This window comes from Medicago truncatula, chromosome 3 (assembly GCF_003473485.1).
Source record: "Medicago truncatula cultivar Jemalong A17 chromosome 3, MtrunA17r5.0-ANR, whole genome shotgun sequence".
NCBI classification, from domain to species: Eukaryota; Viridiplantae; Streptophyta; class Magnoliopsida; order Fabales; family Fabaceae; genus Medicago; species Medicago truncatula.
The window spans coordinates 10,858,471-11,002,649 of NC_053044.1; the positions used below are offsets into that span (position 1 = coordinate 10,858,471).

The 144,179-nt window shown below is 33.6% G+C and overlaps 9 protein-coding genes, 2 long non-coding RNA genes and 1 pseudogene across 15 annotated transcripts; 7 read left to right on the top strand and 5 right to left on the bottom strand.

Moving 5' to 3' along the window:
* Positions 1–2,840: 2,840 nt before the first annotated feature.
* On the top strand, positions 2,841–7,649 carry LOC11408384 (putative disease resistance RPP13-like protein 1). Of its 2 annotated transcripts, none has more exons than XM_003599329.4 (2): positions 2,841–6,792; positions 7,351–7,649. In XM_003599329.4, exon 1 carries the CDS (start codon positions 2,943–2,945, stop codon positions 6,711–6,713), a length of 3,771 nt encoding a protein of 1,256 aa, XP_003599377.1. In that variant the 5' UTR covers positions 2,841–2,942; the 3' UTR covers positions 6,714–6,792; positions 7,351–7,649. The 2 variants fall into 2 exon arrangements, with proteins under 2 accessions (XP_003599377.1, XP_039688367.1); XM_039832433.1 differs by lacking the exon at positions 7,351–7,649 and adding an exon at positions 7,155–7,344.
* Positions 7,650–12,790: 5,141 nt separating this feature from the next.
* On the top strand, positions 12,791–13,357 carry LOC11410408 (uncharacterized). Its single transcript, XR_003010467.2, has 2 exons — positions 12,791–12,944; positions 13,045–13,357. It is a non-coding gene; the product is annotated as an uncharacterized lncRNA (long non-coding RNA).
* A 1,075-nt stretch (positions 13,358–14,432) lies between these two features.
* LOC11415411 (cycloartenol-C-24-methyltransferase) lies at positions 14,433–21,850 on the bottom strand. Of its 3 annotated transcripts, XM_003599332.4 has the most exons (14): positions 21,700–21,850; positions 21,500–21,611; positions 19,826–19,892; positions 19,179–19,252; positions 19,010–19,094; positions 18,847–18,902; positions 18,345–18,399; positions 17,966–18,013; positions 17,040–17,123; positions 16,695–16,811; positions 16,526–16,609; positions 15,977–16,102; positions 15,578–15,675; positions 14,433–14,758 (listed from the first exon to the last, which is right to left on the bottom strand). In XM_003599332.4, exons 2-14 carry the CDS (start codon positions 21,562–21,564, stop codon positions 14,695–14,697), a joined length of 1,023 nt encoding a protein of 340 aa, XP_003599380.1. In that variant the 5' UTR covers positions 21,565–21,611; positions 21,700–21,850; the 3' UTR covers positions 14,433–14,694. The 3 variants fall into 3 exon arrangements, with proteins under 3 accessions (XP_003599380.1, XP_024635433.1, XP_024635435.1); XM_024779665.2 differs by having other exon boundaries at positions 21,500–21,740; XM_024779667.2 differs by lacking the exons at positions 21,500–21,611; positions 21,700–21,850 and adding an exon at positions 20,180–20,257.
* Positions 21,851–31,972: 10,122 nt separating this feature from the next.
* On the top strand, positions 31,973–42,730 carry LOC11409280 (probable protein phosphatase 2C 43). Its single transcript, XM_024778689.1, has 4 exons — positions 31,973–32,117; positions 41,438–41,802; positions 41,891–42,130; positions 42,317–42,730. Exons 1-4 carry the CDS (start codon positions 31,973–31,975, stop codon positions 42,728–42,730), a joined length of 1,164 nt encoding a protein of 387 aa, XP_024634457.1.
* A 12,600-nt stretch (positions 42,731–55,330) lies between these two features.
* Positions 55,331–57,720, bottom strand: LOC11406212 (uncharacterized). Its single transcript, XR_003010101.2, has 3 exons — positions 57,188–57,720; positions 56,992–57,058; positions 55,331–55,567 (listed from the first exon to the last, which is right to left on the bottom strand). It is a non-coding gene; the product is annotated as an uncharacterized lncRNA (long non-coding RNA).
* A 3,666-nt stretch (positions 57,721–61,386) lies between these two features.
* Positions 61,387–62,328, top strand: LOC120575777 (probable protein phosphatase 2C 43). Its single transcript, XM_039831893.1, has 4 exons — positions 61,387–61,624; positions 61,739–61,759; positions 61,868–62,203; positions 62,321–62,328. The coding sequence occupies exons 1-4, from the start codon at positions 61,387–61,389 to the stop codon at positions 62,326–62,328; spliced, it is 603 nt and encodes a 200-aa protein (XP_039687827.1).
* LOC11409792 (probable protein phosphatase 2C 68) lies at positions 62,201–63,166 on the top strand. Its single transcript, XM_039831298.1, has 2 exons — positions 62,201–62,560; positions 62,747–63,166. Exons 1-2 carry the CDS (start codon positions 62,444–62,446, stop codon positions 63,158–63,160), a joined length of 531 nt encoding a protein of 176 aa, XP_039687232.1. The 5' UTR covers positions 62,201–62,443; the 3' UTR covers positions 63,161–63,166.
* Positions 63,167–65,878: 2,712 nt separating this feature from the next.
* Positions 65,879–66,815, top strand: LOC112420072 (uncharacterized). The gene is made up of 3 exons (XM_024778691.1): positions 65,879–66,337; positions 66,515–66,721; positions 66,780–66,815. Exons 1-3 carry the CDS (start codon positions 65,879–65,881, stop codon positions 66,813–66,815), a joined length of 702 nt encoding a protein of 233 aa, XP_024634459.1.
* An 11,813-nt stretch (positions 66,816–78,628) lies between these two features.
* On the top strand, positions 78,629–80,274 carry LOC11409793 (probable protein phosphatase 2C 43). Its single transcript, XM_003599346.3, has 4 exons — positions 78,629–78,866; positions 78,981–79,345; positions 79,435–79,674; positions 79,861–80,274. The coding sequence occupies exons 1-4, from the start codon at positions 78,629–78,631 to the stop codon at positions 80,272–80,274; spliced, it is 1,257 nt and encodes a 418-aa protein (XP_003599394.3).
* A 22,705-nt stretch (positions 80,275–102,979) lies between these two features.
* On the bottom strand, positions 102,980–107,786 carry LOC11410817 (putative disease resistance RPP13-like protein 1). 2 transcript variants are annotated; one of them, XM_039832472.1, is made up of 3 exons: positions 107,556–107,786; positions 103,664–107,517; positions 102,980–103,292 (listed from the first exon to the last, which is right to left on the bottom strand). In XM_039832472.1, the coding sequence occupies exon 2, from the start codon at positions 107,494–107,496 to the stop codon at positions 103,690–103,692; it is 3,807 nt and encodes a 1,268-aa protein (XP_039688406.1). In that variant the 5' UTR covers positions 107,497–107,517; positions 107,556–107,786; the 3' UTR covers positions 102,980–103,292; positions 103,664–103,689. The 2 variants fall into 2 exon arrangements, with proteins under 2 accessions (XP_039688406.1, XP_003599400.2); XM_003599352.4 differs by having other exon boundaries at positions 103,664–107,786.
* A 7,446-nt stretch (positions 107,787–115,232) lies between these two features.
* Positions 115,233–119,743, bottom strand: LOC11406213 (putative disease resistance RPP13-like protein 1). The gene is made up of 2 exons (XM_003599356.3): positions 115,772–119,743; positions 115,233–115,422 (listed from the first exon to the last, which is right to left on the bottom strand). Exon 1 carries the CDS (start codon positions 119,539–119,541, stop codon positions 115,798–115,800), a length of 3,744 nt encoding a protein of 1,247 aa, XP_003599404.1. The 5' UTR covers positions 119,542–119,743; the 3' UTR covers positions 115,233–115,422; positions 115,772–115,797.
* A 758-nt stretch (positions 119,744–120,501) lies between these two features.
* LOC11406215 (uncharacterized) lies at positions 120,502–121,511 on the bottom strand (annotated as a pseudogene).
* Positions 121,512–144,179: the final 22,668 nt, after the last annotated feature.

Below are 144,179 nucleotides of genomic sequence, written 5' to 3' on the forward strand. Positions count from 1 at the left end.
AAAATAGTTCTTTTTTTTTTTGAAATTTGTTTTGCGACTACTTGAATATTTTGTTGATTTTTCAATAAAAGCCTAAAAGAAATAAAAATTGAAAATAACGACGATTAACGCACGAGGAAACCGTAGTGTTTCCCTTGGATAATAACGAAAACTACCTAATATGAGAAAGTGAAGTTTTTGAGTCCTAAGTACCATTAGATGACTATTGAATCCAATATTGATAAGTCTATTTTTGAAATTGAGAGCAGAGTAGTTGTGAACAGAATTATTGGATCCATACAGAACTTTTCAAAATATGGAACAATCTCATTTTGAGTGCCAAAGACTATCAAAGTCTATGCTTTTCAACTACATTTTTATATGTGAATCAATCATAATTTTTGTATCAACTACATGAATCAACCATAATTTTCAACGTGAGTTGAATTAATTATCTATCCAATTGAATTAACCACATTTTTATACGTGATTAACCAGGTGTCGTAAGTGTATGATAAAATATGTGCATGAGGACCGATATCTTCTTTGGAATATAGAAGTCTACGGTCTTCATATTGTCACTGGCCATAAAGTCAAGAGGAGGACAACGAGGTTTTATTTCTAGGCGAGTTTTAGCATGAGGCAATTGTCAAATTGCTCTATCTTAGATCAATTTTGTTTTATTTGCTATTAGTTGTACATCCTGAATTTTTATATTCCAATTTATAACCATATTCAATTATAATATATTAGTTTTAATTTTAATTTAACGAAGACTAAAATATTTTGAAGAGACAAAAATGTCATTATTTATAAGAACTAAAAACAAATTTAGTTATATTTATAAGCACCAACAATATATTTAACCCTAATTAATATTAAAAAGTTTTGTGGATGGGATTAATATTAAGATACAAACTAAATTTATTTCTTTACAAATAATGTAGTAAATATATATTTACGCCATATTTTTTTTAGCCCAGATTTAAACATGTCTATATTTTCAAATTTAAAAAAAAAATGTTTTCAAATGAAAAAATCATTGAGAATGAGCTGGACCTATTAGATTTTTAAACGAAAGATTAAAAAATAATGTATTTACAAATAAATTAATTTGAGTCAAATTATAATTGAGTAAGGCTATAAATTAGAATTTTTTTTTCTTCTAAGGAACATGATCATTAGAGTTTTAAATAATTTTGAAATAATGGTCCATAAACCCATAGTTTTGAAAACCGGACCGGACCGGCCGATCGAACCAGTCGGACCGTGAACCGGAGGGGTAACCGGTTCGGTTGACATATTGGATCGGTCATGCATTTAAACCGATGAGAACCGGCATGAACCGGAAAAACTCGGTTAAAACCGGCGAACCGGCGGTTTAATGAGCTGACCGGTTTTTTTAATGAACAATTGTTTTATATATCAAAAAATTAAAAATTGGTGCAGCTGGGGATCGAACAGCCGCGCATGCATTCACTAAGGCACTAAGAACCACTGCACCACTTTCGTTTGTTGTGATAAAATATTGATTCATATTGATTATATATTAATTCAAAATACCATATTGATTTTCCATTCAAATATTTTCGTCATTTTTTTTTAATACCATATTGAATATTGATTTTTTTGATTATATATTTTCCATTCAAAATACCACTTTTTTTTTTAATACCACTAAGGCGCGCATGTATTCTCTTTTTATTTTTTATTCTATCTTCATAATATATTATACAAGTAAACGTTTCTATTTTTTTTAAAGGGAACCAAACACTCTTTTTTATTTTAAGGAATCAAGCTCACTCTTATCATTTAAATATTATTGTCCGACATCTCAAATATTTTAATAAACATTTTTTTTACAATATTTTTTTTGAAAGAATAGTTTTATTTTACTATATTTATTTGAATATGTATTACTCTCTTCGTCCATATATTTAAACACCCATTTGATTTTATTTTTGTCCTTAAATGTAAACATTTTTTAAATTACAACACTCATTAATTATTTTAGTTTCTAAAGTGACCGAGTCACCGATTCAATCCGAGTTAATCCGGTTAAATAACTATATAAATTTAATCTAAGGACCGAATTATCTAACCGAGTCATCCGAGTGGTTCCGATTCAGTCATGCGGTTCGACCATTAACCCATTGACCCAGTACCCCCGCCGAGTCGATGACCGAGCCGAGTTTTAAAACTATGCATAAACCACTAATGATCTTTGCCGACAAACAAGCATTATTACTATTACTACTCATTCACATGTGAGTTTTATTGAGTCTTACCTTTACCATATGTACTGCAAACCATCCAAAAACAGTACTGTTGTCGGTTCATTCATATGCTAAATCCTCTTCAGTCTTAACTCCTTTACCATATCTCCAATACGATATCCTTGTTAAGGACACTCATTGAAAGAAGAAAAAACGAATCCCCGTTAAGGAACAGACAACTATATAAAAATCCTCCCTCTCCTAAACAACTAACGGATCCTACGTTTAAAAGAAGTAATAAAATATGCACTATTTAGTGCCACTTATAAAAAAGTAATATTTTTCAACAATCATATACTTATCAGCAAATGATTATTACATTTATCTCTTTTGTTGGGTAATACTACATTTATAAACACAATATTACATTATTTTTTAATTTTCACACAGGTGATTAGAAAACTGATAGTATGATGGTAAAGGAATAAAAGTGTAACTTATCACCAAATGATTCCGATTGCTTTAATTGAGTGTGCAATATTAAACAATGATTATTTCTTTTGCTTTGTATCAATTATTTTGAAGGATGTGGGTCCAATATTAAACAATGATGACCTTTGCTATATGCACAATCAACCATTCATTCACATGCAATTATTTCTATCATTCAATCTTCATAGTTCTTAATTTCCTTCAAAATTTCATCTAAAACTTTTTTCCTTGCTGCTTTACTATAACCAATCAGAGATGGCTGCAGCTTTGGTTGGAGGTGCGTTTCTGTCTGCTTCTGTTCAAACCTTAATGGACAAACTAACTTCACCCGAGTTTCGTGATTATTTCACAAGAACAGAGTTGAATGAATCATTGATGTATGAGATGGAAACAAGTCTACTTACTCTTGAGGTTGTACTAGATGATGCAGAGGAGAAGCAGATCCTCAAACCCAGAATCAAACAATGGTTGGATCGGTTAAAAGATGCAATCTATGATGCTGAGGATTTGCTCAATAAAATCAGCTACAATGCCCTACGATGCAAGCTGGAGAAGAAACAAGCTATCAATTCTGAAATGGAGAAGATTACAGATCAGTTTCGGAACTTGCTTTCAACTTCAAACTCAAATGAAGAGATCAATTCTGAAATGCAGAAGATTTGTAAAAGGCTGCAAACTTTTGTCCAGCAGAGCACCGCCATCGGCTTGCAACACACTGTAAGTGGTAGAGTTTCTCATAGACTGCCTTCAAGTTCAGTGGTAAATGAATCTGTCATGGTGGGTAGGAAGGATGACAAAGAGACAATAATGAACATGTTGCTATCACAGAGAGAAACAACCAACAATAATATAGGTGTTGTTGCAATTTTGGGCATGGGAGGTTTAGGAAAAACTACCCTTGCTCAACTTGTTTACAATGATAAAGAAGTTCAACAACATTTTGACATGAAGGCGTGGGCTTGTGTGTCTGAGGATTTTGATATTATGAGAGTAACCAAGTCTCTCCTTGAATCAGTCACTTCTAGAAATTGGGATATCAATAATCTTGACATCCTTCGAGTTGAGTTAAAGAAAATCTCGAGGGAGAAAAGATTTTTGTTTGTGTTGGACGATCTGTGGAATGACAATTATAATGATTGGGGTGAACTAGTAAGCCCCTTCGTTGATGGAAAACCTGGAAGCATGGTGATTATAACAACGCGGCAACAAAAAGTTGCTGAGGTGGCATGCACATTTCCTATACATGAACTAAAACTTCTATCGAATGAAGACTGTTGGTCTTTACTCTCAAAGCATGCATTGGGCAGTGATGAGATTCAGCATAATACAAATACAGCCCTTGAAGAAACAGGCAGGAAGATTGCAAGAAAGTGTGGAGGATTGCCAATAGCTGCCAAAACACTTGGAGGACTTCTACGTTCAAAGGTAGACATAACAGAGTGGACTTCAATTTTGAACAGCGACATATGGAACTTATCAAATGATAATATTCTTCCTGCTTTGCATTTGAGTTATCAATATCTTCCCTCTCATTTGAAAAGATGTTTTGCATATTGTTCAATTTTTCCAAAGGATTATCCACTTGAAAGGAAGACATTGGTTTTGCTGTGGATGGCAGAAGGCTTCCTTGATTGTTCTCAAGGGGGAAAAAAGTTGGAGGAATTAGGCGATGATTGTTTTGCTGAATTGTTATCGAGATCGTTAATTCAACAATTAAGCGATGATGCTCGTGGAGAAAAGTTTGTCATGCATGACCTTGTCAGTGATTTAGCTACAGTTGTATCGGGAAAAAGTTGCTGCAGGCTTGAATGTGGTGACATCACTGAAAATGTTCGTCACTTCTCATATAACCAAGAATACTATGACATTTTCATGAAGTTTGAGAAATTACACAACTTCAAATGCTTGCGAAGCTTCATATCCTTTTCCTCCATGACGTGGAATTACAGTTACTTATCCTTCAAGGTGGTTAATGATTTGCTACCATCACAAAAAAGGTTGCGTGTGTTATCACTATCAAGGTATAAAAACATCATCAAGCTACCAGATTCAATTGGAAATTTGGTGCAGCTGCGTTATCTAGATATCTCCTTCACTAAAATCAAAAGCTTGCCTGATACAACATGTAGCCTTTACAATTTGCAGACCTTGAATTTATCAAGGTGTGACAGTCTTACTGAATTGCCAATACATATTGGAAATTTAGTCGGCTTACGTCACCTTGATATAAGTGGGACTAACATAAATGAGTTGCCTGTGGAAATTGGGGGACTAGAAAACCTTCAAACTCTCACCCTTTTTTTAGTGGGTAAGAGACATATAGGGTTAAGTATCAAAGAGCTAAGGAAATTCCCAAACCTACAAGGAAAACTTACCATCAAGAACCTGGATAATGTTGTTGATGCCAGAGAGGCACACGATGCAAACCTGAAAAGCAAAGAGAAAATTGAGGAGTTAGAGCTGATATGGGGAAAACAAAGTGAAGAGTCGCAAAAAGTGAAAGTTGTGCTCGATATGTTGCAACCACCAATAAATCTAAAGAGCCTGAAAATTTGTTTGTATGGTGGGACAAGCTTTCCGAGTTGGTTGGGAAATTCTTCGTTTTATAACATGGTATCTCTGCGCATCACTAATTGTGAATATTGTATGACACTTCCACCCATAGGGCAGTTACCTTCTCTCAAGGACCTAGAAATATGTGGTATGAAGAGGTTGGAGACAATTGGTCCGGAGTTCTATTATGTCCAAGGAGAAGAAGGTTCTTGTTCTTCCTTCCAACCATTTCAATCCCTTGAGCGTATAAAATTCAACAGCTTGCCAAATTGGAATGAATGGCTTCCCTATGAAGGCATAAAACTTTCTTTTCCTCGACTTAGAGCTATGGAGTTACATAATTGTCCAGAACTAAGGGAACATTTGCCTAGCAAACTTCCTTGCATAGAAGAAATTGTAATAAAAGGTTGTTCTCATCTATTGGAAACAGAGCCAAACACTTTGCATTGGTTGTCGTCAGTAAAGAAAATTAATATCGATGGGCTTGATGGAAGGACCCAATTGTCATTGCTTGAGAGTGATTCTCCGTGTATGATGCAAGAAGTAGTTATTCGTGAATGTGTTAAGTTATTAGCTGTTCCAAAATTGATTCTGAGAAGCACTTGTCTAACACACTTGAAACTCAGTTCTCTTCCTTCTCTCACTACATTTCCCTCAAGTGGTCTACCCACTTCATTGCAATCACTTGAAATTGTAAATTGTGAGAATTTATCCTTCCTTCCTCCTGAAACGTGGAGCAATTACACATCACTTGTGAGTCTTGAGTTAAATCGTAGCTGTGATTCACTTACATCCTTTCCACTCGATGGTTTCCCTGCCCTCCAAACACTTGACATATATAAGTGTAGAAGTCTGGATTCCATTTATATTTTAGAAAGGTCTTCACCTCGGTCGTCGAGCCTCGAATCACTTACTATCAAATCCCATGATTCAATTGAATTATTTGAAGTCAAGCTTAAGATGGAAATGCTCACCGCTCTTGAAAGGTTGTTTCTAACATGTGCAGAGTTGTCATTTTCTGAAGGAGTTTGTCTACCTCCCAAATTACAATCAATTGAGATTTCTACCCAAAAAACAACACCGCCGGTTACGGAATGGGGTCTCCAATATTTGACAGCACTTTCCTACTTGACTATTCAAAAGGGTGATGATATATTTAACACCTTGATGAAGGAGTCATTGCTACCCATCTCCCTTTTGTATCTACGTGTCTTTGATCTCTCTGAAATGAAGTCCTTTGATGGAAATGGGCTTCAACACCTCTCCTCTCTCCAATATCTCTGTTTTTTCTTTTGTCATCAACTTGAGACATTGCCAGAAAACTGCCTCCCTTCCTCGCTGAAATCACTTCTATTGCTTGGATGTGAAAAGCTAGAGTCATTACCAGAAGACAGCCTCCCTTCCTCTCTTAAACTACTCGCTATCGAGTTTTGCCCATTGTTAGAAGAAAGGTATAAAAGGAAGGAACATTAGTCCAAAATTGCTCACATCCCTTTCATAAGAATAAATGATGAAGTCACAATATGATAGACAAGTTGTGTTCCCATTTCAGGTATGTTCCACAGTTCCTACCAGAAAGCCAATAATCAATCATCTGTACGACACACCTCTTAATATTTTCATATCATCTCATGGGTCCTCTGCTACGTATGTTTTTTTTTAAAAGATGAATTTTTAAAGACCAATTTTTGTATACATTTTGCACACAATATTTTATTTTGTTTTTTTTTTTATTTCCAGAATCAATTAATGTAGCTCGGGTAGTTTGATATAGAACTACATAAGTCTTGTTGGAAAACTGGTTTCTTATTAATTTTTGGGCTTATAAAACCATCTTTGGTCTGTAATATTTGCACAGAATCAAATCTTATGCACATTTGATGAATAAAGCTGTAACTGCTACATTTGTCTCAGGAAATCATATCAAAAATCAATCTTTTACTTCTATATTTGGGATAATTCAACTGAGAAATCAGCAGGAAAAACTCAATATGTTTTGTAAACAGTAATCTAAATGGAATTGTCGAAAGAACATTTTCTACAACAATAAAAATTTAACAATCATGTCCTTGGAGCTAATCAAAGGAAAATGCTTATTTCATCTTTTCAGAAGATCAAAGTTCAAAGGCCTATGTGGATGATAATCAGCTCACTTGATGAATTGAAGAAAAATGCTTAGTTGAACTTATTTGAGAGGACCCAAATGCATGGTTGCCATTGATTGCCACAAGATCGGTTTGTATTTTATTATCATTTGAATGTTTCGTAATAACCTGCATGATCCGATCAGACAAAGTACAATGTAGTAGGATTTGTAATATTCTTAATTTGTAACTTTTTTTTTCGGACGTGATTCTTAATTTGTAACTTTAAGCGAATGCTCATATGATAAAACCATTCTCTGCTAAATATTCTTGTTGGCTGGTTTATTTACCACAAAAAAAAGAAAAAAAAACGACCCTTTAGTAACCTTTCTGATCAACAATGCCTCAAAAAATCCTACAATATCTGCTTCCCAATTGGTAAGTATCTTAAGAAGCTTCATAACCCTTTGCTTCCTCTCAACCATAATCTACTGTATTAATTTAATGTAAACCTTAGGACTTATAACTCAAAATTTGTATATCCTACTAAATCATGCTTTCATAATGATCAAACTTCAAATGAAAATATATTATTTTAGTAAAATTTTGAAGAAGTAAACTATTTGCTCGCAATGACCCGTATAAACTTTTCATATAAATAAATGGGAAACTTGTTGTCCATATATCACTAGTACTTTTCTTTTATGCCGAAAATAATGACTAACATCACTCTTTTTTTAATTTTTTTTTTATGGGGAACAAATTGTCCCAATTATTTCTAGTATCAACATAAATGTTCCTTATTTATTTTTTTAAACAATACACGTGACACAGTGAAAGTCGGTAAGACAACCTAACGACCACATATGTCTAGTCATGGTTAATAAATAGGAAGAAAAAAACTTATTGAGATTGTCTTGTTTAATTTTGTAAGGGACTGAATAGAGTCTTTTTATTTGTCAAGGACTCATTTGATCCCTTCACATTTTTTTTAGAAACCCTACATATATTTTGTTAGCGACCAAAACCATCAACGATTTTCTCAAAAAAAAAAGTTAATAGTGTTTTTCACCCCTGTAATATATGTCATTTTCAATTTTCGCCCCTGTAAAATTTCGGTTTGATTTGCATCCTTGTAAAACTTTTTTTTTCCAAAAAACACTTCTCCCCCATCCAACTCAACAAATTCACTTACGTGGCGCTGATTTGCCATTTTTTTTTCATTTTTTTTTATTTTTAATTATCCACGTGTAAAAAAAAATCCACATCAGATTTTACATTAAAAATATTTGAAAATAAAAAAAATCATAAAAATATTCAGTTTTTATTCCAAAAATTTAATAAATCGAAAAATAATTTTTAAAAAATTCACAAAAAATATTAAGATTTTTTCCAAAATATAAAAAAACAGAAAAATAGTCGTATTTTTTGGAAAAATCGAAAAAAGCTCAGATTTTTTTCAAAAATTAGAAAAAAAAAACTATTAAGATTTTTTTCGATTAAAAAGATTTAAAAAAATTCTGGAATTTAATTTTCAAAATACAAAAAAAGTAAGTTTTCAAAATTAAAAAAAAAAAAAAAAAAAAAGGTCAGATTTTTTTTAAAAATTGTGGAAAAAAATTTAATTTTTAAAAATCTGGATACAAATTTAGAGGGTTTTGAAAAAGTCGTGGAAATTCCAATTTTCCTAGAATTAAGCTTTTCCTTAGAGGAGGTAGTAATCATAAATCTTATCTTTGTGGAATGAAATGATTTTTTTCCCAATATTTTATTAAAATTGTGGAATAAAATTTTCGACTAAAAAATCTGTATTTTTTCTATATTTATATACAAATTTTTTAAAAAAATTCAGATTTTTTTTTTTAAAAATCTGACCTATTTGGTAATTTTTAAAATTTGCTTTTTTTTTATTTTGAAAATTAAATTCAAGAATTTTTTAAAATATTTTTAATTTTTAAAAAAATCTGATTATATTTTCTGATTTTTTCTAATTTTTGAAAAAAAATATAATTTTTTTTTCGATTTTTAAATTTTTTGGAAACAAATATGACTATTTTTTTTGTTTTTTTATATTTCTGAAAAAATCTTAATATATAAGAAGATAGAAGATTAGGTGTGAGCATTAGGGTTAAAACAGTAAAATTATGCAATAGGGTTTAGGTTAAAATTAGGGCTTACATGTTAACTTTAATATATAAGAAGATAGGTGTGAGCATTAGGGTTGTTCATGAAAATAGGAGATTAGGTGTGAGCATTAGGGTTAAAACAGTAAAATTATGCAATAGGGTTTAGGTTAAAATTAGGGCTTACATGTTAACTTTAATATATAAGAAGATATTGTTTAGGTTAAAATTAGGGCTTACTAGTTAACTTTAATATATGAGAAGATATATAAGAAGATTAGGTGTGAGCATTAGGGTTAAAATAGTAAAATTATGCAATAGGGTTTAGGTTAAAATTAGGGCTAACATGTTAACTTTAATATATAAGAAGATAAGAAGATATGCAATAAATTTAGGTTAAAATTAGGGCTTACATGTTAACTTTAATATATAAGAAGATTTTGTACAGAATACTAGAAAAATTCATCGCACTAATTTCATGCCTTTTTTTTTTACAATATTTTGCACACTTTTTTTTAACCAATTCCATGCCTTTATTCCATCCCTAACATGTTGCCTTTTTTTTTTTTACAATATTTTCTACACTTATTTAATACATTTATAGATGGAATACCCTAATTTCCATACAAACTCGGCTACCTTAATTTTCATGTAAACTTAGTTATATATACCAAGCCCTAAACGTGTTTCTCTAAAAAAAAAAAAAAAAAAAAACTTAAACCGTGTAAAAATTTCACACACAACACAAAAATCATATATTTTAATATTTAGAACTTTACAAATGGAAAGACGCGACATTACAACTTATTTTTTTCATCGTTACCAATTATATATTACATTTTATTATTCGTATGTCAATCCCTTTACAATAAACCAGAGCGAAGTACGGGTCAAAAATCTAGTTATAAATAATGGACAATTAATGTGGCGTTTTGGAGGGATTAAGGTTTAGGGTTGAATAGCGTCTTATTTTTAATTGACTAAGAGCTTCTTGATGCTTAATATTTAGGGTCGTGCGTGAAAGTAGATTTGGAGAACTTTATCTCTTGCTTTCACCGCAATCTTTCTTCTTGTTGTTTTCAGAGCTCTTAAGTAGTTCTTCGTTTCACCAGTCACCACAAATAAGGTTGAATCACTGCCAAGGTTTTGCATCATCACCATTTGTATTCTAGTATGTCGTTGTGGACTTAAGTCAGTTGGTAGGAATAATGCATAATATATAAAGGTCCGGGTTTAAACTCCAACCACCACAAAATGGGCTGGGCCGTATGGGCCGGCCCGTTTAGCCCGAATAAATATAGGGCTCGGGCCTAAAATATTGAGCCCGAATTTTAATAGGGCTTTTTAGCCCGGCCCTTAAAAGCCCGTTACCCGTTAGGGCTAGCCCGTTAGCCCGCATAACAAAAAAAACTCCTATAAATTATATATATTTTTCAAATAATTCTTTTCTTAGTTGATTATCAAAGTAAAAAACAAAAGTGAAAATTCAATGAATTAACACAAATATAAATGTAATATAAAATTATATTTATTCGCTTCGTTATTTATAGTTTTAAAGATCGAATATATAAATATCTATAACCATAACGTATCTAATTTATTTAAAATCATTTTCTTCGTCGTTTTAGTTTACGACGTTTGTACAAAAATGTTTACAATTTATTTTTGTGTTAGACATTATTTAAACATATTAAAAATATTATTTATAAAAAAATTATAGTAGTGTTTTATAGTACTTTTTTAAAATAAAAAATATATAATTTTTAATACGGGCCAGCACGTTTAGCCCGCGGCCCGTGTAGGGCCGGGCTCAGGTAGTATATTTCAAGCCCGTTTTTCTACCGGGTTTTTTTGACCCGGCCCTAAAGGGCCAGGTCGCTCATTTTGACAGCTCTACTCCTAGGACTAGGCGTGTTCCGGTGTCTGACACTGACACTTGTAATTACACTAAATTATGTGATTTTTTCAAATTATTAACTGTGTCGGCGTGTCAGTGTCCATGTCGTAATCGATGTCCGTGTTCGTATCCGTGCTTCATAGGTACCGATCCAAAACCCACCTTAATCAAGCTTCATATAGAAGTTCTTAGTTAAAAACTTCAATATCTTTATGCAGGTAACATATTGGCATACCATTTAAATATTTTGAGAAATTTTTTCTCAGAGATTTAAGTTATTTTTTCTTTTTCAAGTAGTATCTAACCCCAACAAAGAGCTGAACCGAAATTACAAGCAACGTTAATATGACAATAACCACAAACTTCTATGGAAGAACATTGCAAGACAAGCAATTTCCACGGCAATATGTTTAACAACTGGATTAATTGGTTTTCGAAAAGGAGAAACAAAACCATCTTGTATGTATTCTTTTTGCATTCCTATCTTGTTTTAGTGCTTAACATTGTTTGCCTACATGTATTCAATTGCGGTTGCATACTTGTTCGTTTCACATTTTATTCCTCCTCCTTATATTCTATTTTGGTTACTATCTCTTTTTGAGGTTGTTAAAGGGGTTGAGATTATGATGCCCCATGTTCGAATTCGGAATTTCCCATAAAATTTCATCACAGTCAAGATAACAATTTATGTATTTTCCTTTTTAAAAAAATTATGTGATTTCTTTTGAAGGGAAAATTTGCACTTTTGAAGGCAAACTTTTAAAGGCTTAATTTGCACTTTTGACTTCAAACTTTTTCAATTGTACGATTTTGATCCTTCTAATTTTTTTGAGGCATCTGTATCCCCCACATTTGCACCTTTTCTAATTTCAGTCTCCCTCTCAATTTTCCCAATTTCATGTTGAGTTGGCAAATTCTCAACGATGTGGCATCACTGTCACTATGCCAACATGAATATTAATAAATTAAAACATTAAAAACCTAAAAAATAATTCAATAAACTTTATTAAAAAAAAAATGAAAAATGGAGATAAAGAAGAAGACTAGAAAACATATCTTTTTGTCTCTCTATTAACCAAGTATTTAAACTATATTAACTATCTAATGAATAAAAAAAAAAATTAAGGATATGATATACATTAATCATCTACTAAACATAAATTTAAACTATATATTACCCATATAATAAAGAATGAACCGTAAATAATTAAGTGAATGATTCAAGAAAAATCAAATTTAAGTCTTGCTCAGATTATATTTATTTATTTTACGGTCAAACTCTAGAGATTACTAGTCTCGATAGGAGGATTAAAAAAAAAAACCACTAAAAGATTTGTGTTAAAACTCAAAATAACAATTTTAAAATTTAATAGGAGGTTGAGTAAAAAAATATAATTAGTGTAAGCCAAAAATTATTTAAAAATTAAATCTAATTAGAGATCTAATTAGAGGTTTGTTAAATTACATATGACTTTGGAGAGACATAATCATTTCCTTACATTTGCATATCACACTTGAATTCCATTCATCATGCGACAGCCGAGAGAGAAAAGCCCTGGTTTGAAGATCCTCTGGATTTGGACTTTTGGAACCGCTGCTAGTACCTTTCTTTTCCTTGCATTTCATCTTCTATTAAATCTAAAATCTCTTTTTAATCTCCTCAAAAACTACTTAATTACTTTCTTTTTTTCTTGTTGCAGTACTTATTGCGAATGTGATGCGAACCAGTATAAGAGATTTTCAAAATGTCTTGAACGCTGAAGAACAACAACAACAAAATCAGCAACAAAATGATAACGTTGTGATTGATGATTCTCGTGTTTCAGAGGAGAGGGTAGTTGAAGACTAATTCAATTTGTATGAGTATTGATATTTTGATATTTACTTGTCTTTGCTTTGGTAACGATGTTTAAACTTGTTGAGGATAAATGGGCACGCAACGTGTTTGTTGAAAGTCCTAGTTGAAAACTTAAAATCATGTCTTGGCTATTAATTTCTTGTGTGTGATTTGAATGTTGTCCATGACTTAAAACTTTTAAATTGATGCGTGAATGTGTGGTAGTATCAGAGACAATTATCGACTTAATAATACCAAAGTTGTGCAACTGATCCGTGGTTGGGTCTGACATAAGATGTTAAACTTTCATAAACATGAAGAATTAAGGTTCGTATCTCGGTTGAGAGAAATATTCACATTTAATTGAATTTGAATATGATTCTTAGTAGAGAGAACATGAGAAAGGAAAAAAAAAAAATTGAAGTTGTCTATGAAATTATAGCACCAATACTATGTGAAGAAAAATTGAGTAATTATGAGTGTGAAGAAAAATTGATGTTGTAAGTACTATCGATATTGATGGGACAAGACAAGATGACATGAAGGGAAACATGAATCAAACTAGCATTTGCAACTCAGATACAAAGTAGTAAGTTACTAGTGGATTGGTGTGGATTGATATTGATATTGATGAAGAACAAACGTCTACAGGCTTGGCATTTGGTTGATTTCTAGATGAAGAACAATGTCTATGCCTTAATATGCTTGACCTTCGATGGACTATGGACTGTTATAGGTCGACTGTATGAAAAATAAACGTCTACGCCTTTACATGTTTGCCTTTTGGTGGACTATAGACTGGTATGGGGCAACCAAATGAACAATAAACTTCTATGACAAAACATGCTTGACGCTTGGTGGATTGTAATATCTTCACTTGACTAGCTCACAAGATCCAACTCGACATTAATTTGATTGTTCAAATCATGTAAACTCACCCCGTTTAACAAGATCTCAATCAACATTGAAAAGTGTACTAAAGATAGAAATTTTATATTAGAAAGTGCACATTGCATTTAAAAAAAGAAGTAAATATTTTTTTTTTTTAAGATATAATTACTATTCATAGATTCCTTAACATTATACTATGTGTGTGCAAATGTACACATTTCACAAGTTTAGTCTTTATTTGAGGCATATCACAAATATAATCATGAATTAACTACGGTTGATTAATAAACTGTCAACTAATGAATTTATCAATTAAACGGCCAGTCCAATTTTAACATATTAAATAAAAATTAAAATTGATTAAAGTTTTAAATAACTTGGCCAACTTTTATAGTTAAAAAAGGAAGCAAGCACTACACTATCCACTAATGCAGGAAGCACATTGTTTCAGCAAACAAGTAACAAGTGAAGTTTTGGTAACCTAAACAATCAAGCAACTTAACCTAAACAATCAAGCAACTTAAAACAGCAAGACTTATGGTGGAAAAGCCAAACACAATATAATTCTTTTTCCTAGAATCACAGTAACTCATGACAACAGCAACCTATTTGTTCCACTAATTCAGTTGCTTTCTGAAGCAGGCTTCCGCGCCAAAAAGAAGTACATTGGTGTGAAGATCTCTCTCCTGAAAAGATAACATAAGCAAGTTGTGTTCGAGAAAACGCGGCTCAGAAAAACTTTCACCAGTGTTAATCAATTTAGTATTTAGAGTGTGTTTAGCTAATGATTTAAGGTAATTTAAAAGAGTTTTAAAGATGGTGCACTGTTAGTGTAAACAACTGTATACATGTATGATGCATCTAGTGAGAATATAGTATTTAGACATGTCAACCAAGGGTTCGTTTGGATTGACTTATTTTTTAGCTTATGCAAAACAACTCATGCAAATAAATAAACTTTTATGTATTATTCATAAGCTTCAAGGCAGTTTCTGAAAAAACAGCTTATGAGGATACAAATTTCGTTCATAAGAACTTATGAATTAACATATAAGTTTATTTTTTTGCATAAGTATTTTTCATAAGCTAAAAAATAAGGCAATCCTAACGGGCCTTAACTCTTGTAACATTATTTTAAAATTAATAATGAAGTAGGAACATGATATGTTTTCATTTGATGTCAATGTAAAACTGATTTGCAGTGATAGTGTAATGTATGCCCCTCAATCTTAATTTATAATTTATTTGAATAGCTTTTTGACCAAAATATGTTAAATAAAGATATCTCACTGATTTTTATCTAATAATTTTGGGTTAAAATTTAACTTTTCAATATGTATACAGTTTTTGCCACACAGCCTAATTTATCAGCAATTCACTCAAGGCTCAGATGCACCAAGAGTAGAGACCTAACAGTTAAAAAATCGCCGTATTCATGAGAATTGTACATTTTGCTTAAGATGAAAAACTAATTCCATGAGACAAATGGGAATTGAGAAACTTACTTTCCACCTTCAACTAGACCCTCTGCAGCCTTCTCAAGGAAATCTTGAACCCTTTGACTCCCCTTCGGAGCAAGTCCAACAAACTCCAGAGCCTTCACCTACAAATGTAAATTCATAACACCAAACAACTATTGAGTTTTGAGCACGAAAAGTTATAAATCCAAATATTCTCAGCTATGTGCATTATCCAAAATGCAAAAACAAAATGTATGAGACAGATTCTAACACCCTATTTCCAACACATTTGATTATCGTTTGAATTTCACATAGATCTCACTATGGGAATCAGATCCACATTCATTTGACCGAGTAACAAAGTATTACATAAAGTGTGTTGCAAGTAATTCTTAAAGTGTGTAAAGTGAAATAAACATTAGCTATTATGTTCAGAAACAATACCATATTTCTAGTGAAAAGGCGTCCAACAGCCGTTAGACGAAAGCTGCTAAGTGAGAAGTGACTCTTGTCTAAAGGCAAGTACCAAGGAAGAGGAGAGTCCGAAGCTAGATCTTTCTCCCATATGACCTTCACATACAAAAAGAAAAGAAACTCCCATTTAGCCAATTAGGCTGATCTCTTAAATATTCAAAGAAAATTTGTCAGAAAATAAAATAGCATCTGATATTATCTTGATATTATTCTAGAATATCTTGGTTTATCCCCTTCGGTAAGTTTACAGTCTTAGCGTGCCTTAGATTATCTCCTAGGATCAGTTTATAATCGTAGCGTAACATAGATTATTCACTAATCACTATTTATTTAGGACTGAGTTTATGTTTCCCTATAAATAGTGATTAGTGTTTAGTCTTTTGTATCACATCAATAATATCCAAAGTTCTTATTATTTTTCTCTCGTCGTTTCATCTAATAAAATCCCACAACTTCAAAGAAAAAAGTAAATATATAATAATCATGAAAGGTGATAACTCATAAGAAACTGATGTTCACCTCAAAACCTGCTTGCTTAAGAGCTTCAAGACACTTTGTGGTCAATCTAATGTCAGGAAGCCCATCACCAATCTCAATTTCTGCCTGCAGCAAGGAATTTTGTCTTTTAAGTATAATAAAGTGAATCAAAAGATAACCTTAAAATTCTTTCTATACCTTCATATCATACCTTGATTTTTTGGTGTTCTTGGTTATTGGGATCAAAAGAATCAGTCATGCACCATTCATAAGCAGCAAAACATTGGCCAGGCTTTAACACTCTATAAATCTCTTTGTAGCATCCATACTATGCATAATACAAAAAAAGTCAGTGTCAGATAAATGTTTAGTTATGCCAAGATTTTAAATAGTAGATGCAATTGCACCACAATATTTAATATTGCAGTCAAGTGTGAAGGCCTAATTAAGGCGTAGAGACATCAAAAACCTGGGTGCATGTGTAGATAGAAACCTATAGTATGGAAAAAAGAAGCATGGATGTGAAACTAAATAGAGTTAGAAATATTTCACATACAGCATCTGGTGCATGGCAGGTGGCTTCAATAGCATACACTGCATCAAAACTATTGTCTTCGAATGGCATCTTCATGAAATCAGCCTGCATTATCAAATAAGATTAAGCATGTCAATTATGATTCTTAATCATTATTGTTTTATTATCAGGTTATGATAACATGTTTGTTTATGTTTAATTTGAAATAAATTTTAAGATAAAAACTTCAGGATTTCAATTATAAGTGTTGTGAATTCAAACCCTTTGTCAAAACCAACAAGATAAAAAATGTGAAGCAAATAACAATGGCAACCAACAACCAAACAGTCCAAGCAACAATATTCAACCTAGAACAAATCTAGCAACCTATGTGTATAGAAAAACCACAATCAAACCAAAGAACAAAGATAAGACACAAGCAGATCCTAAGAGAAATCAAGAGAGAAAACTTAGGCCCTTCCTCTAATGAGATCTCACTACCCAAGGTGAATATAATGTGTTTCCCAACCCAAGAATCTCACCCAAAAGCACTCAACCCTTAGCCTTTCAGTTTCCTAAAAATTTCCACTTTTGGTCTCTCAAGATTACACAAAAAATAAGAAGAATATGGCTGAAATATGGCGCCTGCTGCAACGTTCTTCCGGGTGCCTCGCAGATGACGCAGTGTCAAAATGCCTAAAACCCCATTTTTCAACCCGCCTCGCAGATGGGACAGAGGCATACCCAAATTCCAGACTTCCAAACTTTGCATTGTGAGATTTTAAGGCATACACAACAATAAGCTTTTCTTAAAAAAAAGCACATCCAAACAACGTCTAAATAAAATATCCAGGTGTAACATTTATAACTGGAGTAGAACAATTTTAAAAATATTGGAACAATATGTGTTGAAATAGAAGACATCCCACTCCTAAAAAACAGAAATCATTGATTTATAAAAGGCCGACCTTGACGAAGTTGCAAGTCTTGTCCACTCCAGTTTTGCGATTGAGTGCCTGTTAATCAGTAAAAATTGGCCAGTTAGATCAAAGTATTTTAGAAATTTTAAAGTTATGAACTGTAATCATTTCATAAAACATGCAAAATAATTAATAGTCTTTTCATCAATAAGGCTAAACTTATTCTAGAGGGACTATGTGTATAAAATTTATGCCAGAGGATTGTCATATAAGTACATTTTTCATGCCTAAACACAATGCATCATGGTTGTGTGATAAAAATGGAACATTACAAACAGTAACAGTTCCAGCACCTATAAGGCTTTAAAAACTAGATATGAGAAGGTTAAATTTTTTGTGTCAATGCATTTAATCTCAAAACACATACCTTTCCCCTGGTGATCTGGTACTCATTATTATTCAATCCTGTAACAGATGTCGAGCTGCAAAAATACCCCTTGATGATTTTTGTAAGCAACTAAAGGTAAAACAAACAAGGAAGAGCAAAGGACAAGGAAACATAGAGGATGGATCCAAATTCCCAGCAGTCAGAATCATGCTGTCACTTGATGTTCTGACTTGGTAAATCAAGTGCGAAATACAAAGTAAGAACGCGAGTCATCTGATCTTGTTAGGACAACAAAATTGGAAACTAGTTGAGTGCTTGAATGCAGTACTATTGTCAATCGCGGATTGCAGAAAATAGCAATTTGTTCAAATTACGCTACACTACAGTGTTATAACGCCACTATTTGACAATATTTTTGTAATAAATAGCATATCGCAGAACAACAATGATTTGTTCAAATTCCACTATGCTATAGCATTGTAGCATCACTATTGGACTGCATTGGATCGCTGAGTATTCGTAAGATGGATTTTCAATTTACCTGAATCGTGAAATTTCTCTTAATGGTCCTCCAATACCACAACCAACATCCAAAACCTAAAAACAAATAAAGAAAAAGACTCATGAAATATTAAGAAAGAACATACTGCAAACAAGATAAATCAGTTTACTATTTTGCTTTATTGAACATGAAAGATGAAAACCTTCTGTCCGGGCGTAAGACCAAGTTGTAAAGCAAGGAAGTGTTCATGTCGCTTGATGCTCTCTCTAAGAGATTCCCCTACCCATCTGCATCGGAAGAAAAGTATCAGCACAAACAAATTAACAGTGAAATCGTGAATTTGTATGTGCAAAAATGAATAAAATGGACACCTTGTTGCGAAATGGAAAGATTCCCCCCAGCCAAATTCATAAAAGCTTGTCGCAAGATCATAGTATTTATTAACCTGAAAATATATGAAGATCTTATGATGTTCCTTTTGCAGGTAATCAAATGGAATATAATTAAAACTTAAAACATGGCATTCCCATCTATACAAATCATGTTATACAACATCAGAAAAGGAAGATAGCTTTAATGAGCCAATATTCATTAATTGTTAAAATATAAAATAGAAACAATAGCCATGCATCTGACAAGGACCTAGATTGTCTGCTGTTGAAAAACCGCAAAGCAGCTACGGTCAATAAATCTCCATTGTTAGATGAAGATTGGATTGTTCATGTTACGAAAGTAAATTCTAAATTTGATTTGGTGAAATAAAAATATAAATCATTGATCGTCATCCAACAACAGAGTTTTGTTGACTGATGCAGCTGCGTGGATTTTGCGACCGCACCAAATCCAAATCTGAAAAGATTGGTACTACAGATTATATTGTTTTGATAATAGTGCTACACACATAATTGGTTATTGGTAATATAAAAAGACACCGTTGATATCTGTGTAGCACTATTATCACTATAATTATAGCTAATTATCAGTTATATTTTGGTTGCTAAATGTTGATATCTCTCACCATATCACTATAATTAGCTTTCCTTTCATCCTCTTGACCTCCATAGGATGCATGATACTTCTCATACCTGAAAACCAAATGATCAATACATTTTATCAGGCTTTTAAAACAATAACGAAAAACAATAATTCAATTAACTTTTTAAATTTTTTTACATCTTACAACAGCTTACAAAGATGAAATTTCAAAGACACTGTTCAGGTTAACTTAAGGTGGAATTCCTTGCTAATTGAAATTGACCTCACACATTTACATAGTCATACAATCTAATTTGTTCGATGTCAATAAAACAACTCATATGAACAACGTTACAAAACAAGGGTCTGTTTGGATTGGCTTATTTAAGCTTATTACCTAGCATGAGTCTTGAGAGACTGTTTCAGAGAACATATGAAAACAGCTTATGACATTTTCCATAAGCTTTTTCAGATTCTCTTCATAGAAATAGCTTATACATAAGTGTTTATCATGATAAACGGTTTGTGCTATAAGATGCAAAAAAGAAGTTTATCCAAACAGGGCCCAAGTTTACAATGTGAAGTCAAAATATGGACCCCATCTGATCAAGATGGAACAATCCAGATCCACAACAACGTGAATGTGTAACATCATAAATATCATCTCAAACAATGTCTAGGTTGTCATTTATAACTGACAACAATATTTTGATTCAACTCATTAATCTATTACCGATCTGACTATTCTTCATCTGATATATTCTCCTTACTACAAAATCTTAAACATCTCATATGTACAACTTTACATAATCAAAATGTGGACTCCGTCTGATCAAAATCAAACGGTCCAAATCCGCAACAAACCGAATGTGTAACATCATAAATATCAACTCCAACAAAGTCTAGGTTGTCATTTACAACTGTCAGCAATATGATGTTAGGTGAGGCATTATCAGAAGCAAAATCCAAAACTGGACCAGCTCGGTCGTTTTGAATAATAATGCATTTATTGACCAACATGACACATTTTGTTCAAATCAGAATCTTTCCACACAGGATGATAAAGACTGGAACCTATTAATTACCCAATTTTGTGCAATCTACAGGATTATTGCTTCTTTTTTTCATCTGTATTTAAATTTAAATAAAAATATAATAACTTAATCTCCTTATTATATTTTTAAATTAAATTAAATTAATCCCTAAAGTTCAAAGCTATACACTAATAATCTCCCTTAGATTAGATCCAAGGATTCAATGTTTTTCAGTCAAATCTACAGAAAAGTAATACTAGTAGCTTTTCTTTATGTATACTTTTCAATAAAAATTTACAGAAAAGTTACATGTATTTTTCATTAAAAGTTTACAAATTCATTTAAAGTTAGTAAATTTATTGATCCCAGCATCATAGAGATTCTTGAGTACAAAAAAGCATCACATAAATTCTTCAATAAAATTGCATTTTCATGACAAAATATGCAAACATTTTACACTAATAAATAAATAAATAAAACACAAGTTAGAACAGAAAATCAAAACATTCAAAATCCAAAACAAAAAATATGAAAAATTCAAAATTGAAAACTAACAACTAATTAAAGCTGAAACAGTAAAAATAAGCTGAAGAGAGTTGAGAAAATTGAAAATATTAAAATTAAAAAACACAATAAAAGTCTAAATTCACAATGCGGCCGTAATTTTAGAGAGAGAGACGCACTTGTCGACGGCGGAGAGAACTTGAGCTTTTTCAATCTTTCCACCGAGATTCGAAGCCAAATCCATTGCTTGAAAAGGTTTTAAGTAGAACTCAAAAACGACCTCGTTTCGATCTAAATTACACAAAAGAGGAAAAAAGATGAAGAAAAAGTGAAATGGGAGAGAAAATGGAATCAAATGTGATAAAGATGATGAACTCACGTGGATGTAGAGAGAGAGAGAGAGAGAGAGGTTTAGAGGTGTTTTAATAAAAGAAGAAAAAGGAAAGAGGACAAAGATATGGAGTGAGTGTCATGTGACGATGTATTTTATGTCTGCGATCGGGAAAGTACGCCCCCATCAGCACGTTGGTTGGGTTGGCATTGACAATCCACTTGTTTTTTAACACTAAAAATAATTGGGAATTTCTACCGGATAAGTGAGATGTACCAATACTCTTACTTCATAATTTTATAAATTAACGATTATTTTTTATGTAATAAATAGTTATCTGTCAATATTTATATTTTACACAACATCATTTCATAAGAAAAAATATCATTTTATTGTTTATAATAATCATAGTAACTTTTTTTTTACATATTATCGTAAAAATAATGAATGTTCTCAATTATGAGTGATAAAAATTAAAAAAAAAATTATTTCGTTGACAGATGAATAAGATTTAGTTATTATAATTATAAATGATAAAAAATATATATATTTTTCTTCAAAAAACAACTCATTTAACTATTAATTTAAAGAGTGAGTATAGCGGTACACTCAAATACGATAGATGTACCATAGAATTTACCAAAATAATTATGCCAACTAAGTTAATAAGTTACTCAAACTAATTCCCTAAAAAAAAAAATCAAACTAATACGAGTGGATGTTATATAAGGTTATATTGTTCAATATCGTTTTAGATATATTTTAAGTTTGATTGTTAGATAAGTTTATATAATATAAACCATCTTAGTAAATTTTTGCACAAATCCAAAATCACATGTTATTGCGATTCACTAAGATTGTAGATTTATGGATTTTTATTAAACACTATTAATTTTGATGAGTCTCAATAATATATCAAATGATGTTAGATTTGTGTGAAATTTTACATAGATGATCTATATGATATAAAATTACGATCCAACGGTCAAATTTAAAAAATATAATAATAAATAAAACGATATTGAACGATGTAACATTATATATCTTATTGTCTATTTGATGGTCAGGATAAGAAGATATGATAAATCTTTATATCATAGTCATATTTTCATTAATGTATCATTTTGATCTGATACAATAATCCTATTATATTTATTTATAAGTAAGAACAAAATGGCATGTAATAAGGACGTTCCAGCGAAGTTGACACCCCACTATAAGCCTATAATTATCAAGTGATCATATATTTTATTAAAAAAAGGAAAAAATTACATAAAAATTAGGGGACATAAAATCTGACCCAGTGAATTCAAGTGCATGAACCCAAACGGGAAATACAACCAATAACAGCAGCATACTCGATTCAATCCTAGTCAATTCTAACAAACGATGATTGCGAGCACCAACCAAGTCTATAAGTTGGCGAATGAATTGACTGTCGACAGAACGGATCACGTACCATCAACTCCTTACACCATGAAAAACAAGCATTAATGACTCTTTCGAGTTCCAAACAATCTGTACCCCACCAATTCATTAAACAAAATGAATTCAAAGGATCAAAACGGGTTTGGGCGAGTCTTCACTTAGATCGATACGGTGAATGAATTGAATGCCAACACGGTCAAATTCACATTCCAATAACCCCCTGTTAACAACAATCACAACATGCATCAACGTTTTTTCAAGCCAGATTAACACAAAGCAACCCGGAATCATCGATAGCCAGATCGTGGGATGGTCAATCAATGGGACTGAGCACCACGAGCACAATAACAGACCCTAACGAGTTTCAGAACAACAAACTAGAAATCCGTCTACAATATCACAACTGAAACCAACGACAGTGAACCTTCGACACGGAGGCGACAGATTTGAAAGCAAATACCATCAACCAACGAAACAACGCCACTTCACAACCCTTGACTGACCTTAGAGTCGACAGTGATCTATAAGACCACCAGAGAAGGTTAGGATGCTACTGAGACTTGTACGTCGGAAGAACACCGAATTGAACAGCGGCGCTGCGACGAGAACAAGAGAGAGCCGCCACAGTTCTCCACCAGATACAAACAACGATCGTCGTAGGAAAACAGAGCCGTCGCTAAAGAGGATGGCTGGGCCATCGTCGCACCACCAAAGTTCTACTGCTACATCTTTACTGGCGATATTTTGGAAAAGCAAGGGGAGGTGGCAGAGCTAGGTTTGGAGAGAGGTTGGAGAAAGTTTAGAGAGAGATTCTTATCCTTTTTTTTTAACAACGGTTCTTATCTTTTTTTAATAACACCCATTAATCCTATTATTAATCTTATCATGCCATGCATTTATATTTTCCGTCCTGAGTATTGGTTGGGTTAGAATTATTATATCCTTTTTTCTTACCCTTAATGCCTCTCTTCTACGATCAACCTTTCTCCCTTTCTCTAAAGCATCTCCGTCTTCGTCTCTCTCTCTCTCTATGTTTGTCTTCGTCTCTCTCTACGTCTTTGTCTTCATCTATCTGGATCACTCACCATCATCTTCCTCTTCTTTTCCTTATTTTCTCATTATCTGCTTTCTTTCTCATTGTTGTTGTGTGTACTCTGTTCTAATGAAACTTGCAAGAAGCTAGATCAATATCAAATAAAACCCCTTTTTCATAACACATATTAAACTTATTTTTGCAAGTAATTTATATACAAAACCCTCAATTGATTATAAATATATAGTTTTAAGCCTCGAGACGTGGTGGTGGTATTTTTTATAAAACCCCCTTAATTTATGTAAAGTATACGGTGATGGTATTTTTCCAACTTCTAATACACCTCATTGGTGTGTGTGTATATATATATATTAAAAGAATATTATCATGATGAAAACCACCTTAGAAAGCAAGTGGTCGCAACAAACAATCCATCCATAAGGATAAGAAAAATGCTATTTCATGGTTGGTTGATCAATTTTGTAACGTAAAAGTACAAAATGTTTGGTTGATCTCATGGTTTAAGTGGCTAGAAAGCTACGTAAAAGCAAGCTACTTGGGTTAAATCACATAAAATGAAACTTATATAAAATTGTAGGAAATATATTGATATCATTAAATAAAATATTAAGTATTAAAGAGAGTGTTCAAAAGATATTGTTCGCGGCATTCCTCTTGCCTATAAACATAGAGATATATGAGACATTGAAAACTACTTGGGATATCACACGCTACATTACATAACAAAAAGGATTGGTTCTTTGCAATTTTCCAAGAGTTTAAAAGCAAAATAGATAGAGGGAATGATTTATAGAGGAGAAAGATACGTCGGAGAAGAACGATGAATCGACTTCGACATCAAATTTTATTTCTTCTTCCTCTTATTGCAAGGTTATGTTTAACTAAACATTGCTATTGTTGGGATTAGGTGCAATTACTACGAGTCTGTTGTAAATGTTTGATCTGACTGGTTATATATAAATTTTATTATTCATTAGTGGAAAGACGAACACTCAAATCCTTAATTTTTTCAGAGTTTATTATATTAAAAAAAGGTGTGTATTTTTAGGGAGTGCAATAGAAAACCTGAGATTTTAATTTTATGTGAATTCATGATTTTGGTCTGACTTTTTTACTTCCGATTATACCTTTAAACAAATTTATTTATAAGATTGTTATATTGTTGATGTCATTCAAAAATATAAGTTGGTTTGTTACAATATAAAAGTGAAAAATATCTATACATGTTCTTTTTTCAAAATCAAAATTACATAAAACGTATCGTTCGTAATTTATATGTATTAACACTATAAAAAAATAATTGAATAGTGTAATTTAAATGCATTAGTTCATTAAATTATGTAGATTTAAAATTAAAAATGAATTTAATCATTAAGAGTAAAAAGTATTGAATAAAGTAAAGAATAATGATCTGGTGAGACTTGGTCAAAATGATACAAGTTTGTAGAGGCTACAAATAATACTTGATTTCTCAATGGGTATGATTGGTTGGTGATGTTGAAAGGTAATTCATGGGTTTTAAGAGTATTATATATAGTGCAAATCATATGGTAGTTAAGTTAGTTATGTTACTTGGTGTGTAAATAACTTACTAAGTTGGTTTTCATGTCTTGGGCTTCACTAGTACTTTGTAAGCCTGACTCATAAAATGTATAAGTAATCACATTATGATGATGAATGAAGGAGTAAAGTGCATAACCATAACCATTCTAAGAACCTACCATAGACTAAATTCTAACAACTCAAGATTAAGTATCCTTTCATCCTTTGATCATTTAGTGAAGATGACAAGCTCTTATATGGAGAATCTTGGCAATAGTTTCGGTTGCAAATTACCAATTTTTGACACCAATAATTAAGATTGGTGGAACAAGCAAATAAATCGATATTTGATTTGCGAGATATCTCTTAAAAAAAATGTTACTGATGTTCAACCTAAGATCTCCAACTCATCTTCCTTTACATCAAACCAGTTTAGTTTAAAAAAAAAAATCACAATTAAAGTCTAATAACAAAGTAAAAAGAAAATTTAAAACATAAACGTAATCAGCAAAACATAGACTCATAATCAAAGTCTAAAAATCACAATGAGGCCATAACTTAAAAAAGGGAAAGAAAGAAGAAAACAAGAGAATGATAGAGAGAGGACGCACTTTTCAACGGCGGAGAGAACATCATCCTTTTCAATCTTTCCACCAATATTTGAAGCCAAATCCATTGCTTTGAAATGCTTTAATCAGAAGTGAATGAAATGCCAGAGAGTATGGAATGAAATGTGATGAAGAAGAAATCACGTAGATGAGAGAGAGAGAAAGGGAGAAGGTTTTGATGTATTTTAAAATAGAAAAGAGGGAGAGGACAAAGATATGGAGTGTCATGTGACGAAGTATTTTATGCCATGCGATTGGGAAAGTACGCCGTAGGCTTACGGCAAGACCAAGTTAGGTTAGCATTGGAAACTCCATTGTTCTGCTATGACTTCTAGAAAATTGATCTTCTGACATAGAAAACTTCACAATGACATAAGTAATTTACATAATTGTTCCCGGCAATTAACATTACATAAAATGGTAATTCCGCATGAAATCAAACCGAAACAACAACATCCACCAATCACAAACATCAACATTTCATAGTTTATCAATTATTCGGTAACATTACACAAAATCGATAATGCGTTAACGTTTCACAATTGTTTAAAATTCGTCAAATTTTCCACATTATGCAACACATTACACGTAATGTACATTAACTTATACTCCCTCCGTCCCTTATTATAGGACCCTTTTAGAAAAAACACGGGTTTTAAGAAAGTTGATTATTTTGTTAAATTTGTTGACAAATGACATTTTTTTCCATGTTTGCCCTTCTTATAATTGAAATCGCAATTCACTATTTTACTATATTAATTACCCACTACTACTTGAATGTAAGTTTGAAAAGGTCATTGCACAGAAGAAAAAAAAAATGGAGCGTGAATAACCACTACTACTTGAATAACCATTCCATTTTTTTTTTTGTCCACAAAAATTTGGAATCATTCTTTTTTTTCCAAAATTTCAAATTTGAAGCTCCAAACTTAAAATTTTTACGAATTATTTTCAAATTTCTTGCGCTTTTTTTTAAGAACAAGGAGCATGAAACAACAATATATAAACATATAGAGGACTAAACATATTCTTCATGAAAAATTATAGGACATGAATATCATAATTATAAAGGCAGCCTTCAGTGCATGAATTGGGAGTTCCCACATAAACTTATTGCTCTTTTTTTTTATCAAAGGAAAAAAGAATTTATTGCTTTTCAAAAAAATATGTAGAGTAAATAGGGGTAATTTTGTAAAGAAAAATTAATGCACTTGAAAATATCAAAAGGGTCTTATAAAAAGGGACAATTTTTTTTCTTCCTAAAAGGGTCCTATAATAAGGGACGGAGGGAGTAATAAATGCGAAACTCAAATATATATATATATAATTAGTTAAAGGTTAGTTACATATCACCTAAAAAAATTGGTCATTACATTATATATCCCAAAAAATACATCGGGGCGTATCAACCAAAAAACAGATTAACACCTACCAAAATGTGTCATATTTCATCTAATAAAAGCAAATAATCTAAATGTTCCAAAACATCTAAAAATTCGGTGTTTGCTTTAACCGGAGTGTCATCAAACATAATTGGATTGTCTTCATTTGTTGGTTTTTTTGTTGGAACCATTCTCTCTTTGTCCTCAATCTCCATGAGTGCTCGGAAACAATCGTGTTGATCCAAGAATTTATAATCCCATGTTTTTGCCTCATCGCTCCAATGATTTCTCCACTCCGTGGATGATGGAGGTAGTAGACAACCATCTTTCAACGAAAGAAGGACAAAATGATTTGGGATTAAACCAAGGCAAATCATGTTGCTTTTCGGATTAACTGGAGGCACACCTCTACGTGGGAAAAAAGTCTCGGAGACTCCAATATCAAGGGTAGTCATCTCCACCACCGGCTTATTGTAACAAGATGCAACGATGTGTCCCATATCTGGCAATGTCAACCATTTTTCAGAAGGTGCAAAGCTACTAGGATTTTTGGGGGGATGCAATCCATCCAAAATGTACTTGTAACGGTCCTCGCTCGCATATACCTCTATGTATTTGTTCCTATGCTCTTTCAACATTTTAATAAGTGCTCTCCGCACCATAACATGACTTTCTTCCGTCAAACCCACGCGTTCGGCAATAGCCCTAAACCCACAATGTCCGTCACCAATAACATGCACAATTCCCTCAATGTATGGTCTCATGAATTTTGGCATGTAATACATAGGACTCGATGGATTATAATTTCTTGAAACCAAGCTAGGCTTAGGAACCGGGACCGAAGAAATGCCAATACAAGCACCTTTTCTTTTAGGTTATGAAGATTTTTTTCGTGGTGAAGATTGACTTTCCGGGTGTTGAGAATCAATAGTCTCCCACATAGATGGGATCCTACGCGTTGTTTTTGGTGTAGTATTGATTTTTTTGGGAGCTCCTTTGGTTGGCACCTTTCTTGGAGGCGGTGACAACATTGTGATCTCCGGAAACGCTAACAACCGCATACCCTCTTTGATTTCTAGTTTCAATTGGAATGGAACTCTTACAAGACGTTCTTGGATACCATGCCACTCCTCCGCGACCGATATACTCTTCATTACTTTCTTCTTCACCCATATACAACTTATGCCAATGTGGGTGTATCTCATCCAATCGAATGGGCTTGTTGTGACGGATTGTCATAGCAATAATGCATGCACAAGGTAGGCCATACAATGTCCTTGGAACAAAACCGCAAGTTTTCTTCTCGATGCACAAGGTTTTCCTAGCACGCGTTTTTTCCACAAAAATAAAGTTCATGGTTTGTCTAGACATGTGACCCCCCAACTCGGAGTACAAAGTGACATCTTTGTACCTATGTTCCAAGACCGTAACGCTCCTACCAAACGATGATTGTATCTCCCCAAATTGGTTTGCCAACATGTCATCTATTTAAGCCAATTTACGTCTTAGCCGATTCACCACTTACACTTAGTTACTCTATGATTCATCCTCATATCATTAACTAACTAAACTATTACTCATCATTGAATAATCATAGCACATCATGTTACATCATCAAGTATTCCTCATCAATAATTTATCAAAATCGTAATAAATTCATAATCCAATTATGGTTAAATCACAACTTCATTACTAGTCCTTACATTCCTCTACACATAATTATTAATCCTACAAGCCTTACATTGATGTTATACCAAGCCTACCCAATTCTAAATGCCAAGAAGGGTTAAAATAGTGAAATATGAAGAAAATGGTTTCACAGAATCGTGTCACGATTTTGGGAACCGTGGCACGATTTTATGTCCAGAAAACAATGTAATTCTGCCAGCAAAATCGTGACACGATTTTGACAACATCAGTTCCAAAAATCAAGTTTTTCCAAAATACGATTTTCACCATTTTAAGTTATTCCAAGGCTTTAAATCAATCTCAAACACACCGAAATCATCAAACTAATGTCATCTAATCAATAATACATTCATTACATCCCCCATCAACTTAATTTAATCACTTTCATAAACCCAATAACCTAGCAAGAACATAAATTATGATGGATTCTTCATCATTCAACAACAACAATCATGTTTTCCATCAAATTAAGCTAAAAACACATAGTTATGAATTTAACATAATCAAAACTTTAATTTCGTGCAACAACAAGAAGTTTATAGCACTTTTAATATACTCAAAATTAACAACTTAATTAGAGCACGAAAATTAGTTTAAAATAACATCAGTTTCATAATTTCACAAACACAAACATGACCCAAATATCATATAAGAGGTTATAATTCAATATATGAACATAATCTCTCCATCCTTACCTCTAAATCCCAAAAGCAATGATATAAGCTCCAATTTACTCTCCCTCTTGAGTTTCTCCAAGCTAGATCTTATTCTCCTTTGAAATTCTTCTCTCTTTCTCTTTTTCTCTATTTTCTCTTTTCTTCCACTTTGTCTCTTTTCTCTCAATTGTGACAAATGAGCTCCGGACCTAATTTTCACAAAGACTACTTCTCTTATATACTATTGGACTTAGTCATACTCACTAATGGGCTTAATAGCTTTCTATCACTCATAAAATATTACTACCCAATTGCTTTTTTGAAATTCCCACTATTACTCATACACCGTGATTCTATTAATTACCCTAAGTTGCTACTAACTTCGCTAAATGATCTTCCACGCCAAATTAATTAAAATATCGATAACTCGAAAATTACAAAAATGCCCTTACTCCTAAAATGACCAAAATACCCTTAGTGCCTAAAAATCCACTAATCCCCAAATCAAGCACATTTTTTTATTTTTTATTTTTTGCGAAGCCAAGAGATTGGACACGCATCAAGGGGAAGCAATGGCATCCCAACTAGGTTGGCACCCCGCAAAACTCCCATCCTATACCGATAATCTCAGAGAAAATTTTATTAAAAAAAAGGAGAAAAAAGTACAAGAGGGGGACTAGGCCAAAACCCTCAAAAAACAAAGAAGAAACAACAAAAAAAGAAAAGAAAAATGAAACAACAAACAGGAAAGAAAAAAGGAAACATCTAACTACTTAAATGAGAGCGAGGGAACCGACTCCAGTCCAAAAAGAAGTCAGTCTGAAGAGTCTGAGGCAACACCGAAAACCAAGTTGTGCCTTGTATCGAATGACCCATATTAGCAAGTAAATCGGTGCTACTCGAGTCATTCCAATAAAGAAAATTCATTGATCACCTGAATCTGGGGTATCACCAACTCCTCCCATGATTCAAATTTTACTTGTTCCACATCATCCGAAAGCATGACAGCGTGCAAATCATCAGGGGAAGCTAACTCCAATATTGGGCGTGAAGGCAAAGAGCCTTGGGGGATCTCCTCAGACACACAGGGGGTGTCTGAGCTAGTGTTGGAGCCGCAAAAGTAGAACCATCAACAGTAGTCGAGTTGATTTATGGCTCGGTAGGTTTAGGTGTTGCAAATGCAATGGATGAACCTATACCATAGGGGTTCTCTTTAATATGCACCCACTGAGGTTTCATGGATGGTATCTGCATCTTCCCTTTTGCAACTTTATCCTTAGACATGTCTTCCTTCCTAGGGTACAACCAACGACAGTTTGTAACATCATGTCTAAGTGTCTGACAATGCGAACAAAAATCTGGAATCCGTTCATAAACTACCTTCCCGTTCGACGAGAATTTCGTGAAAAATCTTTTAGGAAAATTCAATGTCGACTATATTACGTGCATAGTGTCCAAAAAGTCTTTTCAAGGTTCCATCCAATATTCTTGTGGCAGTGCCATCAATCGGATCCATACTTGCGCATGTGTATTTCTCTGATTATGCATATCAATATCCACTGACCATTCAAATAATCGTAACATCCCCGGCTTCAAGTTCACAGTTCCCATTGCCCAAACAATTTGCAAATCAGATTCAGTGGCAAAAAAGAATTCATAAAAGCCCCTACCTAAAGATAGCAACGTCCAAGGTGCATAGTATTCCATTGTTTTCGAAGCTTGTCTTCAATTTCCTTTGACGCATAGGGTTTATCTCCTTTTTGTTTAGAACCAACCTTCCACAAAGGTTTCTCTTACACACATTGACCCCCTGTTCATAAATTGGCTGAGTAATACGAATAGAGAGAGTCTCACCACGCATTGTAGGTTGTGGCAGATTGTCCGTGCGATGCGACAAGTGCTTGTGCAAGGGACCGCGGCGGCGGTTGTGGTGCTGGAACCGCCGTTGTGGAGGGCAGTGCCATGAGAGATGGTGCAGCTTTGGAGGGCGCAACTGTCGGCAATAACAACTCTGCCTGCCAATCGAACGGCTTAGCAGAAAGTCTTGAAAGAGCACCAAATAGCACTTCAGTTAATCACCAATTGGAAAATAGTGACCACCGAATTTGTACAATAGTAACAAATCAAAAGTTAAAGAAACTAGCACTCCCAAAGAATTTGAAAGACCTCGTAAAGTGAATTCAAGGATGCTAAATACGGTAAATATTTCAATTGTAAATAATCAGAGGTCAGCACCGAACAATAATAACAAGTAGCAATGGAAATGGATGGAGAATTAAAATCAATTTTACAAAAGAAGGGGGCTCTTACACACATCAAATAAACAATTAAATAAATATAATAAATAAATAAATAATCATATAGAAAATTGGGGTGTTACATTTCATAGCCATTAATTGATGTGACAACACATCATTAGTCCGGTACATGAGGTACAACCACTTCTTACTTTGGCGTCTGATTTCCCACTTGGATAAAATTATCCTATCTTCACTTGGATATTGAAATATCCTAACACCAAGGCTCATGAATGCATGAACATATGACTCACCAAATGCATATGTTCATACAAAACATCACCATCATAAACTTCACCATTTTATATACATGTATTGATCATCATTTTATACATATATACATACACCATCATGGATTATCAACATCAATAATTATCATCGTGAAAAATCATCATTATAATCATCATAATCAAAATCATCATACACCACATCAAAGAGGTAACATCACTTCATACGGCGAAATTAGCATGTGAGATGATTAATCATTTACGCCTAGTTAATCGATACACCATATGCATACTCATTACTAATTCAATCGTTATTCATCATGTTAACACTATTATTTAATCATTTACAAGTTATCATGCCTTACTTCATCATTTTACCAAAGTTCGTCTATTTTCGCATATTTCAACAAAACCAAGTTATATGTTCTCATGCATTCTTACATTCTATATCTATGGCTAAGATCATAGTAGTACATGCATATCAACATCATTCACATCAATAGAACAACATCATTTCATTAAGCCAATTTACGTCATAGCCGAATTGGTTTGCCAACATCTCATCTATTTAAGCCAATTTACGTCTTAGCCGATTCACCACTACACTTAGTTACTCTGTGATTCATCCTCATATCATTAACTAACTAAATTATTACTCATCATTGAATATTCATAGCACATCATGTTACATCATCAAGTATTCCTCATCAATAATTTATCAAGATCATAATCAATTCATAATTCAATTATGGTTAAATCACAAGTTCATTACTAGTGCTTACATTCCTCTACACATAATTATTAATCCTACAAGTCTTACTTTGATGTTATACCATGCCTACCCAATTCTAGATGCCAAGAAGGGTTAAAAATAGTGAAATATGAAGAAAATGGTTTCACAGAATCGTGTCAGAATCGTGTTACATTTCATAGCCATTAATTGATGTGACAACACATCATTAGTCCGGTACATGAGGTACAAACACTTCTTAGTTTGGCGTCTGACTTCCCTAATATAAAAAATATTGTAGCTGATCCAGACGATCCGGTGGATCCGGTGTTGCAAAAGGAATTAGATTCGACCAATCATTTTTTATTGAACAGCACCACCGCAGATATCTCCTTTTCTCCTTACTTAACAAAGGCACAAAAGAAGAAAGAAAACCAAGCAAGCAAGGTGACTTATGCAACCCGTTCTCATGGTCCACTCCCGACCTCTCAATGATTTCTACTTGAATTTGTGATTTTGCGGTTGGTATTTGGACGAGGCTTGGGGCTCAAATTGGTTTGACACTCTTCCATTGTCGCTGTCATTAGACTTCTTTAGGGATCGACACGGCCTTCCTAAGTTTTGATTTCCCTAGGTTGTCTTTTTTCTTTTTCTTTCTCGCCTTTTTTGTTGCTGAGGGTTTTGGCCTAGTCCCCCCTCGTTTATATTTCTTTTTCCCTTTTTAATAATATATATGGAGTAGGTGGTAGAGGATGAGAGTTCCGGTTGGGTGCCAACCTAGTTGAGATGTTTCCGGCCTCCTTAATGTCTAACCTATTTCTTGACTTATAAAAAAAAAAATACACTGATGAAATATACTAATTGAATTTTTATAATAATGTATGATTAAACTTGGTTTCAAATTTTACTAGAAATGTAAGTGCGTATCATATTTTTTATATGTAAAACATTTGAGTATTTATTAGTGAATGACATACAATGATCAATGTTAAAATTGGTGAACACAAGTACAACTTTCTATTTTAAATAATGGAGCACAAAAAGTACAGGAAATGGATTCTACTTTTGACTCTAAAGCAAATGGATTTTTCACCCTTTGAGATTTGGTAACTTTAAGGGTTCATTTAGTTCGCATTTTTAGAGAGGAAGAGAGGGAGTAGTTTTTTTTTTTTTGTTTGATTCAATTTCTATGAGGGAAGGAGAAGAGGAGCAAAATCGCTCATAAATAATTAAAATAATTAATTTAATTTGTTCCAACTAGAATTTGAATTTGAATTTTTCAAAATTTTTTTGTTATTAACTCAATTTCACTAACCACTTGAGTAAAATTATTCATTTAAATAAGATACAAATATATAACAAATTATATTCTTTGATTTTTTTAAGCAAAAATTAGAATGTAAAAGCATTAGATAATAATTTTGTTGGCCACAATCTTTCATTCATTTCACATTATATTCTTTAATAACGATTGCAGGGGAACTCGAACCACAATCATTCATTCATTCATTCATTTCACTCTCTTTTACTTATGTAGAAAAAAGAAGACAAACAAATTAATGGCATTATAGAAGATAAACAAAAAGCTCATTATAGAAATTAATGGCATCCATCCGTATTATTGCAAATTAAACAGAATTACAAAGGGTGATGGAAGCATCATCTCTCATACAATACTCTCATTTTTCTTAACAAGGTTTAGAGCAAAAACATCTGCGACGGAAGCCATGACAATGTCCTCCAGTGAAACCCTCTGTTTTGCACACATTAGCACAATTGTGTTTAATCCAACATACTCCTTTGAAGCTATGACTTTGAGAATCACAAGTCCTTGCCTCCGGCTCTTCCACGTGAGTTGGCTGCATCTCTGCCCATATCATAAAATCAACAAATTGAATATATGAAGTTAGAGATCTCATTAATTCATGCAGTCACAATATCGATGTCCAATAGAACAAGATCGAATATATCAGATTTATAGCTTTATTTTTATATTAAAAAAACAAATTATGCACTAAAATATGGACCGTACGATCATGATTCAATGTTCATCAATATGGTCGGTGGTGATTTTGTGAGATCTATGATCGCATGAATTATGATTTAGATATACCATATAAATTGAGGGAAATATTAAACACAATCATATAAAGTGTTTCATAGCAAGTAACACCCACCTGTGGATACTAGAAGGAAAAGGAAGAAAAAGATGGTGCAAACTAAAGTGATTGAACGAGCCATATAAGAGACTTTGCTTCGAAGAAGAAAATAGAACTAGTTGAAACTTGTTGAACCGTTGAAGTGAAATGCAAATGGAGATAGTCTGTCTTAAATAGGGTAATAGAATTTTTTTTCCTATCAAAAATAGGGTAATTTTTTATTTATTTTTGGAATAAAGCTTCTTTTCTATTTTTTATAAAGACATAAGAGATGATAATAAATGTTCCCTTGTTTTTTTGTTTTTTGAAGGAAATAAATGTTACCTTGTTGTTTGCCAATGAATGAGTATTTTACAAGTACTAGATTTAATACTAGTGCACATGCGAATAACATGATAATTTTTTATTTTAGTATGATTTTTTTTTATTTTGCATGTGTTTAAAATTTATATTATATTCATCTACAATTACAACTTTTTTATATAAATAAGTGTAAATATATTAACTTGAATTATCTCGTGCTAGAGAAAGTATTTTGGCACACGTCAAAGGACCTCTTCCAAACATCTTAATGCTCTTACTTAGGTCACAAGCCTACGTTATCAAACTCTGCTCGTGCTAGAGAAAGTTTTGAATAAGTGATTTTCAATGATTAATATAAAATGTGATTTTGAGTGATGCCAATCATACCACGTCGTTTTTAACCAATTCACTCATCCTTCACTCCAATGGTATAACTTTTTAGAGTCAAATATATTTTTACCAATTACATCATGTAAATATTTTTATTGTTATTTTTATTTTGTTAATTTAATATTTTTTTTATCAATTAATATATTTTTCAAGTTAATTATAAATTACTTTCACCATCAACTATTTTGTATATATTACCTTTTAAGTGCTATGTTAGATCTTGTAAAAAAAAAGTGCTATGTTAGATTGAAATTAAACTATTTTTTGATTTTTTATTGTTTATGAGATTTTAGGTTATTTGAATTAATTTTTATAGAATTAAGTTTAGTTTTCTTTGAGATAGCTGATTGATAATCAATATTTAACAAAAAAAAAATGGCTTAATTGCATTTTTTTCCCCTATCTTTTGTCAATTGTGCGATTTTGCACCCCCTCTTTTTTTTTGAGCGATTTTGCACCCCATCTTTTTGCCCCCTTTCTGATTTTGCACCCATCTTTGTGTTCAATTGCACTTTTGCCCCTTATCTTTTTGTTAATTGTGCGATTTTGCACCCTCACTTATATTTTTTGAGCGATTTTGCACCCTATCTTTTGCCCCTTTTCCCCTCTTTTAATGATGATTTTGAACAAAACACAGTTGGCAAAAGATAGGGTGCAAAATCGCTCAAAACAAAAGAGGGGGTGCAAAATCGCACAATTAACAAAAGATAGGGGGGAAAAGTGCAATTAAGCCAAAAAAAATAAATAATATCTTAAATATCATTTATTGTGATATATCTCATATTTTAATCATTTTTTATATTTTCCTTTTATAATTAGAGTTTTTATGTTTTATTTTTTTGAGGTTGTCTTGTAGACCTCCATTGATACCTAAATTGTTTGATAAAATTTATATTTTTGAAATTTTTCAAGGTTTATTTTATGTTAAATTAAAATTTTTATGCATTAATTTTTTTTTGTTTTGTTTAAGAGCTATAGACAATTTGATCTCTTATTTCTTTTTTTTTTTTTCGTTTCATTAGGGTCTGTTAAATTACAAAAACTAACAAATTTGTGTCATATGTTATTTTTCGTCAAGCAATATGTTTGTAATTTAAGAGACAAAAATTGAACCTAAAAAAATTAAGGGACCAAATTGTTTACCGATTACAAGTTAAGGGACAAAAATAAAACAATCAAAATTTAAGGGACTAAAGTGAACTTAAAAGATCAAAACTATAAAATGCCGTATATTTTGAGCGTATAGATCGGATAATCAGTTTCGTTTTCTTCCCATTAGTACGTAATGATTAAGAATCCGGCTAAAACTGATTGATGATTTTTCTCTTTTTAAAATGGCTTAATGATGTGTTTCGTCCTTGCAATTAGGCGTCATTTAAAAATTAGTCCCTGTAATTGCTAATCATGACAATTTACCCTTGTATTGTTTAATCATTTAAAATTTCGTCCTTTAACCAACTTAATCACGTCATCAAATTAGCAAAATGACATGGAAATGTACAAAAATACCCTCATCATCATTCGTGAAATGACATTTTTACCCCTGTCTTCATCTTCTTCTCATGATAAAGACGAGGGTATTTTTGTCCATTCCCATGCCATTTGGTAATTTGATGACTTGGCAGTGATTAAGTTGGTCAAAAAACGAAATTTTAAATGATTAAACAATGCAAGGGTAAATTGCGAGGATTAGCGATTACAGGAACTAATTTTTAAATTACGTCTGATTGCAAGGACGAAACACATCATTAAGCCTTTTGAAATTTTTTTTTTTTTTGGTACAAGCCTTTTGAAATTTATGTACAACATAAAGGTATTGATCATTTTTAGCAAAAAAATAAGAAGGCAATTTATCATTTGTTAACTTCCCTATAGTTCTATTTGCATGTACACAGTTTTTATTATTTTTTGACAAAATGAATGTGCAAAGTTAATCACCAATCAATTATCAAACAGTCCTCGTGAGCTTAGCTCAGTTGGTAGGAACAAATCATAAAATATGCAAGATTGGGGTTCAAACCTCGATCACCATAAAAAATATCAATTACCAAACAGAACTATAGGAAAGTCTTTGTTTTAAGGAATTATAGGGAAGTTAACAAATAATAAATTACCTTCTATTTTTTTTTGCTAATAATGATCAATTACCTTTATGTTGTGCGTAAATTTCAAAAATAGAAAAATCATCAATCAATTTTAGCATGATTCATAATTCATTCATTACGTACAAATGAAAAGGAAAGAGAGCCGCTATTTACCGCGACATGAAGTTTCACGGAATAACCTTTGTAAAAGTGATTTTGGCGAAAAAAAATAAAAAGTGATTTTGGTTATAATAAATAACATTTCAATATTAAAAATAAAAAGTGATTTTGGCGAAAAAAACGGCGATGGTTGTGTCATTCTTGATTTTTCGTTTTTAAAGCGTTCGTGGTATATGGTATTTCTCAATGATAAATCACCTTTGTTTTTTTTTTTTTTGCTAATAATGATCAAATACATTTATATTGTGCGTTAAAATGTCCTCATGAACTTAGCTCAATTGTTAGGGACAATGCATAATATATGTACGGTCTGCGATTCACACCCTGGCCACCACAAAAAAAAAATTGTGCGTTAAAATATACCTATACATAAGTTTAAAAAATAAAATAAATCATCAATTAATTTTAGCATGCTTCACAATTCATTACGTACAAATGAAGAAAAAAAAAATCTGAATATCCAATCTATATGCTCAAAATATACGACATTCCTTAGTTTTGATTTTTAAAGTTATTTTCAGTTTCACTTTAGTCCCTTAAATTTTTATAGTTTTATTTTTGTTCCTTAACTAGTAAATGTTAAACAATTTTGTCCTTTAACTAGTAAATGTTAAACAATTTTGTCCCTTAACCCTTTTAGGTTCTATTTTTGTCTCTTAAATTACAAACACAATGCTTGAGAAAAAAAGAACATAAGGCACAAAACTATTAGCTTTTGTAATTTAAGATACCAAAATGCAACGAAAAAAAATTAAACGAAAAAAACATAGAGATCAATGTGTCTATGGTTTTTAAACTAAAATAAAATAAAATTAAGGGAAGTAAGTAAAATCTAAAAATAACTTAATGCATCAAAAATTGAATTTAGCTTCGAATAAACCTTGCAATTTAAAAAAAAAAAATTATCAAACATTTGTCAAAAAAAATAAAAATAAAACTTTATCAAACCATTTGGGTATCAATGGAGGTCTACAAAGACAACCTCAAAAAAAAAATAAACATAAAAACTCTAATTATAAAAGGAAAACATAAAAAAATGATTAAAATATGAGATATCACAATAAATGATATTTAAGAATATGAGAATATTGTATGAGAGATGATGGTTCCATCACCTTTTGTAATTATGTTTAATTTGCAATAATACATATGGATGCTATTAATTTCTATAATGAGTTTAATTTCTATTAATTTCTATAATGAGTTTTTTGTTTGTCTTCTTTTACTACATATGTCATTTTTATTGAAATATAAACAAATAGGTCCAAAAAATTATATGTGTTTGTCTAAATTTCAGGCCAAATACACTATAAAATTGTTTATCTAACCATTACCAAGAGTTTTTTTTTTTTGGTACAACCATTACCAAGAGTTTTATTCTTGAGTGTATAAACTAATTAGGGTTGAGAGTTTTGATTTATTGTGCAAATAAGATTGGTTTGTTTGATTTAGATGGTTGACAATGATTAAAGGGTCCGTTTGTTACGGATTAAAATAAAAGAGATTTTTACATATAATAATTTAGAGATTATATTTTAGACCGTTTGTTATAGCTTTTTTCAGAAGAAAAAAAATAATTTAAAAAAAAATAATAATTAAAAGTTTTGTATCCGTTTGTTAAAACTTTTTTAAAAAATAAGAATCTAAAAACAGCATTAAATGAGAAGGTGTTAAGAGCAACTTCACAAAAAATAGATTTTTTTAGAGGAGAGAGAAAATATTATTTAAAAGATTGAACTAATTTTGTAACAGAAATCCCTTTTATATATAGTTGTATCCAAACAAACTAAATTATTTGTTTAAAAAAATGATTTTTATTATGGTATACAAACGCAAAATAGATTCTGATTTTTCATTTTTTTCTAGGGAAGTTTCTGATTTTTCATAAATCTCTAAATTGTTTTATTTTAATCTGTAACAAACGGGCTTTTAGTTTGTTTTGATACAAATATATAAAAGAGATTTTTTGTTACAAAATTAGTTCAATTTTTAAAACCATATTTTCTCTCACCTCTAAATAAATCTATTTTTTGAGAAACTGCACTTAACAGCTTCTCATTTGAAACTGTTTTTAGATTATTTTTTTCAATTTCCAATTTTTTTTAAAAGTTGTAACAAACGGATGCAAACCTCTTAAAAGTGATTTTTTTAAGTGATTTTTTTTAAAAAAAAACTATAACAAACGGAGTTTAAGATTCTTTGAATCTCATCTATCTTTTTATTGGGTTAATATAAGTTTCCTACTAATTATTATATAAAAGAATCCTTATAGAAGAGAAATATTAACCATTCATGTTACGATTGCATCGGATGAGCGGAGTTTCTAAAAATCAAAATTGTTAATATCTTATTTGTGATCTATAGTTTTTAGTTTTCATAAACAAGTATTTATGTAATAAAAGAATTCAAGTGACTTATTTTTTTTTTAATGGCAAATAATAAAAGAATTCAAGTGACATATTTTCTTTTAATGGCAAATGTTAGTACTACCTCCGGTCCTATTTATAAGAGAAATTTAGGTCAACAAAAGTGAATGTATTTGGACTGAATTTTTAACTAGATACATCAACTTTTGTTGACCCAAAATTCTCTTATAAATAGGACCGGAGGGAGTATTTAGAAGTTATGTTAGTATTTTTGTCTCCTTTGCCATGATTCAAACTTGGACCTTTTATACCTTAACTCCTTTATTGACCACTCATACTTTCATGATAGGAAAAGAATTAGAACCAATTTTCGCAATAATAGCTTGTTCCAGAGCAGGATTAACTTCATTTTATATGTTTCGAATCTATTTACTTGTTTTTGAAGGATATTTAAACGTTCATTTTCAAAATTTCAATGGAAAGAAAAATAGTTCTTTCTATTCAATATCTTTATGGGGCAAAGAAGAAAAAATAAAAAACAAAATTCATTTATTAGCTTTATTAACAACTAATAATAATGAAAGTACTTCTTTGATAAAAAAGTTTATTTCTTTTTATTAATCTGTGAACTTTTTTTATTGGTTTGAGAATTAACGGTATTTTTCTTTTATGTTATGTGTTTACATTATAGGGTTTGCTAATGATAATGAGAATGATATAACTGAAGCTACCCTGAGAAATGCTGTTTCTGCTACTGAAGAGGGTTTTTTGGATTTTGCAAAAATGAATTATATGCATCAGCCAAATCTTGGATATGTTGGTTCATGCTGTCTTGCTGGAATTATATGGAAAGAGACACTACATGTTGCAAATCTTGGAGATTCGCGCGTTGTAATTGGTACTATGGTTAATAAAAAGATCCGTGCCGAGCAGTTAACAAGAGATCACAATTGTAATGATGAAGCTATTAGAGAAGAACTCAGGGCAATGCATCCTGATGATCCTAACGTTGTGATAAATGATAATGGTTCGTGGCGTGTTAAAGGCTTCATTACGGTAATTTTTTGTTTTTCTTTTAATCAATTTAGATAGAGTTATTGTTTGATTTGATATTGGTTGTAATGTTTTCTTGTATATTGATTAGGTAAGTAGAGCTATTGGTGATGCATATCTGAAGAGGTCTGAATTTACTTTGCGCGAATCATTCCCCAAATTGGAAATAGTTCCGGAACCCTTTACAAGAGGTGTGCTATCAGCAGAACCAGAGATGCATACTAGAGTTTTAACAGATAATGATAAGTTTATTATATTTGCTTCTGATGGACTTTGGGATTTCTTGTCAAATAAAAAAGCTGCTGAAATTGTTCAAAAGAATCCTAGAAATGTATGTATATATCTATAACTTGTTCTTTTCTTGATTTTTCCATTCACATTGAGAAGAAACACGAAGACTTATTTAGCCTTTAGAAAATGAAAATAAGTCTTCGTGTTTTTTGATTGACGACAATTTGAGTCTTTACAGTTATATTTGCAGGCTTTTAATTTAATTATTCTGTGGTGGATTTTGCAGGGAATTGCAAAAAGGCTTCTGAGTACCGCTCTAGCGGTAGCTGCTAAAAGAAGGAAGGTTACCTATAGGAAGATTCAGGCCGCTGCTACGGGACGCAACAATGTGAGCCGGAGGTCTTTTCATGATGATATAAGTGTGATTGTGGTGTTCTTGGACAAAACGTCGTTTCCGAGGCAGCCTGTACTTAATTTGTCCTACACAGGCTCATCTGACATGCCTGTACAATCAGATTTTGCACAATTTGGATTAACCACTTCAAGGCTGCAGTCATTGAGGCATCGGAGTCTGAAGGATATTATCCAGTTTGAATCAGGTTCATCACATGCATCTAGCTCTCAGGGCCCTCGGACTCCTCTGGCTCTGAACCCTCAAACCCTTGAGGGCGAGAGTTCTCGGGCTCAGAGCAATCGGTAGAATCTCAAACAGTGGTTTTTCCTCAGTTTTACGTATCATGAAATTTTAATAAGTGTTCTGGAGTTTGTGACACAAAGGATTATGTCTGATATGTAGCAAAAAAGCTTGTATGGTTCTGCTTTGTTTTGGAAATGAAAGTTCAAAAGTATTCTGAAATGTTGCATAGTGTTTTTACATTACTCTAAATTAAATTTCATGGTTTCGTTCACTCTTAATTAATTTGATTCAACATTTGATTCTACATGGTAATAAGGATATTCTTAAATAGCAAGAAGAGATTGTTGCTAGCTTTTTTAACAAGAATTTGTTCTAGCTAGCATTCCTCTTTTCTCAAATTCATGTATAAATATTTACAGCATAGACTATGATTGAATCTCTGTCGACAACTTTGTTACACTAAAGTTATCAAATTTCATAATGAATATGTTTTAAAAAAAAAATGTGCATATGATGGTATATCTATTTTAACTTAAAAAAACTAAAATTTTGGAGTAATCATAAATGGGTTTCAGCTAGTAAAGTTGTGGATTCTATGTACTCATAAATGGCTCTGAACCCTTAAATTCCTTTGCATGAATCAATAGCCATGGATAATCCAGTTAGTGCTAAAGATTGTCAAAACTACACATCTATTATATGGCCTCAAGGGAATGATTTTTGTTATTAATCAATAGCCATGTTATGTGGTTCCATTATAGGGCATGCTAAAGATAATTAGAATGATATAACTGAAGCTACCCAAATGATGGGACTCCTTCCCAGACCCTACGTATGCGGGAGCTTTAATGTACTGGATTGCCTTTTTTTGTTTCATTTGATATTGGATGCCTAGCCACTGATAGATATGAGATGCCTAGCCACCGATAGATATGATGCCACACCATACCAAAAAAATCACAATGGATGAGTAAATGATTCGCGGTCTCGGAAGAGCCGCACCCACCAGTACAAGAAGTGTCGTCAAGAGGAATGATGCGCTTACGGAGGAGGTTGTCTTAACTGTTATATTTATGAGTTCTCCGGTCCTTTTATTTATTGCTCAATTATTTATATCAATATATATTATCCATAACTCACTAGTCTTCAATAAAAGGCTAAATTAATTCAATGGTCCCTTAACTAATTTTTCAGTTTTCATTTTGGTTCCATAAATCTTAAAATCATCAATCTGGTCCCTCAACGTTTGCTCCGTTATTCAAAAAAGTCTATTAACTTTAACCTCAAATATCTATGGTGAACCAACCTTAAGAGTGATCCACCATAGATCCTATTAATTATTTTAATTTAAACTGTTTGATTTTTTTTTTTAAATAGGACTGTTAGATTTTGAAGGTCCATCATATCTAATAGTGATCATCACCAACTAATTTTTTTCCCTTTCACCGCTCATTAACAACCCATCAAAATATTCCATAAACAAAAAATAAACATGAACATCATTATCATATAAAAAAATTAAAATGTTGTGAACTGTAAAATTTTTGTCACTAACATTCAGAATTGTAAGAACTTAATAGCAGAGAAAGAAAGGAACAAAATAGAAATCCATTTGTGTTAGCATTGTATAATCAAAAACAACACAAATTAATAACAAATGCAACATCAATATTCAAACCCTAATCCCAATTTAAATCCAAATCCACACAATTCATCAAAAAAATTGGTACTTTTTAAGTTGTGTTTTTTCTTTGGATTTGTGTTGTGTTGAGAGAAGAAGAGTGAAAGAATTCTAGAAAAAAAATTATGGAGAAGAGTAAGGAAATCTGGAAAGGAAAAAAATTGTGTTGTGTCTTTAGATTTGTATTTTGGAAAGAAAAAAAATCTAGAAATGTTGATATAGATATGAGGAAGAAGAAGAGAGAAGATGATGAAAGTGAAAAAAATTATGTGCTGATGGTTCACTGTTAAATACAATGGACATTCAATCAAATGGTTAAAATCAAATCAAAAAATTTAGACATTAAAAAACTAACAGAGGACACCAAATTGACTAACGGAGCAAAAGTTGAAGGACCATATTGATGATTTTAAGACTTATGGGACCAAAATGAAAAATGGAAATTAGTTGAGGGACCATTGAATTAATTTAGCCTCAATAAAACTACCTAATCCTGAATACTCTGGTCCTCGATAAAATAATTGTTTAAAAAAAATTAAAACACATTAATATTATATTCCTCACCCATACCAAGAATTTTATTGAGTATACACACTAATTGTTTTTCAGAATTAAATCGAAAAAGGGTCATAATTGAAACCCCTTTCTTGAGACGTTTATTGCTACTTCAATTGGTATCAAACACAGTCTCTAAAAAGAAATTCAAGCACTTAACACGTGCTAGAGGAAAAGATTTAGGAAGAAGCAATGTCAAGAGAAAAGTACATACCAGAAGGCCTGTCTTGTGCATGGCCTCCGTTTTTCGAGGGAAAAAACTACTACTTCCAGAAAGGAAAAATGCAACTATTCATAAAGTCTTAAGATAGAGCACGCCCCTTCTGACCACTGTGAAGTATTTTGATCGTATCTAGAGTTCTAGACGTTGGAATGAGGTCAAACCAACGCCCAATTAAATCTAACATGCATATCTACAACTTTCATGAATACACCAAAGCCTAATTATGAACATAAAAGTTCCAGTTTTATTCTTGTTTTGGTTACCGAAATCTGCGATTTCCCATATGCGATTTAGCCTTGATAGACTTTTCCTAACTCCGTTTTCAACCCTAAACTCGCCAAACATGATTCTAATCTTCAATCCATGATTACCCTATCATTCAAACACTAATTCTTCGTTAACCTACCAGATTATCCACTCTTTTAAAGACTAAAACTCAATTCAAAAACTTAAAACTAGTTTTCCTCAATTCTCATCTTTCAATTCGTTCATTGTTATTCTCTCATCATAACATCAACAACTTATTAAAATTTAAGACAACCCTCCCATCATAGATTAAGATACCCTAAAGTGCAAAGATTCTCCCCCGTACTTCGATGTTTTGCAAATTGATGAATTCATGCGGTTGAATCTCTCCTTGACCGTCTCTTTATGCCTCCTCTCCTCTCTAGTTTTCTTCTATTGCCTCCGCTATCTTTTTTCTCTTTTTTGTTGTATCCCTAATTCTCTAATCTCCTCCTCTATTTATAACCATCAAGAGTTTGTTTCTCACTCAATCTTTTTAACAGGGTTACTATTCGCACCTCTATTTTGGTTACTATTCTTGTTGTAACTTCGCCGCCTTGCTACTCACACCTCCTTATGCTTAATTCATTAAAACACTACTCATCTCACTAACTACCTCTTTTCTATCCAATTTTACCAAACCACCTCGATCCATTCGAAATCTACTTTCTTATTCTTTCCAAAAACTATATTTTCTTCCTAAATATTATTTTCTCCCAGTGTTTAACCCGTCCATTTTCTCCTTACCTATTCTCCCAATGAATTCAAATAATTTAATTAATACTATCTAACAACCAATACTAATAATAACAATAATACTAATGTGTCTTAGAAAAACAATAATACTAATGTTATCTAATAATAATATTAATAAACTAATATTAAAAATCGGGGTGTTACATTTTTAGTACTTTTCTCTACATTTGAAATCAAATAAGATGTGAATTAGAGGAGTTGTCAATGGTTTGAGAAAAAAGTACAAGAGGGATGACTAGGCCAAAACCCTCAAAAAACATAGAAGAAACAACAAAAAAAGAAAAGAAAAATGAAACAACAAACAGGAAAGAAAAAAAGGAAACACCTAACTACTGAAATGAGAGCGAGGGAACCCACTCCGGTCCAAAAAGAAGTCAGTCTGAAGAGTCTGAGGCAATACCGAGAACCAAGTTGTGCCTTGTATCGAATGACCCATATTAGCAAGTAAATCGACGCTCGTCGAGTCATTCCAATAACGAAAATTCATTGATCACCTGAGTCCGGGGTATCACCAACTCCTCCCGCGATTCAAAGTTTACTTGTTCCACATATCCAAAAGCACGACAGCGTGCACATCATCAGGGGAAGCTAACTCCAATACTGGGTGCAAAGGCAAAGAGCCTTGGGGGATCTCCTCAGACACACAGGGGGTGTCTGAGCTAGTGTTGGAGCCGCATAAGTAGAACAATCAATAGTAGTCGAATTGATTTATGGCTCGGTAGGTTTAGGTGCTGCAAATGCAATGGATGAACCTATACCATAGGGGTTCTCTTTAATATGCACCCACTGAGGTTTCTTGGTTGGTATCTGCATCTTCCCTTTTGCAACTTTATCCTTAGACATGTCTTCCTTCCTAGGGTACAACCAACGACAGTTTGTAACATCATGTCCAAGTGTCTGACAATGCGAACAAAAATCTGGAATCCGTTCATAAACCACCTTCCCGTTCGACGAGAATTTCGTGAAAAATCTTTTTGGAAAATTCAATGTCGACTATATTACGTGCATAGTGTCCAAAAAGTCTTTTCAAGGTTCCATCCAATATTCTTGTGGCAGTGCCATGAATCGGATCCATACTTGCGCATGTGTATTTCTCTGATTATGCATATCAAAATCTATTGACCATTCAAATAATCGTAACACCCTCGGCTTCAAGTTCACAGTTCCCATTGCCCAAACAATTTGCAAATATTCAATGGCAAAAAAGAATTCATAAAAGCCCCTACCTAAAGATAGCAACGTCCAAGGTGCAGCAGTCTTCCATTGTTTCCGAAGCTTGTCTTCAATTTCCTTCGACGCATAGGGTTTATCTCCTTTTTGTTTAGAACCAACCTTCCACGAAGGTTTCTCTTACACACATTGACCCCTGTGTTCATAAATTGGCCGAGTAATACGAATAGAGAGAGTCTCACCACGGATTGTAGGTTGTGGCAGATTGCCGTAGGTAGCTTTGCCGTGCGATGCGACAAGTGCTTGTGCAAAGGACCGCGACGGTGGTTGTGGTGCTGGAACCGCCGTTGTGGAGGGCAGTGCCATGAGAGATGGTGCAGCTTTGGAGGGCGCAGCTGTCGGCAATAACAACTCTGCCTGCCAATCGAACGGCCTAGCAGAAAGTCTTGAAAGAGCACCGAATAGCACTTCAGTTAATCACCAATTGGAAAATAGTGACCACCGAATTTGTACAGTTTAACAAATCAAAAGTTAAAGAAACTAGCACTCCCAAAGAATTTGAAAGACCACGTAAAGTGAATTCAAGGATGCTAAATATGGTAAATATTCCAATTGTAAACAATCAGAGGTCAGCACCGAACAATAATAACAAGTAGCAATGGAAATGGATGGAGAATTAAAATCAATTTTACAAAAGAAGGGGGGCTCTTACACACATCAAATAAGCAATTAAATCAATATAATAAATAAATAAAGGGCTATGCTATATGTAGCGACAAAAAGTCTCGCGAATATCCCACGAATTATGTTTTATAAGCTTTTGCCGTTTTCCATTTCACAGTTATTACTCTCTACCTTTTTTTTTCCACTCAAAACTTGGTCACCAACTACATATGAAGACACATGAAGGCAGAAGCAAACACTGTATGCTCAGAAAAAGACAATAAGCAAAGGCAACTTTGTCACGTCTCTAAACTTTGGTAATTGAAGAGAACCAATAAAATAATACAATGAAGAGAATCTGGAGATGGAGTGGAACAGTTTGAAACAAGGGGAGAGATAAATGGTATCACCAAAAAGAGATAAAACAAGGAAATCACCGCTTTTGAGCTTTTCTCGTGTGATATTCGTGAAACTTTTGTCGCGATGTTAAGCATTTTCCATAAATAAATAATCATAGAGAAAATCGGGGTGTTACATTTCATAGTCATTAATTGATGTGACAACACATCATTAGTCCGGTACATGAGGTACAACCACTTCTTACTTTGGCGTCTGGTTTCCCTAATGTAAAAAATATTGTAGCTGGTCCAGACGATCCGGTGTTGCAAAAGGAATTAGATTCGATCAATCATTTTTTATTGAACAGCACCACCGCAGATATCCCCTTTACTCCTCACTTAACAAAGGTGCAAAAGAAGAAAGAAAACCAAGCAAACAAGGTGACTTATGCAACCCGTTCTCATGGTCCACTCCCGACCTCTCAATGATCTCTACTTGAATTTGTGATTTTGCGGTTGGTATTTGGACGAGGCTTGGGGCTCAAATTGGTCTGACACTCTTCCATCGTCGTTGTCATTAGACTTCTTTAGGGATCGACATGGCCTTCCTAATTTTTTATTTCCCTAGGTTGTCTGTTTTCTTTTTCTTTCTCGCTTTTTTTGTTGTTGAGGGTTTTGGTCTAGTGCCCCTTTATATTTCTTTTTCCCTTTTCAATAATATATATGGAGTAGGCGGTAGAGGATGGGAGTTCCGGTTGGATGCCAACCTGATTGGGATGTTTCCGACCTCCTTAATGCCTAACCTATTTCTTGACTTATAAAAAAAAGATACACCGATGAAATATACTAATTGAATTTTTATAATAATGTAATATTAAACTTGGTTTCAAATTTTACTAGAAATGTAAGTGCGTATTAGTTAATATCATATTTTTTATATGTAAAACATTTGAGTATTTATTAGTGAACTCATTCATTTCACTCTCTTTTACTTATGTAGAAAAAAGATGACAAACAAATTAATGGCATTATAGAAGACAAACAAAAAACTCATTATAGAAATTAATGGCATCCATCCGTATTATTGCAAATTAAACAGAATTACAAAGGGTGATGGAAGCAAAAGATGGTGCAAACTAAAGTGATTGAACGAGCCATATAAGAGACTTTGCTTCGAAGAAGAAAATAGAACTAGTTGAAACTTGTTGAACCGTTGAAGTGAAATGCAAATGGAGATAGTGTCTTAAATAGAGTAATAGAATTTTTTTTCCTATCAAAAATAGGGTAATTTATTTATTTATTTATGGAATAAAGCTTCTTTTCTATTTTTTATAAAGACATAAGAGATGATAATAAATGTTCCCTTGTTGTTTGCCAATGAATGAGTATTTTATGCGTACTAGATTTAATACTAGTGCACATGTGAATAACATGATAATTTTTGTATTTTAGTATGATTTTTTTATTTTGCATGTGTTTAAAATTTATACTATATTAATATACAATTACAACTTTTTTATATAAATAAGTGTAAATATATTAACTTGAAGTATCTGTGCTAGAGAAAGTATTTTGGCACACGTCAAAGGACCTCTTCCAAACATCTTAATGCTCTTACTTAGATCACAAGCCTACGTTACCAAGCTCTGCTCGTGCTAGAGAAGGTTTTGAATAAGTGATTTCCAATTATTAATATAAAATGTGATTTTGAGTGATGCCAATCATTCCACGTCGTTTTTAACCAATTCACTCATGCTTCACTCCAATGGTATAACTTTTTAGAGTCCAAATATATTTTTACCAATTACATCATTTAAATATTTTTATTGTTATTTTTATTTTGTTAATTTAATATTTTTTTATCAATTAATATATTTTTCAAGTTAATAATAAATTAATTTCACCATCAACTATTTTGTATATATTACCTTTTAAGTGCTATGTTAGATCTTGTAAAAAAAAAGTGCTATGTTAGATGGAAATCAAACTATTTTTTGATTTTTTATTGTTTATGAGATTTTAGGTTATTTGAATTAATTTTTATAGAATTAAGTTTAGTTTTCATTGAGATAGCTGATTGATAATCAATATTTAATATCTTAGTCATCATCCATTCGTGAAATGACATTTTTACCCCTGTCTTCATCTTCTTCTCATGATAAAGACGAGGGTATTTTTGTCCATTCCCATGCAATTTTGCTAATTTTATGACGTGCGAGTGATTAAGTTGGTCAAAGGACGAAATTTTAAATGATTAAACAATGCAAGGGTAAATTGCCAGGATTAGCGATTACAGAGACTAATTTTTAAATGGGTTTGTCTAACATGTGCAATATTGCACATGATAAGGTAACTAAAAGTAGCAAATTTTTATTGAAACCAACAATTATTTAACAAAAAGTTATATATTTAATACAAAATGTTCAAGTTCCAATGCAAATTTACTATTTTAAATTTCTTAACATGTGCAAATTTGCACATGATAGAAAAACCCTTTTTAAATTACGTCTAATTACAAGGACAAACACATCATTAAGCCTTTTGAAATTTATGTACAACATAAAGGTATTGATCATTTTTGCAATTTATCATTTGTTAACTTCCCTATAGTTCTATTTGCATGTACACAGCCAAACCGTCCTCGTGAGATTAACTCAGTTGATAGGAACAAAGCATAACATATGCAAGTTCTGGGGTTCAAACCTCGATCACCATAAAAAATATCAATTACCAAACAGAACTATAGGAAAGTCCCTTAACCTTTGTAAAAGTGATTTTGGCGAAAAAAAATAAAAAGTGATTTTGGTTATAATAAATAGCATTTCAATATTAAAAATAAAAAGTGATTTTGGCGAAAAAAAAGGCAATGGTAGTGTCATTATTGATTTTTCGTTTTTAAAGCGTTCGTGGTATATGGTATTTCTCAAATCTCAATGATAAGTCAACTTTGTTTTTTTTTTTTTTTTTGCTAATAATGATCAAATACATTTATATTGTGCATTAAAATGTCATCATGAAACTTAGCTCAATTGGTAGGGACAATGCATAATATATGCACGGTTCGAGATTCACACCCTGGCCACCACAAAAAAAAAATTATGCGTTAAAATATACCTATACATAAGTTTAAAAAATAAAATAAATCATCAATTAATTTAAGCATGCTTCACAATTCATTACGTACAAATGAAGAAAAAAATATCTGAATATCCAATCTATACGCTCAAAATATACGACATTCCTTAGTTTTGATTTTGAAAGTTATTTTCAGTTTCACTTTAATCCCTTAAATTTTTTTAGTTTTATTTTTGTCCCTTAACTAGTAAATGTTAAACAATTTTGTCCCTTAACCCTTTTAGGTTCTATTTTTGTCTCTTAAATTACAAACACAATGCTTGAGAAAAAAAGAACATAAGGTACAAAATTATTAGCTTTTGTAATTTAAGATACCAAAATGCAACAAAAAAAAAATTAAACGAAAAAAACATAGAGATCAATGTGTCTATGGTTTTTAAACAAAACAAAAAAAAATAAAGGGAAGTAAGTAAAATCTAAAAATAACTTAATGCATCAAAAATTTAATTTAGCTTCGAATAAACCTTGAAATTTTTTTAAATTTTTTTTTTATCAAACATTTGTCAAAAAAAAAAAAAAAAAAAAACTTTATCAAACCATTTGGGTATCAATGAAGGTCTACAAAGACAACCTCAAAAACTCTAATTATAAAAGGAAAACATAAAAAATGATTAAAATATAAGATATCACAATAAATGATATTTAAGAATATGAGAATATTGTATGAGAGATGATGGTTCCATCACCTTTTGTAATTATGTTTAATTAGCAATAATACATATGGATGCTATTAATTTCTATAATGAGTTTTTTGTTTGTCTTCTTTTACTACATATGTCATTTTTATTGAAATATAAACAAATAGGTCCAAAAAATTATATGTGTTTGTCTAAATTTCATGCCAAATACACTATAAAATTGTTTATCTAACCATTACCGAGAGTTTTTTTTTTGGTACAACCATTACCAAGAGTTTTATTCTTGAGTGTATAAACTTAATTAGGGTTAAGAGTTTTGATTTATTGTGCAAATAAGATTGGTTTGTCTGATTTAGATGGTTGACAATGATTAAAGGGTCCGTTTGTTACGAATTAAAATAAAAGGAATTTTTACATATAATAATTTAGAGATTATATTTTAGACCATTTGTTATAGCTTTTTTCAGAAGAAAAAATAATAATTTAAAAAAAAAACACAACAAGAAAAAATGCATTTTGCGACTTTTAAAATGACAGATTGTGACTGTTAGAAGGGTCGCAAATGTACATTTGCGACTGTTCTCCAACAGACGCGGATGTTGGGGTCGCAACTGTCTTTTGCGATAGTTCAACGAACAGCCGCAAAAGGTATTGCGACAGTTCCAAACAGTCGCAAATGTAGAGCTTTCACTAGGTTTTGAAGGGACTTGCGACCCTTCACAACTGTCGCAAGGCAGGCACTTTAATTTAATTTAAATGGGCTTGCGACCCTTCACAACAGTCGCAAATGTTTAGTTTTTTTTTAAAAAAAATATAAAATTAAATGGTGCAATTTTTGTTGACGATAATTCTTTGTTACCCATCTCACTATGGTGGGTATTTGTACCCATGACATTTTAAGTCGGTTAAAATGTTAACTGACGTCATAAGATTTTTTTTTTTAATTTTTTTTTAGAAACGAGATTTTCTTTGATACCAGAGTTTTAGCAGAATGCGGAAGACTTTTTCTATAGAAAAATTTAAAATCTTTTGTCTAGTTTTTCGAGTTGTAGAGACAACTTGAGCTTTGTAATTTATTTATCTCTTTTTGTTCTGAGATTTCAAAATCTCTTTTGGGTGGTGTTACTCTAAGGCTTTAATCCATGATCGATGGTTTTTCTGTTTCTTCAAATATATATTTCTCAGCTTCTATCAAGGAAAAACTATTTCTTGCTAAATTTCTAAATATAGGTGACTTTAGGGTAACTAAAGGTGTAAATAATTCATCAATATGAATTGTATTTTTTCCTATAAATTCTATGCTATGGTGTGAATTACTCAAAGAATAATTAATTCTATTACATATTGTAAAAGGATGATTACCCTTTTTCATAAAATTCGAGTTTTCCAACTTATAATGAAAAACTATAGATCTATCTAGATCTTTATCTTTTTGGGATAATCCCATTTGTAAATTTATATCAAATTTTATTTTTCCATATTTTAAATTACACTTTACGTGTGCAATTGTTGCTTGTCTTTTGTCTAAAATCCTAGAGTCTTCTAGGGCTATTTCTAGAGGTGAATCAATACATTTCATAAAGATACTTTTGATTAAAATTTGAATAATTGATATATGAATATAACCACTTTTTCTTTTTTCTTTTTCAGAAAATGTTTCAATTCTTTTTTCAATTTGAGTTTTTTGTATGGTAGATATGAATATATTTCCTTGAGTATTTGCAATTGAAATTTCTTCTTCTTCTATCATTATTCCAAATTTCAAAATATTTTTTCTTGAGAAAAATTCTTTGAATTTATTAAACTTTCTTTTGAAATTTTCTTCAGCAGTTAAAGATAAATCTGATTCTTCTATCTTATTATCTATTATGTCATCAGCATAATAACTAGATGTTCCTTCAAAGTATGAAACCTCGGTCATATTCTATGTTGTTTATTATGTCAATACTATGATACTGAAAAGTAAATTTTGAATTTAATAAAGATATATTCATACCTGATTTGATTTTCTTTGAGATTTTGTTGATATTTTTGGTTTCATTGTAGTTAGATATAATAATACCCTGTTTTTCCAATTTTAACTTCCCTATGCCCAAATTTGATCCAAAAACTTTTCTAACCATTTCTATACATGTTAAGGCACTCAAAACCATATAAAACATTGCACTAAAAATAACTCATGATCTGAACATCACTTCTACCAAATTCAACGGATTTTCTACTCTATTAACAACCAATTACAACTTCAAAACCTAATTCTCAAATTCTCATAACTACAACCTACAACATGCAAAATTCAATTTCAGAATTATACAACGTAGAATTAGAGAAAGTTAGTCCCACCCTTACAAAATATAATCATTCGAAGATTATATCTAGCTACAACGAAACCAAAAATATCAACAAAATCTCAAAGAAGATCAAATCAGGTATGAATATATCTTTATTAAATTCAAAATTTACTTTTCAGTATCATAGTATTTACATAATAAACATTATAGAATATGACTGAGGTTTCATACTTTGAAGGAACGTCTAGTTATTATGTTGATGACATAATAGATAATAAGATAGAAGAAGCAGATTTATCTTTAACAGCTGAAGAAAATTTCAAAAGAAAGTTTAATAAATTCCACTACTACAAAAATGGGCTTATATAGCGCTTTTTTTTTTACTTTAGCTAGCGCTTTGTAAGCGCTACTGTAAATGGCGCTGGTAAAGGTAATATAGCGCTTTTTTCTTGTATAAAGCGCTATCTAAAGCGCTATCTCAGTATAAAGCGTTATCTCAGTATAAAGGTAATATAGCGCTTTTTTCTTGTATATAGCGCTTTTTGTCAAAAAACGCTGGCAAAGATTCTCCTTAGATAGCGCTTTCATTAATAAGCGCCATCTAAAAGGGGTTTAAAATAACGCATACACTTGTAGAAAACAGCGTTTTTGTTTAAAAACGCTATGTAACACTAGGTTTAGATAACGCTTTATACTGAGAAAAAGCGCTAGGAAAAGCATTAATTTTTTTTTTGACAGATTTTTTTTAATTTTTAATTTTTTTTTGTCAGATTTTTTTTTAATTTTTACGGATAGCATTTTTTTATTAATTTAAAGTAATATATATATACACACATACATTTATATATATAATTTTTCTAAAGGAAATATATATATTTTTGGCATATTAAAATTGAGACTATTATTTATCAAATAAAACTTAAACACATCACAAAAAAAATTATGTATATATAGCATAAAAGTCAGAAATGTATAGCCACTAATATGGTAACATAATATGGTAACATGGATATCTCTAAGTTACAACTAATTAGTTAACATAAAGATAAAAAATCTTCTATGGTAGCATGCAGACTTGATAAATCTTCTTGGTCGTCTCAACATTGTTATCCAAAACAAGCAGGCCAATCATTATTCATTTCCAAATACAGCTAACTTTCTCCACCTGAATATATAACAAAAAACACCATTAAACAATAAACAATAACACTATATTATATTAGAGGAAAATTCAAAATACTACTCATCGTTTCTCTATTTTCATTCATCTAGATCTTTCTCTCTATGCAATTAGAAATATATATACAATACACAAAGCATAGTTAGTTCTAGCTTAGATTTTTTTTTAACAAGCAAAAATGAGATATATTAACACGGACACCGTAATTGTTACCGCACAAGATGTGCCAAAACAATCACGGAAAATGTCAAGGTCCAACCAAATCAGTCAATACCCAGACATGAAAGCGGGTTCGACCACCAATGATGAGTACCAAAACTAAATACAACGTTACACGCTTTTAACCACCACAAAGAAGTTGATTAAAGATAATGGCTATTTAGTCATATTAAAGATATGATATACATACTGTGTGCTCATAATTCAATGATGTGTGAAGCTGACACATATTAAGATATGATAACTATACTTTTCCCTACCTTAAAAAAACTATACCTTTTGCTTAGTTGGAGGGTTATTTCATTAATAATCACATAATTAATTTGTTTCTTTCCTGTGTAGTTGTTTCTCTTCCCACTAAATTTGGATAGTAACAAATATAGCTAGTTCCCTAGTTGTAGAACACAATTTATAATTGACGTGTTAGGTGTGGCCAATAAGTGAAAACTAATGAAGATATAGTACCAAGTTACTAACCATCTTTTGGTTTTGTAGCACGTGTGCTAACAGTACTGTAACTGATATGTGCATACAACAAAAAAAAGGGGGGAAAAGGGGACTGAATTGTCATACATAAACGAATGAAGAAACCTAACAATGAGAAGAGAAAAACCTCTATTGTGGCAGCAAGGACAAATACTACGTACTAGAGTTAAATTGAAATGGTTCCAACGACCTGTTCAAATTTCAATCTAATATCTACTTGACAATTCAGGTTAACTCATGATCACAAGAGAAAAATCTGCATGCTAATAAAGAAGCTACTAATATAAATACTTTGCTTTGGCATCAAGAAGTCAAGAGAGATACAACAACATATTATATAATAATTTAAAACCTTTTTATTTTTATTTTTATAATAAGCTATAATATAAAACCTATTACTTATCAAGCTATAATATAATAAACTGCAACTTAAAACAACTTAAAACATGTATTCTAAATTCAAATCATTTAGTCCTAATTTGAAATCACTAAAAACAGAGACCCCAAGACATGTTTGATTTCAATGTCATTAATAATTAGTTAATTGCAGTAAGAATTGATAGAGAACATGCTTTCAATTTTACCACAGTATAAGAGTTTGCAGAGTAACGACAAAGACAAATTAAAACCAATTAAAGGACTGAATACATTGAATTGAAGATTACAATAGAAGACCAATCACAGTGCAAGATCAAGACATTTACCTAAGAATAAGATACGACTTTGTCCACTTCAACAACAGGACAGGAGATTGCGGTTTGTGATTTCCAACTGCAAATACAATTGCATTAGTCACACTTGTAATTTTCTACAATATATCAATAATCACAACACCAACTAAATTGAAGAAAAATACCAAATGGGTTAGTTTTATTCCATCTACGCAAACTTCAGACTAACCTGATAAGAGGAGGCTTCGACGAGGGAATCGAACCAATAACAACGACGATGGCTTGACGGCGGTGGCCAGAGACACTGAGATTAGCGTGAGAAGTGATGAGCATAGGGAATCAATCAGAGAAGATGGGTTTGAGGGGTTTGACGGTTGAATCGATGGGTTTGGGGGAAACCAGTCATGAACCAACCAAGCATAAAAGCAATCGATGAGAAAGATTCAAAGAGGTAATCAATGGGCTTTTAGGGAGGAATCAATGGTCGGCGATTGATGGTTTGCACAAATGGGTAGGCGATCAGATTCAAAGAGGAGATGGGTTAATTTGTTTGATTTCACAAGAGAATTTGGAATTAATATTGGGGAACGTGAAGGAAGGAGTAGTTTTCTTTTTTTGTTTTGTTTTAAGACTTTCAATGAAATAAATAATTTTATTTTTAATAATTTAAATTAAAAAAAGTTTTTAATTCATTTAGGGAAGAAAAAAACGAAAAATATTAGAGAGGGGATCGAACAAGGGACCAAGAGCTTGTTGGTGGTTGTTGTATGCCACTTTGAAAATCAATTTATTTCATAAGAAGCGCTTTTTTTAAATCAATAAACGCTATGTTTGTAGTATCAACTATAGCGCTTTAAAAGCGCTGTTTAAAAGTGAATCATAAATAGCGCTTTCTATATTAAGCGCTATCTAAGGTTAATTGTTCAATTATTTTATATTTAATATTTTTTTAAGAATTCTACGTTAGCGCTTTTGACACAAAACGCTATAATCAGTTTGCCTCATAAATAGCGTTTTTTTTATAAAAGCGCTATCTAAGCCCTCCGTGTTTCCTTATATAGCGCTTTAGTGTTATAAGCGCTGCTAAATGAGCGCTATTTTTTCCCCATTTTGTAGTAGTGTTCAAAGAATTTTTCTCAAGAAAAAATATTTTGAAATTTGGAATAATGATAGGAGAAGAAGCAATTTCAATTGAAAACACTCAAGGAAATATAGTCATATCTACCATACATAAAACTCAAATTGAAAAAAGAATTGAAACATTTTCTGAAAAAGAAAAAAGCAAAATTGGTTATATTCATATATCAACTATTCAAATTTTAATCAAAAGTACCTTTATGAAAGGTATTGATTCACCTCTAGAAATAGCGCTAGAAGACTCTACGATTTTAGACAAAAGACAAGCAAAAATTGCACAAGTAAAATGTAATTTAAAATATGGAAAAATAAAATTTGATATAAATTTACAAATAAGATATCCCTAAAAGATAAACATCTAGATAAATCTATAGTTTTTCATTATAAGTTGGTAAACTCGAATTTTATAAAAAAGGGTAATCATCCTTTTACAATCTGTTATAAAATTAATTATGCTTTGAGTAATTCACACCATAGCATAGAATTTACACCATAGAATTTATAGGAAAAAATACAATTCATATTGATGAATTATTTAAACCTTTAGTTATCCTAAAGTCACGTATATATAGAAATTTAGCAAGAAATAGCTTTTCCTTGATAGAAGCTGAGAAATATCTATTCGAAGAAACATAAAAACCATTGATCAGGAATTAGAGCCTTAGAGTAACACCACCCAAAAGAGATTTTGAAATCTCAGAACAAAAAGAGATAAATAAATTACAAAGCTCAAGTTATCTCTACAACTCAAAAAACTAAACAAAAGAATTTAAATTTGTCTATAGAAAAAGTCTTCCGCACTCTGCTAAAACTCTGGTATCAGAGCAAACCTTGTTCCTAAATAAATAAATAAATAAATTAAAAAAATAAAAATAAAAATAAAAAAATCTTATGACGTCAGTTAACATTTTAACCGACTTAAAAGGTCATGGGTACAAATACCCACCATAGCGAGATGGGTACACAAGTTGTCACCTAAACAAATATATTAATGAGTACTTAAAATACAGAAATATATAACTAAAAATATCTAAATCCCATTCATATGAATCCACAAAAATGTTACAAATCAAACAAGGAAAACATAAGATTTTATGAAACAGACTCCCATCTTTAAGATCTTTATCAGTTGAGTATCTTAACTTCGTGAGAGTTTCTGCCACACACACTGCTACATAAACCTTATTTGCAAACTTGTAGCAGAATCGACTAATACTCAACCGTTGTAACCCTCCAATATAACCTACAAAAAACATCTTATTTAATCAATCAATGGTCATCATCTCTATTATCTTTATAAATCAATATGAAATTCCAATCAATTGATATGAAACACACTGAACATATTGCCTAAAGACATAGAACTCTTAGCAATACTAATAGCCATACATCCATGAATATTTTACATCTATTTTTATTTCTATTGTTTGTTTCTGAACACAGAAGTAGCATAGACCCAAAAAATAAATCAAACTACAGCCACCGTAATTACGCCTATTGATCACCCCACAACCTGCTGGACCTATGACAGCCCTCACGCAACAAAGAAAAAACTGCATTGCACATCAAGTAAAAACACAGCCTACAGACCCACAAAAACCCGCAAAACCTCCAACACAATAGGCAGCAACCGTAGCGCAACAAAACACAACACCTATCACAGTCCTCTAGTAGTCTAGTGTCGTAATTTGCAGTTTTTCTTGTAGTTAAATAATAAATAAAAGTTTTGTATCCGTTTGTTAAAACTTTTTAAAAAATAAGAATCTAAAAACAGCTTTAAATGAGAAGGTGTTAAGAGCAACTTCACAAAAAGTAGATTTTTTCAGAGGAGAGAGAAAATATTATTTAAAAGATTAAACTAATTTTGTAACAAAAATCCCTTTTATATATAGTTATCCAAACAAATTGAATTATTTGTTTAAAAAAATGATTTTTATTATATATTCTGATTTTTCATTTTTTTTTAGGGAAGATTCTGATTTTTCATAAATCTCTAAATTGTTTTATTTTAATCCGTAACAAATGGGCTGTTAATTTGTTTTGATACAAATATAAAAAAGAGATTTTTCGTTACAAAATTAGTTCAATTTTTAAAACCATATTTTCTCTCACCTCTAAATAAATCTATTTTTCTAGAAGCTGCACTTAACAGCTTCTCATTTGAAACTATTTTTAGATTTTTTTTTTTCAATTTCTAATTTTTTTTAAAAGTTGTAACAAACGGATGCAAAACTCTTAAAAATAATTTTTTTAAAAATGATTTTTTCTTAAAAAAAAACTATAACAAACGGGGTTTAAGATTCTTTGAATATCATCTATCTTTTTATTGGGTTAATATAAGTTTCCTACTAATTATTATATAAAAGAATCCTTATAGAAGAGAAATATTAACCATTCATGTTACTATTGCATCGGATGAGCGGAGTTTCTAAAAATTAAAATTGTTAATATCTTATTTGTGATCTATAGTTTTTAGTTTTCATAAACAAGTATTTATGTAATAAAAGAATTCAAGTGACTTATTTTTTTTTAATGGTAAATGTTAGTATTTAGAAGTTATGTAGTATTTTTGTCTCCTTTGCCATGATTCAAACATGGACCTTTTATACCTTAACTCCTTTAATCCCAAGTGAGCCATTCATCTCCCATTGACTCATACTTTCATGATAGGAAAATAATTAGAAATTAAAGAAAATGAAGGAAGAAAAATTAAGGTCCAAAACTTTCATACGCTATAATAACATAAAAGTTCTGTTAAATCATTCCCTTCAATCAAATCATCCTACGAAGCACGAACACTCCTCCAATTAGGCGTGTCGTGCCCGACACCGACACTTATATTTACACTAAAAATGTGACTTTTTCAAATTATTAGCTGTGTCGGCGTGTCAGTGTCCGTGTCCGTGTCGTGTCCGGTGTCCGTGTTCGTATCCGTGCTTCATAGAAATCATCTTATGTAGAAATGTGTGGTCAATATATCACATAGAAACGTTTCCTTCAATTTTCCTTTTCCCGCCAATTCATAATATTGCAATGACAAAGTTAGTTAAATTCTGTTAGGTTTCTGTTTAGAATATTTAGTTTTCTGTTGTCAGTTGGTTGATATACACACACACACACACACACATACATATATACATAGAATATTCATTCCTAATCACATTCACAATTTTTCATACTTTAAATCATCATTCACAATCAAGATCACTCTATTTTTCTTTTCCAATCACATTTTCTTTTCCTTCAAAGATGCATTCTTGGCTTGAAAATATAGTTAATCTATACAGGAACATGAGGAATGACAACTTTGCTTTATTCGACGAAGACCCTCTCGGGAGATCGATTAATCTCCAAAGCCATTGCTATGGAGAATTTTCCAGTGCTGTTGTTCAAGCCAATACTACTATGGAAGATCAAAGCCAAATTGAAGTTGCCTCTAACAATGCAGTCTTTCTTGGAATTTACGATGGCCATGGTGGCACCCAAGCTTCCCGGTTCATCTGTGAACATCTCTTCAAAAATCTATTGAGTGAGTATCTTTCTTTGATAAAAAAGTTTATTTCTTTTTATTAATCTTTGAACTTTTTTAATTGGTTTGAGAATTAACGGTATTTTTATTTTATGTTATGTGTTTACATTATAGGGTTTGCTAATGATAATGAAAGTACTTCTTTGATAAAAAAGTTTATTTCTTTTTATTAATCTGTGAACTTTTTTTATTGGTTTGAGAATTAACGGTATTTTTCTTTTATGTTATGTGTTTACATTATAGGGTTTGCTAATGATAATGAGAATGATATAACTGAAGCTACCCTGAGAAATGCTGTTTCTGCTACTGAAGAGGGTTTTTTGGATTTTGCAAAAATGAATTATATGCATCAGCCAAATCTTGGATATGTTGGTTCATGCTGTCTTGCTGGAATTATATGGAAAGAGACACTACATGTTGCAAATCTTGGAGATTCGCGGGTTGTAATTGGTACTATGGTTAATAAAAAGATCCGTGCTGAGCAGTTAACAAGAGATCACAATTGTAATGATGAAGCTATTAGAGAAGAACTCAGGGCAATGCATCCTGATGATCCTAACGTTGTGATAAATGATAATGGTTCGTGGCGTGTTAAAGGCTTCATTACGGTAATTTTTTGTTTTTCTTTTAATCAATTTAGATAGAGTTATTGTTTGATTTGATATTGGTTGTAATGTTTTCTTGTATATTGATTAGGTAAGTAGAGCTATTGGTGATGCATATCTGAAGAGGTCTGAATTTACTTTGCGCGAATCATTCCCCAAATTGGAAATAGTTCCGGAACCCTTTACAAGAGGTGTGCTATCAGCAGAACCAGAGATGCATACTAGAGTTTTAACAGATAATGATCAGTTTATTATATTTGCTTCTGATGGACTTTGGGATTTCTTGTCAAATAAAAAAGCTGCTGAAATTGTTCAAAAGAATCCTAGAAATGTATGTATATATCTATAACTTGTTCTTTTCTTGATTTTTCCATTCACATTGAGAAGAAACACGAAGACTTATTTAGCCTTTAGAAAATGAAAATAAGTCTTCGTGTTTTTTGATTGACGACAATTTGAGTCTTTACAGTTATATTTGCAGGCTTTTAATTTAATTATTCTGTGGTGGATTTTGCAGGGAATTGCGAAAAGGCTTCTGAGTACCGCTCTAGCGGTAGCTGCTAAAAGAAGGAAGGTTACCTATAGGAAGATTCAGGCCGCTGCTACGGGACGCAACAATGTGAGCCGGAGGTCTTTTCATGATGATATAAGTGTGATTGTGGTGTTCTTGGACAAAACGTCGTTTCCGAGGCAGCCTGTACTTAATTTGTCCTACACAGGCTCATCTGACAGGCCTGTACAATCAGATTTTGCACAATTTGGATTAACCACTTCAAGGCTGGATTCAATGAGGCATCGGAGTCTGAAGGATATTATCCAGTTTGAATCAGGTTCATCACATGCATCTAGCTCTCAGGGCCCTCGGACTCCTCTGGCTCTGAACCCTCAAACCCTTGAGGGCGAGAGTTCTCGGGCTCAGAGCAATCGGTAGAATCTCAAACAGTGGTTTTTCCTCAGTTTTACGTATCATGAAATTTTAATAAGTGTTCTGGAGTTTGTGACACAAAGGATTATGTCTGATATGTAGCAAAAAAACTTGTATGGTTCTGCTTTGTTTTGGAAATGAAAGTTCAAAAGTATTCTGAAATGTTGCATAGTGTTTTTACATTACTGTAAATTAAATTTCATGGTTTCGTTCACTCTTAATTAATTTGATTCAACATTTGATTCTACATGGTAATAAGGATATTCTTAAATAGCAAGAAGAGTTTGTTGCTAGCTTTTTTAACAAGAATTTGTTCTACCTAGCATTCCTCTTTTCTCAAATTCATGTATAAATATATATATACAGCATAAACTATGATTGATTTTCTGTCGACAACTTTGTTACACTAAAGTTATCAAATTTCATAATGAATATGTTTTAAACAAAAATGTGCATATGATGGTATAACTATTTTAACTTAAAAAAAACTAAAATTTTGGAGTAATCATAAATGGGTTTCAGCTAGTAAAGTTGTGGATTCTATGTACTCATAAATGGCTCTGAACCCTTAAATTCCTTTGCATGAATCAATAGCCATGGACAATCCAGTTAGTGCTAAAGGGAATGATTTTTTCATGTATAAGTAATTAATTCATCATTGATTTATTATGAATATGAAAGAAAAACAAGTTCAGAGCAATCATCAACTCCTAATCCTCAAGCACTTGATGAATCTAGAAGTATAAAACTGGGTATACCTTTCAAAGATAGAAAAACAAATTTTTAGTATTGGATTTGGAAAAGCTTCCTAGTGATCATTGGTTGATGACAAAAATTTCATATTATCATCCAAGTAATAGAAAATAAATTAGGGGATACTATTTTCAAAAAGGCCCTTATCAAGAAAAAGTGATTAATTTTTCACTAACAAGATTCGGAAATGCCCCTCGTAAGTGTAATTCAGGTTTGTCAATGCCTCTACTAATTTTAATTCACATGGGAGATCAATGATTAAATGATTATTTAGTTACAAATATAGAGAGAGGAGTGTTTTTATTGAGATTGAAAATCAGAAAATCATTTGATATTTATGAAAAATGACAAATTTTATAGAATAATTGTTGTTTTGGAATTTGAAAATTACGACAGAGCTTTGAAATTATTACCAGGATCAGTCACGACCAGGTCGCTTTCTTTAAGACGTTTCGCGGCACTACTTAAATTGTGCAAGGTAGACTAGCAACCGCGTTGTCTCCAGAATAAAAACAGCCCAGATTCCATCTGTACGATTAAAGGCTGCACTGCCAGAAATCGCTCGAGAATAACACCTCAATATGGTTTCGAAAAACCACTCTAATATGGTACGCAGACCACTCGAGAAACCAAAGAAGGAGGAAGAAAAGAACGGTTCGTCAACACAAACCGAGGGAGATGAGAAGGGGAGAAAACCTGAGAAGAGGATTCAATTCTCGGTTTTGGAGTGAAGAATGCAAATCCCGAGCTCTCTATTTATAGAGGGGATTTGACCTCGTTTTCTCCGCCGACGAAAACCAGAGAAGAGGATTCGATTCTCGGTTTTGGGGTGAAGAATGCAAGATCGAATATATCATATTTAAAGCTTTATTTTTATATTAAAAAAAACAATAATTATACACTAAAATATGGACCGTATGATCATGATTCAGTGTTCATCGATATGGTGGATGGTGGGGTGATTTTGTGAGATCTATGACCGCATGAAATATGAATTATGATTTAGATATACCATATAAATTGAGGGAAAAAGTATATATATTAAATAAATATTAAACACAATCATATAAAGTGTTTCATCGTAATTAATAACTTGTTAATTGTGATCGGAAAAAAAAAATTAATAATGTTACTATAAACTATTTACGCATCAAGAAACACCCACCTGTGACTACTAGAAGGAAAAGGACGACAAAGATGGTGCAAACTAAAGAGATTGAACGAGCCATATAGACTTAGCTTCAAAGAATAAAATGGAACTAATTGAAACTTGTTGAAACATTGAATTGAAATGCAAATGGAGCTAGACTGTTTTAAACTAGACTTTTGACGTCGCACGGGTCTTGTCGATTATAATAGAGACCAATGAATAATCTTTAACACGTAAGATCATAGGTCGATCAATAAACACAAATTAGATTATTAGAGAGATACAATATTACAATCAAATTTATTTTACTATGTCTTTCAATGACACTTGAATCTTATTAAATTTTACATTTTAGTTTTGAAAAATTATTCAATTAAAGACTGTTATTTTATTTTATCACAATATATTATTGGGGCATTATCTTCTCATTTTTTTTTTTAAATTTTTTTTAAAGAAAAAAGATGAAAAGAATACAATATTATATTGTTGTACTGGTCAATTTTATTTATTATTTTATAGTTTTTTTTTTAGCAAATTACTTTTATAGTTAAACATAAAAAATTGACTTGTAATAATTGTTTTAAATTTTCACTTACATGAAATACAAAGTCACTTCAATTAATAGAATTTCTAAATTACACGTACAGCTCTAAAAAGAATAATTACACTTTGATATTTATTAAAAGTAATAATATCTTGGGGAGGGGGTATAATCTCCGACAGGTATAATCTCTTCCATTGAATCTTTGTTTAATAACTTTTTTTGGGGAGGGGGTGAGGAAAAAAGAAAAATATCTTGGGTTAGATGGGATACTTTGAGTATGAGGAAGGAGTTTGGAGGGTTGGGGGTTAAGAGGCTGAGGGAGTTTAACATTGCTTTGTTGGGTAAATGGTGTTGGAGGTTGTTGTTGGAGAGGGATGCTTTGTGGAGAAAGGTGTTAGTGGCTAGGTATGGTGTGGAGGATGGCGGTTTGGAGGATGGGGGCCGGAGTTATTCTTCGTGGTGGAGGGAGATTGTGAGGATTAGAGATGGGATAGGTGAGGGTGGAGAGGGATGGTTTGGGTCTTGTGTTAGGAGGAGAGTGGGAGATGGGGCAGATACTGATTTTTGGCGTGATTGTTGGTGTGGAGATGTTCCTCTTTGTGTCCGGTTTCCGCGCCTTTTTGGCTTGTCTGTTCACAATTCAATCTCAGTTAGGAATATGTTCCTGCTGGGGGTGGATGTGGGCGGGGAGGCGTTGCGGTGGCGTAGGCGGTTGTGGGCTTGGGAGGAGGAGTTGGTAGAGGAGTGTAGGGCTTTGTTACTAACAGTTTCTTTGCAGGATTCAGTGTTAGATAGATGGCTCTAGTTACCTAATCAAGCTGATGGGTATTCAGTACGTGGAGTCTATGATATGCTGACATCACAGGAGCAGCCCCAGTTACACCATAGTATGGACTTAATTTGGCATAAACAGGTCCCTCTCAAAGTATCTATCCTTGCTTGGCGACTACTGAGGGATCGGTTACCTACAAAACTTAATTTGGCAACTCGTGGCATTCTATCTGGGGATGAGCGGTTATGCGTTGCTGGATGTGGGATTGTCGAAGATGTTACTCATTTGTTTTTGTCTTGTGCAACTTTTGGTGCATTATGGCCGATGGTGCGGCATTGGTTAGGAGTGGTAGGTGTCGACTCTCAATCAACTTCTGATCACTTTGTGCAATTTATACAATATGCAGGTTGTTCGAGAGGGCGACGGTCTTTCTTCCACTTGATTTGGTTGCTTTGTGTCACGGTGGTGTGGAATGAAAGGAATGATAGGCTTTTTAGAAATAGACAAAGTACAGTGCCTCAATTGCTCGATAAAGTGAAGTTAACTTCGTTGTGGTGGCTCAAGGCTAGTAATGTTGTATTTAGTTTTGGCACTCATCAGTGGTGGTCGAGCCCACTTTTATGTCTGGGTATTGAGTGATTTGTTTGTAATTTTTGTTTAGACTCTGACATTTTTTGTGATTGTTAGGCACACCTTGTGCGGTAACAATTGCGGTGTCCGTATTAATATATCTCATTTTTGCCTGTTAAAAAAAAAAAAAAGTAATAATATATTTTTCTAATTAAATTACATATCATAGAATTGTATTAATTATTTTGAAGATGTGTGCTTGGTTGAAGAGTTGTGTATTTTCCAAGGGGTATAGCAATAGATGTAATTTAATGCAATTCATGGTTTCTAACAAATTTTTTTGAATTTCAAATTGAAGAAGTGTTGGAAGGAAATATATAATTAGGGTTAGCACTTAGCAATTAATGTGGATCATTTGGCGGGAATTTTCTAGGTTTAGTTGTTGCAAACCTAATACTTCCTCCGTCCCTTATTATAAGTCGCAAATAACTATATCATCAAGATTAAGAAAAGGTGGTTAGTAACAATAAAGTTGTAGGTTCTTTTAAATAAATTTCCTAAATTACCCCTATTTAAAATTTTATCATTTCAAAATTCTTCTCTCTACTTTACTCCACATTTATAATCCACTATCTCTAAAGTTACTCTCCCAATTACTCCATATGCAGTTATTGGAACGGTAACCAATAGACATATGAAAAGTTGCTATATTTTCTTCAATTTTGATGCTAACCTTTTTTTTTTTTTTTTTATCAGTTTCACAATAGAACCGATGAATAAAAATTGGATATTTCAATGTTCCCTCCATATTTTTCCACCAATGTTTATTTTGGGAACTAACAATATTCCAGCTTAAATATTCAAGTACGATGTGTGTTCCAAATCATTGCTTCACAAAATGACAATAGATATTGATTTGAATTTATTAGCTGCAGATGAAGATGAAGGTATTGAGCAAATTGCTTTAGGGGAATCACAAAACATTGTACCAGATGTAACACCCCGTTTCCCAATATAAAAATTTCTTAAAACATTTATCAGAGTAAGCATCATAAACACGGGATATCACATATAACATGATCCAAAACAGTTAAATAATAATTTAACCAAATATCTTAAACATTGCAGCGGAAATTATAACATAATCCATAAAACGTCTTGGCACGCAGGCCCCATCAAAGTAATCTCAAAAGAGTTAGTTCAATATCACAAATAGCATATTATTCACGTAATAGAACGAAGCATGCATATCATATAGCCCTATCCCGTTACGTATCAGAGCGACCTATACGACACAGTGAAGGCAAGGCCATTCACGACGAAAACTGCACACTAAGCACGATCACCTGCAAGTTACCCATACGAAGGGCAACATTTTCAAGCAGAAGGGGTGAGATTTCATAACAAAATAATATTAATCAATGTAATTCGAATCATAAATTAACGTTAACATCATAATCAGTCTTAAATAACTTTGCGCATCAGATAAACATTTATCACGTAATCACATATTCAATCGTCATCAACAACATAGCATATTAGACATGACAATGCGACAATGCTCTTAGACTCCTTATATGCATGTGGTACCAATCGTCATCATAAGTATTAATATACTTTAAACGTGCGGAGGACAAAGCTCCTAATAAATCGTGTGGAGGACAAAGCTCCTAATAATCGTGGTGAGGACTAAACTCAATGAATGCTAATGCATGAACTCTATCAACAAAAAATCGTAATCATCATATCAATAAGCATCCAATAATTTGGAGCTAAACGTCATCTTTATTCATCATATATAGACATTATGCACTTAGTTAAATAATAGCAGCAGCATAGTCAAGTCACACAACAACAGGATGATATCATTATATCAATTCCAATTCAATAGCATCATAACATTTCATTCATATCTTACATAATGTATAATACATTAATTCATGCTCAATTAATATCAACATATCCTAAACGGCTTTACAGATTGCATTAAACGTCATCATTAGGTTTCATTACCAATAAGGGTTCGCTCTTGAATCAAAACGTGCGACACAGATCGCACAAACACTCAATGCACTCCAATCTGGAAGTGCTCACGAGGCGAGGGTTCCTACTCGCCATGGCGAGTACCAGACAAAAACCAAACTAAAGCTGTTCTGGGTTTAATCTTGTCCTACATTCATCCCTAATCATTACTAGGTATGTTCAAGCACTCAAAGGCACTCAAGGTCCAACTAAAAAGTCGAAAATGCAAAATCTAACAAGTTCTCTGCCTTAGCTCGCTATGGCGAGTAAGGTTGCTCGCTATGGTGAGCTGAACCAAAAGAACTCGCGAGGCGAAGGGAAGGGCTCGCGTGGCGAGCGATGAAGTTCATCACTTGCGAGGCGAGATTCATAGCTCGCCATGGCGAGCGATGAATGTCGCTACGGCCAGACTTGGTATTTTCACAAAAATCCGATGATTATCAGGGTTCTAAGCCTAATATTGATTCCAAAGTTTGTCCTAAACATTATCTAAGGTCCAGGAACACTTTCTATACCAATTTAATCAATTCCTACCGTTTAATCATTAATCCTAGGGATTTGACCTAGTTTTCGTTTCCTCCAATTCAATCATAAAGCTTGCTAATTAATCATCAGAATTACAATCAATTAGTATTACTAAGTTATTAGTCTCACCCTTACTTGGTTATGAAGAAATCGCAGCTCTCTCTTTGATCTTCTCTCTTCTAAGCTTTTTCTCCCTTTTCCAAAAGTTTTCACGTACAATCGTTTTTCTAACAATTAGGTCTTCTCCTATTTATATCTCTTCCTAATAACTTATCTTATCTCACTTTCTCCCCCAAAACTCTCTAAAATCTCAAAATAACCCTTAACTAAATATCTTATATTATTTTCAAATCTTTATTTTATTTAACAATAAAATAAATCCCTTAATCTTATCAAATCTTCCAAAACTCATAACTTATCACAATATCAACCAAACCATCACGATAGTCGTAAATCATTCAAATCATACCAAAATCATGCATATATTATATAATTATAATATAATCGCCTAAACTCGATTAAATAAACAATTAACGAAGGTGGGCGTTACACCAGACCTTAACCAGGCAGTGGAAAATGATTTTACTGTTGGCCTTGACCTCAATATGAGTTCTGAAATAAGAAGAAGTCAGAGAGAATTTGATTTGAACGAAGAACCATACTTTACAGAGAATAATCCTCCTGAAGATGACGATGACACAAATACAGAAGTGAATGATGAAGCAATCCCAAATTCCATTTTCAATTCTACTGGTACCATACTTCTTCTCTTATTGCTTTAAAATTAGAATGTAGTTCAAATTACACCACTTTAATTAAGTGATGCTTCTTTCCAATCCCTGCCATTCCTTTACTCGTTCTTTCATCCACACAAGAGGGCGCTTTTTTTATGCTTATTATTTCTTTTAATACGTTCCATTCCATATTTATGAATTAATTCACTACTTCTATACCATTGCAAATAGCTAGCCTCTGAAGTTGCTTCTATTATTGATTTAATTTAATGTTACTCTAATTTTTTTTATTAGGAGATATAAATGAAGCACAAATTGATGATAGCAGCAAGCGACGTAAATTTTTAACCACTGAAGAAAGAAAATCAGTATCTCGTCTCTTGTTGCAATCTAGTGTGAATGGAAAATTAAAGAAAGGTACAACAAAAATGATTTCTTCACTGTATCCGGTTTCCATAAGAGTTATCCAACATATTTGGAAGCAACTAAAGGACGTCGGTGATGTGTCTCATAAAAAGACAAAAAATTGTGGACGTAAGAGAGTTCAAATCGACCACACTCAATTCCGCAATGTTCCTTTATCAAAAAGGACTACTTTAAGATCTTTATCTTGTGCATTGAATATAAGCAAGTCCTCATTGGCAAGACTTCTTAACCACGGAACTATAAGGCGTCACTCTAATGCCATAAAACCATTTTTGAAAGAAGAAAACAAGATCTCTCGATTGAACTTTTGTTTGTCAATGCTTGAACGTGGTAGCATACCGCATAATCCAACTTTCACAGCTATGCATAACATTGTTCATATCGATGAGAAATGGTTCTACATTACCAAGAAGTCCATGCATTATTATTTGCTACCAGATGAGGAGGAACCATTGCGCACTTGCAAGAGCAAAAATTTCATTGCAAAAGTAATGTTTTTGGTTGCTGTAGCCCGCCCGAGATTTGATGCAAAAGGGAATGAAGTATTTTCAGGAAAAATCGGTGTTTTCCCTTTTGTCACTCAAGAGCCAGCTAAAAGAAACAGTGTTAATAGAGCTGCAGGGACACTAGAAACAAAACCAATAACTTCGGTAACCAAAGAAGTTAGTAGAACTTTTTTAATTGAAAAGGTTCTACCTGCCATCAGAGAAAAGTGGCCAAAAGATTGTGTACGGGATCCGATTTTTATTCAACAAGATAATGCCAGAACTCACATTGATCACAACGATGCAGAATTTTGTGAAGCGGCTAAATTAGGTGGATTTGATATTCGCTTAATGTGTCAACCTCCAAATTCTCCTGATCTAAATGTCTTAGACCTTGGGTTTTTTAGTGCGATTCAGTCATTACAATACAAGGAAGCTGCAAAAACTATTGATGAACTTGTGAGTGCTGTGGAGCGTTCATTTGAAGCTTTTTCTGCTGTTCAATCTAATCGCGTATTTTTAACCTTGCAATCATGCATGATTGAAATAATGAAGACAAGAGGTTCAAACAATTACAAAATTCCACATATTAAGAAAGCAATATTACAAAGAGAAGGTCAACTCCCTACACAAATGAAATGTGACCCATCTATTGTGGAAGATGTTTTACAATCTTTGAGAAATGATTCTAATTGATGCCTATAGTGATCGGGTTGTGATCACATTATCTTTAATTATGTGTTTTTTGCTTCATTTCAATTTCTAATGTTACTTTTGCTTCATTTTGATGAAAAAATTCAGCATATCGTATATAGTCATCTTTTTTGTTTCATTGTCAAACATTTGCTAATAACTTGATTAAACAATGACAATTCATATGCTAATACTAACGTTGATGGGCAAGCTTGATATTAGAAATAAAAAACAGTTCATTTTCTCAAATTCATAGATGAGATCAATACCACTCTAATGAACTGAAACATAACAATGTTTAGTCAAAGAAAAACAAAATGAAATGCATGATATGTAAAAATAAATTCCCCAGCAGCTGCTGCACTTGAACTTCTCATACAATCTCAACTTTTCTCCACTTGACATCCTCAGTACCAGGTTGGGAGAATGATTTCTAACATCTGCCTCACAACTTGATTCAATTCGGGTTCCAGATACAGCTTTTCACCATCATCACATGGAAACTTGTTTAAATCAAAGTCACGTGGAGTATTTTTCTCAACTAGAAGAGCAACTTTTTTCTCCTCTTCATTTTGCAGCGCACTTGAGTTGATTAAGGAAGTATTGGAATTTTTATCACTCTATTTTTTTCGTGAGCAAAGTCTTTTCTTGAGAAGTCTAATGAACAACAAAGGAGCACTTTTCCAATTTATTTATACCACTGTTTAGACTTTAGAAGAAGCACCATTGTTATTAATGAATGGGACGGTGGCACAGAGAATTGAAAATTATTTAAGAGGAGTATGTGCTTTGGAAAATAAAACTAATTTTGAAAAGTAGCCAATTTCTGTTAAGGGTAAATTGGGAAAAATTTAATTAATGAGGTATAGATATTATAAAACGACTTATATTTTGGGACAAATTTTTTAAAAAAAAGACTACTTATAATAAGGGACGGAGGGAGTAAGATTAAAGAGTAAGGGAATTTTCTATTGGTCATCGATATTTGTGACTGCATGAATTAATGAGATCTCTAATTTCATATATTCAATCTTGTTCTAATTTATTATGTTGTTGATTTTGTTATATGGACAGAGATTGAAGTGGAAGAGCCAGAGGCAAGGACTTGTGATTCTCAAAGTCATAGCTTCAAAGGAGTATGTTGGATTAAACACAATTGTGCTAATGTGGGCTTAACATAGGGTTTTACTGGAGGACATTGTCATGGCTTCCGTCGCAGATGTTTTGCTCTAAACCTTGTTAAAAAAATATGAGAATATTGTATGAGAGATGATGGTTCCATCACCTTTTGTAATTATGTTTACAAAAGGTAAAGAAGCAAAAAGGTTGTAGCGGAGACACCTTCAGACCCTCAGACAGATAGTCAATATGTCGCTGCTGAGAGTCAACAAAATCGGGAGAGTCAACAAGCTCAAGAAGCTTTTTTTAATGAACAAACTAAGAGTATAGTCAGAGTATTGGGAACTTTTGTTGCTCATATTGTGAAGGAGAAGACTGTTGAAGATGCACAGGAGGTTCTAGAGTTCACTGAAGCTATTCAAAGCTCAGCTGGTGTTGAAGTTGGTGAGATGCTAAAGAATACAATGCAGGTGAAGAGGGAGCCCATGCTCAGAATTTGTTGCTTTAGATGTTGGATTCTCAGAGGTAATGTTTCTCGTAGTTCTCTCTCAGACCCTATCAACCTTGACCCAACTTCACCTACATATAACACTGCTAATCTAGATGATATACCCTTAAGTAGAGTCTAAAAAAATCTAGATAAAGCTTTATCCCCATCACTGCCCACCCAAGCCTAAGTCTAATAACTTCAAAGACAAAGAGTTTGATTCTTTCTTTGTTAAACCTATCCAAGATGTAGATCCTTAGGGAGACACTATAGTTTGTCCTCCTTATTTAGATGTAGATGCTAGGATAGAGAATCTGTCTAAGCAGAAAGAGAAGGTTCTCTCTAGATTAGTACAGACTCAAGCTTATCAGTCAGCCTTTCCTTCCCAATCATCAACCAGTGATTCACCTGTTATTGATAATCTGTCACAACATTTAGATGGTGAATTACCTGATTATCAACCAAACTCAAAAATAACCTCTGATACAGCACCTGATTTTTCTGTTCCAGAAATCCAACAACAACCTGAAGCCCAACTACAAATGGCCTCTGAAACTTGTACTGCATTAGTTATTCATCCAGACTTCAAGCCAAACTCTCCCTTAGAATCACATTTTGAAACCTCATCTTCTGATCATTTTGAATCAACTGAACATTCAACCTCTGATGCTAGCATTTCAGTATTAGAAGACTAAACATATGTTGTTCAACCTATCAATGCTGTAAAACCTGAGAATACCTTAGAAAATGCATTTGATACCTTGCTCAATAAATCCTCTGTTCTTGAACCTCTTGTCAAACCAATTCTTGATATATCTAACATGGATATATTAGATTCTGATGAGGAAGATGAACATGTTACTCATATTGACAAAGATTTAGGTTCTTTATTAGCACCTGTATCCATTTTAGAACCTGAACTAGACACATCCTCATCTTCCACTTCTCAAAATTTTCAAGATACCCAATCCAACTTCACCTCAACGAATCAATGTTCCACCACCTCCCACCATTTTACTTCAATCTACCTTTCTGAGAGAGGACTGTGAGAACATTTTTAAGGATCTGATGCAACTTGTCAAGATAAGGAAGGATCCAATCCACTCTGAAAACTATGAAGGCAAGTGGATTTCTTTAAGAGAAGTTGTTGAGAGAGTCTTCAATGATTTGAAAATATTATCAGTGGAAGCTCAGAATCAGTCACTCAACAACTGGTTTAAAGAAGTCGTCAGAAGTATGGAAGTTGTGGAAGTCAGAAGGAACATATTATATATCTCAGACTCACCCTTATTCCTAGATCTCTCCTCCATTATTACTCATTCTATCAAAGAGGATCTGGATACTTCTTGGTTGACTCAAGTGTATGTCATGCCTCAAATACCAGTTCATGAAAAGTTGAAGAAGCAAGATCATGAGAAAGACAAAAGGGTTGAGAAGCTTCAGCAAGAGCTGTTTGAACAAAAGATGATTTCTGAAGCTTTGAAGAAACAAATGGCTGGTATGAAAGAAGAGCAGAAAGCTCGCGAAGAAGCTCAAGCTAGGAGATCAGAAGCTTTGAAAGAAACTGTGAAGAAGCAACCATAAGATATCAAGGCTATGATGGCAGACATGATGGCCATGATGAAACAGCAACAACAGTAGAAACCTTAGATTGCATACCTTAATTTCTGTTGTTTATTTATTTTTTTCTATGCTTCTGATGCTTAAGTTTCCACAACTCGAACATCCTGGTCCTTATTTAAACTGTTTAAATTATAAGCTAATACAAAGCTCTTAAATCTGATAAAATAATCATACACTATAAAATTGTTTATCTAACCATTACCAAGAGTTTTTTTTTGGGTACAACCAATACCAAAAGTTTTATTCTTGAGTGTATAAACTTAGGGTTGAGAGTTTTGATTTATTGTGCAAATAAGATTGGTTTGTTTGATTTAGATGGTTGACGACCATTAAGGGTCCATTTGTTATAGCTTTTTTCAGAAGAAAAAAAATATCATTTAAAAAAAAAAATTAAAAGTTTTGCATCCGTTTGTTACAATTTTTAAAAAAAAATCAGAATCTAAAAACAGCTTCAAATGAGAAGGTGTTAAGAGCAACTTTACAAAAAGTAGATTTTTTTTAGAGGAGAGAGAAAATATTATTTTAAACATTGAACTAATTTTGTAACAAAAATCCCTTTTATATAGTTGTATCCAAACAAACTGAATTATTTGTTTAAAAAATGATTTTTATTATGGTAAACAAACACAAAATAGATTCTGATTTTTCATTTTTTTTTAGGGAAGATTATGATTTTTCATAAATCTCTAAATTATAATCTCTAAATTGTTTCAGGTCAAAATCACTGTTATTTTAATCCGTAACAAACGGGCTATAAAAGGGGTTTTTCGTTACAAAATTAGTTCAATTTTTAGGGCCCGTTTGTTACATATTAAAATAAAAGTTGATTTTGACATAAAATAATTTAGAGATTATATTTTAGAGATTTTATAAAAAATCAGAATCTATTTTGCGTTTGTTTAGCGTAATAAAAATCACTTTTTTTAAACAAGTAATCTAGTTTGTTTAGATACAACTATATAAAAGGGATTTTTTGTTACAAAATTAGTTCAATCTTTTAAACAATATTTTCTCTCTCCTCTAAGTGTCTGTTTGGGCTCACGTTTTTCTCCTCAAAACGTGCTTTTTCTTTGCCAAACGTGGTTTTCAACTTTTTTGTTTTGTTTGGGTACAATAAAAGTGCATCCATGTTTTGGTGCAAAACGCTGGTGGGGATGATGCTGAAATTCCTAGCTTCCACGGCAAAGCAAAATTAAGTTTGGATTTCAATTTTAGGGATTGATACACTTTACCAAATTACCCATAACTTTCTTCTCCATCTCATCAGATCTTGCACTCCAACCACCTGCACTCCAACCACCTGCTTATTGCATTTTCCTTTGAAACTCACAACCACAAATCTGAAACCATTAAAGGTATTAATTTGCCTTTGATTGTTGCTTGTTGAACGGAGGAATGGAATAAATTCAGACGGAGGAAGAAGAAAAGGTATTGAGAGGACGAGCATGTTACAGAAGAATAAACATGTAATATATAAGAATGGGTGGAGCTGTGGAGGTGAGAGTTCATTTTTTTTCTTTTTTTAAGGAAGGAAGGATGGAGGTGAGAGTTGAAATGAGGTCAATTTCTTCAAAAAAAATAAAAATAAAAATGAAATGAGGTCAATTACCACTATATGTATTTTTTATTAATTAGAGGTTCTAGAGAATTCTTATTTGGTTTTCTTTCAAATTTATTTTATTAACATTATTTTAAAATGAATATTAAAAAATAATTCAATTGAATCTACCAAAATAATAATAATAATAATAATTCAATTGATAAAAATATATCCAAAAAAATCTTATAAATTTTCTTAAAAAAATCTTTTATAAATAAATACTTAAAATGAATTTGTGAACCAATACAAATCCATTTATGATTTTAGATAAGTCAAGAATAAGATATTTACTTTTAAATACAATTAAAAGGATAGTTTGGTCATTATAAATTCAAAATCAATTTTGATTCAAACTATCCAAACAACGTCAACTCATAAGAATTACTTTTAGTAAAGTGTATCCAAACATAAATCAATTCATATTCAACTGACTTTTAACCAAAATCAATTCTCTCAAACTCAATTCTATCAAAATCAATTCTCGTCACCGCCATATCAAACACACACTAAAAAAAACTATTTTTTGAGAAGCTGCTCTTAACAGCTTCTCATTTGAAGCTGTTTTTAGATTATTTTTAGATTCTGATTATATTAAAAAGTTGTAACAAACAAATGCAAAACTCTCAAAAGTGATTATTTTTTTAAAATAAGTGATTTTTTTCTTAAAAAAGCTATAACAACCATATTTTCTCTCACCTCTAAAAAAATCTATTTTTTGAGAAGTTGCTCTTAACAACTTCTCATTTGAAGTTGTTTTTAGATATTTTTTAATTTCTGATTTTTTAAAAAAGTTGTAACAAACGGATGCAAAACTCTTAAAAGTGATTATATTTTTTTTAAAAGTGACTTTTTCTTAAAAAAAAAAAAACTATAACAAACGGGTTCTAAGATTCTTTGAATCCCATCTATCTTTTTATTGGGTTAATATAGGTTTGCTACTATTTTTTTTTTTAAGAAGTTAAATTAGCCCATCCAAATTAAATTTTCTACTAATTATTATATAAAAGAATCCTTATTGAAGAGAAATATTAACCATTCATGTTACTATTGCATCGGATGAGCGGAGTTTCTAAAAATTAAAATTGTTAAAATCTTATTTGTGATCTATAGTTTTTAGTTTTCATAAACAAGTATTTATGTAATAAAAGAATTCAAGTGACTTATTTTTTTTTTTTAATGGCAAATAATAAAAGAATTCAAGTGACTAATTTTTTTTTAATGGCAAATGTTAGTATATAGAAGTTATGTTAGTATTTTTGTCTCCTTTGCCATGATTCAAACTTGGACCTTTTATACCTTAACTCCTTTAATCCCAAGTGAGCCATCCATCTCCCATTGACTCATACTTTCATGATAGGAAAATAATTAGAAATTAAAGAAAATGAAGGAAGAAAAATTAAGGTCCAAAACTTTCATACGCTATAATAACATAAAAGTTCTGTTAAATCATTCCCTTCAATCAAATCATCCTACGAAGCACGAACACTCCTCCAATTAGGCGTGTCGTGCCCGACACCGACACTTGTATTTACACTAAAATATGTGACTTTTTCAAATTATTAGTTGTGTCGGCGTGTCAGTGTCCGTGTCGTGTCCGGTGTCCGTGTTCGTATCCGTGCTTCATAGAAATCATCTTATGTAGAAATGTGTGGTCAATATATCACATAGAAACGTTTCCTTCAATTTTCCTTTTCCCGCCAATTCATAATATTGCAATGACAAAGTTAGTTAAATTCTGTTAGGTTTCTGTTTAGAATATTTAGTTTTCTGTTGTCAGTTAGTTGATATACACACACACACACACATACATATATATATAGAATATTCATTCCTTCAATCACATTCACAATTTTTCATACTTTAAATCATCATTCACAATCAAGATCACTCTATTTTTCTTTTCCAATCACATTTTCTTTTCCTTCAAAGATGCATTCTTGGCTTGAAAATATAGTTAATCTATACAGGAACATGAGGAATGACAACTTTGCTTTATTCGACGAAGACCCTCTCGGGAGATCGATTAATCTACAAAGCCATTGCTATGGAGAATTTTCCAGTGCTGTTGTTCAAGCCAATACTACTATGGAAGATCAAAGCCAAATTGAAGTTGCCTCTAACAATGCACTCTTTCTTGGAATTTACGATGGCCATGGTGGCACCCAAGCTTCCCGGTTCATCTGTGAACATCTCTTCAAAAATCTATTGAGTGAGTATCTTTCTTTGATAAAAAAGTTTATTTCTTTTTATTAATCTTTGAACTTTTTTTATTGGTTTGAGAATTAACGGTATTTTTATTTTATGTTATGTGTTTACATTATAGGGTTTGCTAATGATAATGAGAATGATATAACTGAAGCTACCCTGAGAAATGCTGTTTCTGCTACTGAAGAGGGTTTTTTGGATTTTGCAAAAATGAATTATATGCATCAGCCAAATCTTGGATATGTTGGTTCATGCTGTCTTGCTGGAATTATATGGAAAGAGACACTACATGTTGCAAATCTTGGAGATTCGCGGGTTGTAATTGGTACTATGGTTAATAAAAAGATCCGTGCTGAGCAGTTAACAAGAGATCACAATTGTAATGATGAAGCTATTAGAGAAGAACTCAGGGCAATGCATCCTGATGATCCTAACGTTGTGATAAATGATAATGGATCGTGGCGTGTTAAAGGCTTCATTACGGTAATTTTTTGTTTTTCTTTTAATCAATTTAGATAGAGTTATTGTTTGATTTGATATTGGTTGTAATGTTTTCTTGTATATTGATTTAGGTTAGTAGAGCTATTGGTGATGCATATCTGAAGAGGTCTGAATTTACTTTGCGCGAATCATTCCCCAAATTGGAAATAGTTCCGGAACCCTTTACAAGAGGTGTGCTATCAGCAGAACCAGAGATGCATACTAGAGTTTTAACAGATAATGATCAGTTTATTATATTTGCTTCTGATGGACTTTGGGATTTCTTGTCAAATAAAAAAGCTGCTGAAATTGTTCGAAAGAATCCTAGAAATGTATGTATATATCTATAACTTGTTCTTTTCTTGATTTTTCCATTCACATTGAGAAGAAACACGAAGACTTATTTAGCCTTTAGAAAATGAAAATAAGTCTTCGTGTTTTTTGATTGACGACAATTTGAGTCTTTACAGTTATATTTGCAGGCTTTTAATTTAATTATTCTGTGGTGGATTTTGCAGGGAATTGCGAAAAGGCTTCTGAGTACCGCTCTAGCGGTAGCTGCTAAAAGAAGGAAGGTTACCTATAGGAAGATTCAGGCCGCTGCTACGGGACGCAACAATGTGAGCCGGAGGTCTTTTCATGATGATATAAGTGTGATTGTGGTGTTCTTGGACAAAACGTCGTTTCCGAGGCAGCCTGTACTTAATTTGTCCTACACAGGCTCATCTGACAGGCCTGTACAATCAGATTTTGCACAATTTGGATTAACCACTTCAAGGCTGGATTCAATGAGGCATCGGAGTCTGAAGGATATTATCCAGTTTGAATCAGGTTCATCACATGCATCTAGCTCTCAAGGCCCTCGGACTCCTCTGGCTCTGAACCCTCAAACCCTTGAGGGCGAGAGTTCTCGGGCTCAGAGCAATCGGTAGAATCTCAAACAGTGGTTTTTCCTCAGTTTTACGTATCATGAAATTTTAATAAGTGTTCTGGAGTTTGTGACACAAAGGATTATGTCTGATATGTAGCAAAAAAACTTGTATGGTTCTGCTTTGTTTTGGAAATGAAAGTTCAAAAGTATTCTGAAATGTTGCATAGTGTTTTTACATTACTCTAAATTAAATTTCATGGTTTCGTTCACTCTTAATTAATTTGATTCAACATTTGATTCTACATGGTAATAAGGATATTCTTAAATAGCAAGAAGAGTTTGTTGCTAGCTTTTTTAACAAGAATTTGTTCTAGCTAGCATTCCTTCTTTCTCAAATTCATGTATAAATATTTACAGCATAAACTATGATTAAATGTGGATTCTATGTGCTCATAAATGGCTCTGAACCCTTAAATTCCTTTGCATGAATCAATAGCCATGTTATTAATCCAGTTAGTGCTAAAGATTGTCAAAACTACACATCTATTATATGGCCTCAAGGGAATGATTTTTATTATTAATCAATAGCCATGTTATGTGGTTCCATTATAGGGCATGCTAAAGATAATTAGAATGATATAACTGAAGCTACCCTGAGGAATGCAGTTTTTGCTACTGAAGAGGGTTGTTTGGATTTTGTAAAAACGAATTATATTGCAGAGCCAATTATATTCTTGGATATTTGGTTCATGCTGTCTTGCTGGAATTATATGGAAAGGGACGCTACATATTGCGAATCTTGGAGATTCGCGTGCTGTAATTTGTATTAAGGTTAATAACAAATCAAAACATGAATCCATGTTGAGCAGTTGACAAGAGATCACAGAATTAATGACCAAGCTATTACAGAAGAACTATTGGTGATGAATAATGATGGATCGTTGCGTGTTATTAAGGTATTTTTTAATCGATTTTGATAGATTTTAATCGATTTTGATATTGGTTTATGACTGTTATCATGTTTTCTTGTATATTTATTAGGTTAGTAGAACTATTGGTGATGCATATTTGAAAATGCCTGAATTTACGCTGCACGAATCGTTTCCAACTTTTAACAGAGAGTAATAAGTTTCATATATTTGCCTCTGTTGGACTTTGGGAGTTCTTGTCAAATGAGCTAGCAGTTGAAATTGTTCAAAAGAATCCAAGAAATGTATGTATATATCCATTAATATTGATTTATTATTTAGCTTATAACTTAACTATATAATTGATATCTAGAATATTTTGGTCCTTATTAATCACTAATGCTTAAATGTTATATTTACAAGTTTTCTGGTCTTTATATTTATTGCTCAATTATTTCTATCAATATTATCCATAACTTGATGGTCTTCAATAAAAGCTAAAATAATTCAATGGTCCCTTAATTAATTTTTTAGTTTTCATTTTGGTCCCATAAATTTTAAAATCATCATTTTGGTCCCTCAACGTTTGCTCCCTTATTCAAAAAAGTCTCTGCCTGTTAACTTTAACCTCAGATGTCTATAATGAACCAACCTTAAGAGTGGTCCACCATAGATCCTATTAATTATTTTAATTTTAACTGTTTGATTTTTTTTTTTTAAATAGGACGGTTAGATTTTGGAGGTCCATTGTATCTAATATTGAATCATCACCAACTAATTTTTTTTCCCTTTTTTCATCTACTTCATTTCTCTTCTACATAATATTCATCATCAACTTCATCACCGCTCATAAATATTCCATAAACAAAAAACAAACATGAACATCATTATCATATAAAAAAATTAAAATAATGTGAACTGTATAATTTTTGTCACTAACATTCAGAATTGTAAGAACTTAAAAGCAGAGAAAGAAAGGAACAAAATAGAAATCCATTTGTGTTATCATTGTATGATCAAAAACAACACAAATTAATAACAAATGCAACATCAATATTCAAACCCTAATCCCAATTTAAATCCAAATCCACACAATTCATCTAAATTACCAACCACCACCACCAACCACCACCGTCCTACAATCGGCGATAGAAATCGGCGGCAAATCTGCTTTTCTCCGATTCGTTTTGGAAATGGGATTCGATTCGGAAGTGTTGTTGAGGGGAAACCTTCTTCGTCAAGTGCGTTGTTGTTGTTGTTGTTGTTGGTGGTTAGGGTAAATGAAAAGAAGATGAAGGTCGAAATGGTGAGAAAGTGTGGACGGAGGATGATGATCTGAAGAAAAAGGTGAAAATGGTGCTAAGTATGAAGATCATGATTTTAGTTTTTTTTCTTTTGGATTGTTGTTGATTTTATTTTAACTTTAACTCAAAAAAATTGGTACTTTTTAAGTTGTGTTTTTTCTTTGGATTTGTGTTGTGTTGAGAGAAGAAGAGTGAAAGAATTCTAGAAAAAAAAAATATGGAGAGGAAGAGTAAGGAAATCTGGAAAGGAAAAAAATTGTGTTGTGTCTTTGGATTTGTATTTTGGAAAGAAAAAAAATCTAGAAATGTTGATATAGATATGAGGAAGAAGAGAGAAGATGATGAAAAGTGAAAAAAATTATGTGCTGACGGTTCACTGTTAAATACAATGGACATTCAATCAAATGGTTCAAATCAAATCAAAAAATTTAGACATTAAAAAACTAACGGAGCAAAAGTTGAAGGACCAATTGATGATTTTAAGAAATATGAGACCAAAATGAAAAATGGAAATTAGTTGAGGGACCATTGAATTAATTTAGCCTCAATAAAACTACCTAATCTAGATCACTGGTCCTTGATAAAATAATTGTTTTACAAAAATTAAAACACATTAATATTATTTTCCTAACCCTTACCAAGAATTTTATTGAGTATACACACTAATTGTTTTTCAGAATTAAATCGAAAAAGGGTCATAATTGAAACCCCCTTTCTTGAGACGTTTATTGCTACTTCAATTGGTATCAAGCACAGTCTCTAAAAAGAAAGTCAAGCACTTAACACGTGCTAGAGGAAAAGATTTAGGAAGAAGCAATGTCAAGAGAAAAGTACATACCAGAAGGCCTGTCTTGTACATGGCCTCCGTTTTTCGAGGAAAAAACTACTACTTCTAGAAAGGAAAAATTCAACTATTCATAAAGTCTTAAGATAAAGCACGACCCTTCTGACCCCTGTGAAGTATTTTGATCATATCTAGAGTTCTAGACGTTGGAATAAGGTCAAACAAACGCCCAATTAAAGCTAACATTCATAGCTACAACTTGCAAGAAGGCACCAAAACCTAATTCAGAATAGAAAAGACCATGTTTATATTTATTTTTTTTGGTTACAAAAATCGAAAAGAGCACGATCTTGTGGACCCATGTGTAGTATTTTGATCATATGTAGAGTTCTAGACGTTGGAATGAGGTCAAACCAACGGCCAATTAAATCTAACATGCATATCTACAACTTTCATGATACACCAAAGCATAATTATGAACATAAAAGTTCCAGTTTTTATTCTTGTCTTCGTCACCGAAATCTGCGATTTAGCCTTCATGGACTTTTCCTAACTCCGTTTTCAACCCTAAACTCGTCAAACATGATTCTAATCTTCACTCCATAATTAACCTATCATTCAAACACTAATTCTTCGTTAACCTACCGGATTATCCACTCTTTTAAAGACTAAAACTCAATTCAAAAACTTAAACTAGTTTTCCTCAATTCTCATCTTTCAATTCGTTCATTGTTATTCTCTCATCAAAATTCTCATCATAACATCAACAACTTATTAAAATTTAAGACAATCCTCCCACCATAGATTAAGATACCCTAAAGTGCAAATATTCTCCCCCTTACTTCGATATTTTGCAAATTGATGAATTCATGCGGTTAAATATCTCCTTGACCGTCTCTTTATGCCTCCTCTCCTCTCTAGTTTTCTTCTTTTGCCTCCGCTATCTTTTTTCTCTTTTTTGTTGTATCCCTAATTCTCTAATCTCCTCCTATATTTATAACCATCAAGAGTTTGTTTCTCACTCAATCTTTCTAACAGGGTTACTATCCGCACCTCTATTTTGGTTACTATTCTTGTTGTAACTTCACTGCCTTGCTACTCACACCTCCTTCTGCTTAATTCATTAAAACACTACTCATCTCACTAACTACCTCTTTTCTATCCAATTTTACTAAACCATCTCCATTTGAAATCTACTTTCTTATTCTTTCCAAAAACTATATTTTCTTCCTAAATATTATTTTCTCCCGTTGTTTAACCCATCCATTTTCTCCTTACCTATTCTCCCATTGAATTCAATTAATTAAATTAATACTATCTAACAACCAATACTAATAATAACAATAATACTATTGTGTCTTAAAAAAAACAATAATACTAATGTTATCTAATAATAATAATATTAATAAACTAATATTAAAATCGGGGTGTTACATTTTTAGTACTTTTCTCTGCATTTGAAATCAAATAAGATGTGAATTAGAGGAGTTGTCAATGGTTGAGGAACAAATTGTATTGTTTTCACTAAAGTCGTTGTAATTCACTTTTATTCAAAATCATGCAACTCCATAGGTGTTTTGTTGTGAGAAATCATGTAAATCAACAAATCCAAACATCAAGTGAAGGATTAAGGATAGAAAGATTGAAGATCAGTGGTTCTTAGAAGGTTTTTGAAGACAATACAAAGTGAGAAAAACTCATTTCAAGTTCCTAGGAGTTTCTAGACGGAAGAACGATCGAAAACGGGGAGAAAACACATGATTTCGCATATAGGGGCTGCCTCAGGTGCCCCTCTATGCGCCTCCTACGCACAACCATGGGCAGAAATTTCTTGTAGCTTGTTTTTCTAGCTAAAACGGTGGAAAAAACTTAGTTTTCTTCTCTTAAACCCTAAGTAATCATTTACTATAAATATAGACTCTTGCACATATTATTATTAATTCAGAAAGTTAGTGGTTCAAAGCGAGGGTCAAACATCAGAGTTTTCAAGGCAGATGATTTCCATCCTCCTCTTGTTCTCTCTAGGGTATATTTTTCTATTATTTTGTTATGATGTATGTTGTCATGAGAAACTACACCTCTTTGGTTAGGGTTCTAAGATGAACACCTTCTTATTTGTTGGTTTCAAATAATAAATTTTTCATTTACTTATGTTTTTCTTGTGTCCTATTCAATTCATTCTTGCATGTGTTTAATGCTTTTTTAATTGAGGATATGTATCGGTAATCTTGAAACTTGATCTGTAGAGAATTAGTAGGATTGACGACCCAAATTTGTTACTTTCTTCATAGCAGATTCAATTGCTTATTTCTTAATTATAGTTAATGAAATTAAGTATGAACCTTCGTAATTTCTAAATGTTTTTTTCCGATAACGCCATAATTATAACTAGGTTATCTTACTACAGAAGTTTTCGTTAGAGTTAATAAAGATTTCTAAATTTATTTTATTAAATCATAACTACATACCACATAACTGATTTTTTCTAAGTTAATTCCAACAACGACGAAGGGGGATTCAGGGATTTCCAAATCATCGTTAATCATCTGAATCACAAGCCTAATCTTGCATTGGATAGAGCAATTAATTAAACCATGCAAACATATTCAAATCTCTTTTATTTTTCCTCTTTAAAATAAGTTTTGCTAATTGCTAAGTTGAACGGCAATCCTTGTGGAGAACGATAAACTTACTATTTTATTACTCGTTACGATTTTGTGCACTTGCTAATTTCGTCGATGAATAGCCTAAAATATCATATGTTGCTCCGCGGTTAGGAGTTTGGATTATATAATCCAAATAAAAGGTATTGAAAAAAATATATAGGATACACAAGAAACACATAGAATGAGAAATGGGCTTTCCATTGTCTGGTAAATGCACATTTTTCTTGACTAGAAACATGAGTTGACAAGAAACATGTGTATCGGTATTTATAAGGCAGAAGTAAGGTTTTTGCTATTAGGCTTTCACTTGGACAGATAAGAGACACTTGTAATGATGGTGGCATTTAGGGTGGGTGAGGGAAAGATTTTTCCACCATAGGAGAATTGATTTTAACCGTTAGATCTATTCAAGAACACAATTTTACGATAGTCCTTCAATAGCATATCTCCCTTACATTCTTCTCTCTACCCACAAGAACATAACCACCGACATTCTCTCTCCTCCCTTGCCTTTGAATTTTAAGTTTAAAGAGAAACCGTGTGTGCTGTGTATTCTATGGATTCATTGCTTGTTGGATCTTTTCCCAAGTCATATTCATTCACCACCACACTAGTATGAATTTACTTCTTGCATTTCATTTATTTTCAAGAAACGAAAATCACAGTCGTACCCAAATTCACATAATACCTCTTCCAAACCAAACAATTCTTCCTAACTGGTGTTTTGTTTCCATCATCAGTGTCCATTCAAAACCTGTTATGAACATCATAGTCCTACCCAAATTCTAATATTGATAAATGAAAAATCTTAAAAATTTGAGATTTTTGTAAGAAACCCAATTGAAAATTCTGAAGATAAATGATTAATTGAACTCAGTTATTATGTTAATCGATATGAAAATTTTGATCTTAGTTCTTCATTGACATTGATTTGTTTTCCGCCGCCCAGACATGCTATGATGCTGGTGGTGGGAGGAGAATGGTTGGGGAAGATATTGTGAACAAAAATCTAATATAGATAGATCATGATAAAATCAATGCACCCTTTTAATCTAATGGTTAAAATCAATTTTCCCATGGTGGAAATTTTTTCCCTCACCCACCCTAAATTCCACTTGTAATGTTATGTGGGTGGTTACAACATTAGACACGGACTAGATGGTCCAGATTAAACGTACGGACCGTGATCCAGTGGGATTTGTAGCAAATTGATGATATGAACTTGTTTTGCATAGGGTCTTGATTGGACTCGGGTCCCAACTAGGAAGGAGCCTTGATCCAATCAGAAACAACATGCATTAGCAAAACTAATAGTCAATTACCATCTTACTCGTTTCGTTATCAATTATAAGAAAATTTTGATTTTTTAGGTTCATTCAATTAATATATGTGATCTATATTATGAACCACATACATCATTAATTGAATGAACTTAAAAAATCAAAATTTACTTATAATCGACAACAGATAGAGACTTTAATGATACATTCATCCAAACTCGAAACGGAGACTTTACAGTCGTATGCAAATTTTATGTTGTGCTTACCAATTTGTATAAGATAATAAAAAAAAAATCCAAACATACAATTATTGTTTGTTTATTTTAAGATGGTCTCTCACAATCATAACATCCTGATCTTATGAAAAATAATATTCCCTCTGATCTCATTTATAAGCAAATTTTCACTTTTAGATTCATTGAATAAATGATATATGTGGTATATGATATACAAAATCAAATATACAAACATAAAATTGATTTTAAACTATTGACATGTTTGTGAAACTGCCCTTTTGGCTTCATGTTATTATTCTTCAATTGACTTTTAGATAAATATATTTAAATATAAATCAATTAATATTTAAATCAGTTTGAAATATTAACCAAAGTCTACTTTAGTCACACAATTAAACAACTAGCAAATACAACAAATTGAAGTTACTCTATAACTACACTCTACCGTTTACATTACACAAGAGCCATCCAATAGAGAAAATAAAAGCACTCAAGGTCAAGAGAAGCATCCACCACACCACTGAAAATTGCTTTCTAATACAAATTAGAGGTAGTTAAGTGGACGATTTGTTTAATTCTCCATCTTAAACGTCACCTATCTCTTCATGCCATTTTTTAAATGTATATTTTCTAGTGGACAATGTTTATGTATCATAGTCACAAATCTAAACAAGTTAGGCGCACATATAAAAAAGGACAAAAGAAAATAGATTTTTTTTATTATTGAAATAATTAGATAATGTGTTTTTATATTTGTGAATCTAAATATTTGGCTTTGTGATCATTTTCTTTTTTATGTTAATAACCCTTCCGTTTATAGAGAAAGGGATTCTTGTGATTCGGAATTCGGTTGAAATGTATGTAAAAACTGATAAAAAGTTGTTGATCGAAATCATATTGTGATCATATAATAACTAGATAAACGATATTTGCATAACTATTTTGTAATGATTTTTGTTGAAATTCTTTCTCTCATACTCTATTGTATTTATACTCTCACTTTATTGCTTTATTTTTTATGTCAAATTCTACATTTTTTTTATAACTTTATAATTGTCGCATAAGTTTACCAAAACAAATTCACGGTTCCTGTCAACTTCAATTACGTCCCTAGGCTTCAATGAGAGGCCCATACACTTTGACTTCATGCAAATCAGACCAGCAAGTGGAGCAAAGATTTATTAATGATGAAAAAATAGAGATCAGTGGGTTTATAAATTCCTTCTGGAATTTTCAACGTGAATATATTCTTTCTTGACCGGTTAAAATTCCTGTTATAAAAAAAAAAAAAAAAAAAATTCCTATGTCTCATATAAGATGAATGGTTAAAAATTCTTATGTCTCATATAAGAATATCTTATTTTATAATTCTAATAATATATATTTTTTCTATTATATCTTTATTGGTATTAATACATTTTCTTGAGTAACATGTTTTTAAATTCTAATTCTAATTCTTATATTTGTACCTTTTAAGTAAATAGTCAGAAGTTCGATATCTAATTATTGTTTTTACAAAATGATTATTGTGTATTATTCGTTGCTAAATTAATAAAGCCTTAGATGGCCACAACCATTTAGGCACACTCATGTATTTCAAAAAAAAAAAAGGTAGAAATAAAAAATAATTAAGCGCACATGATATGATATGTTTGTATGTCTAAGTGATGTGCTCAAATTATTGTTATCATACAAGTATTTTTCATTGGTTATAATATCGTGATGAGCAATGCTCTTTCTCACGAGAGAAATCATCCCGAGTCGATAACGAAAAAATACTTAGCCAATTAAATTCGTTAATTACCGGAAATCACCAAAAAATCACAACTAACATGATTTTTATTCACAACTGAAATCACCAAAAATTAACTCATACATCGACAAATTTTTTAACCAAATTAGAATTTCAATTTTTTTTTTAAGGAAGAAATTCATTGCATTTCATTAGCTAAAATGTGTCAAATACATGAGGGTACATCATCTATAATATGAGGATAGAATTATATAGGGTTGCCTGAGCTAACTCGTGAGCGACCCTATTCGCTTGCCTCCTGTTGAACTCTACATGCGAGTTCTGAAATCTATCCACTAACATTTGGTTACAAGTAGTAATAATACATCCAAATTCGCTACTATCATCTATATTTTAATTGACACAATCAACAACTCTTTTACAGTCAAGTGCAAAGTTCACATTATCAAATTGTTGATTAGAGATCCAATCCAAAGTTGTGTGCATACCGACAGCCTCCCCTACATCTATATCACAGAGAGGAGCAAACCATTCCGTCTTTGCAAGAACAAAAACACCAACATCATCTCTAAGACACATGCCCAAACCAGCCATATTAAGATAAGTGGAAAAAGATGCATCTATGTTGCATTTATACCTGCCTTGTGCCGGTTTTTTCCAATTATCCTCTTCTTGCCTTGTAGGCCGCGCCTGAGGCATGGTGGATTGGGCGTTGTTGCAAGACCTGATAGCTTGAGCTGCTCTCCACTCATCTAGTAGGTGGGTTGCGCGTTGGAGCACCTGCGAGCTGAGTTCATTATGTTGCTGCCAAAGTTTCATGTTACGACTCTTCCAAATACTCCACATAATTGTGGCCATGAGCTCGCACTGTCCTGAAAAAAATTGTTGCAAAAGAGTGAAAATAAGTGCATGGATATTATAATCTTGATGAAGAATCCTGTTTATTGGGTCCCAAAAATTCACATCGCGCCACACTTGAACAGCTTTAAGACACTCAATAAGAATATGGTCATAATTGTTATTGCTCTGAACACAATCAAGCGGGCAAGAGACTCCTCTACTATCTTCAAACTCTTTGGTATTGTTATTAATATAAAAAAAGCATTGATGCCGTGTCAATAAATTTTTTAACAACTTTTGGAACAACCTTGTTGTTCTTTTTTTCTATCGGTAAAAAACAAGAGAGAGAGAGAAGAAAAGAGATAGTAAGAATCTAATGTAAGTATGAGAGAGAAATTTATTCAAAAGTTATATTAAAATGGTTGTACAAATATCATTTCTCTAAATAATATCATCTTAATGTACATTTTGAAAAAAATTTATAGACAGAACTACTCAATCACAAATGAAAAAATATTAGTGGCCAAAATTACTCCAAAAGATGTGAGGAGCTAAAGTCGTATAGCTGCAATACTTTAGAACTGCAAAAGTTTAAGCTTCATTAGTGAGGCCAACTTTTAGTCTCCAAATTACACTATGTTATATTGATACCTAATTCTAAATTCTAAATCTTTGCCCCCACAAACATATTTAATTTGAAGCTATAGTTGTAGGGTGATGGTCGTTCAACTAGCTTTTCTTATGACAAGTCAAGTGGGTTGATGGCTTGATGCTAATAGTAGACGGGTAATAATAACTTGTGTTCTAAAAACACAATTTAAAGAGCTCAAAATAAAATTAAAACATAATTTATATTAAAAATATAATTTTTGAAAATTTTAAGACATTAAATATAAATTTGTAAAAATAATAATTATATATTTAGTTTTTTAACTTATATCTCAAAGATGCAAGTTAGTTTTTCCATACTAGACTTGGGAACATTTTTTTTATTAATTAATACTCATGATGCAAGTTAGTTTTTTTTTTATTAATTTTGAGTACTTAACTTCGTGGAGCAAAGCATGGAAGCTCTTACTATTAGAAAGAGGCTCGATTTTGTTTGGAAACCCTTTCATTGCGTAGGATACAGGTATTGACGATAGTGTGCTACTCTAATTCTCTTCTTTACATCAACCTATTAATTGTTTTTATGTGAAGTATCATAGTCTATCTATGCATTGTTAATTAAAGACATTAAAGAGCTTCTTTTAGAAAGAAATGTCATTGTTTGTCACACCATTCAAGAAAGAAATCAATGTACGGTTTTTTTTTTTTTTTTTTTAAAAAACTTGCAGCTTCATAAAATAATGATTTGTTAGAACTTAAAACTTTTTAGCTTAATTGCACTTTTCTCCCGTATAGTTTGTCAATTGTTCAATTTTGCATCCCATAATTTTAAACGAGCGATTTTGTCCCCTATAGTTTTTCCCCTTTCTGATTTTATAGTCCCCATGACATTTAGTGCTGATATGTCTGTTTTTTTATTAATTAATATGTGCCACGTGTGTAATTTCATTTTTAAAAAAATAAAAAAAATGATATTTTTCAGATTTTGAGAGAAGGAGGCGCGTGATATTTCTTCTTAAAATCTGAAAAATCACGTGCCCCCTTCTCTCAAAATCTAAAAAATATCAATTTTTATTTTTAAAAAAATGGAATTACACACGTGGCACACATGAATTGATAAAAAAACCAGCACTAAATGTCACGGGGACCATAAAATTAGAAAGGGGGAAAACTATAGGGGGCAAAATCGCTCGTTTAAAACTATGGGGTGCAAAATCGCACAATTGGCAAACTATATGAGGAAAAAGTGCAATTAAGCCAAAAAAAATTCATTAGGGAGTAGTTTTGTTCCATTTTTCTTTTGTTTTTGTTTGTTTGTTTAGCCTTGTAAACACTTCCATTGTAGGCTTTTTACTAACAAAATCTTATATTTGAACATCCCTAAATTTCATAAATCATCTCTCTCTCTCTCTCATGTCGTCTAATCCATAATAATATAATAAAAAAAAAGGAAAAATATACAAAAGAGGGAACCAAACCAAAACCACGAAAAGAGAAGCAAAACATAAAAACAAATTATGAAAAAAGATAGATTGACAAACCAAAGTAGTCTCGAAAAATCAGCTGAGCGCTTATTGAATCCCCCTCCAACCAAATGCTTAATCAAGCAGCAAAGAAAATCAAATGCCTAACCTCTCAAAATTTTCAAAAATTGTAAATTGGCCCCTTAAATTAAATTTACAAAATTAACTCAAAAATTTAAAATTTGTAAAAATAGCCAAACAATATTAACAATGAAATTTTTTATTACTTTATACAAACAAAGATATTGAAAAAAATTGAACAAACAAATATGGGATGTATTAACATCCCCGTGAGCTTAGCTCAGTTGATAGGGATATTGCATATGCAGGAGTCGGGTTTCGAACCTCGGACACTCCACTTCTCCACAATTAAATTGTGTGAGCTCTAACCACTAGGCTACTTGACAAAAAAAAAAGACAGAAAGTCTCCTTAGCGCAAAGTGTACCAAGAATACCTCTTGTAATTACAAACTGTCAACAAATGTTACACAAAAAGGTTAGTCAATACCTAAATACGTCAAGGGTTCGACCACCACCTATTGAAGCCATAAACAAAATTGGCATTGTTTGCTTTAAGCCACCATAAAGAATAATACTTTACTTTATCTAATAGCTGAGATATAGAATTTTCTATATTTTTGAATAATCGACTATTACGTTCATTTTATATAATCCAAACACAGAAGCCAAACAAATTGTAAAATAGAGCGCTGAGCTCACAAACCACCTAAAGAATGAGTAAATTAAATGAAATAATCTAAAATACTATGAGGAGCCGATCCTAACAAACCAATTCAGGACCGCACCAAATGTCAAAGGGAAACTATACATACCGCTAGACAAAATAAGTGTTGAACCGTTTCCACACTTATTGAAAAATAAAAAGCCAATTCAATTGAAATTTAAATTATCTAGAATTTTAGATTATCTGAAATGGAGTAATCTAGTTGAGCCAAATTGGCAACAAGGTTGAGATCATCGAGGTACTAGAGATAGCCCCACCATGGACACTAGCTCCTCACCAAATTTGGATTATGAAAATAACAGCTATGGTGATCCTTCTTTGTGTGGTCCTTTAAGCCTAGGCTATACTTATTCATCATAAATATTTGGAATTCACTTAGGTGAGGCTAGCTATTGCCAAACTGTTCGTGTAGATCCAGATTTTGATTGATATCATCAAGTGGCATTTCAAAGACAAGTCAATGTAATTTTGACAAAGGAATCTATATGTAGTTTCAAATGCACCGTTTTTGCTATTCATCTCATAAAAAGGTAGTTTTTACATTTTTTGATAAAGTTTTTACTTTTAAAAAGACAACTTTTTATACTTTTTAAAATAAATAAAACTTATTTTTTACGAGAGAAACAACAAAAACTGCACGCATAAATTTGCATATAAGTTGCCCGTAAGCTTAGCTTAATTGACAGGGACATTACATAATTTATGCACGGGAAGGGATACCCCACTTCTCCACATTTAAAATGTATGAGCTCTAACCACTAGGCTAATTGACAAAAAAAAATGCATATAAGTTTAATCATATGACAAATTCATGCAATTATGACAGAACTTATTTTTAATACCAAATACTCCAATTTTAACACAATTCATACGGGCAATTTTTAAAATTGAAATTTTCATAATTGTTAATGACAAAATTTGGCTAACATAATTTTTTTTTGATAAATGTCAATTGAGGAGGTATGAGTATGAGCTAAATTTTCGTCTTCTATCCCTTCCATGGACCTATGTATGTTTGCTTGCCTATTCACCATTCTTTCCCCCTAGTTACTCGTTGTCTATCTCACATTATCATTTCTCATCCCTAACTCTCAACTAATTGATAAATAATACTTGTACAACCATTATCATATTTGAACAATATTCTCTCATACTCTTATTTTAGCTTAACCAAGGTTCTGAGTTTAAATTCACTCTTAGGCATGCAACAATGTTAAAACTTTCATAGAGAGTTTGCCACTTATTTGGATTCCACCATAATACTCGAGTGATTGGTCTCTCCAATTGCGCGCAAAAGATACCCGAATTACACCAGAAAATATTCTCATTGTACTCTCTCTATTGTTTTTTACCAATAAAAAAGAGAAAATTATTATCCCAAAAATTGTTGTAAAATAGTTGTAAAAATATCATGATTACAATTAATTATCGTACCTCTCATTCGTTTCTCAATTCTTTATTGTATAAAAAATATTTAAATCTATAAAATATTTTCATGAACATAGTTCAATCGATAAAAATATTGCAATATTTAAAAATCAATGTTTAAATCCTAAATTCCACATTAACTCACCTTAAATGGTGGATTTCTGACCATTAAAAAACTTGAAAAAAATTAATATAGTATACGAATTGAGTTTACTCGATCCCTTTAGACATTCTCTTCTCCATTGAGTTTTAGTTAAGTTAAAAGTCGACGCAATCGTGCAAATTCTAGCTTGTTCAATCAACATCAAACGATCTAAATTTCAACTTTAATTTTTTTAAGGAAACTTTAAAATTAAACAAAATAATTTAAAAATATTGTAAGATTTAAACGCTATCATCTTGATCGTATGGTTCAGAAATGTTGAATGCTTCTAAGTGCATCCACCACCAACCACATTTAATCAAATTCCAAAAAATATCTCATCTTTTTGAACCCTCTGCCTACATATTCTCTGCCTTCAATTATCCTCTATCTCTCGCCGCGTATCTCTACTAATTATTATTAAAACAAAGCAAAACATGAATGTGAGATTTCCTTAACTTTTCAGAGAATCCCATTCTTATTTCAACCACTTTCTCTATCTGTTTTAAAATGAGCGTCGCTTTAGTCAATTGTATACAGATTAAGAAATTAAATAAAGTAATCAAATATCATAGCAATTTCACTACAATAATCTTATTTTATAAGAATAAGACAAATTTAAAGTAGAAATGTAGAGTGACATTCATTTTAAAACAACTTTTTTATAGATAAATTGACACTCATCTTAAATCGGAGTATTATATTTTCTTCTTATTGCTGCTTTTCTCAAACGTTTGAACTTTGAAGTTTAATTCACGTTTGAAACACACCATTCAAGAGTTCACACCCCAGATTTGACTTATTCCATAAAAAAATGAATTAGTTCAAAATTACCAAAAACCCTCAAACAAAAAACCTTAAAATACGCCAATAATTCATTTCGATTTGCACAGCCCAACAAATACAATGAATCATGGAACACGCAAAGAATCATAAAAAAATAAAAAACCAATCAATAATAAATATAAGTAAATAAATAAACAAAATATTTAATAGTATTAATTAATAATACGGGTTAATTGTTTAAATTGGCCCTATAAAATATGCGATGTTCAAAAAATGATCCTATAAAATAAAAAGTACATATTTTAACTATATAATTTGAGATTCTTCTTATTTTTTACCATATAATTATAATATACTTATGGTCCAAAATAAAAGTGATCAAGAGATTGAGTTTTTTCATTATTTTTTCACCATAATCTTTAGGATGTTAAAATACGGTTTTACACAAAAAATTAGACATATCCCGCCAGGGCAGGATTTATTATCAATTTTTATTCCCTATAGTTATAAATTTCTTAAGCAATTCATAATTAATTAGTATTTATTTATTATCAAAACTTTGTAGTGAAGGTACCTATGCTGTTTTAGCCATGCTTAAAAAATTAGATAACAAATTTTGACGCGTGAGTATACGCTTACTTGGAGCAAAATTGCAATTTCGCACATTTTGATTGAAAAATAAAAGTAAATGAAAACGTCTTTAAAATACTATAGAACTTCGTAGATTATTTTTATGTATTTATATGAATGTCTATGCAAACAATCAGCTCAAAATTCATTTGCTAGATTGAGGTTTTCGTTGTTTTATTTTGAGTTTTTATCGCTTTAAAAATTCATAATTAATTTGTCCTTAGTTGAAAAATGTTAATTTATTGTGTAAAGTTAAATTTTAACGTTCTAACCATGCCTATAAAAAGTCATCTTTCAAATACTAAGAACCATAAAACCGATTATAACAATAAAAAATATAAAAGTATTTCAAGCGTGAAGTTAACTCATGTTAAGGTTATTTTAGAAGTTTGGTATGGGAATGAGAAAAAAAAAAATTGTTCCATTCTTTCCCCTACTTACTCATTCTCTATCTCACATTCTCATTTTTCTTCCCTACCTCCTAACCAATTGAAAAATGATAATTGAATACCCTTTGAACAATTTTTTCTCATACTCTAATTATATATTGAGTCTATCGACAAATTTCAGATAGTCTAGTCAACATCAAACAATCTAAATTTTAACTTAAAAAATTGAAAGAAAAAAAAACTAAAAAAATATTTCAAGATTTGAACGCTATGCTTTTTTTTTGTTAAATAGCTTAGAGGCTCAAATTCACCTTTTTCAAAGTAAATAAGTTGAGTTAAGCTCACATTTAATATGGTTCAGAAATGTTGAATGGTTCTAAGTGCACCTACCACCAACCACATTTAATCAAATTCCAGAATAGATCCTATCTTTTTCAACCCTCTCGCCGCATATCTCTACCATTAATTTATTTACACATAGCAAAATATGTATGTTAAATTTCCTTAACTTTGCAAAGAATCCCAAAATCATTTCAACCTCTTTCCTTAACTCTGCTTATTGCTTTTCTGCTTATTGCTTTTCTCAAACGTGACTTAAAAGCTTAATTCACGTTTGAAACGCCATTCAAGAGTTTTCCCCAAAATTACCAAAAACCCTCAAACAAAAAACCTCAAAACACGTCAATGATTCATTTCAATTTTCACAGCCCAGAAAATACATTGAATCATAAGAACAAGCAAAGAATCATGAAAAATCAAAAATAAATAAACAAATAAACAAATAAATAAACAAAATATTCAATAGTAATAATAATTAATATTAAGAACCCTTAAGGCTAAAACCGATTATAACAATCAAAACTCCTCAAGATACATAAAATTAAATCAAAATTTTTCTTCTCTAGAATCAAACGGAATAAAGAATAACATCCAAACTACTTCCACCAAAACCACCAGAAGATTTGCCACCGCCGCCGCAACCGTTGACAGCAGCTCCTCCTTCAGAATGAGGCGGAGGATGATAAAACTTCCTTCCCGTTTGAGGACAGTTGGAATAAGATCTTGCAACAATCCTCATTCCTTGATCAACAATCTCAACCCACTTTCCCATCTCTGAAAAAAAAAATTGAAAGAAAAAGAAAAAAAAACCTATTTTCTCTTCTTTCAATTGAAATGAATCTATGAAAGAAAAGAAAATAGAAGAGAAATGAAAAAAAGGGTTTGTGTTATAAGAAGATGAAAGACATTTGTAAGAGAGAGAATGCGTTGTGAAAACAGAAGGCGTTGTTTGTGTGTATTTATAGTGCGGTAGTGTCATTTTTGGACTTTTTTTCACGCGACCTTTTCTTCGAATTTTCATTTTTTTTTTTGTTTTGTTTCGATGCTAGTTGTTAGAAAGCGCGTTTGGTTTAACTTTTTTTTTTTTTTTTTTTTTTTTTTTTGTGAAAAGTAGTTGCCATTTGACTGTTTTGAAGAAAATTCAGTGTATGTGATGTTCTGGATTCTTCGGTAATAAATATATATATAAAAAAAATATGGTGAAAATTTATATTAGTTGTACAAAAAAGATTGTTAAATAGCAAAAAAATTAAAAATTAGATGTACTAATATTTATTAAAAAAAGGAGTAATATTTAATGATTTCTTTTATAAAAAAAAGGCATAATACTTGACGAGAAAAATTATATTGGACTAAAGTTGTATTTGATTTGTAAAATAGTAAATACTAGAACTTTTACATGTGCTACCGCCTGAGTCATAAACAATAAAAAAGTTAATAATATTGCAATATGATCTATTAGATAGATAAGAAAACATATAACAAAATTCAATAGTTAAAAAATGGAAGAACTTAGCTATAAAATAAAATAATTGAAACATTTTGATCCCTTAACTCAATTAGTAGTCCTCTTAGAGTCCACTTCTTCCCCATACTACAAGGGAAAGGGAAAATGTAAAAACTACCATTAAACCAGCCCAAGCAAGACTTACTATATCCATGTAAATTTTAAGCTAATATTTTGTAACGATTAATCTTTTTTCATTCTATTTTTTGGATCTATTTATAAGAGATATACGATTACTTTTTGTTCAATTTATGAGTCTTGTCATTAATACATTTAATTTAATACAAAATAAATCTTTTTCCAAATTTCACAAAGGGCCAAGTCAAATTTTTACAATAAATTTATTTTCTTATGCCAATTATTATCCTTCAGTTCTTCAATATGTAATGACAATGGAACCTCTCTACCGTAAAAGAGGGTACACATAAGAGAGTTTGCAATAGTGTCATTTGAGATTGCAAAGTCAATTAGTCAGGCAAACATAAGAGAGGGTGGGTATTGAAAACAAAAACCCTTAAGATGAGTTTCTTCCATATGTTGTTTTAGATATTCTAATTTGCCAAAGGCCCCTGCAGCTTGAGGAATCACCATGAAGCGTCAACAAAGGAACACGTCAGAACAAAGGAAGGGGGGGTGCAGGGATTAGTAATTCACAAAGAAAGAATAGCCTAGCCATTTCTCATGGAGTATAAGAAGCTTTTAGTATGTATATGAAGCTTTTTCACATATATAACACACATATTGTCATTCATGTAGTGTAGTTTACTCTTACGTTGAATACATACTGTGCTTTCTGACTGCAATTTTTGTTGCATTGAAACTTGGGGGAATATAAGTTCTTTCTGTAATGGGGGATGTTGAGAATGTGTTACAGTCGTCAAAGAAAAGGGTTGTTGGAAGGAAGCTCACCTGCGACACTCTTATTGACAATGAGGAAGATGACGCTGACCTAGAAGCCGGGACTTTCAAGAAAGCAGTGAGGAGGTTCTTGCAACCAGAGAATAATCAAAGTAGCACGTCTCCAACATAATAAATCTGCGCCAAACCCTTTCGCTGGTATACTCTTGCCTGCTCCTACTGAATCCACTGCCAAGTCTAGTGAAGCTACTACTTAATTAAACGCAGCCAGAGAAAGCTAAGAATGAAGAAACTAAGCAGCCAGAGAGCAAAGCTCCTGGGGTCGAGGACAAATCTACTTCAAACAACGACGTTGCAGACAGAAAAAATGCAGGTAAGGAGCTTGCACAGACACAAACACCAAAACAGGACACATACATATTACCACCAGTCAACTATCACTCCTTACTGGCTCCCGTTTCATTATGTTGTCGTTGCCGCATAAAAGTTTCCAACCCTAAGCTTCAAAAGATGCTTCTTTTGTTTACAAATTTGAGATATGTCATTCTGAAGCTGAGACTGTGGAACATTTATTTGATGAACTGTAATTTGTCCAAACTAGCTATGTTTGCATCGCCTTTGGGTTCCCATGCTCCCTTTAATATGGACCTGCATAGCTAGTTGTTAGATTGGCTATCTTGTGCTGTTAAGGATGACTCGCAGCTGTTCTGCACTATCCTCTGGATGCTTTGGTATGCTAGAAATCAAGCTGTTTTTAGTGGGGCCACTACAGACCCCGTTAATTTAGCTCACAGAGCTGTTCAGTTTATTCAGACGTTCAATCCTGCTAATGTCAAGCAAAGGCCTCAACCACCCCGCTAAAGGAGGGACAATGCTGGCACGTTCCAGGATGTATCCCATCATATGTTTGTGGATGCTGGATGTTTTTCAAGCGGACAAACAGGATGGGGGCTGATTCTGAAAAACAAGACACAGACAGGAATAGTTACTCATAGCAAGTGCAAATTGGAATCGGTGGAGGTAGACCCTTGCTTGGCCGAAGCACTAGGAGTGAGATGGGCGCTTCAAGAGGCAATGAGGTTAGGCATCCAAAGATTGATGCTCTCATTGTGGTGAATTGTGTCAACAGAGCTGGTGTAGTAGCATTAGCATCCATTGAACCTGTAATTGTTGATTGTTGGAATTTAATAGAGCTAGTCCCATTTGTAATGGTTACTCATGTTAGTAGGAACTAGATGCTGTAGTTTTAACATGAGAGAACTCATTCCCATGTTGACTGACATTTGGACCATGTGACCGTGTGATTCAAGGCTTGAATTTGTGTTGTGGAATCAGTAACAAGCAAATGCAATACAAAAACTACCGACTATTGAGTACAGACCAACAAAATGGGTTTGCTATCTGTTTCGTTAAAACCTAAATTAAGTGCTTATAGAATAAGTTATTTCTATAACAAAAGATAAAATAATGTTAAATTTTTTTCATATAAGATACAAGTTGTTTTCATAAGCCATCTTAGAGAGCTTACTGAAATAACTCGAAAATAGCTTATATACATGTCATAAGTTGTTCCCATCAGCTCTTTCCAATAGTCCGACTAAATGCATATGCCAGTAGATAATGACCTCATCCAAACAAGCCCTTGATCTTTATATGGAAACATAAAAACAACAGTATAGCACCTTTCTGATCTTTTATAAGGTGTTGAGAAACTAGGCATACATTTAGAAAGCAGACGAGTGCAAAGAAACGAAAGTCGAAAACGACCTCATCACACAATCAAAAAGCTTTTAATCAGAAAACGGAGTAGATAACTTTTTGTTTTAAATAATGAAGATGAAAAAATCTAGTTCATATCATAAAAACTCTAGCTAACTGTTGTATATTTCAGTAAACTCACTCTGCGTATAGATTTTCACATAGCAACCAATCCTTCAGTTTCTCCAAAGGTCTACAGAACAAGGAGGAGTAATGAAGTATAACAGTTTTCAATTTGTTAGATACTACCTCAAAAAGAAAAAGTTACCTGAAACTCCAAGGGGTACAATTTCTTGGAAAAATTTAAGTATTATTATAAACTATTGTATTGAACCTTTGTGTCTAAGCATGTAAGTCATTTGTTTGATTGAATGAACTTGTAGACAGAACAAGACATAAATATGAATTTGAATAAGGGAAAAGAAATTTTTGATGATTGGAGTCTTGATCAAGAAAACTTCGATAATTTGTAATGTAAATCCATATAGTTTATAAGTAAGACTCTTTCTTACATATATTTTACATATAGTTTTGAAAAATTTGTCAACATGTGAGACGGAAGTCGAACAAAGAATCTCTTAGTTGGAGATATCTTTGGATCAAATTAAAGAGGCTATAGTGAACTACATGCGCCAACAAGTTGTGGTGTCTGAAGTCAATGCTTCTACCCCTAATATGGAAAATCTATTACAAACCAATTGGCACATGCATAACAACATTCTCTTTGAAAGAACGTGATTTCAAAGGGAATGTTGTTTTGCGACAATTGGTTTGTAATAGATTATCCACAGTACGGGCAGCGGTGCTGACATCAAACAATTGGCATCTTAGATTTGTTAAAGGAGTTAGAAATTTTTAGGTAAATATTTTACGAAATAATTAGATTCAATTAAAAAAAATGCCACATGATTTCAACTTACTCATAAGCACTTATACTGTAAGCGCTTATGCAATAAGATGCAAAATAAGTTGTCTATCCAAACAGGGCCATTTCAATCTGCATAGAGGGTCTGTTAATGTTTAACAAGTGATCCTGCTATGTGTGTTCCACACTACTTTCATCCTCGATATGAGTTTGGAGGTATTTGTCTAAAGAAATTTATTAATTTTGTATCGTTCAGAAGTATACTTCTAAAAGCATATGGAATTTTAGTTACGAGGTCGGGAGAAACATCAGAGACAATAAGCCACACCGTGTCCAGGAATGAATCTAGTATTTTCTTCGGTGTACACGAGTTTCGTTCTGAAGCCTGAAACAAATATAATGTTGGTGTCGATGTCCTAAACATTTAAGTGAGTTAGAATGTTGATATCATAGTCAGAGTTCTTCATTGAAATGTAAATTACGAAAAAGAAATATTGTACTTACATTCGCGAAAGAGTCTTGTTCATGGTGGTAGATGAATGGAACCAGTCACCAGTTAGATACAGCAATTCTCCATTTATTCTTTTTTTTTTATTCTTTTGTCCATTTCCTCGGAACAAAATGAATTATGGTTGGTCTGAAGCCTGGATTTAAAGCATAATATAAATAAAATAAGTACTTGTAAAAAATAGTTGATGATAACTGAGTTATACTACAACACAAACAATTTTATTTTATTTTTCTTCTTTTTTTTATTACCAAAACCCATCCCCAAGTATCAGCAAAAGATGGTACATGAGTTGTGTATACTATCACATTTGGTTACACAAATGTTACAAAGTCTTCATATTCCCTTTGTTGAAATAGCAGTGGTTTACAATTGAATTTCCCAACTTTTAAACAATTGATCATTCTAGTTTCATTCTTTTGATATATAATTACTAGTATCTGTTAATAAGGCCACCTAGATTGTATGCTTTAAGCGCGATTTAGTCGGAGATATTTCTCATCTTTCATACAAATTCTGAGCTACTAATAAAAATGTTCACAATAATATAATACAGTAGATTAAGCTAATGAAGAAAAGGATTACACACTTACCATTACCAAGAGGGGAAGCAGAGGTTGTAAGAATTTCGGAGGCATTGTTTACGACAAAGGTAACTATCTCAGAAGACAAGTTTAGGCCTTAGCAGTGAAACTTAAAAAGATGACTTATACAGCAAGGAAGTTTTTTAGCTTGTAAAGGTTTTGTCAATGAAGAGGAATGCAGATATTCATTCAGATCATTCTTTCAGATCAAATATATATACACTTTCTCGAAGAGAAATGAAACGAAAATGGATCTTAAGGTCTCAACCAGGATCAACTATATGATTTTGAAGAAACAAAATTGTTAATTCAACAAATGTATATAGGAATATGAATATTTAGAACCAATATTAATTCAACAAATGCATGGTTTTATCATACGAGCATTCATTTAAAATTACAAATTAAGAATCACGTTGCAAACAAAAAATGTTACAAATTAAGAATATTACAAACCCTATGAGCATTCATTCAAATGATAATAAAATACAAACTGACTATTAGCAGCTAAGTAAATTAAATCTTGTGGCAATCAATGGAAGCTGCTGAGTCTTCAATTCCTCATAAAAAATCAAAGAAGCAGTTTTCTTCAATTCATCAAGTGAGCAGATTATCATCCACATAGGCCTTTGATCTCCTGAAAAGTTGAAATAAGCATTTTCCTTTGATTAGCTCCAAAGACATGATTGTTCAATTTTTATTGTTGAGATTAATGCAGCAGTTACAGGTTTTTCCAAAGATAGTTTTATAAGCCCAAAAATAAATAAGAAACCAGTTTTCCGGCATGACTTATGTAGTTATATATCAAACTACCCGAGCTACATTAATTGATTCTGGAAATCAAATAAAATATTCTGTGCAAAATGTATACAAAAATTGGTCTTTAAAAATTCATCTTTTAAAAAAAAAACAGAGATTAATTAGTTGCTAATATGAAAATATTTTGAGATATCTTTGGATTTGATTGTTATCGCAATTAATGACTAGAGAGGTAAAAGAAAAACATACCTGAAAACGGGAACACAACTTGTCTATCATATTGTGACTTGGTCGTTTATTTTTATGACGGGGATGTGAGCAATTTTGGAGCAATGTTCCTTCCTTTTATACCTTTCTTCTAACAATGGGCAATCATAGATGTCCAGTTCCTTAAGAGAGTCAGGGAGGCTGTCTTCTGGTAATGATTTAAGCTTTTCACAACCATAAAATGTAAGTGATTTCAGCGAGGAAGGGAGGCAGTTTTCTGGTAATGACTCAAGCTGTCGACATTCAAAAAATACGAGATGTTGGAGAGAGGAGAGGTGTCGAAGCCCATTTCCATCAAAGGACTTCATTTCAGAGAGATGATGGATTTCCAGAGACACAAGGGAGACGGGTAGCAATGACTCCTTCATCAAGGTGTTAACTATATCATCACCCTTTCCAATACCCAAGTTGGAAAGTGCTGTCAAATATTGGAGACCCCATTCTGTCACAGGCAGTGCTGTTCTTTTGGACTGTATCATAATTGATTGTAATTTGGGAGGTAGACAAACTCCTTCACAAAACGACAACTCTGGCCAATCTAGAGTCAACCGTTCAAGAGCGGCAAGCGTGTCCATCTTAAGCTTGACTTCAAATAATTCAATTGAATCATGGGATATGATTATAAGTGATTCGAGGCTCGACGACCGAGGTGAAGACCTTTCTGAAATATAAATGGAATCCAGACTCCTACAATCACGTATGGTAAGTGTTCGGAGCGCAGGGAAACCATCGAGTGGAAAGGATGTAAGTGAACCACAGCTATGATCTAAATGTAGAGTCACAAGTGATGTGTAATTGCTCCACGTTTCAGGAGGTAGGAAGGATAAATTCTCACAATTTTCAATATGAAGTGATTGCAATGAAGTGGGTAGACCACTTGAGGGAAATGCAGTGAGAGAAGAAAGATTACCGAGTCCCAAGAGTGTAAGACAAGTGCTTCTCAGAATCAATTTTGGCACAGATGACAGCATAGCGCACTTTTGAATCACTGCATGTTGCATCATACATGGAGAATCGCTCCCAAGAAATGACAATTGGGTCCTTCCATCAAGCCCATCAATCTTAAAATTTTTTATTGACGACAACCAATGCAAAGTGGGCTCTGTTTCCAATAGATGAGAACAACCTTGTATTACAATTTCTTCTATGCAAGGAAGGTTGCTCGGCAAATGTCCCCTTAGTTCTGGACAATTATGTAACTCCATAGCTCTAAGTTGAGGAAAAGCACATTTTATGCCTTCAAAGGGAATCCATTCATTCCAATTTGGCATGTTGTCGAAATTTATGCGCTCAAGGGATGGAAATGGTTGGAAGGAAGAATTAGAACCATCTTCAATCTGGACATAATAGAACTCCAGGCCAATTGTCTCCAACATGTTCATACCACATATTTTTAGGACCTTCAGAGAAGGTAACTGCCCTAAGGGTGGAAGTATCACACAATATTCACAATTAGTGATGCGGAGGGATACCATGTTAGAAAACGAAGAATTTCCCAACCAACTAGGAAAACTTGTCCCACCATGGCAAATATTCAGGCTCTTCAAATTTATTGGTGGTTGCAACATATCAAGCACAACTTTCACTTTTTGCGACTCTTCACTTTGTTTTCCCCATATCAGCTCTAACTCCTGAATTTTCTCTTTGCTTTTCAAGTTGGCATCATGTGCCTCTTTGGCATCAACAACATTATCTAGGTTCTTGATGGTAAGTTTTCCTTGTAGGTTTGGGAATTTCCTTAGCTCTTTGATACTTAATCCTACATGTCTCTTGCCCACTATAAATAGTGTGAGAGTTTGAAGGTTTTCTAGTCCCCCAATTTCTACAGGAAACTCATTTATGTTAGTCCTGCTTATATCAAGGTGACGTAAACTTACTAAATTTCCAATATGTACTGGTAATTCAGTGAGACTCCAACAACTTGATAAATTCAAGGTCTGTAAATTGTAAAGGTTACATGTTGTATCAGGCAAGCTTTTGATTTTACTGAAGGAGATATCTAGATACCGCAACTGCACCAAATTTCCAATTGAATCTGGTAGCTTGGTGATGTTTACATACCCTGATAGCGATAACACACGCAACCTTTTTTGTGACGGTAGAAAATCATCAATCAACTTGAAGGATAAATAATTGTCCGTCCACGTCATCGAGCAAATACATAGGAAGCTTCGCAAACATTTAAAATTGTGTAATTTCTCAAACTTCATGAAAATGTCATAGTATTCTTGGTTATATGAGAAGTGACGAACATTTTCAAGGATGTCACCACATTCAAGCCTGCAACAACTTTTTCCTGATACGAATGTTGCTAAATCATTAACAAGGTCATGCATGACAAATTTTTCCCCACGATCATCATTGCTTAATTGTTGAATTAACGATCTCGATAACAATTCAGCAAAACAATCATCACCTAATTCCTCCAACTTTTTCCCCCCTTGAGAACAATCAAGGAAGCCTTCTGCCATCCACAACAAAACCAATTGCTTCCTATCGAGTGGGCAATCCTTTGGAAAAATTGAACAATATGCAAAGCATCTTTTCAAGTGAGAGGGAAGATATTGATAACTCAAATGCAAAGCAGGAAGAATATTATCATTTCGCAAGTTCCATATGTTGCTGTTCAAAATTGAAGTCCACTCTGTTATGTCTACCTTTGAACGGAGAAGTCCTCCTAGTGTTTTAGCAGCAATTGGCAATCCTCCACACTTTCTTGCAATCTTCCTGCCTATTTCTTCAAGGGTTGTGTTTGTACTATTGTGAAACTCATCATTTCCCAGTGCATGCTTTGAGAGTAAAGTCCAACAATCTTCATTTGATAGAAGATCTAATTTATGTATAGGAAATGTGTGTGCCACCTCAGCTACTTTTTCTTGGCGCGTTGTTATAATCACCATGCTTCCAGGTTTTCCATCAATGAAGGGGCTTACTAGTTCACCCCAATCATTATAATTGTCATTCCACAGATCGTCCAACACAAACAAATATCTTTTCTCCCTCGAGATTTTCTTTAACTCAACTCGAAGGACATCAAGATTATTGCTTTCCGAAGTTATGGAAGTGGCAGATTCAAGGAGAGACTTTGTTACTCTCATAATATCAAAATCCTCAGAGACACAAACCCATGCCTTCAAATCAAAATGTTGTTGAACTTCTTTATCATTGTAAACAAGTTGGGCAAGGGTAGTTTTTCCTAAACCTCCCATGCCTAAAATTGCAACAACACCTATATTATTGTCGGTTGTTTCTCTCTTTGAAAGCAACATGTTCATTATTGTCTCTTTGTCATCCTTCCTACCCACCATGACAGATTCATTTACCACTGAACTTGAAGGTGTTCTACGTGAAACCCTTGTGCTTTTAGTTTGCAAACGAAGTATATCTTTTCTCTTTTCAAAATGTTGCAGGCTTTCACACATGATCTTCATCTGGGAATTGATCTCTCTATAGAAGCTATTGAAAGGAGATAAAAGGAAGTTCCACACCTGATTACTTCTGTTTCCAGCTTGTTTACTCTCCATTGTGCATCGCAGGGAATCATAACTGATTTCGTGAAGCAAATCCTCGGCATCAAAGACAGCATCTTTCAAGCCATCAAGCCATTGTTTGACAGCAGGATTGTTGATCTGCTTCTCTTCTGCGTCATCCAGCACAACTTGAAGAGTGAGCAGTGTTGTTTGTAACTGCCTCAAGAGTGAGTCATTGAGTTTGGTGTTTTTGATGTAATCAAGAAACTCTGTTGAAGCAAGTTTCTCAACTAAGGTCTGAACAGTTGCAGAGAGAAAAGCTCCTCCTATCATAGTTGCAGCCATCTTCTGTTGATATTGTTAAAGCAAACCAGCAACTAAGGTATGAAACTTGTAGATAATAGTATGGAATTTTGATGGAAATTAAGAGCTATGAAGATTAAGGGATAACAGTAAGTAGCAAAGACTCAAAGAAGACTTGCTTGTGAATGAATGGATAACACTAACAGTGCTGTTTTTGAATGGTTGGAAGTGCATATAGATAACTTTTCTTATCTATAATATGTATCATCCAACAGAAAAAATAAATGCTTGTTTGTGGACCCACATTAGACTAAAGCAATTGGCATCTTTGAAGTTTGAATGATAAATTCTACTGTAGACCATTTCAATATATACTCGATTGTGGATCAACTAGTATTTGAAAATTGTTAGAAACTCTAATGATGATAGTTATTGGCGTTTAGAAATAGAAGCTTACGATTCTCTTTGTCCTCACCGCTAAGACAGTGACTTGATCGGTGTTAACTCGGCCAAAAAAGAGAACGAAATTAGTCCTTTAAATTTATTTTCTCCTTGACTCTTCAAAATGAAGCTGAAGTGCTGGACCCATTGATAGCAATTGAAGTTTGAATATTATTGTTGTACTGTGTGAGCAGTTAATAGAGGGCCACCTCTTTCCTATTAATATCATCCAAGGATATTTGAAAACTGAAATTTTTTCGAACAATATGTTATCATCAGTAACAAGTCATTGATGAATGGCTGCCTATGCGTTTCACTGCCCTTGAAATTTCAGTTTAGTTTCACAAATCTAAATAAAAAATATTAAGAAAAGTCTTCGCTGAGGATTCTATATGATATTTAAAAACTTATGTATCAATGCCAAGTGATGTGAGCGGGAAGGTTCAACCATTAATGTCAATTGCATTTGGCCAAGAACTTTAATTTCTTCCAAATGTTGTACAATGAACAGAAGTTTATAATGGTATTAGTATTCACTTCCAGATATGATTTGAGAATATTACAATGCCTAGTACACCAATCTTTCTTATTTGAGAACAAAGTTTCATATAAGCCCATACCAAAAATCAACATAACAGTACCAGCAAGATAAACATCTGCAGCTACAAGATTCATTTAATTTTTTGTCATAGAGAAGGCTAAATGTCAGTAAAAACTAAATCTTATCAGAAATTTGGACAGAAATCGAAGTAAAGTTAAAACAGAAAAAGAAAAAAGTTATTTTCATGTTGTTTGTTTGGAAATATGCAGGTAAGATATGATCTAGAATGTTCTTTCTCATAATGATGGAGAATAATATTTTTACCAACTGCTTCAACCAGGCGTAGAACCATCTTTCCGGTGTGAACTCCTTTGACACAACTTGACCAATAAACTTTGTATGCATCGACAATATAAACGCAACCCTAAAATGAGCATGAATAAGTTAAATACATGTAGGCTTATTCCTGACACGAATAAGTTTCTTAATTTGACACTATCTCGAAAATGACCTGATCAACACAACCATATAGATCACTTTGTTCAAATCATAAAAGAATAAGCATTAGGCATTTTGTAAAATTTGGTTATGATGACAATGACAGACAGAGGATCTTTTATGTAATCTTTCCAAGGTTAAAAAACTCATTCTGCTTATAGATTTTTACATAGCAACCAATCATATTAATCAAGGTGTAACAAGTGAGAGCCATTGAATTGAAGTTATTTTTACTATAAGATCATTGCAATATGGTAATGTCATAATATCCACGCATGGGCTGGGGGGCATGAAAATATCTAGCTTATTTATTTCCTTTTCGTTTCATATTTAGTGAAAATAGTCTCGCAGGTTGTTTGGCAAGCATTGAAAGCAAAACTAATAAATATGTTATTGGTGGGGCAAAGACTAAGAATCTGTTTCTATTTAGTAAAAAATAGTGAATAACCGATAAGTTAGCTTATAGTGGATGAACTTACAACAAACCTATAATGAATAACTATAGCAGATAAGTTACCTGATTAAATCAGCTTATATGCAAGGAATGACATAAGAAAGACATTTATTTAATATATAGATTTTCCAATTAATGCTACAAGGGTAATATTGAAATGATAAATGATAAGCTATAAACCACTTGAATTAGCTTATAAAAAGATGCTACTCCCCGTCTCTAAATAACAGTCGTTTAAGGTTTGTGCACGATTATTAAGAAAATGATTAATTGTGTTGATTTCAATGGTAAAATTAGTATCATTTATTAAAACACTCTTATTAATTATTAATTGTAGTTAGTGAAGTAGTTAAGTTGGATGAAATTCAATAAATAAGGGTATAATAATGGGAAAAAATAATAAATGTTGCATTGGTATTCTAAAGTGACAATTATTTTGAGAAAAAGAAAAAAATGCTAAAGAGGCAAATATTGTGAGACGTAGGGAGTATAAGCTTATAAGAAAGTGACGGTTATCAAACAAGTCTTTTTTAGGCAAATAAGTTTACAAGATATAAGCTTTAAAGTCAAATATGTGTGGCTTGCTCACAGACCCTAAGTAATTTAGTTTAATTTTCCATTTTTATTTCTAGTTTTCTTGCTTGTACACCACTTTTGAATAGGTACTATAAATAATATTTTTTTGAGAAATGAAAGTATATAATTATGATTTCTGTTGACTGATATTGATAGTTTGAGTTTCAATGTGTCAAAATGTAGTGTCAGGATTCAGGAATGCCACTAGAGATGGGAAAGAATAAACAACCTACGGAATCAAGTGTTCGTGACCCTGAAAAAAGAGAAGAAACTTCTGTTAAATGTTTTTCCCCGTTTGGCTTCGGGGTGAAGGAGTGGTTTTGGAAGAGGCAACACAACCCAAAGAAATGTATTGAAAAAGTGCATGAAATCTACACAAAGGAATGCGTTGAAGTAGAGTCTGGACTCTTTCTTCTTCCTGATGACATTCTTGAATTGTGTTTGGATCGTCTTCCATTCGAAGGTCTCAAGAATGTTAGGCTTGTTTGCAAGAATTGGAGTTCCTTCCTTACCACTGAGAGAATCCTTCAAATAATCATTGTTGCTAGCATAAATGATGGAATAATCATTGTTGGAGGAAAATCAAATATTGGCAAAGTAGTAGGTCCAATTAAAGAACACAATGAGGTTGTTTTTTTCAATGCTGTCACAAAAACTTGGCATAATATGCCATCTATGAAATATTCGAGAGCTCTTCCTTTATTAGTAGTCATTGAGGATTCTATTATTCCTTGCAAGTATTCATTTTCATTAGTAAAATGGCTATGACATGCAAGTTCATTGGACAAAGAAAAAGTGATCGTTCATCTACAAGCTCAAAGGTCTTTAAAAGATCATTTTTATTGATTGCTATAGGAAGAACCGTGAACGAGTCATTGTATCGTGGAGAAATTTATGATTCTTCAACAAATGAATGGACTGATATACAAAGTCTTCCTTTAGATTTTGGGGGAGTTAGTTCTGGAACTGTTTGTAAGACCAAGTTTTATGTTTGTTCAAGGAATGAAAAGCTTGCAGCATATGACATAGAAAGAGGTTTTTGGATTGTAATTCAAACATCTCAACCATTCCCATCTCATGTATATGCTAATCCATACCACCCTCATCTCGTATCTTGTAATGGACGACTTTTCGTGATTTCCAGTTGCTTTTGGAATGGACAACATTCTATGGTTAGAAAATTATTTGAGCTTCATCTTGTGGATCATACATGGACTGAAAGCCGTTGGATTTCGATACAGTTTCGAATTCGATTCACTTGCACCCGACCCAATAGCATTGAAATCAATGCACATGATCAGTAAGCAATGATAAGATAGTTTTATTTTGTTGGAGTCTTTTACATCATCTGTTAGAATAAATTCACATTGAAATTTTATTTTTTTGACAATCAAGTTTTGGTTAGCATGAGCCTATATAAATGTCAAGGCTATTTTACTTTTCTTGAGTTCTTAGTTTGCAACAGTTATGTTTCATCTCATTAACAATAATTTTTAATTCTACGAGAGCTTTCAATTCAACGGATTGATTGATTTAATATGTCATCTACAAAGAGCCTATATAAATGTCACCAAACTTGTGATTTTTGCACATTGGAGCTTTTATTTTTTGACATAATTATTTAATTTAATTTTTATTTAATAGAAAACAAATCTGAATCTTTGAACTCCATTCTTCTTCTTCTCCTTCATCTCAGTTCTTCTTCATCATCTCCTTCATCACAACCCGTACTGTAGTGGTATGAAAATTGAAAAGGACGGCAAGAAGAAGAAGGAAGTTACTATTTCTAGGTATGGGTTTGCATTTCGATCTCACCCCTTATATATATATATATATATATATATATATATATATATATATATATATATATGCGTGTGTGTGTCTTAAGGAACAATTGTGGAGTATAGATTAGCCAATTTTTAATTTATCTTAGTTTAACAATACGAAGGAGAAAAAGAGAGCAATTTATCTGGAAAAAAAGGAGATCGTGTTATGGTTTATCTTAGTCTAAATGAACTTTTTAACCTTCAATTGCTTTTAATACGAATATTTTTTTTTACCGTATTTTTCTCTTTCAATCATTCAATTTCCATACATGGTCATCAATGATATAGTAGAAGCATATTTATTGGTGAAAATGAAAATCATTATGGATACGTGATATTATTTAATTTAATCCATACAACTAGGGGTGTTCGCGGTGCGGTTTGGTTCGGTTTCAAGCATAATAATCATCCAAACTGCGAGAGAAAAAAACATGCGGTTTGGTTCGGTTCGTTTGATTTTTAAAAAGTCATCCAAACCAAACCAAACCAAACCAATGCGGTTTGGATTGGTTCAGTTGATGCGGTTAATCGCGAGATAAATAAAAAAATTACATTAACACTAATATTGCCAATTAGTACCAAGCAATTTTAATTATTCAAAAAAAGAACTTGAAGTTCCAAAATAGCATTAAAATACCAATAAAAGTTATTTATCTAAAATAACATTACAGTACCAAAATAATATTTAAGAACCAAAAAAGAACAACTTGAAGTTCCAAAGTAACACATTATCATAGCTGGATAGTGTTGGGCTTGGGCTTGGGTTCACTTTGGTATTGGGCTAGTACAGTACTTACTTAGTTTAATAACATTGAGTATTTTTGCGGTTTGGTTTGGTTTGGTTCGGTTGCTGAGATGCAAACCGCAAACCGAACCGAACCGCGCGGTTCAGTCTAAAAGTCATCCGAATTCATCCGAACCAAGTGCGGTTTTTTGCGGTTTCGATTTGGGTTGGTTCGGTTTGCGGTTTTTCTATTGGGTTGGTTCGGTTTTGAACACCCCTACATACAACTGTCTATTTTCATCATCAACATGTGTTACCGACACTTAGGGAGGAAATATTGGAAAAAAGTGAACTTAGTTAATTTAATAAGAAAACTCTCAAGACTCTTATGTCTGATTGTCCGATTGTCCAAAAGGTCTATTATAAATTGCATAATGATTTTTTATATTTAGTTAACTTTAATAGAACACATATGATTGGTTTTCTGGTTATTGTATACTAACAGTTGTAAACCAACACACGTAAAAAGATATGACGGAACATCATCTATGTGGTATATACCAACAAAGTTTGCAGTACATACCATACAAATTTTATGTTTCATTTTACTATAACTACAAAATTTGTAAAGTCTTTTATTTCATTCACATGAAAGCAATACACACTTGATTGGATGCACGATACTAAGGTTGTATGGGAGTTTTATCTGAATGACCTCATGGGCAGAATATAGTACTTCGAAAGGTGTGATTTATGAGATGTACACAATACTATAGTATGCATGATATACCAATTTCATCTATTTTGTGAAACTAATGCACTTAATTATGTGAGTAACTAGCTGAAAATTGTATAGCATATGCATACTATTGTATTGAGTACATTTCATAAATCACACATTTTGAAGTACTCTATTCTGTCCATGAAGTCATTATGGTAAAACTCCCTTACAACCTTAAGATTGTGCATTCAATCAAGTGTGTATTGCGTTCGAAACAAATAAAGTTTCATGTGAATGAAATAAAAGACTTTACAAATTGTAATTATAGTAAAATATGTAAAGTTTCTACCGCAAACTTTTTTGATAGGTCCGTCATATCTTTCTTCGTGTGTTAGTTTACAACACATTAGATTAATGACCTATACAATAACTAAAAAACCAATTATACATGCTCTATTAAAGTTAACTAAATTCAAAAAACCATTTGAGTTTTGAGAGTTTTCCTATATCCCACGACCTCAAATTCACTTTTTGCCAATATTTCCTCCATGTGTAAGTAAGTGTCAATAACACATGTAGATGATGATGATAATAAACAGTTGTATAAATTAAATTAAAAAAAATCACATACCCATAATGATTTTCATTTTCAGCAATATGTATGTACGCTGCCAAATATGCTTCTATATCATTCATAACCATGTTTAAGAATGGAAAGATTGAAAGAGGAAAATATTGTAAAAAATAAATAAAAAATACATCCATATTAAACTAAATTATTTCTTTCTAATGATGATATTCTTCAAATGTGTTTGGGTGGTTTCCACTCAAAAGTTCCTAGAATGCTAGGCTCGTGTTCAAATAATGGAGTTCCTTAATTACTAATCCTAAACTCATTCGTATGAGAAAGATTGGTACTCAATATCAACATCTATGGTTGTTTGTAGGCATGACAACAAAACCCAGACCCGTGGTTACCCGCTCGAACCAAACCCAATTTGACGGGTTTTCCCCGTTTTGACTGGGTTTGGGTTTGGGTATGAGTATGGATTTTCCCCAATCTCAAAACACGGGTATGGGGCGGGGTGGGGACGGGTTTTCCAATTGAGTTTTTTTTTTTACATTTTTTGTAGAACTGGTGGCTATTGGAATAATGTATTTTATTGATCGCCTCTTTTTCAATAAATAATGTGAAAAAGTGTTTCAACTGTGATATTGTATTCAGGAAATCGGAAATGAGTTGTGATCCTTGAAAAAGTGGTATGATGAATTTCAGCTAATGGGTGTAACGCTAGACATAAAGACATTCAACATGAACATGATGATAAGGTCCTATGGCAAAGCAGGCATGTATGATAAAATCAAGAACGTGGATTTCATGGAGAGGTGGTTTTTCGCTCCGACAATTGTAACATATAATATCGTCACTGAAGTTTATGACACAGCATGAGAAATTGAGAAGATTTATATACACTCCAAAAACTTAATTCCATTTTTGCTGTGGGGGTGACGGTTGAAATTACATTTCCTGCTGTCAAAAGAAGTTTTGATTGTACATAGTTGAAGGAATTGATTGTAAAAAGAAGTTTTGGTCCTGACTTTCTAGATTTTGTAGCAGGTTTTGTATTAATCCCAATCAAAAATATTTTTTCTATAGCTTAAAATATATTAAAGTTCAATTATGTGAAAATGAATATGCATGCTAGATCAGTTTCTATTCTCTGCTCTTAACATTTTGCTTCCACTTTCTGTTTTCTCAAAATCCTGATTGGAATCACAGTTGATGAGAGAATTGTATTAGGCATTTAAAATGAAATAACAGGATAAGTATTAACTATTTGACCACATTATTTATTATTTTAGAAACAACAACAACTCACATTCTTCCACTAAAAGCTACAAATTAAGAATATTACAAACCCTACCGCATTCTAATCTATTAGACCAAATCATGCAGGTTATTTGGAAGAAACAAAACTGTTAATTCAACAAATGTATATAGGAATATGAATATTTAGAACCAATATTAATTCAACAAATGCATGGTTTTATCATATGAGCATTCACTTAAAGTTACAAATTAAGAATCACTTGAGGAAAAAAAAGTTACAAATTATAAATATTGCAAACCCTACAACATTGTATTTTGTCTGACCAGATCATCCACATAGCTAGGCCTTTGATCTCCTGAAAAGATGAAATAAACATTTTCCTTTGATTAGCTCCGAAGATATGATTGTTAAATTTTTTTTGTTGTAGAAAATGTTCTTTAGACAATTCCATTTGGACTACAGTTTAAAAAACATAATGAGATTAATGTAGCAGTTACAGCTTTATTTAACAAATGTGCATAAGATTTGATTCTGTGCAAAAAGTATACAAAATATTGAATTATGAGAAATCGCCAAATAAAAACTCAACCACTGAGAATTCGTCTTTAAAGATTAATTAGTTGCTAATATGAAAATATTTTGAGATATCTTTGGATTTGATTGTTATCACAATTAATGACTAGAGAGGTAAAAGAAAAACATACCTGAAAACGGGAACACAACTTGTCTATCATATTGTGATTTGGTCGTTTATTTTTATGACGGGGATGTGAGCAATTTTGGACCAATGTTCCTTCCTTTTATACCTTTCTTCTAACAATGGGCATCCCATAATGACCAGTCTCTTCAGAGAGGAAGGGAGGCTGTCTTCTGGTAATGACTCAAGCTTTTCACAATTAAAAAAATAGAGATTTTTGAGAGAGGAGAGGTGTCGAAGCCCATTTCCATCAAAGGACTTCATTTCAGAGAGATAATTGATACGTAGATGCACAAGGGAGATGGGTAGCAACGACTCCTTCATCAAGGTGTTAACTATATCATCATCCTTTCTAATACTCAAGCTTGACAGAGCTGTTAGATCTTGGAGACCCCATTCCGTAACCGGCGGTGTTATTCTTCGAGATGAAATCCAAATTGATTGTAATTTGAGAGGTAGACAAACTCCTTCACAAAATGACAACTCTCGACATCCCAAACTCAACCTTTCAAGAGCGGTGAGCATGTCCATCTTAAGCTTGACTTCAAATAATTCAATTGAAGCATGGGAGAAGATCTGAAGTGATTCGAGGCTCGACGACCGAGGTGAAGGACTTTCTGAAATACAAATGGAATCCAGATTCCTACAATTCAGTATCATAAGTGTTTGGAGGACAGGGAAACCATCAAGTGGAAAGGATATAAGTGAATCACAGCTACGATATAAATAAAGCCACACAAGTGATGTGTAATTGCTCCACATTTCAAGAGGAAGGAAGGATAAATTCTCACAGTATCTAATTTCAAGTGATTGCAATGAAGTGGGTAGACCACTTGAGGGAAATGCAGTGAGAGAAGAAAGAGAATCGAGTTCCAAGTGTGTAAGACAAGTGCTTCTCAGAATCAATTTTGGAACAGCTAATAACTTAACACATTCACGAATAACTACTTCTTGCATCATACACGGAGAATCACTCTCAAGCAATGACAGTTGGGAACTTTCACTCTCAAGCCCATTGATATTCATTTCTTTTATTGAAGACAACCAATGCAGAGTAGATGGTGTTTCCAATAGATGAGAACAACCTGATATTACAATTTCTTCTATGGAAGGAAGGTTGGTGGGCAAATGTCCCCTTAGTTCTGGACAATTACGTAACTCTATAGCCTTAAGTCGAGGAAAAGCAAATTTTATGCCTTCAAAGGGAATCCATTCATTCCAATTGAGCATGTTGTCGAACTTTATACGCTCAAGGGATGGGAATGGTTGGAAGGAAGAATTAGATCCTTCTTCAATCTTGGCATAATAGAACTCCGGGCCAATTGTCTCCAACATCTCCATACCACGTATTTCTATGTCCTTGAGAGAAGGTAACTGCCCTAGGGATGGAAGTGTCACACAATTTTCACAATTACTGATACTGAGAGATACCATGTTATAAAACGAAGAACTTCCCAACCAACTCGGAAAGCTTGTCCCACCATACAAGCAAATATGCAGGCTCTTCAAATTTATTGCTGGTTGCAACATATCCAACACAACTTTTACTTTTTGCAAGTCTTCACTTTGTTTTCCCCATATCAGCTCTAACTCCTCAATTTTCTCTTTGCCTTTCAGGTTTGCATCGTGTGCCTCTCTGGCATCAACAACATTATCTAGGTTCTTGATGGTAAGTTTTCCTTGTAGGTTTGGGAATTTCCTTAGCTCTTTGATACCTAACCCTACGTGGGGCTTACCCACTAAAAAGAGGGTGAGAGTTTGAAGGTTTTCTAGTCGCCCAATTTCCACAGGCAACTCATTTATATTAGTCCCACTTATATCAAGGTGACGTAAACTGACTAAATTTCCAATATGTACTGGCAATTCAGTAAGACTGTCACACCTTGATAAAATCAAGGTCTGTAAGTTGTAAAGGCTACATGTTGTATCAGGCAAGCTTTTGATGTTAGTGAAGGAGATATCTAGATACCGCAATTGCACCAAATTGCCAATTGAATCTGGTAATTTAGTGATGTTTGTATACCTCGATAGTGATAACACACGCAGCCTTTTTTGTGATGGGAGCAGATCATCAACCACCTTGAAGGATAAGTAGTTTTCATTGAATGAATGGGAGGAAGTGGATAGAAAGCTTCGCAAGCATTTGAAATTGTATAATTTCTCAAACTTCATGAAAATGTCATAGAATTTTTGGTTATATGAGAAGTGACGAACATTTTCAGGGATGTCATCGCATTCAAGCCTGTAACAACTTTTTCCTGATACGAATGTAGATAAATCATTGACAAGGTCATGCATGACAAACTTTTTTCCACAAGCATCATCGCTTAATTGTTGAATTAATGATCTCAATAACAATTCAGCAAAACAATCATTGCCTAATTCCTCCAAATCTTTTCCCCCTTGAGAACAATCAAGAAAGCCTTCTGCCATCCACAACAAAACCAATTGCTTCCTATCAAGTGGGCAATCCTTGGGAAAAATTGAACAATATGCAAAACATCTTTTCAAATGAGAGGGAAGATATTGATAACTCAAATGCAAAGCAGGAAGAATGTAATCATTAGGTAAGTTCCATACATTGCTGTTCAAAATGGATGTCCACTCTGTTACATCTACCTTTGAACGTAGAAGTCCTCCTATTGTTTTAGCAGCTATTGGCAATCCTCCACACTTTCTTGCAATCTTCCTGCCTATTTCTTCAAGGGTTGTGTTTGAACTATGGTGAAACTCATCACTACCCAATGCATGCTTTGAGAGTAAAGACCAACAGTCTTCATTCGATAGAAGTTTTAGTTCATGTATAGGAAATGTGCATGCTACCTTAGCAACTTTTCGTTGGCGCGTTGTTATAATCACCATGCTTCCGGGTTTTCCATCAATGAAGGGACTTACTAGTTCACCCCAATCATAATAATTGTCATTCCACAAATCATCCAACACAAACAAAAATCTTTTCTCCCTTGATTTTTTCTTTAACGCAACTCGAAGGACATCAAGATTATTGCTATCCCATGTTCTTGAAGTGACCGATTCAAGGAGAGACTTGGTTACTCTCAAAATATCAAAATCCTCAGACACACAAGCCCATGCCTTCAAATCAAAATGTTGTTGAACTTTTTCATCATTGTAAACAAGTTGTGCAAGGGTAGTTTTTCCTAAACCTCCCATGCCCAAAATTGCAACAACACCTATATTATTATGCGATGTGTCTGTCTCTGATAGCAACATGTTCATTATAGTGTCTTTATCATCCTTCCTACCCACCATGACAGATTCATTTACCACTGAACTTGAAGGTGTTCTACGAGAAACTCTACCACTTTTAGTTTGCAGACCAAGTATATCTTTATACTGTGCAAAGAATTGCAGGCTATCACACATGACCTTCATTTGAGAATTGATCTCTCTGTAGAAGGTGTTAAAAGGAGAAGAAAGGAAGTTCAACACCTGATTAGTTTTGTTTTGAGCTTTTGCATTCTCCACCTTGCATCGCAGGGAATCATAACTGATTTCATTGAGCAAGTCCTCAGCATCAAAGATAGCATCTTTCAAGTCATCAAGCCATTGCTTGACAGAAGGATTGATGATCTGCTTCTCCTCTGCATCATCCAGCACAACTTGAAGAGTGAGCAGTGTTGTTTTTAACTGCCTCAAGAGTGAGACATTGAGTTTGGTGTTTTTGATGTAATCAAGAAACTCTGTTGAAGCAAGTTTCTCAACTAAGGTCTGAACAGTTGCAGAGAGAAAAGCACCTCCTATCATAGTTGCAGCCATCTTCTGTTGATCTTGTAAAAGCAAATCAGCAACTAAGGTATGGAAGTTGTAGATAATAGTATGGAATTTTGATGGAAATTAAGAGCTATGAAAGATTTAGGGATAGCAGTAAGGAGCAAAGACTCAAAGAAGACTCGCTTGTGAGTGAATGGATAACACTAACAGTGCTGTTTTTGAATGGTTGGAAGTGCATATAGAAGTGCATATAGATATCTTTTCTTATCTATAATATGTATCATCCAACAGAAAAAATAAATGCTTGTTTGTGGACACACATTAGACTAAAGGAATTGGCATCTTTGAAGTTTGAATGATAAATTCTACTGTGGACCATTTCAATATATAGTCGATTGTGGATCAACTAGTATTTGAAAATTGTTTGAAACTTTAATGATGATAGTTATTGGCTTTTAGAAATAGAAGCTTATGATTCTCTTTGTCCTCGCCGCTAAGACAGTGACTTGATCGGTGTTAACTCAGACAAAAAAGAGAACGAAATTAGTCCAATAAATTTATTTTCCCCTTGGCTATTCAAAATGAAGCTGAACTGCTGGACCCAATGATAATAATTGAGGGCCACCTCTTTCCTATTAATATCATTTAAGGATATTTAGAACAATATGTTATCATCAGTAACAAGTCATTGATGAATGGTTCCAATGTACAAATAACAAAAGAAAGACAAAATGAAATATTGGTGTGGAGACAAGATTTTAATATTTTTGATGTGTTTCTCTGCCCTTGAAATTTCAGTTTAGTTTCACAAATCTAAATAAAAAATATTAAGAAAAGTCTTCGCTAAGGATTCTATATGATATTTAAAAACTTATGTATTAATGCCAAGTGATGTGAGCGGAAGGTTCAACCATTAATGTCAACTGCATTTGGCTAAGAACTTTAATTTCTTCCAAATGTTGTATAATGAAGAGAAGTTTATAATGGTATTAGTGTTCACTTACAGATATGATTTGAGAATATTACAATGTTTAGTACACTCTAATCTTGCTTGTGCAAATTATGTAGGATATACAATGATGTCGATATGATAAGAAAATACAGACTGAATACCCAAGTAAATCTAATCCTGTGGCAATGACGGCCGTTTTGCTCCTCTCAAATATTTTTACAAGAAGAATCATTACAATAACATGCCCCACTTAGGCCTTTCATGAAAATGAGACATTACATACATGATGATTAAGATAATTCAACAGTTGGAGTGCTAAAATAAAATGTCTATTGAGAGTTATGAAACGGAGTAACCGATGAGAGTTACTCATAGAGTGAGTGGAGGATCGCGACCATACCCCCTACATGATTATAGGGTTTATAATAGCTTTCAAAGCGAACATTCCGAAGAGAGAGGACCCTTTAAGCGCACGGTCAACAGAAGGTGACATATCATGAGGTGTGTTGCTAATGAACAATCCATATAAGCCCAAACCAAAAATCAACATAACAGTACCAGCAAGATAAACATCTGCAGCAATAGGATTCATTTATTTTATTGACATAGATAAGGCTAAATGTAAGTAAAAACTAAACCTTATCAGAAATTTGGACAAAAACCGAAGTAAAGTTGAAACTTCCAAATGAAAACAGAAAAAGAAAAAAGTTATTTTCATGTTCTTTGTTTAGATAATGATGGAGAATAATATTCTTCCCAATTGCTTCAACCAAGTGTAGAACCATCTTTCCGGCGTGAACTCCTTTGACACCACTTGACCAATAGACTTTGTATGTATCGACAATATAAACGCAACCCTAAAATGAAGCATGAATAGTTAATGTATGTTTTAGTTAATTTTTTTTTTTTGCTGAATCAAAAGCAAACAAAATCATGAGGAGATAGTTTGAAATCCTAACTAGGTTGGCACTCGACGGCTGCCCCATCCTCTACCACGTTGCTCATCTCTAAATAAATGTGGGGAGAGAGTACCACCAAATAACATCAACCAAGTTGTGACCATGATTTGCTAACTTATCTGTACAACAATTTCCTTCGCGAAAAATATGAGATGAAAGGATGGAAATGCCTCCATGCGTACACTTATGCCACATTTCAAAGAGAAAATGAAACTAACGAAGGGTTCCGGAAAGCCTGCAAAGCACTCTGGGAGTCCCTCTCCACCAAAAGATGACGCAGATGGTGTTGAATGGCAAATTCCAGAACCAACACAAAGCCAAATAACTCAGACTCAAAAACTGATTTTTGACCCAAATTGTAAGAAAAACAACCCAAAAAAGATCCTCGATAATCACGAAAAATGCCACCACAAGCAGCCAAGCCATCAACAACTGAACCATCCAAAATCAACTACACTAAGGAATGTGTTGAAGTACAGTCCGAAATCTTTCTTCTTCCTGATGACATTCTTGAATTGTGTTTGAATTGTCTTCCATTTGAAAGTCTCAAGAATGTTAGGCTTGCTTGCAAGAATTGGAGTTCCTTCCTTACTACCGAGAGAATCCTTCAAATAAAGGATACTAGATGCCAAAATCTATGGTTGTTTGTGTTTGGTGCTCTCATACAACCCTTTTCTGATTTAGATTATCATGTTAACATGATACATGCACTTGATCTCTGTTGTGTCAATGGCATAGTATAGATGCTGACATTCTCAAAGGAAGGTCCATGTTCTCTGTTGCTAGCATAAATGATGGAATAATCATTGTTGGAGGAAAATCAAATATTGGCAAAGTAGTAGGTCCAATTAAAGAACACAATGAGGTTGTTTTTTCTAGTGCTGTCACAATTTCCTGACTCATGATTCCCAATTGTTGAAAAGAAGATTTTTTTGTATCAATTTACAAGTACATTTTTTCGTTTTCAAGAAAAACATTCAATTGGAAGTTGATATGCTTATATATCATATATCACATTCAAGTACATTTTTTGTTTTCACCAGAAATAATAATTGCAATACATACATGCATGTTGGAATATTATAAGTAAAGACTTTAGTAGTCTTTGGCACTCAAAATAATTGATCCATATTTTGAAAAAGGTTTGTATAAACTCATGTTTTGGTTGGGATGAATGTTGACTACCATGATCTTTAACTTATTTCAATTATTCACTGTGACCTACGTGCAGTAATTTGACCATAACTCAAGTTCTATAAATTGTTTTGACGTCAGACCAACGACATTAGAAAGCTAACATCCATACCTACAACTTTCGTGTTTACACCTAAGACCAATTCTGTATCAATCAATACCAGTTTTTATTTCATATTCGGGGCAGAGATGAAAAGAAAAATCAGAAGAAAAAAAAAAACCTATATTATTCAACTTCACTTTCATTCAAAATCATCACAATCATCACTCTTAACCCTAATTCTCAAATTCTCAAAAACTAAATCTACAACATATTAAATACAATTTTCAGAATCATAGACTCAAGATTATTGAATGTTAGTCCCACCCTTACCTTAAGATTAACGATCGACAGCCTTTCCTCTTGGTTCTTCTCTTCTCTTGTTTTTCTCTGACTTCTCACTTTCTCCCTTTTTCTCCCAAAAACAGTTTGCACGAAATCCTTATTTTCTAATTCTCACTCTCTCCTTTTATAATAATCTTTAACCTACTTATTTTCTCTTAATTCCAAATATGCCCTACAAGTCTTAATATTCTATTCTAATATATATTATAAAATATTTCTATAACAAATAACAAATATATCTCTATAACAAATATATTTCTATAATATATATATTTCTACACCAAATAACATATATATTTCTAAACCAAATAACATATATATTATACTAACAAATACCAACATATAACATAACAAAATATCACTCATCTAATTTCCAAATCAGCTCCCACAACTTAATCTTATTTTATTTTCAAATCTTATTCTATTAAATAATAAAATAAGCCACTTAATAAATCACATAATCATATAAATATATTATAAACTTATTAAAACAATCAAATAAATCAAATTCAAAGAGGGCGTTACACCCACCCCCCATGATTTTAGATTCAATTTCAATAGTTTTGCTTCAAGAAATTTTGAGGATTTTGGCTTTCAAATTCAATATGAAAAAAATTAGGGTTTGAAGATTTTTGAATTGGGGAAGAACTGGACCATTTATAATTGGAGGATATTTTGGAGATTTTAAAGTGTAAATTACAGATTGTGTAATTAGGGTTTCAATGTTATACAATTAGATTTTAAAGTGTAATTAGGCTTTCAATTTCAATATATTTACTAAATCCAATTAATTTTATTTGTATGTGCATCTATAAATTTACGAGTATTTAAAATATGGTGTATTTTATTATATTTATGTGTATTTATTAAGATATTCATCCTATATTAATCCGTAATAAATTTTATTTGCAATATCAACATATAAGATGGTGTCAATTGAGATAGAGCCATGAACTATAAATTGTTAATCCAAAAAAATGGAAATCGAAAACAAAATGAAAAAGTTAGTAGGTCTCAGATGGAGTCACGTAAAACTTTCAATATAAGACTAGCTACAATGGGGTGTTGAATTTGGGATTCAACATGTTGAAGCCATGCAATGAGGGGTGTTGAAAGAAGGAAAAATCTGAGTTGGAGGAGGGAAGTGATGAAAGAGTTCAACTAGTTGAATGCCTGCCACGGGGGACAGCTGTCGCGTGTAACACCCCGTTACCCAAATGTAAATAAATAACAAATAATCATCAGAGTAATTCACCAAAAACGGGTATGCCACATTTCAAAAATCAAAATTCTTAAATAGCATATGAAACTATTTAATTAAACCACTTGATAAAAATGAAAACATAGCAGCGGAATGGTTTTCAAATCCAACAACAGCCTACGGCATTAAAGGCCTTAGCATAATTCAACAACATTGTTCAAAAGATAATAAAGGCTCCACATCACAAATCCAAAATTCGATACATGGAAAAGAAACAACAATGATATAAATAACAGTTCCCATCCCACGTATCAGAGCCCTAAACACGACTCTTGAGCCACCACCGACTACTCAGGATCACCTGCAAGTTACCCATAGGAAGGGCAACATTTTCAAGCAGAAGGGGTGAGATTCACAACAATAAACATAGATAATAAATCTTCAATTGAATCTAACACCCTAAAACTTCAGTATATCATCTTGCAAATATTAATAATTTATTCACAAGTCACAACAACATCATCATAATAATCCACTTAATAAGTATGTATACAATGTACATATTACCACAACATTAACAATACAACATGATCACAATGAATATATATAAATAAATGTATATTCAACATCAACATCATCCATCAGATAAAACTGAAACAACAACCAAGACTCATGCAAATGACATGACCACTGCTAAGACACCATCTTAGACTTCTTAATGAAATGCATTATGCATGTGATACCAATCAGGACCGAAGCCCTCACCGCTTTTGAATGGTTAAAGCATTCATCAGGACCGAAGCCCTCACCGCTGTTGAGCAACTAGTACTCCAGGACCGAAGCCCTCACCGCTGTTTTTATGCATATGCAATGGACCTACTTGTGTATATCTACATACAACTGACCATGCAATGCAACTCCATGTGACTCCACTTAAACGACATGTATGATTAATAATTAAAACATACAATGCATTCCTCATCATCAATCAACAACCAACAGAGATTCAACCATTCAGAATGATGCACAATTAAATATAATTATGCTTAAACAACAACACTCAAACCTTATCATCCAAGCAAGCAAAACTGCACTCAAAACTGCACAGCTCGCCTCGCGAGCACATCTGCTCGCCACGGCGAGTTCACAGAAACACTAGCTCGCCATGGCGAGTTCAAGGCGAACTCGAGGCGAGTGGAAATCAGGTACTCTCGGGAAAAAGTGACATTTTCTCACTCAAACTCCAATTCTAAGTTCCCTATTCATCTTTTTAACCCAAAACTTCCACCATTCATCATTAATATCATCTAGATACCTTAATCCATTCCCAAAACATCTTATAACAACTTTTCAAAAATCACATTTTTCTGGGATTGCTCGCCATGGCGAGTTGGACTGCTCGCGAGGCGAGTGATGAAGTTGCTCACTCGCGAAGCGAAGCACGAATGCTCGCGAGGCGAGCGATGAACTTCTGTACGGGCAGAAAACTGGTTTTTCCCCAAAATCCCATTTTTCTTCCAATCACTCCCCAAATCAGTTTACAGATACAAAATTAAGCGTTCTATGCAACCAGAAACCAATTTTTAACATCAAATTCAGGCTTACAACTTCAAAAATCTCATTTTCAACATAACACCCAAAATCCCCAAATTTCACTAAAACCTGTTAAACTCAAAATCAGAATCTAAAATCTACACTATTGAAGTAAACCCTACCCTTACCTTAAATTTGCAGAAGAAATGTGCAGCAAAAATCCACTCTTGGTTCCTCCTTGGTTCTCTCTTGTTTGCTCCCAAAAACTGCTTCTACGTAAAACTGATTCTAACTTCTCTGTATAACTTCCCTCTTAAAAGTAACTCCCTTCTATTTTCATTTAACTCCCTTTAATTATAATAAATATTAAATAACTCCCCTAACTCCAAAGTAACTAATATTTCATACTTATTCTAATTATTATTAAATAAACCATATAATAAAATAATACACCACATAATTCACCCAAAATCACACATATATATATAAACATATGCATATATTCCACATAAATCACCAAACCATCATATATAAATGTATATATACTCCACATAGTTTAAAATTAATTAAATAAATCACTAGGGCGTTACAACTCTCCCCAAATTACAGAATTTCGTCCTCGAAATCTTACCTCAAGCAAACAACTCCGGATACGACTCTCCAGCTCCCAAGTCAAACTTTCACCAGCCGCTCCACCCCAAACGACTCTCACAAGAGGTATCTCTTTACCTCTCAAAGACTTCACCTTTCTGTCATCAATCCTCAATGGCATAGTCTCAACCGTCAGGCTGTCCCTAACCTGCACGTCATCATCCCTCGGGATCACATGAGAAGGATCCGCAACATACTTCCGAAGCTGAGAAACATGAAACACATCGTGCAAGTTCGAAAGGTGTGGTGGCAAACCAACTCTATATGCCACTGTACCAACTCTCTCTGAAATCTGATACGGACCAATGAATTTAGGAGTCAACTTTCTCGACTTCAAAGCACGACCGACACCCGTCAAAGGAGTGACCCTCAGAAAAACATGATCACCCTCCTGAAACTCAAGATCCTTTCTTCGCTTGTCATGGTAACTCTTCTGTCGACTCTGCGAAGCTTTCATCTTTTCTCTTATCAACCTGACTTTCTCAGTAGTCTCATGAACTAAATCCGGTCCCAACACAATACTTTCACCCGACTCAAACCAGCACAAAGGAGTCCTACACCTCCGACCATACAAGGCTTCGAACGGTGCCATACCAATACTCGAGTGATAGCTGTTGTTATAAGTGAACTCAATCAAAGGCAAGTGACTGTCCCAAGCTCCACCTTGCTCAAGCACACACACCCTCAACAAATCTTCCAATGATTGAATTGTCCTCTCCGACTGACCATCTGTTTGAGGATGATAAGCCGAACTCAACCTCAACTTCGAACCCAAGGCGTCCTGCAAACATTTCCAGAACCTAGAAGTGAACCTCGGATCTCTATCCGACACAATACTAACGGAACACCATGAAGCTTCACCACACTGTGAATATAAATCTCTGCTAACTGCGCTACCGGATAACTGATATTGATAGGAATGAAGTGTGCCGACTTCGTCAACCGGTCGACAACAACCCAAATAGCGTCATGCCCCCTCGGAGTGTTCGGTAAACTCGTCACAAAATCCATAGAGATACTGTCCCACTTCCACTCCGGTACATCTAACGGTGTCAACAACCCTGCAGGCTTCTGATGCTCAACCTTAGACTTCTGACAAATCAAACAGGCATAAACAAACTGAGCAACATCTCTTTTCAAACCGGACCACCAAAACAATTTCTTCAAATCATGGTACATCTTTGTAGCCCCCGGGTGAATACTCAACCTACTCTTGTGACTCTCCTCAAGAATCAACTTCTTCAACTCTTCATTGTCAGGAATACAAACTCTACCTCTGAACCTCAGCACACCCTGATCATCAACCTTAAAATCACTATCCTCAGTGTCATTACCAGAAGTCATCAAATCAACAAACTTCAAACTTTTATGATCACTGAACACCTCAAATCTGGAACCGTACAAATAATGCCTCCAGATTTTCAAAACAAAAACCACTGCAGCTAACTCCAAGTCATGTGTAGGATAATTCTTCTCATGAACACGCAATTGCCTAGAAGCATATGCTACCACCTTACCATCTTGCATCAGAACACCACCTAGGCCCAGCTTAGATGCATCACAATACACAACAAACGGTTCTTCTGGTTTAGGCAAAATCAAAACAGGAGCAGTTGTCAGTCTTCGCTTCAACTCATTGAAACTACTCTCACACTGAGCATCCCACACAAAAGACTTACCCTTACAGGTCAACTGTGTCAACGGAAGAGCCAATTTCGAAAACCCTTCTATGAACCTGCGGTAATAACCAGCCAAACCCAGAAAACTTCTGATCTCAGTTACCGACTTCGGAGTCTCCCATTGTGATACCGCATCAACCTTTGAAGGATCCACTGCAATACCACTACCAGAAATAATGTGACCCAGAAAGCTCACTTCACTTAACCAGAACTCACATTTTGACAACTTAGCATACAACCTCTTTTCCTTCAACACTTGCAATACAATTCTCAGATGCCCTGCATGCTCTTCCTCGTTCTTGGAATAAATCAAGATATCATCAATGAACACCACAACAAACTTATCTAGAAAAGCATGGAAGATTCGATTCATGTACTGATGAAGGATTTTTACCTCTCATAAAACTATTTACACGTAAGTATATATAGGATCGTGTCCACAGGGAGTTGCGTATTTCATAAGCATTTTCACAATATTTGTCACGTTAAGTGTTTGGGTATAAATTGTTTGTTTGTGTAAAACTATTTTCCTAATCAACATGAAAGTAAAGCGAGAAGAGATAGGGCTATTTCGCTTGCGGTCAGAGACATCAACCAAGCGTAACAGCTGCAATCTCTCGATCGATTAACGGATTCTAGCTTTTTAAACTATATTATCACAATCACTCGACAATATCATTCGTGTCCAAATGATATCGTTATTTCTAAGGGATCGTTTAAACATCGATTTCCCAAACATTTAAACGATCACAAAGTCGATTGGGTAGTTTAATCGACGATTTCCCAACCGATTAAATTACCCAAAAGCATTAAGTCCTAGATTAAAAGTGATTATCAAATATTAACATCCATGTCTAGAGTGATAACTTAAGATAGATTGTTATTCTATTTCTAGATTCAAAAGTATGTGTCCATATCATTTTGAATCTCAATAAAACAATACAAGCAAGAATAACAACAATATTGAATAAATAAGCTAGAACCATATATTAAAAGATCAAAGGATTACATAATAGCTTGTTTGAATACCTCAAAACTACAAGAGTAGATGTAGCTACATATGTCTATGATAGCTTTGCAAAGGATGAAGAAAGGGTGAAGATTCCATGACAAGATCCATGATGTCTCAACAAATCTTGGCTCGAATCTACTCCTAACTACCTTGCTTTGTGTTTCTCTCTCTAGAAAAGCCCTAGTCTCTCTCTAAAACCAGAAAAATATGAATAAAAATGTAATAATATATCATGGAAAGAGAAGAGAAAACTATTTATATGGGCTGACTGCGTGTCAGCACGCTTAAGCGTGCTAAGGTCGCTTAAGCGAGCTACCAAAAATATCTTCCTTTGGCCAATTGGGAGCTGCCACGTGTGCCTTATCGTATTAATCTGATGAACTTCGCTTAAGCGTGTGAGAAGCGAGCTGAAAGCGTGCAAATCTGGTACTCACTGGACAAACTTCGCTTAAGCGTGACACAGGTCGCTTAAGCGTGCAGCTCTTTTCTTCATAAGCATGCTGCAAGCGTCTGGAAAAGCGAAGATCTTGATGCTCTCTGGAGCTGGTTCGCTTAAGCGAACAGGAGGTCGCTTAAGCGACCATCTCTTGGTTCAGGAAGTTCTTTCTTGGTCCTTGCTTGTCGTTTCCTGCATAAATTGGGTAGTGTTATACCCTGTTTTTGGACCTAAAAATACTGGGCCCAATTTCGTTTCAAACTTTGTCAATTATTAAATTTCAACTGCACAGTTCAAATTGTCTCTGCCTCGCAGTATTTTCAATCACAATTTCATCTATGTTTTTCTTGCATAAAACCTTTTGAAATGTCTTTACTTGTCTTATAAGTCATTCAAAAGTGTCTCTGAATCATTACATTGCTTTTTTCTACAGTTTATTTCAAAATTTGCAAAAAAGTCATACAGAAGGGTATTTTGGTCATTTCCTGCAGTGGGACCCATTTTCATCCTTGTGACTGTCTCCGAGTCTTTTCAAATTGTTTTTAAACATTTCATCAGTAAGCCTTATCAAATTCATTTCAAACTTGCATCCGAGTCAGTGTCAAGTCGATTTGATTCTGTTTAGGTCATTTTTAGCCCTAGGGGCATTTTGGTCATTTCACACAAAATTTTGGCATAGAGAGGTTACTTTGAAGTACCTCATTTAGGTCATTGGTTCGTTTTAGTCCGTTTTGTCAATTTTATTTTAGTTTCACTTTACGTTTTGTCAGGTTACCAATTTTATTCCAATTTTATTTTTTATTTTATTTTACATTTTAGTCCCCAAAGAGGTCCAAAATTGCATTCCAGTCCAATTTTCTTTCCAATATACATTTCAGTCCTTTTTGGTTAATTGCAGTTTAGTCCTCAATTTCTTTGTTTTTGCAGAAAGGTCCAAATTTCTTTTTTGTCCAAGGCCGTGCCACTCTTATACAATTCCAGGTGTCACCTTTTTATTGGATCTCAAGTACACATGTCAACTATAAATACAGTGAGTCAGATTCAGAGCCATTAATTACACGCCAACTCATAAACACAAACTCAATTTTCTCTTTCTCAGCAATTGGATCAAGACAGAAAAGTTTCTCAGAATCTCTCAAGAACACCAAGAACACAAAACCCTAACCGTTTTCCAGAAATCAAAATTCATCAGAATCAACAGTTTTTTGGATCAATTCTCAGAGATTCTGTGGAATCTTCATCATTGGATTGATCGTTCTCTGCAATTCCAAACGCGAGCTCGCATTGAAGCAAGCTCAAGCGTTGATCACAGAGCGTGAAAAGAAGAAGGAAAGAAGCAGAATCTGCAGAATCTGGACCGGTGAAGCAAGCAGAAGAATCAAGAATCATCAGAAAACACAGAATCAAGTTTTTCCAAAGATTTCCTCCATTAAAGGTTTCAACCAAAACCTTAGGTAAAACTCAGAATCTCTTCTCAGAAAATAATATCATAGTTTAACCCTGTAAAAAATCACGCAAGCAAGCATATCAAAAAAATTTCCAGAATTCAAAGAAAACCGTAACCGTAAGCACGAAACCTAGATCCATAAGGATCTAAGTTTTGAAAACAAGAACGAATACCAGAAGAGTAATCAAACGACGAAACGATGTAGATCTTTAAAGATCTAAACGTTTTTGTTCAAAAATCAAAAATCATTTCAAAACCGTATAAAGTTTTTCCAAGATCTACGTCGTTTCAAGCTGTGTTTGGAAAAATAATTGCTGGATTCGTGTTTAGGGTTAAAGGACGAATCAAAAGATGCAAGAATCTTTGAAATCTGGAAAATTAGGTCACCGGAAACTGCATGAACTCGCCGGAGAAGATGAAGTTTCCGGCGGACCTTCAAGGTCTCCGCCGTAGCTTCATCCTCGCCGGCGGCGAGGTTAGAGAGAGGTGAGAGACGAGAGAAGAGAGAAGAGCTAGAGAGAGAATGAGAGCAGCAAAATGAAATAAACCGGAGCTCCTTCCTTTTTATAAGCCAGCGAACCAGACCGGTCCAGTCCGGTCCATTCTCCTTTGATTCCTGGCCGTTTGATCTAGGGTTTCAGGATCCTGGATCAATCGTATGGTTCCTGTGCAACCGGATCTTTTAGGTTTGGGCTTTGGGTTTGGGCTCAAGTTTCTTTTACGTTTTTTTGCTTTTTTGCTACCTGCACCCTGTTTCTTTGCTATTTGAACCTCTGCATACTTAATTTTTCTTAATAAAATTTCTAAAAAAATTATCACATGTTTCTTGATGTATTTTCATGCTTTTGTGATACTTTTCAATAGTTTTAAAAATGGTAAAAATACATGTGATATTTTCTCGTTTAATTAGGTATTTTGATACAAATTTGTGCATTTTTTAGTAGTGCATTCTCTCAAAAGATGATGGCATATGTTGTGAATGATTAATAGGCAATTTTATGATAAATTTGTTGCTGATCCTATGTGTGGCTTGCTGCTTGTGAATATGAATCTTATTTTTCTTCTTGCCTTGCAATTAGTATGTGTTTTAATAATAAATAAGGTGCAAAATGTCTTGAAAATGTGTCATGTGTAACGCCCTAGTCATTATTTTATTATTTTTGGAATTATTTAGAGTCTTTTATGCATTTTATAAAATATGTGTGCTTTGTTTGGTGTATAATATTTATTTATATAATTTATTTAATATAAATAGAATAATAGAGATAATAGAATTATTTAGGAGGTTAGGGATTAATTAGAAATTAATAGTAATAAGGGAGGGTTTAATGAAAAAAAAAGGAGGTTATGGTTTTGGAAAGTCAAGGAAAGAAAAAGGAGTGAAAACTGTTTTAACGTAAAAACAAGTGGGGAAGAGAAAAGCTAAGGCAAGGGAGAAGACCAAGAGAGAAGAACTAGAAAATCGATTGTTGAGCTTTCTTTGTCTTTGCAATTCTAAGGTAAGGGTGGGATTATCTTTCAATGATTATAATGTATAATTTCTGAAAAGTAATCTAATTGAATAGTTTTTAAGAATAATATGAAAATTAGGGTTTGATGATGATTCTGATGGAATGGGTAAAGATGATGTTAGTTTTTCTCGGAATTTAACGTTAAGAATGAAAGCTTAACCCATGTTGTTGCTGCAATCCATTAATTGATTGAATTTTTGATGAATTGTATGAATTGATGAATATTTGTATGTTGGTAGAATGTTTCTGTAATCGTTGCTGCTGATGGTTGAATTGTGTATTCTTTATTAGGCCTAGTTGTATATAGGACCTGTAAACATCTATTGGAAAACATTTTGGGTGATCAGGGGATTAAAATGGGGTTTTTGGAGTGAGAAGGAGTCTGAAACCGTAGGTTTTGCACTGCCCAGATGAATGGTCGCTTAAGCGAAGCACCCGTCGCTTAAGCGAGCATTCAAGCAAGCTGCCCAGAATGCGATTTTACCCGTTCGCTTAAGCGAACTGTGAGCGAACTAGTAAGCGAAAATTAAGTTTGATTCTGCCAAGAATTCGCTTAAGCGAATGGTAAGCGACTCTGTGAGCGAAAAACCATTTTGATTCTGTCCAAATTTCGCTCAAGCGAACTTGTGAGCGAACCGTGAGCGAACCTGAACCTAGATTTTCCTGTAGCTGGTCGCTTAAGCGAACTGGGTCTTAGTTAACCTTTTCTGAATTTTGCTTCGTGCACTAGGGGTTCCTTTTTTAGTACTTCTAAGTGTTTTCTTTAGCTTGTATAACCCTTGTATAGGTATTAAATCTTGATTATACTGCAACGTTAAATTGATTGATTAATCTTGTGAATTTTGGAGAGTTTGTAATTGCATTAAAGGGTGGTGAGTCATATAAGTACATATGCATTTGTTGTCGAGTTGTATGCAGATATACACAAGTGGAGTCAGTTGCATAAGCATAAAAACGATGAGAACTTCGGTTCTGGAACGCTTTGTCGTTCAAAACGATGGAACACGATGTTGTTCAAAACGATGTTAACGATGAGGACTCATGTCCTGATAAAAGAATGCTTTAACCATTCTATAACGATGAGAGCTTCGGCTCTGAAATGGTACCACATGCATAATTGCATTAGTTGAGGAGTCTTAGTAGAGTTGTCGTGTCTTGCATGAGTCGTAGAAGTGAAGTCGAGCAGTTGCATGAGTCAAAGTTACTGTTGACATTATTGATGAATGAATGAAGTTGTTAATGAATGTTATATTATGATTGTTGAATGATTATGATGATAGGGTGTTAGATTCATTTATGTTATTATATATTATTATTATTGTTTGAGAATCTCACCCCTTCTGTTTGAATGTTGCCTCGACCGTGGGTAACGTGCAGGTGATTCCGAGTAGTAGGTGTGGTGGCTCACAAAGTTTAGGGCTCTGATACGTGGGATGGGGTTTTATTATTTGAATTCTTTTCTATGTATCAACTTTGAATTATAACTGATGTAGTTATTTGGTGATCGACTGTTATGTTGAAATGGCCTTTATGCCAAGAATAATTATTGTAGAATGAATGATGATGAAAATAATCCGCTGCGAGTTAATGACAATTTTATGAACGACGTTTGATTAAATAGATTTTTATATATCCTCTATTTAACCATTTTTAAATGAAGAAATGTAGCATGCTCGTTATGATTACTCTGATTATTTTGTATTATTACTATTTAAGTAATTTTGGGAAACGGGGTGTTACATCATGAGTTTTAGCTTGAATATGTCCTATTAATTCTCACCTTATGGCACAAAGCAAGACTTCTAAAAATTTGCCATAATGAAGGGATCATAGGTCATGCACATGCTAGAGTTTTAGGGCCACTTTCATGCACATTTTGTCACTTTATTAGTCTCTTTTATGTCTTTCCTCTTAATATTTTTGTGCACTTCTTTTATTCTAGGCTTCATTTTACTAACTATTTCATCTCATGTGTCATACATTTCATAGCATTCCACTACCTCCTCCACTTTCTTTAGCTTAGCATTTATTTTTGCAAATTTTAATTCATTTGGTGATGTAATTTGTTATCATTGGTTTGTAGCTTGGCAAAGGGGCCATAGAATGTATTTAGGCAATTTTTGTAATATGGACTATGGACACTATGACGCACCGACACGCACACACTCACCCTAGATGTATGTTTAGGATTGTATGCATAGATGTATGGCTAGGATTGCATGATTAGGTGAACGTTTAGTTTCGAACACTTAGAGAAAATCCAACTTTTTTCCAAAAATACGCAAATAAATTCACTTCAAATATTTTTATAAAAAATGGAGTCAAAACTCCAATAACTTTTCCCTTTTATTTTCTTAAGTAAAATTTCTAACAAATCTTAACTATACTTGGACTTTATTTTGAAAAAGACTAATTCCACCTCACCTTTTCCAAAATCTCATGCCCTTGAGGCCTCTCATCTCTATTCTTCAAAATCTCTTTTCAAACTTAAAATCAACCAACAAAAACAAAAACTATTTTTTGAGAATGAACTACGCCGGTTTTGATCCCGTAAAACGGTACGTAGGCAAGGGACTTTAACCCCTCCAAGCCGAAATAAAATCAAATTCTACTTCTTCTCACCCCCATTCTTCACTAATCATACCTTTGTTTTTTACAAATAGGCAATAAAACTAAAGCGTAGAAATAAACTTAGGAGAGCGGTTCTTATGGAATACCATAATCACTCCGGGTGCCTAACACCTTCCCGTAGCGAAAACGACCCCCGAATTCGGAAACTCAAGGGTTTTTCTCCTTTTACCCTTCCCAAGAAAAAAGAGAGATATCAACGGTCAAAAGGTTCAAGTCCAACTAATGGCTTGGCACCCAAAAACCATGATAACAGAAATGGCGACTTCACTGGGGATTCTTTTTTAGCGGGTCGCGCCTAGTTTTCCTTAGTTTATATTTACGCTTTGTTTTATTGCATATGTAAATACTTGTTTATTTTCATTTAACGTGTGGGGTGAGAATATCAAAAGTCCTATACCCGGGCTGAGTGAACTTATGTTTAGGTAGAGATATAATCGACAATTCGATCCGGGGGTTGCCTCGTGTATTGGATTATGCGATCAATCTCACATAGCTGAGGCATTTTGAAGGTGATATTGTCGGCGTGTGTTGTCATGCTTAGGCATTTCACTTTCAATTGTTCGACGAAGCTATGAACCGTAGTTACCAAACCCATCCTAGCCTTTTTAGGACGTAGTGCGGTGGCTAAATTGAGTGTTGTCTCAAACTTTAGTCGTCACGCGATACTACACTCAAACTAGACCTTCTCACAAATAATCATGGAACGGGTGTCGTCCTGTACTACCATGATATATGTGAGAGAGGTTGCAGTTTGGGAACTGTGTTAGAACCTTGGTTACTACTATCCAAGGCCTTAGTTCACCGGACGCCGTGTCCATCCGTGGCCCCGTTACTTTGAAACTCAACCCACTTTGTTCTTTAACAACACAATCATGCATACATGCATTCATGCATAAACATTTTTCATGCATTCATCGAAGGGTTTAAACAAATGGAAATTTTTGTAAATAATCACAGGTATGAAGAAGACTAAGTGCTACAAGTTCAAGGAGGTGGATTTGGTTAGTTTGAGAGAGTTAGCACTCAAGGTCAAGAGTCAAACAGGGTTCCGACTCCGATATGGGGGATTGCTTACTTTGCTCCGAACCGATTTGGACGAGAAGCTAGTGCACACTCTAGTGCAATTTTATGATCCGAACTTCCGTTGCTTCACTTTCCCGGACTTCCAGTTGGTTCCTACTCTCGAGGCTTACTCCAATCTAGTGGGTTTACCTATAGCCGAGAAGACACTTTTCACCGGTCCCGGGACTTCTCTTACTCCTCTGGTTATTGCTAAGGATCTCTACCTCAAGACTTCCGACGTCTCCAACCATCTTATTACCAAGTCTCACATCCGGGGGTTCACTTCGAAGTATCTTCTTGAGAAGGCTAATCTCAGTACTACTCGTCAGGATACACTCGAGGCTATTCTTGCTTTGCTTATCTACGGGCTCATTCTCTTTCCGAACCTCGATAACTTCGTGGACATGAATGCTATCGAGGTCTTCCATTCCAAGAACCCGGTTCCTACTTTACTAGCAGACACCTACCACGCCATTCATGACAGGACTCTCAAGGGCCGTGGGTATATTCTTTGCTGCATATCTCTTTTGTATAGGTGGTTTATTTCGCACCTTCCGAGTTCCTTCCATGACAACTCGGAGAATTGGTCCTACTCGCAGCGGATTATGGCTCTCACTCCTAATGAGGTCGTCTGGCTCACTCCTGCCGCTCAAGTGAAGGAAATCATTATGGGTTGCGGAGACTTTCTCAATGTACCTCTTCTTGGTACCCGTGGAGGAATCAACTACAACCCCGAGCTTGCTATGAGACAGTTTGGTTTCCCTATGAAGTCGAAGCCCATCAATCTTGCTACATCTCCAGAGTTCTTCTTCTACACGAATGCTCCTACCGGACAAAGGAAAGCTTTCACGGATGCTTGGTCCAAGGTTCGAAGGAAGAGTGTGAAGCATCTAGGTGTGAGATCCGGGGTTGCTCATGAGGCCTACACTCAGTGGGTGATAGATCGAGCTGGGGAGATTGGTATGCCTTATCCAGCTATGAGATACGTGTCTTCATCCGCCCCATCTATGCCTCTACCTCTGCTCCCTGCGACTCAGGATATGTATCAGGAGCATCTAGCTATGGAGAGTCGTGAGAAGCAAGTGTGGAAAGCTCGGTACAATCAAGCTGAGAATCTAATCATGACTTTGGATGGTAGAGATGAGCAGAAGACTCATGAGAATCTGATGTTGAAGAAAGAACTAGCTAAGGCCCGGAGGGAATTGGAAGAGAAAGACGAGCTGCTTATGAGGGATTCCAAGAGAGCCCGAGGACGACGAGATTTCTTTGCCAGATACTGTGATTCAGATTCCGAGTCCGATGATCCTCCAACTACCTCCTATGCTTGAGGGCTTCATTTGTTTATCTTGTTGAAATTTCAAAGTCTTCCTTTTGAAAATGCTATGTAGTTTTGATTATTTGCAAGATTTCTAATTTGTTTAAAAATCCTTCGATGAAAAAATAAGTCTTTTGCATTTGCATTTGCATATCATGCATCATATGCATCATGCATTGGTCACAAAGGCTTCCAAGTGCTCACTCTCTCCTGGTTTCTCTGCCTCAGTGTGAAAGGTGGCTCGTGCTCAGAGGGTCTACGAACCTGATAGAATCGATCGAACCAGAGAATACAGAAGAAAGAAAAGGGCTATGGAAGAAGAGAACACGCAGCTTCGTACCGAATTGGCATCTTTAAAGGAGGAATTGGCCAAAGCTCATGATGCTATGACTGCTCTGTTGGCTGCTCAGGAACAACCAGTTCCCGTAGTTTCTACAGCTGCAAATGTGACTCCTATCGTAACAACTGATCCCCGCCTTATCATGCCATCCGGGTATCCTTACGGACTTCCGCTGTACTATACTGCTAATACAAGGGCAGGGACCTCTGGTACTACCAACAATGGCCCAATCCCAGGGGCAAACTTAACTCCTGTTAGTACCGCCTTGACTCAAGCCGTAACAACTGTTACCGAGCCCATTGTGAATACGGTGCCTCAATTTGTCCATGTTAATGCGCACCGCGGGAGTATTGCCACTACCGGAACTATGGAAGAGAGAATGGAAGAACTTGCCAAAGAGCTCCGACGGGAAATTAAGGCCAACAGGGGAAACGGAGACTCCATTAAAACCCATGATCTCTGCTTAGTATCGAAGGTAGATGTTCCAAAAAAGTTCAAAGTCCCGGAGTTCGACAAGTATAACGGGCTGACTTGTCCTCAAAATCATATTGTCAAATATGTTCGGAAGATGGGCAACTACAAGGACAATGATTCCCTTATGATCCATTACTTCCAAGACAGTCTGATGGAAGATGCTGCAGAGTGGTATACTAGTCTGAGCAAAGACGATGTCCATACTTTTGATGAGCTAGCCGCTGCTTTCAAGAGCCACTACGGGTTTAACACTCGATTGAAGCCGAATAGGGAGTTTCTCAGGTCCCTATCTCAGAAAAAGGAGGAAAGTTTCCGTGAATATGCGCAAAGGTGGAGAGGGGCAGCTGCCCGTATCACTCCTGCTTTAGATGAAGAAGAAATGACCCAGACTTTCTTAAAGACCTTGAAAAAAGATTATGTTGAGAGGATGATCATAGCTGCCCCGAACAACTTTTCGGAAATGGTCACCATGGGAACCCGTCTTGAGGAAGCCGTCAGGGATGGAATTATTGTGTTTGAGAAAGCTGAATCCTCTGTGAATGCATCGAAGAGATATGGTAATGGACACCACAAGAAGAAAGAAACGGAAGTGGGGATGGTGTCAGCTGGAGCCGGTCAATCCATGGCTACCGTTGCTCCTATCAATGCAGCTCAAATGCCTCCGTCATACCCATATATGCCGTATTCCCAGCATCCTTTCTTTCCGCCATTTTATCATCAGTACCCTTTGCCACCGGGCCAACCTCAGGTTCCTGTCAATGCCATCGCTCAACAGGTACAACAGTTGCCAGTTCAACAACAACAACAAAATCAGCAAGCTAGACCTACTTTCCCTCCGATACCTATGTTGTATGCAGAGCTTCTTCCAACTTTACTCCAGAGAGGACACTGCACAACTAGACAGGGTAAGCCCCCACCTGATCCGTTGCCTCCAAGGTTCAGGTCTGATCTCAAATGTGATTTTCATCAAGGTGCCCTAGGTCATGATGTCGAGGGGTGTTATGCTTTGAAGTATATCGTGAAGAAGCTCATTGATCAAGGGAAGCTGACCTTTGAGAATAATGTCCCACACGTCCTCGACAATCCTCTTCCAAATCATGCCGCTGTGAATATGATCGAAGTGTGTGAGGAAGCTCCTAGACTTGATGTCCGCAACATCGCAACTCCTCTGGTGTCTCTACACATCAAGCTGTGCAAAGCCTCTCTGTTCAGCCATGATCATGCCAAGTGTCTAGGATGCCTCCGTGATCCTTTGGGTTGCCATGCTGTTCAGGACGACATCCAAAGCTTGATGAATGATAATTTTCTGACTGTCAGTGATGTTTGCGTGATTGTGCCAGTTTTTCACGATCCGCCTGTCAAGAGTGTACCTTTGAAGAAGAATGCTGAACCTTTGGTGATAAGGTTGCCAGGACCAATTCCTTATGTTTCGGACAAGGCAGTCCCGTACAAATACAATGCTACTATGATAGAAAATGGAGTAGAGATGCCTCTAGCCTCCTTTGCCACAGTAAGCAATATTGCCGAAGGGACTTCTGCAGCGCTAAGAAGTGGGAAGGTTCGTCCGCCGTTATTTCAGAAGAAGGTAGCTACACCGACCATTCCACCAGTTGAAGAAGTAACTCCAACCGTTGTTTCACCCATTGCTACAGATATGAACCAGTCAGGCAAATCTATAGAGGATTCGAACTTAGATGAGATTCTGAGAATAATAAAGAGGAGCGACTACAAGATCGTTGATCAATTGCTGCAAACTCCTTCAAAGATATCTGTCTTGTCGTTACTCTTGAGCTCTGAGGCTCACAGGAATACTTTGTTCAAAGTGCTGGAGCAGGCTTATGTTGACCACGAAGTTACGGTAGATCGTTTCGGTGGCATAGTGGGAAATATTACTGCTTGTAACAACCTCTGGTTTAGTGAAGAAGAGTTGCCGGAAGTGGGAAAGAGTCACAATCTGGCTTTGCACATCTCAGTGAATTGTAAATCAGACATGATATCAAATGTGTTGGTGGATACGGGTTCCTCCCTCAATGTAATGCCCAAGACAACTCTAGATCAGTTGAGCTACCGAGGGACCCCTTTGAGAAGAAGTACTTTCTTGGTCAAAGCTTTTGATGGATCTCGAAAGAATGTGCTGGGGGAGATAGACTTGCCGATAACCATTGGCCCTGAGAATTTCTTGGTTACTTTCCAAGTGATGGACATTAATGCATCCTACAGTTGTCTGCTGGGAAGACCGTGGATACACGATGCGGGCGCGGTAACCTCCACCTTACATCAGAAGTTGAAGTTTGTGAAGAATGGAAAACTCGTTACAATCCATGGTGAAGAAGCATACTTAGTCAGCCAGCTGTCTTCCTTCTCTTGTATTGAAGCAGGGTCTGCTGAAGGGACTGCTTTCCAAGGTTTGACCATTGAAGATGCAGAGCCTAAGAAAGCTGGGGCTGCTATGGCTTCTTTGAAGGATGCACAGAGAGCCGTCCAAGAGGGTCAAGCTGCCGGTTGGGGCAAGGTGATACAGCTCTGTGAGAACAAGCGTAAAGAAGGTCTCGGGTTCTCCCCGTCATCAAGGGTTTCCTCGGGAGTCTTCCACAGTGCAGGGTTTGTTAATGCTATCTCTGAAGAAGCCACTGGATCTGGTCTCAGGCCTGTATTTGTTACACCAGGAGGCATTGCGACAGATTGGGATGCCATTGACATTCCTTCAATCATGCATGTTTCTGAGTAATGTGTCTTGTTGCTTTAGTGCTTTGTTTTCAAAATAACAATCCTCTCGCTCTGCCCAAAGCGAGAGTGATATTTTCTGTAAGGGCATGTTTGTTTCGGCATTGCCGTTGATTAATAAAATTTTGTCGTTTCTTCCACGACTACTTTTTTTTAGTGCTTTTTCCCTTGGAAACAATGGTAATGCCAGAAAAAACCAAAACGTCTGTATTTTCTTATTAATTTCAAAAATCTGCATGAAAAAAAAAAAAAAAAAAAAAAACTCTTTCTAAAATCATCCAATCATTATATGCAGGTTGAACCATAATAAACCCGTTGAACACAGTAATCCTACGGTTCCTCCAAGTTTTGATTTCCCTGTGTATGAAGCCGAAGATGAGGAAGGTGATGACATACCATATGAGATCACTCGGTTACTTGAGCAAGAAAAGAAAGCCATTCAGCCTCACCAGGAAGAGATTGAGCTTATCAACATAGGTACCGAGGAAAACAAGCAAGAAATCAAGATTGGTGCTACTCTAGAGGAAGGGGTTAAACGGAAGATCATCCAACTCCTCCGGGAATATCCGGATATTTTTGCATGGTCGTATGAAGATATGCCAGGGCTAGACCCTATGATTGTGGAGCATCGGATCCCCACCAAGCCTGAATGTCCTCCCGTCAGGCAGAAATTGAGAAGGACTCATCCAGATATGGCTCTCAAGATTAAGAGCGAGGTCCAAAAACAGATTGATGCGGGTTTCCTCATGACGGTTGAGTACCCTGAATGGGTTGCCAATATTGTACCTGTGCCAAAGAAGGATGGTAAAGTCCGGATGTGTGTTGACTTCAGAGACCTGAACAAAGCCAGTCCAAAAGACAACTTTCCATTGCCTCATATTGATGTGCTTGTTGATAATACTGCTCAGTCTAAGGTGTTTTCCTTCATGGACGGTTTCTCCGGTTACAATCAGATCAAAATGTCTCCTGAAGATAGAGAAAAGACGTCTTTTATCACTCCATGGGGTACTTTCTGCTACAAAGTGATGCCATTCGGTCTAATTAATGCTGGTGCTACCTACCAAAGAGGGATGACTACCCTGTTTCATGACATGATCCACAAAGAAGTCGAAGTATATGTGGATGATATGATTGTGAAGTCAACAGATGAGGAACAACATGTTGAGTATTTGACGAAGATGTTTGAAAGGTTGAGAAAATACAAGCTTCGATTGAATCCCAACAAATGTACATTCGGTGTCAGGTCCGGGAAGTTATTAGGCTTCATTGTCAGCCAAAAGGGCATTGAAGTCGATCCTGATAAAGTCCGGGCCATCCGAGAAATGCCAGCTCCACAGACAGAGAAACAAGTCAGAGGTTTCCTCGGACGTTTGAATTACATCTCCCGATTCATATCTCACATGACCGCAACCTGCGGGCCGATCTTCAAGCTACTCAGAAAGAACCAGCCTGTTGTATGGAATGATGAATGCCAAGAAGCTTTTGATAGCATCAAGAATTACCTGCTAGAACCACCTATCCTTGTCCCACCCGTGGAAGGAAGGCCTTTGATTATGTATTTGGCAGTATTTGATGAATCCATGGGATGCGTACTTGGTCAACAAGATGAGACTGGAAAGAAAGAACATGTTATCTACTATCTAAGCAAGAAGTTCACCGATTGTGAAACTCGGTATACAATGCTTGAGAAGACTTGTTGTGCTTTGGCCTGGGCCGCTAAACGCCTGCGTCATTATTTGGTGAATCATACAACTTGGTTGATATCCAGAATGGATCCGATAAAGTATATCTTTGAGAAAGCGGCTGTTACTGGGAAGATTGCACGCTGGCAGATGCTTTTGTCTGAATATGATATTGTGTTCAAAACTCAAAAGGCAATCAAAGGTAGCATTCTTGTCGATCACCTTGCTTACCAACCTCTTAATGATTATCAACCAATTGAGTTCGATTTCCCCGATGAAGAGATCATGTATTTGAAATCAAAAGACTGCGAAGAACCGTTGATGGAGGAAGGTCCAGATCCCAATAGCAAGTGGGGTTTAGTGTTTGATGGTGCTGTCAATGCTTATGGTAAAGGAATTGGGGCAGTCATTGTATCCCCGCAGGGGCATCACATTCCTTTTACCGCCCGGATTCTGTTCGAATGTACCAACAACATGGCTGAGTATGAAGCATGTATCTTCGGGATCGAGGAAGCAATTGACATGAGAATCAAGCACCTCGACATCTATGGAGATTCTGCGCTCGTCATCAATCAGATAAAGGGTGAATGGGAGACCCACCATGCTAAGTTGATTCCTTATCGTGATTATGCGAGACGTCTTCTGACATATTTTACAAAGGTTGAGCTGCACCATATTCCTCGTGATGAGAACCAAATGGCCGATGCTCTTGCTACTCTATCCTCCATGTTTCGAGTAAACCATTGGAATGATGTGCCATTAATCAAAGTGCAACGCCTTGAAAGACCTTCACATGTGTTTGCTATTGAGGATGTGATCGATCAGGCTGGTGAAAATGTGGTTGACTATAGACCCTGGTACTACGACATCAAACAGTTCTTGCTGAGCCGTGAGTATCCGTCGGGTGCTTCCAAACAAGACAAGAAGACCTTGAGAAGATTGGCCAGTAGATTCCTGTTAGATGGAGATATCCTGTACAAGAGGAACTATGACATGGTACTGTTAAGATGTGTTGATGAACATGAAGCGGAGCAGTTAATGCATGATGTACATGATGGTACCTTTGGGACCCATGCTACAGGGCATACTATGTCAAGGAAGTTGTTACGAGCAGGTTACTACTGGATGGCCATGGAGCATGATTGCTACCAGTACGCCAGAAAATGCCACAAATGTCAAATCTATGCTGATAAGATTCATGTGCCTCCGCACGCTCTCAATGTTATTTCATCCCCCTGGCCGTTCTCAATGTGGGGCATCGACATGATTGGAAGAATTGAACCGAAGGCTTCAAATGGTCATCGTTTCATTTTAGTGGCAATTGACTACTTCACCAAGTGGGTTGAAGCAGCATTTTATACCAATGTGACCAAGCAAGTGGTAGCTAAGTTCATCAAGAACAACATCATCTGTCGATATGGTGTTCCCAGCAAGATTATTACCGACAATGGTACCAACCTGAACAACAATGTGGTGCAAGCTCTTTGTGAAGAAT

Coding starts and splice junctions, on each gene's coding strand:
- LOC11408384 (XM_003599329.4), top strand. CDS start 2,943: ATGGCTGCAGCTTTGGTTGGAGGTGCGTTTCTGTCTGCTTCTGTTCAA.
- LOC11415411 (XM_003599332.4), bottom strand. CDS start 21,564: ATGGATTTGGCTTCGAATCTCGGTGGAAAGATTGAAAAAGCTCAAGTT. Junction 18,400..18,846: donor AGAGAAATTTCACGATTCAG/GTAAATTGAAAA, acceptor GTATTTTTGCAG/CTCGACATCTGTTACAGGAT. Junction 18,014..18,344: donor ACCAGATCACCAGGGGAAAG/GTATGTGTTTTG, acceptor ACTGATTAACAG/GCACTCAATCGCAAAACTGG.
- LOC11409280 (XM_024778689.1), top strand. CDS start 31,973: ATGAGAGATGGTGCAGCTTTGGAGGGCGCAACTGTCGGCAATAACAAC. Junction 41,803..41,890: donor GTGTTAAAGGCTTCATTACG/GTAATTTTTTGT, acceptor TATATTGATTAG/GTAAGTAGAGCTATTGGTGA. Junction 42,131..42,316: donor TTCAAAAGAATCCTAGAAAT/GTATGTATATAT, acceptor TGGATTTTGCAG/GGAATTGCAAAAAGGCTTCT.
- LOC120575777 (XM_039831893.1), top strand. CDS start 61,387: ATGAGGAATGACAACTTTGCTTTATTCGACGAAGACCCTCTCGGGAGA. Junction 61,625..61,738: donor TCTCTTCAAAAATCTATTGA/GTGAGTATCTTT, acceptor TTTACATTATAG/GGTTTGCTAATGATAATGAA. Junction 61,760..61,867: donor GTTTGCTAATGATAATGAAA/GTACTTCTTTGA, acceptor TTTACATTATAG/GGTTTGCTAATGATAATGAG.
- LOC11409792 (XM_039831298.1), top strand. CDS start 62,444: ATGCATACTAGAGTTTTAACAGATAATGATCAGTTTATTATATTTGCT. Junction 62,561..62,746: donor TTCAAAAGAATCCTAGAAAT/GTATGTATATAT, acceptor TGGATTTTGCAG/GGAATTGCGAAAAGGCTTCT.
- LOC112420072 (XM_024778691.1), top strand. CDS start 65,879: ATGAGGAAGGAGTTTGGAGGGTTGGGGGTTAAGAGGCTGAGGGAGTTT. Junction 66,338..66,514: donor GGGCTTGGGAGGAGGAGTTG/GTAGAGGAGTGT, acceptor TGGCATAAACAG/GTCCCTCTCAAAGTATCTAT. Junction 66,722..66,779: donor TGCGGCATTGGTTAGGAGTG/GTAGGTGTCGAC, acceptor TACAATATGCAG/GTTGTTCGAGAGGGCGACGG.
- LOC11409793 (XM_003599346.3), top strand. CDS start 78,629: ATGAGGAATGACAACTTTGCTTTATTCGACGAAGACCCTCTCGGGAGA. Junction 79,346..79,434: donor GTGTTAAAGGCTTCATTACG/GTAATTTTTTGT, acceptor ATATTGATTTAG/GTTAGTAGAGCTATTGGTGA. Junction 79,675..79,860: donor TTCGAAAGAATCCTAGAAAT/GTATGTATATAT, acceptor TGGATTTTGCAG/GGAATTGCGAAAAGGCTTCT.
- LOC11410817 (XM_039832472.1), bottom strand. CDS start 107,496: ATGGCTGCAACTATGATAGGAGGAGCTTTTCTCTCTGCAACTGTTCAG.
- LOC11406213 (XM_003599356.3), bottom strand. CDS start 119,541: ATGGCTGCAACTATGATAGGAGGTGCTTTTCTCTCTGCAACTGTTCAG.